Source organism: Sciurus vulgaris, assembly GCF_902686455.1.
Source record: "Sciurus vulgaris genome assembly, chromosome: 15".
Classification (NCBI taxonomy): Eukaryota; Metazoa; Chordata; class Mammalia; order Rodentia; family Sciuridae; genus Sciurus; species Sciurus vulgaris.
In genome coordinates this window covers 68556403-68700581 of record NC_136476.1, presented here as the reverse complement: position 1 = coordinate 68700581, position 144179 = coordinate 68556403, and the positions used below count along the sequence as shown (strand labels likewise).

Below are 144179 nucleotides of genomic sequence, written 5' to 3'. Positions count from 1 at the left end.
CTGAATTTTCAGGTTTGAGCTGGAGTTTTTTTAAGGCTTGTCCAAAATAAAACATTATAATCTATGATCAGAAAGTTCTGGGAAGAAAATTGAGTTGTTGGTCACAAACAAGCCTGGTAAAGCCAGTAAAAATTTACCTGGCATGCTATGAAACTATAGAATCGGTTTAGTTCATACTGAACCATCGTTTCCCATTGGAAACCTCCTTTAATGTGAGGTCTGGTGGAAAGAAGAGAATCATACATGTAAGGTAATATTGCAAACATCTGCTCTTAAATAGGAAGGTCTGTTATCAAAATAAAAAACTTGGCTGTCCAACTAAGATCTTGAACTTGATATAGATTCTAATTTTTTGAATGTGACATATTTGAAATGTACCAAATAATAACCTTAGGCGTGAACCTCAGAGAATCGGGCCCAAATATTTAGATGAACTCTGTTGAAGTAATGGTTGGTATCAATCCAATCAATTCTTTCTTCCTCCAACTTTTTTTTGGAATGGAATTATAAATGGAATGTACTTGCAGATTCTCCCCTCTCCTCCATGGAGCCCACAAGAACCTTCTAAACAGGATGTATAGCTAATCTTAACCTGGATCTCAGATGTGACCTCCCTGATCCTTGAGAACTAGGTAAAACTGATTCATCTCTCCCCATTCCAAAGGCCAGTAAAGAATCCAGAACCCTTTGGAAGGTTTTTGAACAGCTCCCGGGGATTATTCCTCATAGCTTCTTCTGCATCCTGGGCTTCTGCCTCCTGTCCCATTTTTCATTCTGAGCTGACCAAGCTATATATGCAGTTCAGTCCCTCCATTGTCTTCCACACCAACCCCCCACTCACTTATAGAATTTATTTAAGCCTGGGATTTATGGGAGAGATACTACACCACTAGAACATATTAAGCAACACTTAAGATCCATGTTGGACGTTCCTGTTTTTAAAAGTCTTTTGGGTGTCCCTCCCCCTTCACTCATTCAGGGGATCCCTGCCTCACCATTCTCCCCACACAGAACCTGGTCTCATGTCTTCTCCAGGTTCTCTCTTTTTCCTTTTCCATCACAATCAGCTGTTTTATTCTGTTTTACTGTCTCCTCCAGACAAGCAAATTCCTCTCATTGCTAGGGAAGAGGTTGATTCTGCAAGCCCAGATACCAACTGGTACAAATACCCTTAGCTGCTACCATCTCCATGGAACCATTTGGAGGTATTTTCCCTCCCCAAGTTTCCTCCCTTAAGAATCCAGGTGCCAGTTGTTAATTTAATAGTTCCTTCACCTTATTATGAGGTTAGAGGGGGGCCCGGAACAGAGTGACTTTGCTTTGCTTATCCTGATCAAGCTTGGCTACCAAACTGCTTCTCTCTCTCTCTTGCACATTCTTCATTGAAAACTGGAGAAGTGAGAGGAAAGGGAAGGAAGAGACTGAGAGGACGTTAACAGAGGTTCTCAGGGGAAATTGGTGCTCATAGCTTGGGAAAGAAAAATGATCTCTAGAAACAGGAAACAGGAAGTAAGCTGTTCCTTCTTGCTGCATGTGGCCCCACTTCCTTCTTACCTCTTCTCACACAGTATTTGTGGTTCTTCGATCTGGAATCTAGTGTCTTTGGGTTTGGGTAACTTCTGACCTGATCCTTACCTTCATTAAAATTAAAATTTTGATATTTTGTTCATCATTTTTATATTTTTTAGAACAGCTTTATTTTGAAATATAATTCACTTACCATAAAACTTGTACTTTTAAATTGTATAATTTAGTGGTTTTTAGTTTATTCATAAAGTTGTGCACCCATTGCCACTAATTTTAGAACATATTCATCCCCCCAAATATTAACTTTTATTTAAAAATACATTAAATGTAACATCTTGATTACTAACAGTTTGGATATCTCCTTAAATTCTGTGCCTAAGAAAAGTACCCCATTCATTTCACCCTAGTTTTGGTCCTTCTGGGCTCTCCTGGCAGATGAAGTTTGGGGTACTTTCTGCCTTCAGTGACTGCTGGTATTTAGCATAGCAGGTAAAGGCTAAAAAAAAAATATCTGTTGGAAAAGGAAATAGGACTCATACCCTCTGGGCATATACATATCATTCAATTTTTATAATTTTACATAGTAGTCAGTAGTATAACATTTTACAGATGGAGAAGCTGAAACTCAGAGAGGTTAAGCAAATTTCCCAGGGTCACAAAGTAAGAAATGGAGCCAAAATTTAAAGAAAGATCTACTTACTTCTAAATTATGGTTTTCCCCCATTATTTTACTTTTTGATCAGGAAGAGGAATAACCTTGGGATCAAAGAAAACAGAAAGGAAATGACAGATAAATTTAAAAGGTTCAGAGAATTATTATCTCTAAATTCTCTAGCTAGATCTGAAGGCCATTGTAAGGAGTGAGGGCAAACTGGAGAGGCAAAAAGAACGGGAGAAATCCTATTTCTTATTTTTCTATTTCCTCTTAGGCATATTGATTCATAGTTTGGGAAGATCAGAGTCTCTTCCTAGAACACACACTGATGTGTTAAAAATTTTTTTTTTCTATACTATCTGAGATTTTTATCCATTATGAACGTGTATTCCAGAGTGCCCTATAAAGGTCATGATGCTCATCTTTCAGTTTTTATTGAAATTCAGGTAGTATATTTATGATCTCCCCCATGTCCCACATCATAATGTAGTAGATCATTGTCTTTGTCTAATTAACCTCACAAAGAACGCTTCTTTAATTCAGGTGCTATCTTCAGGGTTGCACAAAGATAACAAAAGTTAACAAGCAACAAAAGGTTACTGTCTTCAATGGGTGGCTCAGAGAATCTCAAGTTGGCTGTTTTATCTTGCCAGGATTCCTCTCTTCTAGGAGAGGGCTGGCCCAAAGCAGTGGTTTTCAATTAGAGGAGGAAGGAATGACATCCAAATGATGAAAGGAGACTTTTTTTAAAACTCCCTGGAACCCGAACCACCCTGGCATTCCCACTCTCAATCAGTCTCAGATTCTGTTACAGACACATCCCTTCCCCTGTTGTCCTAAATGGGAACCACTAGCCAGAGCAGCTCTGAGGATCTTTTCAGATCCAACACACTACAGGACATACGCTTTCAAAACAGAGGTGAATGAAATCTTACGTACTGTACAATGGAACTGAGATTCAGGGATGCTGAGAGGATGTGGCACAAAGCACTCTGGGTGGAAACATCTTGGGGGCATCCTCTCCGCCCACCCAGGGCAGAACTGAGGAAGCACTGTGTTGAAATCTCACTGCCCACTTGTCTGTTAGGCATGACTAACCATAGGGAGGGTGTTGAAGCTCCTCTTTTATTAATGATCAGTACAATTGAAATAGAGTAAGCAGGTCAGAGAGAAAAAAAAAATGCACAATTGTGACTTGGTGTTCCTTCTAGGGTCTCATTGTCTCCAGGGGTCTGCAGCACACACTCATTTACCAAACAAACACAGTTGTCGTAAACACATGTATACTGATCTACCACTCACCGACACCTTGGGACTCTATCTGCCACACATATACTCTGTCCTAACATACTTGTGCATTAGTGCATATGAACATGCACACGCATGCTTGCGCGCACACACACACACACACACACACATTCTCTCACACCTTGTCCAAAGCATATGACTTGTCACACACAAGTAACTTTTCAAAGATATATCCTATCTATAATTAGACACAAATGTCTAACACTACTATCCCCCACATGTACACTCTGTTCAATTCAATACACTACATCTAATCCTCACTCCCTTAAATACCCTGTCACACACACTTGCAGACTTTGTCCCCACCACTTTATCCACACTTCACACTTAGCTTCCACCAATAGTTTTTCTCTCACACACAAAACACAAACATCCTCGCTTTGAGAAAATTCACACAGACGTTTCTCTTTTATATTATATTCTTGGATTCCCACACCATGCCTCCCTCAACCTTTGTATAAATCCTGACCACATATCCATACACTTGTCCCCAACTCCGTCAACACCACATACCTGGTTTCTGCCACCGTCCTTCTTCTTGCACGTGTATACACTCGTTTGCTCATGTGTGTTCACCCCCCCACACAGTGCCCTATGCAGCCTTCACAGCTGACACAGGATGTGTTGAGCCACCACCAATTCTTCACCCTAGACCCATGGATACCACACCTCTTACCCCATCCTATATACTTTTATATCCCCCCTGTGCACCACACGTACTGCTCAAATATGCACAGTAACTTCACCCTGTATCTCTTCACCCCTTTCCCTCATGTATTACGACATTAAAAGAATGGTGAGATACAGCTGTGATCCAGTGGCTCAGAAGACTGAGGGAGGAGAATTGCAAGTTCAAGGCCAGCCTGGGCAACTTAATGAAACCTTGTCTCAAAATAAAAAATACAAAAGTGCTGGGGGGTGTGGCTCAGTGGTAGAGTACCCCGGGTTCCGTCCCCAGTACTGCAAAAAAAAAGAAAAAGAAAGGGCAAGATATATAAAAATTCCTTAGTTACTATTTTTGAGTAACATTCCAAAATATAGCATTTCCCCCATAAGCCCGTAGTCGATTACCACACATTTTTGATTGTTACACCATGTTCGTTTTGTCCAAGGCCAAGGAAAATCTGGCCACACTCAGAGAAACACATAAATCACAGATAAACTGAAAAGTTAAGGGCTCTTTACTTTCCATTAATAGGAACCACTTCCCTGACCTTGTGCTCTGTAAGGTCTGAAACCAAAGAAAATTGGCAAATCATGAACATGTGCATGAGTCTGTTCTATGTCCCAGGTCTCAGAAGAGCAGGACTCGGAAACACACACCTCTCTAAAGTGGAAAAAAAAATAGCACATGTGAAGAGGTGCATTAGCTTCCTTGACTCGGTTTTAAAATAGTCTAACAATTCCCACTGTCCCAACCAGGAGTTCAATCTGTAGTGGCAGCTCCACACCACTCCTCAAGGAGACTGAATTTGCTGGAAGCAGGAAGCTCTTGACATTTCAACACCTCCACTGACTTCTGATGCTTGGTGTTGAAGTCAAAATGGTTTTCCTGAGTACTAATGGTTTTGGCCCAAGTCCTTTGCTCTGGAATAAAATAGAACTCTCTGTTCCATCCATCCCAACAAACAGTCTGTAGGGAAATTATTCTTTAATTAACTCATTCAATCAATTGACAAATATTTACTGAACTCCACTGGGTGCCATGCACGTTAGTGGTTACTGTGGATATAATGGCGAAAAAACCAGTTACCATCCAGTTGCAAAATCTAGTAATAGTGGCCTTTCTGTTTGCACTTGGAAGTGGAATTATGAAAGTCAAATTGAGTAAATGGGAAGAATTGGTAAAGTGAATTGGGGAAGATACATGATTATTCAATAAGCTCACCGTTTTTGTAATGGAAACTAGAGGGGAGGCAGAAACTGCAGGAGTGCAGGATTTGCCATTAGGTAAGGCCAAAAGATAGTTTTCTGGTCTTAAAACTGAGGAGGTAGCAGTGGATGTTGAGAAGGCCACGTAGTAGGCATCTCCCAGATGTTTGAGGTCTTTGAAATGCTAGGTTTCCAAGATAAAAATACAGAACATTCAATTCAAACTGTGTTTGAATTTCAAGATAGATAAATAACTTCTTAGCATAAATATGTCATAGAGTATTTGAAACATATGCTAAAAAATGTATCTAGCATTCTTCTGTGTCCTGTTTTTAATTAGCCAAACATGATAAACTCACATGATACCAACAAGATGTAAGGAAGACGGCATTCTTAACTTGTGTAACCCGCCTTTTCAATTGCCTAGAAAAAAAAAAAAAAGTAAATGGAGTTACACTGAAGAAGTCAGAGCTCAGAGATCTCTAGCAGGTAGAAAGAAGTAGAAGGATCAGGTTAGAAACAGGGAATTGGCAAGAGGTGATAGAGGTAACCTATGACTTACTGCTGGTTCCTGGATCGCAGCCGTGCACCAGATCCTAATTTAGTGTTGCTGCTAAACCAAAATTCATTTCAGATTATGTCTTATCTGAATTTAACATTTTGGGCAGCTAAAAATGAGATGGAAAGTAACCAGAAAATATGAACCCTCTGAAGTGTGCCAACTAATTGCATTTGGGGCCAGGTTCCACTTTACTTTGGGATTAATGTAATCTGAAATTTTATTCTTGCTAGTTATCACTGTAGCCAAGATTGTTTGTTTGCCACTTGATTTTAATAATAAACCCATTTTGGAAAATTAAACTAAGAAGAAAAAGATATTTTTAACACCCAGTGCTGGCTATATAATATGTGCAGCTCAAGCACAAAATGAAAATGTCAGGTCCCTTGTTCAAAACTTGTCAAGAATTTCAAGAAGGTTAAAAGCTCTACTATACAACATGGTAACTATAGTTAATAACAATGAATTGTAAAACTTGCAGATGGTCAAGTTGATTTAAGCAAAAAAAAAAAAAAAAAGATATGTGTGGAAATGGATGTTAATTAACGATGTAGCCATTTCATAATGTAAACATATATCAAAACATCATACTATATGCCATAAATACATACAATTTTAATTTTTCCATTAAATAAAATAGATTTTTAAAGAAAGAATTCCTAGTAGACATTAAACTGAGCATGAGTTTCTTCTAAGCACAAGTTTCTGTGCAATAGCATAGACTAGCACCTTTGAAGCTGATCTTGTCCATACCTTAGTCAAAACAGAGATATAAGTATGTATAGTTAGAAACAGAGATGATGATGGGAGAAATTTAGACTCATTTGAGAACTCACAGGAACAGAGCTAGACAGAGGGAGGGAACATAGGTAGGAGAGAGATGGGGGTTACCAGAAGCTATTGCTATGTTCTTCTTGTCTGTTCTCTGGCTCACTCTGATCTTGGGATAGGGAAGACATGCAGCAGGTCTCCTTCCACTTGTTTCTTTCCTTTCATCTGAAAGGAAGACCCTCTTCTAGTTTCATTATTTCTCACGGGCTTTCCCTTTCCATCTACCTACCTTACCTGTTCTGCCTCACCAGGGATAGTCATGTTTCAGATATGGTACTGGAATGCACAGTACAGTGTGGCCATTCCTTCCTTTGATCTGGATTCTACTTTTAATTCACAGTCTAATAATATGTTAATCTGTTCAGCTACTATTTGCTTTGGGCTTACATTAAGCTAATATTCCAGTAAAACCCATCAATATAGTCTATATAGGCTTTGAATTTTTAAAGATTCTCTCTAAATTCAGCACACTAGAATATATATTTGCCTCATTTCAATTTCATATTGTTGATTTCATACCAGAATTCTATCCAGTTGAAATTATTTTGAAAATGGATTCTGTCATCTTAACTATCCAACCTGGCTTTCATCACCTATAGATTTGGCAATTCTGCTTCTATGTCTTCATACACATCCCTGTTTAAAATGCCAAACAGGGCAGGGCCAGGGAGAGACTGGATCTTCCACAAGAGATTTGCACCTGAATGACACAGAAGAAATAATCCCATTGTTCCAGGTGTGGCTCTGTCAACCACAGGAATATGTGAGAAATCATAAAAGGAAACTATGACCTTCCTCATAAAGTGAATAATCCGGAGAATTATTTGAAATTGTTTTTATGAAATGTGTTAGAAACCCAAGTATCAACAAATCTTTAAATGCCCAAGGAGATGCTGACAGTTATAAGACATCAATTAAGAAAGAAAAAAAAAAATAGAGGGATAAAACAAAAAAGAGAATGGGCAAAGAGGAAGGAAGATCAAAAGGAAGGATAGAGAGAGATCAAAAGAAATAGATGGAGAGAGACTCTCAGTGTCCTCAGTTTAAAAAGTTATGTGACCTTGTTAGGATTTATCACTTCCTGCCCCTGAATGCTAAATATGACTAACAGTGAGTTCTTAAAGAGCCTTTCTTGTGAATATAATAATTGGACTTATGGGCCATATCAGATAAAAATCAGGATTCCTTGAGGCTGATCCAAGATGGTGTGGAACTCTTTGAGGTTTGGAGTCCACTTGACTCAACTGGTCATGCTCTCCTATCTTATGAAAAATGGAATTAATTTCCTTCTGATTTGCATGAAATTGTGCCAGGAAAATCAGTTGAGAATAATTGAGAAATTATTCCCTTGACTATTCCTATTAATAACCATTGCCCTCAGCAAATAGCAAGAGAAACTACCAAAAGAATGTTAAACAGACAAAAAATTTCCTTTGAGTTTTCTCTCCCTGAATTTGGCACTTATGTGCTACTGATTAAATGTCAAAGAATCAGATTTTATTCTTTTCAGCTTTTTAAGAACTCTGCTACAGAAGATGATTAAAAGTAAGGGCTAATTTCATTTTACTGAAATATCATCATCAGAATAAGTGACCGTGACTCTCCTATATCTACATCCACAATGTGCTCCTGACATACCACCAATTTACACAACTTCGTGTGTACTATCAGTCTCCCATGGCGTTGTTTAGGGCGTCTCTTCTGTTGCCTGTATGGCTAAATCCACTCCCACTTTGGCTAACTCTACCCATCCTTTAAAGGATGAGTTCAAGCACATCTCCATAGACTATTTCCTCACCACTCAGTTAAGGAATATAGACATCTCTCCTATCTGGGTTCTCAGATGCAGAAACATTTCCTCTTTCCTGTACTAGACAGACTTAAAGGCAGAAATTGATTCCAGTTCATCACTATATCCTTGATATGTAACATGGGACCTGGAATACTGTGGGTATAAAGTAAAAGTTTGTTCAAAGAGGAGCAAAAGTAAGAATAGAGGAGAGGAAAAAAGAAAGGCAAGGTGATAGAAACAGATTCTAAAATAGCATCCTCTTCCAGTCTTATAATTTTAGTCTATCTTTTAAAAATTATTTATTCATTTTTTTATTTTTTGAAGACTGCATTTTTATTCATTGTACACAAATGAGGTACATCATTTCATTTCTATGGTTGTTCACAATGTAGATTCCTACCATTCGTGTAATCATACGTGTACATAGGGTAATGATGTCTGTCTCATTCCACCATCTTTCATACCCCACCTCCCTCTCATTTCCTTCTGTATAATCTAAAGTTCCTCCATTCTTTTCTTACTCCCCACCCCCCTACCCCCATTATATATTATCATTCACTTATCAGGGAAAACATTCGGCCTTTGGTTTTTTGGGATTGGCTTATTTCACTTAGCATAATATTCTCCAATTCTATCCATTTATTTGCAAATAATATTAATAATATTAATAATATTATTATTCTTTATGGCTGAATAATATTCCATTGTGTATATATACCACAGTTTCTTTATCCATTCATCTGTCGAAGGGCATGTAGGGTTGGTTCCACAATCTAGCTCTTGTGAATTGAGCTGCTATAAACATTGATGTGACTGTGTTACTGTAGTATGCTAATTTTAAGTCCTTTGGATATAAACTGAGGAGTGAGATCTATCTTTTTATTTATTGGTTATCATCTATCTTAGCTTTTCATGACCCATGATTCAAAGAGAAGACAGATGACCATCTGGCAGAACTGCACTGCAGATATTCATACACTCCAGCATGTCATCCTGTTAGTTCAAGGAAATCTTAAGTTTCCGATGAATGTTAAAGTGCACTTTGTGATAGTATTTATAACCAAAGTGTGTTATGAAAAAAGAGTGTATTGATTATGGTAGTTTAAAATAACATAATTTAAAAATATGTAATGAAGCCATTGAGACTGACCAAACAATTATCCATCAGAGAAATCAAGTTCAACTTTATCAGAGAGAATTTGTAATATCATAAACTTTCCTGAAATAGTTTCAACCAAAGGCCAAAGACACGCTACCCAAGAATTCATTGACCCTTCTTACCCTCCGCCTTTCCCTATTGTAGAAGTAGCATGTACTCTGTTCGGAGGTCACTTTGACTCTAGGAAATAGTAAAGTCATTCTGTAAAGAGTTAGGGGAGCCTTTATTTTAGTAAATATGTCTTTGTATTGTCCCTACATGGTTCATCAAATGATGTAAAAATATAAAAATTCTTAATAGGGGCCCAGAGTAACACTGTCTGTCCTTTCCTCTACAGTCTGGAGAATTTTTTCTGGATTCCAAACTTGGAGATGAGGATAAAATTCAGAGTTGTAACATCTGTGTCTTCAGAATCACAGAAATCCTATTAAAATAAATGTATTTATGTACCCTAAATGTAAAGATCCTTTGGAGGAAAAACTCAAGGAAAAGAAACACCCAGGTATACCCCATCTTAGTTACATATCTTTGATGTGTCAGATAAGACAGTTGTAACTCTGAAGAAAGTTGAATGGCCAGGATTTATCTTTAGAAACACCTGTGGATCTCAGATCCTCCTATTTACCATTCCACAGGAATGGCCATCAAACCTTGCATTTAAAATATAAAGCCCCAGTTTCTAATTCTCACTCCTAAGAATCATTTCCCTTTTCTTCTTTCTTCTGTCAGTGGTTCATCTGAAGAAATGCTTCAAGAGGATATTTCCCAGACAAGGCAATGTTCCAGTGACCAGCAATTTACCTGGGCCAGACACTTCTGAGATACAAGTGGAGAGGGAGAGATTAATGACACCAGAGCGTTAGTAATGCATTCAGGCCTGTGAGAAGAGAGACAGGGATAAAATCCAGGGTACAAGTGAATTTAGCTGTAGATCAGAGGAAGGAGGAGAGGACTTGAATGGATCAAGATAATTTTGTACACTGGAGTTGAGGAATAGAGACAAGATAATTACTTTTTTTTTTTTTTTTTTGGCAGTGCTAGGAATTGAACTCAGGGCCTTGTGCTTGATGAGGCAAGCACTCTACCAACTAATCTATCTCCCCAGCCCCAAGCCCCAATAATTACTTCATTTTCTCTGTAAGGTATTAAAGGAGTCCCTCTTATAAGAAGAGGTAGGGTGGGACACAAAGTGAGGAGCCTGAACGTTTGAAATAACTGTGATAGGGCAAGAGGAAGAACAACCAGGCTGTACCTTGTGGAAGGCCCAGGTGTTTTTCCAAGTGGGTTAGATGAAAGGTTCAGGGGAAAAAAGAACAGATCGTTTTTCCAATACAGTAATTGATCTGAAGAACCAGGAATTCAGATTGGATAGGGAAGAGACAAACAGACTGGAAGACAATGGAAAAATCAAAGGTTGGACATTTCACAATTGTTAGATTATGGAATCAATCTAGGTGCCCATCAATAGATGTATCTCACACACACACACACACACACGCACACACAATAGAGTTCTACTCAGCCATAAAAAAAGGAATGAAATTATAGCATTTGTTGGTAAATGGATGGAAATTGAGAATATCGTACTAAGTGAAATAAGCCAAACTCAGAAACTCAAAGAATGTTTTCTCTCATATGTGGAAGCTAGAGTAAAATAAAAGAAGAGAGGGGGAAGGATAGGATACCATAAAGATTAAGGGTATATCAGTAATGTAGAAGAAGGAGATTGAGAGGCAGAGTAAAGGGATGGGTAAGGAGAGGCAATACAGAATGAATTCTTTAAAAAATCATGTCGTGTGCATATATAAATATACCACACAGAATCTCACTTTTAAGCATAAGTAAAAAGAACCAAGCAAATACAAATAACTAGAAGATAGAAAGGGAGTCAAGTAGAGGAAGGAAAATGGGAGAGGGAGGGGAAGGGGTGACCAGAAAAGAAGACAAAAGGGGGAAGGAATAGGGAAATCATGAACTGAAATTGAATGACATGCATGTATGAGTTTGTCAGAATGAACCCAACTACTATGTATAACAATAAAGCTCTAATTTAAAAAGTATAAAAAATTAAAATCAAAGGCTGAAAGATTTTGTTAAGATTGAAGATCAGGTCTAGAAGAAGCAAGGAGAAAGAAATGGAAGGTTGAAGTCAGAGGCCATGATACCACAGTTTAAGTTTCTGGAGTTGGAATAGTTTGAGGTGATGACAAGATCCAAGATTTGTCCGCAGACAGCAGTGACTGAAGTTGCATGGAGGTCACACCATTGAGAAGGTCAAGGAGCTGTTGGACAGGTCATCTGCCTGGTGGTTGCGGGACTGGAGTTGAATCAGGGGCTGCAGGTAAGTGTGAGGGAGGGACTGGTAAGAGGATAGTCAGAACCAAGGAGCGGCGCTAAGGTATAACCTAGTGACCTGAAATTGAACAGAGGAAAATGCTTTTACTTGAGGGCACAAGAGTAGTAGTTGGTAAGAAGGTGTTGGGATGTAAAAAGGGTGCTCGCCTTTCTTCTGGGCCTTTTGAGAGATGAAATGTGGAAATGCAGTAGGGGAAATAGTGTCCTCTGATGAGAACCCTTTCAGTTCTGTCAGGAAGAAGTTGAAGATGCAGAGGGCATTATTTATCATGGCATGGAAGGTTCAGGAATGGGACTGAGGGGAAAGTAGGGAGCTGGCCTTAAAAGTAGAAGTAGAAGACTGGAGATGTGGCTCATTGCTGGCTTATTGTGCTTGCCAGGCAAGCACCGGCCCTGGTTAAATCCCCAGTACTGCAAAAAAGAAGAAAGAAAAGAAAAAGCTGTAGAAGTAGAGTAGGTGGACCACTTCCTCCAGGGAAGTTTTCCCAATCCTTCCAGTCTTTGTTTATCCTTCATTCTCTGCATTTCTGAAAATTAATATCTTCAAGTTCAGAAACTAAAGGGCATCCCTCAGTACTGAGATTGCCTGAGTCACTGTAGAATGCTGCCTTCCTGGCAACTCCCTGACTGCAGACTGTGAAAACCCAGCTTTCCCCACTGGTCCAGCAAGTTGAGAAGGGTCAGGAGTAGGCAGTGATTACACACTCTGGCTGCCAAGAAACTCCAGTAATTCTAACTCTTCCTGATTCCTGCTTTCCCCCACTGCCTTCCTTCCTTTCTTTTCTTTTTTTCTTCCTTCTTCCCTCCCCCTCCCCCCACCCTTGGCAAGGCAGCGCAAACCAAAAGCTAAAGAAATTGTTGTCAACAGGTTCTCTGCTATGTCCTTTTAGGGGCCTTTGGTGCTCTGAGGACTGGTTAAAAACATCTGGGCCTTTCATAAAGCATGTCACTGGTCATTTATCTCTCCTATTCCTCCATAGCAGTTATTTCAAACTTTTCTCTTAACATTTTCTATATCTTCTATGTTATACCCTTCCTCTTCTTACAAAAATGGCTTCATTTAGTAAAATACAGACAAAACAAAAAGGCGTAATTATGTTTAGCCTCTGTCCCTTGTCTACAGTATACAAAATAACCTTGATCTGTTCAAATCCTTTTCTCTTTCCTCAGGTCTAAAGTTACTCTAAAGCTAAAGCCATTTGTACTCTGAATTTTATGCTCAGAATTTATGTGTGAGATTACAGCCAGAGTCTGACCTTTGCCTTTTCCTCCAAGAAATCCTCTCAATCATGTACCCCAAGTCCCAGCAGAGATAATTGACTACTGAAACGTTCCACATACTGTTCACAGCATTTGACTTGAGGTAAAGGCTGTGAACTAGAAGTTGTAGGGGATGACTGGGTCATGGCCATCAAACTAACAATACAAAGATGACTGATGATTAGGAATTCTCAGACTTTCTGTGCTTGGGTGTCCTATCTGACAGGAAGAGGAACCTGGGCTCTCTTACATGCCTTAGCAAGAGATTAATAGACAAGAAGTGATCCTTCACATTGAATAGTCATATCTTCCACCTGCTACTTATGATTTCCTTCCAGTGACTATGGAAGCTCAGGTTTCCAGGACCAGTAGCTGGATGTATCTCTGAAATGGGTTGTTAAAGTTCTAGCTACTGGCTCCTCTCCACCCAACCTGTTCTACTGTAGTTAACTGGGCCATTCTCAGCTTTGTTCTAGAACATGACAATTTATCATGTGGAGAAGAGATCATTATCATTATTAATTATAATAGACACTTATGAGAAATTACTATGTACCAGACACTTTATATATTGACTCATTTGGCCTTCACAACATACTTACCAGGTTGGTGCCATTTTCCAGATGAGAAAACTGAGAAGTTAACTGGTTTACTGAATGTTACAAAGCTAGTAAGTAGCACAGCCGGTCTGAATTTGAAGGCCTTTGCTCTTAACCAGTACATTATACTAGCTTCGTTACAAAATAGGGACAGTATGATTACTGCAGATGGTGTATTTCACTAAAAGAGAACTCTCTACAGATGCTGGGAGACAATTTATCAGAGAGCTCTGAGGTTGAAGCTTACGGGTACTTTTCAATGTCATTTGAGTGGATCTATTTATTGTATGCTAGTCTTTTCCACGTACAGACATGTAGGATTATCATATCCAACAGAACTGAAGGTACCCACTACTTCAGAGAAAAAAAATACAAATTTTTGTCATACGAATGAAACATCTCTTCAAATGAAACTCGTAATGTCACGGGTGAGATTTTTTCAAGCCACAGACAGCCAGGAGCATACTTGTTTCAGGTCTTGACTTGCCATTAGTCAGTCAATCCACTCTGCTAGGGTACAAAATTGTAATAGTTTTTAATGACATGTGCATGCACTGGCACACTGGGGGGAGGAGGGTGACAGGATAGAGAAGGGAGGGAGCAAGAGGAGAGAAAAGGAAATTAATGTGTATCTGTTGGGTCCTGCACTATGTGTTTTTTACACATTTAATCCTTAGAGCAACTCCATGACGTAAGCATTATTATCTCCACTTTACAGATTAGGAAACTGAGAATCAATCATGAAACTAATAAAGGGTGGAACTAGGACTTCAAAGCTTCTGGTTTTTACTGTAGCATCCTGCATACTCATGCACAGGTGGGAGGGATGATAACTTCCACAAGGGCTTAATGAACAAAAGGAGAAGCTGTAGGTGAAGTAAGTGCAGTAATGTTTGGTATGCCAATTATATCCTAGATAAACTTGCCATGAACTAAATAGGGAGGGGACGTAGGGCTTTTTGCCCTGGTGGCTCAGTCATGATCTCCTCCAACAGGCAGACTACACCAGGCTACAAAACAGGGCTTTTTTATGCTTCCAACCTCTGGAAGCCAAATGGGTATAATCACGGCATTACAAACAAGCCCAATCCTCTTATCACACAGATCAAGAAAACAAAGGCCAGAGACACAAAAGGATTTATTCAAAAACAGGCTTTACTCAAACCATGACTGAACCTAGATCTTTTTTTCTAGGAAGATTTTTCAGGAGATAGGTTTGGCCCTGGAAAATCAGCGTTCTGTGCCTCACCTCCTTAAATTCTTAGTGTAATCTAGTAGCAACTTTTTGGAATTCTTTTTTCTCTTTCTTTCCCTCCCTCCCTCCCTCCCTCCCTCCCTTCCTTCCTTCCTTCCTTCCTTACTAGAGAGTAAACCCAGAGGCACTTAACCACTGAGCCACATCCCAGCCCTTCTTATTTTTTATTTTGAGACAGGGTCTCATTAAGTTGCTCAAGGCCTTACTAAGTTGCAGAGGCTGGCTTTGAACTTAAAATTCTCCTGCCTCAATCTCCCAAACCTTTGGGATTATAGGCATTATTATCACACCCAGCAATTTTCTGGAATTCTTAAAAAAAAAAAAAAAAAAAAAAAACAACTTTTTTTTTTCCAGACATACACAATATGTATTTTTATTTATGTATTTTTTATGATACCTTTGTTTTAGTTTATTTTTATGTGGTGTTGAGGATAGAACTCAGTGCCTCACATGTGCTAGGCAAGAGCTCTGCCTAGCCCTCTGGAGTTTTTTAGAACTTTCCCAAGTGAAAATTTAGTGATGATGAAGAGTATATATTTACATTTAGGTGATATATTTTATTTGGGAGATAAAAATCAATAGGACTAGGCTGGGGTTGTAGCTCAGTGCTGAGTGCTTGCCTAGCATGTGTGAGGCACTGGGTTCTTTCCTCAGAACCACATAAAAATAAATATTTTTTTTAAAAAAAGTCAATAGGACTAATTAATGAAGAGTGATTGAGAAGAAAACAGAGACCCATTATGAAGTCAAAATCACGAGGTAGAAATGTTTCAATATCTTATAAGATATATTCATAAAAACCCTGGCACCATCTGTTTCAAATCAGGGGACTGGATGTGGATGGCGATGTGCACGCTCCACCTTGTCTTGTGAACCTGCTCCTCTCTGCTGTGCATCCACACTGTGGTTTGTAAACCCCCTGAACTTCCCACCAGAGAATTACTATCAGAGAACATGAATCTGCTTCTTAGCACATGGACAGTACCTTTGGGGAAATGAGAAAAAGCTGCCCTGTCCTCTGGGGCCCTAACCTCATGATTCTGTGAACACAGTATGTGCTAGATTTCTTCCTTGACTCTCCTTTGCATGGCCCAACTTGTACAGCCATATTGGTCAGTAGTCCTTACTATTCCTCCTTCAAAGAGCATGGATGAAACCAGGCGAGGTGGTATACACCTGTAATCCCAGCGGCTCAGGAGGCTGAGGCAGGAGGATTGTGAGTTCAAAGCCAGCCTCAGCAAAATTGAGGCACTAAGCAACTCAATGAGATCCTGACTCTAAATAAAATACAAAACAGGGTTGAGGATGTGGCTCAGTGGTCAAGTGCCCCTGAGTTCAATCCCCAGTACCAAAAAACAAAACAAAACAAAAAACACTGATCACACAGGGGAACGTTTCCATCTCCAAACTTATGATTGCCCACAAAATCCTATCACCCAAATCAAGTATAGGAGAGGGAGTTATGCAATCAGATGCAGCTCTGATGGGTATTACTCAGTTTTAGTTGACATTTGTTCTTTCGTTCCTGTGGTAGAGTCTGACAAAAACTCACCTAACCTCATGGTGTTGGGGTCTTTCATATGTTCCTAAATTTAAAGTTGGCAGAAGAGTCTTGACATCTTGCGGGATTAGTGTCTGGCACACACAGCTTAAAGGATGTCCAGTGAGTAAAAGGAGGCTAAAGGGAAGAAGGGAGGAAGATCGGGGGTGGAGAATTCTCTGTGACAAATACCAGGTATTTGTGATAAAATATAATGGAATTCCACAATCAGCCTTAGGCCAGGCTATTAGACAGCTGATGCATGATTAATTGGGCAAATGGCATGTCTAAGTGGCAATGATTTCCATATGTCTCTCCCTACAACCCTTGAGTGCAGGTCTGCAATTATCAGACAAGGTTTCAGTGGATGTATTTGTCATTGAAGAGATAAGAACACATGATTTAATAATATGCTTTCTGCACCTGATGTTTTGCTTGACTAGTGAGCATTTATAGCTCCCTGAAATGTAGATTCCTCCCAAATACGTGGGTCACTCTCAACCACAGCATCCACTACTGAGTGGAGAGAATTTAAGTCAAGTCTCTCAAATCTGATGAGATAACTGGAAAACTCATTTTGGGAGCCTGAATGATATGATAAGACTGCAGAAAGAGACTCTAAAGCTAGTGTCAAACATAGTGCCCAGCCTTAAGGGAAGTTAGCAATGGCATTGTTGACATGCCATTCTAGAGAAATCAGGGTGTTGACTCTTCACAAAGCTCCAGTGCATTGGCTTCTGGGGTGACAAAACAGGCTCTGGCTCATATGATCATTGACACTATCATAACCATTATCATCATCAACAACACCAACGTTCACAAATATTTATGGGACTTCTTCAACCATAAAATTGTCATCGAGGTCTTTGGACCTAGACTCTGAAAGGCCTGCTCAGCCTAAAAATCTTTACAGAGAGAGCCTGAAAAATGAGTAACATATAAATGTAAGATTTAAAGAATAAAACAGTAGTTTTCCATGGACTTTTTAAAAAAGTATTTTTTAGTTGCAGATGGACACAATACCTTTATTTTGTTTATTTTTACGTGGTGCTAAGGATTGAACCCAGTGCCTCACACATGCTATACCACTACTCTACCACTGAACCACAACCCCAGCCCCCTCCATGGACTTTTTGATAGAAAATAAAACCCATGTCCCAAATTTTAAAGGTATTAAAGTATATGCTAAGATAAGGGAGTAATTCTCCCTTTTACTTTGTCAACTAGCCTTTCAATTTCCTTCCAAGAGGCAATTACTCTTTATGAGTTCTATCTGAAGAGAAGAGAAGGGTTTTGGCTGAACAATGTAAATCCTTGTCAAAATCTTTGCCAGGGGCTGGGGTTGTAGGTCAGTGAAGAGAGCGTGCCTAGCACATGTGAGGCACTGGGTTCAATCCTCAGCACCACATAAAAAAATTAAATAAAAGTATTGTGTCTATCTACAACTAAATAACTAAGTAAGTAAGTAAATAAATAAATAAATAGTAGCGAGAGAAAAAAAAAAAAAAAATCTTTGCCAGGTCACCCACGTTTTCTGGCCAGTCTTCTTGCTAGTCTTTATTATGGTCAAGAATAAATCCTAGTGATTGTTGACTGCTGCCCCCTAGCAGGGAAGCAAAAATTCAGATGTGTCACTGAAGACAGGAAGGGTTCCCAATGCCATTGGTTTCTGTGTTGTTTGATCTGAGAATTTGTGATTGTTATTGATAATGGTAGAGCCAAAATGCCAGTGTTAAAGCTAATACCAAAAAATAAAATAAAATAAAATAAAATAAAATAAAAGGCACAGAAATCCCATAGAGATGTAAATGCTCTCAAGTCACACATACCCCCCTATGGCTCCAGTTTGTCCCCAATAATTTGTTTAGGCTGCATGGGTTCTTCCAGATAGGAAAATGAAAGGCAGCCCAGGCCCAAAGAGAAAGGATTGTTTTGTGGTACTGCTGTTATGCATTTAAATTTCTTTTAATTTTTACTTTATTGAAATAACTTACGGGTATGCCCATCAAAATAGTTCTGCTTATGAAGAAATCACTACTTCTCTACTTCTGCTCCACTTCTGTTCTCCAGAGGCAGCCTATTCTAAGAGTTTAGCACTTTTGCTGGTTATTTCCATTATGTTATGTGTGCATTTTACACTTCCTTTTCTTGATTTAGCAATTTTAGGCATTATCTATTGACTCCCATTTACATTTATATTAGTTCCTATATTAATTCCTGTATTCTTTCTTCCCCCTTTCTCCAACTGTCTTCACACTTTTATTTTTACTTTCTCAACATATGCATTCTGCCTGCAACAAGACTTCCTTTGTTTTCTCCCTGCGCCCCGCCCCAACCAGGTGTTGCTAAAAGTTGCAAACCAATTGACAGCGTTCTTATTAATAAGATCATATAAATATTGTCCAGTGCTGGGCCAGGTAACATATGAGGATTGTATTTCTCCTCCAGTGTTGTGGAAAACAAACTGGTGGAGAAGCAGCAAGGAGCACTCAGAGAGGAGAACTTTATTTTATGCCTGCCAGCCCAGAGGAAAACAAAACTCCAAATTCTGAGCCCTGATCCACAATTTCTCACAATATTTATAGGTTATTTGATGTCATTTTAGACCCATCCTATTATTGGGACTTTTTCCTCTTCTTTAAAAAAATTCCTAATCTATGGTGGCTGAAGGCCTGTGCAGGGTCTCAAACATAAAGCTGCTCACAGAACAGATAAGAAGAAAATGTTCTTTTCACAGACATCTATTATATTTCAGGAGGGAGTAGTCAGACTCTCAGGGCAGTAACTGACAATGCAAAAGGTAGGAACCTATGGTTAATTAGTCTTCCTGGAGAAAGACTGAGAGAGGGAAGGGGAACTGACCCCCCAGGCATTGGCCTCTTACCATAATGTTTTTGTCATTTCATTTCACAGCCAGGTCTGGTTTTGCCTTCACAATACAAGGAATTGTCATTGTCAAGTGATATCTATTTTCCTGCAGTACTTTCAGTTAAAATTATGTCACATTTTGGTTTGTTTGACCTAAATCTTATTTGTCTTATGATACTATTGGTACCCTAGTTTTCACAGGGTTAGTATTTAAATGACCTATTTCCATCCATTTATTTCCAACATTTCTGGGTAGTTTTGTTTTAGATGTGTTTCCCCAATTAATCAAGCTAGATTTTTTAAAGACATGCTTTCATACCTTTTGTCTTTATAAAGGTGAGTTTAATTCATTTATACATTTTGATTGACAGATTTTAACTTAATTATACCATCTTAATTTGTGTCTGCTATTTACTATTATTTTTCTTGTTTTTTCCTATTGATATTTGATAGAATTTCTGACAATTGCTTCCCCTCTATTAATTAATTAAATAATTATTATGGATGCTTCCATTCTTAAATCAAACTTTCATATACATCATGAATTATAATTTTTCTAAGGAAATCTATAATAATTCAGAATTTCTATTATACTTCTGACCCAAACACAGTCCTTAGGTTGTTTTATTAACCCATTGAATACCAGCCTCATCTTCTTATTATTGTTCAGAGTTGTAGTTTTAACTGTATTTAAAAACACACAGAAATTGGGGTTTTTAAAGCAGGAAATAGTTAAACTTATTGATATATTTTATTTGATTTTAGCAGATATTTTTATTTTAAATAATATGTAATAATTGTACATATTAGTGGAGTACAGAGTGATATTTTAGATCCATTTTTTCTTATACCCAAGTCTTCTGTGTTTTTTCCTTGTTTAAAGTGTTTTCAATAGTTCTTTTAATAAAGTTCCATGGATGATATGTGCTTTTGTTTTTTACATATCCAAACATATTTTTCCCCATCGTTAATGAATCATAATCTATCTGGGTAAAAAGTTCTTTGCAGGTGATCATTTATCATCAGCATCGTCATTACTGATTTCTGACTTCCACTGGCATTGCTACTCAGTCTGCTGATGATCTGTCATTTCTGTTACAGGTAATCATCCTTTTGTCTTTGGGAGATTTTAAGATTATTTCTTTATCCCTAATATTCTGTAGTTTTATTATGGTACAGCTTGGTATTTTTATTTATTCTTCTTGGCACTAAAAATGCACATCTATCTGAGTGAAGGTACTTTGTTCACTGTTAAATTCTTAGTGCTTTGCATAAAACAGGCACATGATGAATATTTCTTAAACGAGCTTCTTCAGGTTTTTAAAATTCTTGGCAATCCTCACTTCAAATATTGCTTTTCTAACCAACATCCACTCTCTTCTTCTGAGACTTTTATTAAACAATTGTTAGAGCCCCAAAACTCTATCCTGCATGTCTTTAAATGCTTTTTTGTTTTTAACCAATCACAACTTTGCCTCTCTGCATAGAATACTGTGAATTCCTCCTGTAAAGTCTTCAGTTCCTTTTTTTCAATTGTGTCCAGTTTAGAGACTATCCCTAAATATAATACTTTTTTATTCCAATTGTGATATAATCTTTAACAATTTGATTGTGGCTTAATTTCCATAACATTTATATATCAATAAATTCACCCACTTTAAGTGTAAATTTGAATATTTTTAGCAATTGTATAGAATTGTGGTTCCCTCTCCACAATTCAGTTTTAGAACATTTCCATTATTCCCAACAGATCCTCTTAGGCTCATTGTAGTCAATTCTTATTCTATCCCCAAGCCCCAGGCAATCACTAGTTTAATTTGTATCTCTAGATTTGCATTTTGGGGACATTTCATATAAATGGAACCAAACAATGTATGGTCTTTTGCATCTGGTTCTTTTCATTTAGCCTAATGTTTCTGAGGTTCATCCATGTTATATATTTACCAATTTATTCCTTTTTTCAATGATTATTGTACTTTTTAATTTCTAGATTTTTAAAATTATTTCTTTTCTTTTTCTTTTTTTTTTTTTTTTTGAGGTACTGGGGATCAAACTCAGGGCCTGGTGCTTGCAAGGCAAGCACTCTACCAGCTGAGCTATCTCCCAGCCCCAAAATTATTTCTTTTAGATAACCACCTGTTTCATTTCTACATATTTTGTTCTATAATCTTGTGATCTTTTAATAGGAAGGCATATTCTAACATTTTTAAAAATCTTAAATACTCCTATGATTAAGGCTTTGTCAGACCTTTCCATGAAGAATTTATCTGGATTGAATTCTTCTTCTAATTGTTTATTTTATTGGCAATCTTCATCAGCAGTAAGTTTGTGTTATGGAATTTTGTTTTATAGATTTAAGTGAGAATTTATTATTGGTCTCTCTACCACTCTACTGTCTCCTCACTCTTCCTTGACTTTCAGTTTTGAATTAACTTCACTTAGCACTCTGGGTCTATAATTCAGAGCTATGTCTCACAGTGGATCCCAGGTGATATTAATTAAGGGCAGGGTGGATCTGGTTACAACCATTAGTGTCTTAGCTTATCTTCTGGTTACAACACCATGACTTTGACCTAGCCTCCTTAAGCCTGCAGCTCACTCAAAGTTTTGTTTCCCAGGCAGCAGTTAGTAGGAGAACCTCATTTCATTCTTACTTCACAGTTGTCAAGGGTCCCCATTGCTATCCAGGCCTTTGAGCTGTGTACCTGGTTCCAGACCTAAATAATAATCAATCTCTGCACCCTTCAAAACCAAACTTCCAGCTGCCTCATCTTTCGTCCTTTTTGCTGTTTTGAGTTTCTATTCCTTTTTTAGATTTTAGATATTTTTACCTAATATTTGAGCCTGGTTATATCTTTTGATTTTCTTTCTTTATATTTTATTTTTATGAGCACTAGGTACAGGGACTGCAGAGCATTTGGGGGGTATAAATGCCTTGAAACATTTTCATCTGAAGTTCTGTTTGCTTTGTATTTGGGTTGTGCATTTCTTCTGTATTTCTTAGAATTTTTCCTGGATTTTTTAAGAGCATTTCTTTCTCTTTGATTCATTTGTATTATTTGCTTTTTCTGCAAAATTTTCCAACTTTCTAGATTTTCCGTGGAGAGATACATTGTGGAGATATCCCAGGATTATTCAGGATCAGAAAGAGATGAAAAGTTCCTTCAGGCTTTGGGGGTCTATCATGACTTCTGCTTTAAATGTCATTAATGTGTGTACAGTAGGTGACATGCAAGGCTAACAGGTGTCTTCCTAAGGGAGTTGCCAGTGTTTTGGATGGTCTTAAGAGGTTGACAGGGTTTGTTTTAGGACAAAGACAAAACAAGTGGTTAGGGTTTCTTTGGCCTGGATATACTGGCTGTTCCTGGTTAGAATAGTTTATCTCTGAATTCTGCATATACCTGGGCCAGGGTGGGATGACTGAGAGGTCGTAAATAAGCTCAGGTGTACAGCATCTGCATATTTTCTGAACCAGAGAGTACCAGTTTGCTCTACCTGGGGACTGGATTGCTGAGGTATCTTTAGGGCAAAACAAATGAAGAATAGAGAAGTCTTTGTATTTTTATTTCCCTTGTTTATGAAATTAGGCATCATCTTCCTGTCAGCCTAGTGCCTATAGGAGAGACAAAAAAGCTGGCCATTTTGTACAAAGTCAGGCATGTTTCTAGGTCTACCTTATTGATTTTAGATCATCCCCTGAGGTTTAGTCTTCTATCCTCTAAAGCAATCTTTAGAACTATTAACTCTCACTCCACATGTAGTAATTGTAGAAGTCACAGTTATTAAGTTCCTGGAAGAACAGGATAACTTCATAGATTTGTTGTGAAGACTATACAAGATCCTCCTCTGAGGTGCTCAACACAGTGCCAGCAAAGAGTAAGCAATTACTAATAGCTACTAGTTCTGAAGACCCTTCTAAATCCTTATGATCAAGTATTGGAAGAGAATAGTGGGAAGGTTTACCAGGAGTTAAAATAGTATAAAGATGTTCTCAAAGGCAACACAGGACCTGGAAAATCATATATGTTCTTTGTTTCAATTGTAGTAGGTACCCCAAAGATCCAGCTTAACAAACATCCATCTTCTGGGGTTGGTTCAGAAGTTGACTGTCAATGAGACTCTGAGGCCATCTCAGATGGTGAACTCACCATGGCCTTGTGCTTTCAAGGCAAGTACTCTACCGACTGAGCTATCTCCCCAATCTGAATTTTTTTCTTAAACAGTCAATTTTTTTTTAGTTGTAGATGGACACAATACCTTTATTTATTTATTTATTTATTTTTATGTAGTGCTGAGTGCCTCACACATGCTAGGTAAGCACTCTACCACTGAGCCACAATCCCAGCACTCAGACCATGAATTTTTATCCAATGAAGCAGTAACAATCAAGTAGAAAGGTTATTGGACAAAAAAGGTATGATCAAAAGCTAATAAATTAAGAGAAGAAACCCAGCAAGTCCTGTCTGTTCAGATTCCTCTTTGCCTCTCTGTGTGGCATTCCTTCCATTCAGGCACGAGATAGGCCTCCTTCTGAAATGTGGGTCTTATAATCTACTATTAGACGAGGTAGGTCAGAGAATTCTTTAAGGTCAGATCCAAGACAGAAAGATAGTGAAAGTTATTGTAATATTTTTATCCTTATGGTTTGTTTCAGGGAAGTCTCTATGATTTGTCTTGGCGTAGAGAAATTCTAGTCTATATATGTCTTGCCTTGAAGGAGGTGAAAGAGGACCAGGAAACAGGTCAGAGAGAAACCTTGCTTCTGAGACCTTCACTTAGGGATATGGTTTTCTGAGTCCCAATAATACCTAGAAGTGAAATCAATGAATCATATAATAATTTCAATTTTATTTTTAAAGAAATAATCATACGGTAGCATGGGAACTTTTGAAGGTAATCCCACATCATGGAAGGGTGTGCCAGACCCTGAGAAACTGCCCTTTGACCCTGCTAGATACAAGGCCTCAGCACAAAGTGTGACATCCCATCAGGCAATACTCTGAGGAGTTTGATTTGGTTCTCCTGCTCAGATATACCCCTAAATCTCAGATGATGTGTTTCCTTTCATGTCCTTCTTAGGACTTAGCTTGAAGTATACAAAGGATAAAAATTATACCCATAACGCCATTCCTTCATTTCCTTTTCTGCCCAGTGGTGGAAATTTTACTTTCTTTTGACTAGGTAGATTGCTTCTACACCATTCTATATTCCTGCAGAGTTTGATAATTATGGTCTAAACTTTATATTTGTATTTTGGCTCTTGGTTTTCAAAGCCAACCTTATGAACTTAAAAATATTTCCTCTTTCTTTTTTGGGGGGTGGGAAGGGTATGGGTGGGTATTAGTGTTTTAATGCAGGGGTTCTTAGCCACTGAGCAAGCCCTCTTTTATTTTTTATTTTGAGACAATGTCTTTGTAAGTTGATTGGGGCCTTGCTAGGTTGCTGAGACTGGCTTTGAACTTGCCATCTTCCTGCCTCAGACTCCCAAACTGCTGGGATTACAGGCATGCTACACTATGTGCAGCAATATTTCTTATTTCAAACAGCTCAACTATTGCAATTTAAAAGTCTGATTTCAAGCCTATTGTCTTTGCTATGAATTTCAAGAGCCTACTTTAGAATTCAAAGCCAAGAATTTTTCTTTTATTTTCAGCTACCTAGGCAGTAACTTTGGAAGCTACTGCTGTCACCCCATTTATCTAAAGAGGGTTGACTTGTTGAAGAAAACACAACAGTCAAAAGGAAAATAGTCTTTGTATCTCAAAACATTATATATGAATATACAAATGATATGCTGTTACTCCATGTACAAACAGAAACAACATGTATCCCATTTGTTTACAATAAAAATAAATTAAAAAAAATCAAAACAGAAAAAAAAACGTTATATAGCAGTAACTTAGCTATAACAGAGATTGTGGGTAGAAAGTTTGTTACTTAATATTATTGAGAGTTTGAGAGAAGTCAGCCAGAGGAGGGACTGAGATAGTTTCTCAAGACCACAGTATAAATCCGAGGATATCAGAGAGTTCAGACAGTCTGAAAACTCAAAAATAGCAGGATTCTTATACTAGTGAGAGAGGGGATTGTGAGCAAATGCTAAGAACCCTGGTACTGGTGGCTGGTTTTGATGTGATCTCTGTGGACTGGCTAAATGGAAAGAGTGAGAATAGAATCACATGCAAAGTATGGATGTAAACCACTTTACATCTTAAACTATTCCTATGGATAGCAGCTTATCCTGCATGTTCCTCTGAACGATGTACTGTGATGCACTCATCCTTTGATTATTTAATAGTCCTTATTAGTCATGTCAATCGATCCAAACTCAGAAAACAAGTAAAACAGATTTATTCAGGGTCTTAGGAATTGTGATTCAGGAGAGATGGGTTCAGTTATCTCTGAAACAATATTCCGAGAAAGGCAAGAAAAGTAGGAGATTATGTGGGCTACTGAGTATTGAGAAGGAGTACAGGCTATGTGACTGATAAAAGAATGTATAAACAGGTTAGAAATGTCCATAAACCAAGAGTCTGATAATGATGGAGGTGACCTAAAATTTCAGGTAGATGGGGAAAATGCAAAAGATCCATTGTACAAGGTGGTGATGACTGGTGAGAAGGATGCAATTTATTCTTGTAAATCACCAGAGAGTAGACTTTTAATGTTCTCACCACAGAAATAAGGATGTGAAGTAATGCATGGTTAATAAGATTGATTTAGCAATATAATTTGATGGTATTACATTTCATAACATTGTACATTGAAAATACACATTTTGACCTTCAATAAAGGGTATTTGTTAAATGGAAGAGAAAACTTACCTATGTATAGTATGCCTAAACAATCACCCAGATAACAGGCAATAACCTCTCTTAAAGAAAACTATAAGCCTTTATCTCTTACTAACATAGACACATATCTTCAAAAATACAGACAAGTTGAATATAACAAGATATAACAATTACTGGAAACCAAGCAAGATTATCTCGTGAACACAAATGTGATTTAGAGAACAAAACAATATAACACACTACCATAATGCCATAAAGTATAAAAATTATTTTGACAAGAACTAACTTTAAACAATCCAATGTTCATCATGATAAACTCTTTAGCACCCCTGAACTACAGAAGAGCTTCTTAGACATGCTATAGGGCATCTACAGAAAACATAGAGATGACAACATGATTGAAGATAAAACCTGGGTGCTTTATATCTCAGGAAATAATAAGCAAGAGGGTCTGAGTTTGCTATTTGTATTCAGTATTTAACTTGAGGTTTGAGTATTGAACAACAAAGAGAAACTAAGGAGAAATTATATTGGAAGCACATGTAAAAATTCCTAAGGAATTCATACATAAGCACGCACAACACTAGACTCAACTTGGCAAGTCAATTTGGCTTGTAGATTACAAGCCAAATACAGACAGAAATAGAAGATTTTTACACTGGTAATGAGCAAACTCAAAATGAAAATAAGACGCTATTCAAAAGTGTACAAAAAAATTTACAGAAATAAATTTTACAACAGAATGTTGAGACCTGTCCACTGGGAAGGCAAGACAGAAAGCTGAAAGTAATCATAGAAGATCTAAATAAATGGAAAGGCAGCTAACATTTGAGCACAACAAAACTCAATATTGGTTACGATCACATTTTCCTTATTCACTGCATCCAATAGAATACAACAAATGTGACAGTGTATCATCGTGCATTTTGGATCAAAAGGTCTTGAGTGAGTGCTTTTAGTGTTCTTACCAGAACCCTCCATTTCCATGACAGCAAAGACTGTGTTTGCTGATGGAGAAGGAGATACCATGGGGAGGAGACCCAAGGTGCCCCATTCAACAGCTAATTCTCCCCAAGAAGCAGAGCTGCCTGGTCAACACAACGAACACATGCCTGAGTGGACCCCACTGTGCCCAGATTGCTGACCAGCCTAATCATGAGCTGGTAAGTTGTGGAGTGATCTGTTCTGCAGTCAGAGCTACCTGACACATAGACCCAGTGCGGACTGGAGGCCAGGATTCAACAAGTTCACTAGGAGTTACCTGGCCAACAACAGGAAACCCATAGGCACTGATTTCATCTTCCCCTGTTTAAGTTTGGATTTCCTATTAGACGGTATTGAGTTACACAGATATGCATGTGAAGAGCTATACATGTGATTGATAGTGACACAGTATTCCACACGTGAAGAGCACACAGACAACCATGGCCTTAAGATTAGAGCCAAGGTCAAACTACAGAGCCGAGGTCAAACTACAAAGTAAGTGTAAGCACAAAAGGCACATGAATGACAGAGGCGGGAAGCCAGAGGCAGTCCTCGGATCAGCAAGCTCTTTATTCAGCAGCAGAGTCAATCAGTCAAACACCTGATGTGGCTCATTTTCTGGGTGGAGGTAGTGGGGTAGTAATAGCGGTGGGCTAAAGCAAGGGTCTGGGTTTTACAGGCTGATCCATTAGGGTGGAACAGGAGTATGGATAGGGAATTTCCTGGGACTTATTGTATTGGGGTCAGGCGACCCATTAGGGTGCAGGGTCTGGTGCCAGTCAGGTACAAGTTCCTTTTATGTTCCTTCCCTCTGACTGAGGCCTGAGCTTTTAAATGACAAAAGCTTCAATTTTACCCTAGACAAGGTGGGTGGGGAAACAACTGCCAATATGGGAAATGTCCTTGATTTATTCTCCACATCCTTCAGTAAGTATTCCCTTAATCTACTCCCTGCACATCTAAACTGTGAAGGTCAGCTGGGGACACAGCTTTCCTTTCTCCTTTTTTTTTTTTTTTTTTCCTGTGTGATCTCTGGGAGGGGTTGGGCCACCACCAAGGAGCAGGTGGGACACTGTGGTCAACCTTTGGAGATTATTTTTGCCTACAGCTCCAGTTTTCCCCTGGGCTCTGATTCTGTGTTCCTTGGAGAGCAGGAGAGAGCTACTGGCCGGGAAGGGATGTTTCCTCATTGTAGCATAAAAGAGGGGTGGATGTTGCAGGTCCTTTTCTGCTGACAGATATCAAGGAGTCACAAACCTCAGAGAAGTACCTGTCATGTGGCAGCCACAAAGAGTAGGTTGGGCTCCTGAGCACATGGAATGTGGCTGATCTGCACTGAACTACTGAGAGATTAGAATATAGTAAAATTTTGAAGAAGTCGTACCATAAAGACAAGTAGTTAATGGTAAAGCCTCCTTGTATTGATTACATAGTAAAACTGAAAGCACCCAGAAACCACTCCGGATACCGGAACTTACGCAAGAGATTTTATTAAGTGGACAGGCAGAGTGTCTGCCCGCAGGGTGAGAGGGAGAGAGAGAGAATGAGAGAGAAAAGAGAGAGAGCGAGAAGGAGGAAGAGAGAGAAAAAGTGAGAGAGAGCAAGAGAGCGTGTGCAAGAGCGAGAGCGAGGAAGAGAGAGAATGGTGGTGTAGCTTTTCTTAAGTACTTGAATTTCGCAGGCTAATAACAATGGACCAGTGGCTGGTAGGATGTTCGCAGAATGACAATATGGGTTGTAAAATGGTGTGGAGAGGGTGGGCAGAATACTGGCAGCAGCTGATGCCAATAAAAACAATGATATTTTACATATATTGCATTACAGAAATCACAACTAAAAAAAAAAAAAGAGATGGAGGTAACCAAGGTTCACATTCCTAGGCAGCAGCGCGAATTGTGCATAAGTCCTCCATCCATAAAGGTTTCCTGATTCCTATGTGTTTTTTTTGTTGTTGTTGTTTGTTTTGTTTTGTTTTTGAGTTGGGGGTCTCACCATGTTTTCTAGGCTGCCTTGAACTCACAGACTTCCGTCCTCCTCCTGGATAACCGTGATGACAGGCATGCACAGCCATGCCTGTTAGACTCCTGACTCCACTTTTAAGATGCTCTTTCGATGCTATTTTCATCAAGTTCTCTTTCTCTCCCTCAATTATTTATTATTAACATTTTTGAGGTACTAGGGATTGCATTCGGGGTCTCTGCCTAGTAGGCAGCTTTCTATCACTTAACTACCTCCTCAACCCTTTTTGAATTTTGTCTGGAGATAGAGTCCCACTAGGTTGCCAATGCTGGCCTCAAACTTGTGCTCCTCCTGTTTCAGCCTCCCAAGTAGCTGGGATGATAGGCGTTTGCTTAGTTTTCATTTTATTTTCACATTTCCCCCTTTTTAGCACAATCTTTTCGATGACACGCATTGATGATCAATCTCCGGGTTGTGTGTTGAGTTTTATAGGTCTGCCTCTTTGGATCTGGGAAGGCTGTCTCCAGGAAGCAGTGTCTCGAAGAGGAGAAAAAGGTGACAACAGATAGAGAGCTTAAAGCCCACAAGTGAACAAGAAAGAGATGGTCAGGGAACAACAGAGCTTAGGCAATATCTTGATTTTTTTTTCCCCATTGGAGGGTGCCCTGTAAGAATGATCAATTGCCTCTAGTCATTGTGTAATCACTACTTAACCAGAAATGGTTAAACAGCAAGTTACACAATGTGGCAGCATCTTGTAGAAACTATAGAAAATAAAAAGAACAGCAAGTATTAATAATAGCATCATCAGTAAGAGTTCTAACTATCCAAACCACCTTTCGAATTAGTCTCCTAAACTAGGGGTGGGATCACTTAAAGAATGAATGTATTTCTTCATATAATTTGCTAGGTTGATGATATTTGATGATTCATTAGATACACAGACACAATATTCCATGCCCCCTTGGGAGGTGTGATAATAAGTGCCACGTAGTTTTGTAAGACTGCTTTTTCCACTAAGGGCATTTCAATATTCACCAAATTTAATGCTTGCCGGCTGTCAGTTAGGGCTTGTTGGATAAATTTAGGTAATGATTCTGTTATGAGAATCAGGCAAGACACAGCAAACGCGCTCAAAGAGTGGGAGAAACCAAACTTTATTTTATGCCAGCGGGCCCAGAGGAGATCAGCACTCCAAATTCTGAGCGCCCCTTACCAGTTTTTGACAACATTTATAAGCTATCTAGTGTCATAAATATTCTAGTCTAAAAGGATACATAGTTGTGCACGAGGTTTCAAAAAACACCATATATGAGTGTGTGTAGGGGTTTTCAAGCGGAAAGTGTGTTTACAGAGCGTGATAAGGAAGACTGGCTCCTCTTACAAGGCCCTGGAGCCTTCACAGCGGTGTTTACACTTCAAAGGGACGTGGTTAGATGCTCAGGAAAGTCCTTTACAATCCAAAAGCTGGGAGTGAATGGTGCTAATTGGGTTCCCTGAAAACCAGCTGGCGGGAACAGGGAGGGGAACTCTCCATTTCCTGGGCACTAATTCTTACACACAGCGACCTTAGTTACTTTATATCCAGGCCTGGGTCACTTACCCACTACACTTCTACATTGGTTACCACATTTTTGACCCTAAACAAGGGATGGACACAAAAATAAATGATCACACCATCGAATCACTGATCCAACCCATCTATCATTTAAAAGTGGAAAACTAGAGGTGGGGCCATATCCAGAGTGGATCAAACATGCCCCGATTCCCAGAGAAAACCCAAATGAAACATCTTACCCAAAGTTGGGGAGCCCAGGCTCAGAGTCATTAAGTTTTATTAGATGCTACCCAGTAAATGCAAGGTTATTTTATTCCCAATTAATTTAGAATAATCGGAGGTTTTAACAGTTATTATAGAGGCACAGGACTCAGGTGGGCAACACCTAAGGTGGCAAGTGCTACTTGGTTAATTTATTTTAGTATAATTACATTGCTACCAACAGAAGGGAGCCTTAGAACTTATGTGTCCATAACCAGATATAAGCCCCACAAATGCACCTTATAATTGGGGGATAGGTCCTCCTAATGAAGCCAGAATTGGGAACAGGTAGTTAGTGTAGAAATAGGGGATCGGGTCAAATCGAGGAAATGGAGGCCATAAAATCATCTGCCTCTGGAAGTTGGAGACTGCCCCTGGAAGAATGGATGTCAAGGATCTCCGGAGCCCATTGATTACCAAATTTACCTGCCTTTATCAAGGACTGCAAACAAGGAGCTGCTAATTAATGTCCCCTGGGCCCTTACCTGCCTGAATCACCTTGGCCCTCCCCCTGCCCATGGCTTTTCACTTAATGCAAAACCAGGCCTAGTCACGTAGGCAGGAAAGAGAGATAAGGGGGGGAGAGAACTGGAGAACAAAAGAGAATTTAACCTATAAAAGATGTAGGGAGCGCTCACTTCTTGGGACTTTAGAACATCAGCCATGGCCCCTTCTCCTTGCCGGGAGAAGTCTGTATTATTAGCTTTAAATAAAACCTGCTTAATCTGCTTGCCTTGGCGCGCTTCTCTAGTGTTCAATCTTCAACATTAGAAGGAGCAGAACTCGTCACCGGTAAACGGTGGTATCACTAAGAGGTGGGTAAAATCATTCTTAGGTTTTCTTTTAGTCCTTTTTGTTCTGGTAGGTTAAGGACAGATAAGGCTGTTCTTCTATCAGTTGGTGCTCTAAAAACCCATTCCCAATTATTAAACCTCTCTTCCCTAGAGTTTGTTGTCAGTGTTGGGAAAATCCCCTGTCATTTCTTGGAGAAACCCAACTGAAATTCAAAATAGAAAAATATAAGGCGAGGCTGTTTATTAAAGTCTTTCTGTTGGCATTGGATATACTCTGTAACTTTTTACAGTGCCTCTTTAAATGCCCAGGTTTTTGTTGTTGTTGTTGTTGTTATGATAACAAACACCATTTGGAGAATTTGGTTTAAGAGATGATTGTTTTCATCTGAAGTCTCAAGAGTTGAGTAAACTGGATTTGAGAGTCCATAATGTTAGTTCATTTTGTTCCCTATGACTTTTTTTTCTTTAAATTTTTGAGCAGAAGTTTGGGACAACTGTTCAACTAGAGTAGCTAGCTCATGGAGCCTTTTAAAGTTCAGATTAGGAAACGTTGTTTAACTAAAGTGCTTAAATCATCCTGAAGACCAGTTGAGAAACTTAAATTGAACAAGCTCTTAGTTTTATCTGCCTAGTGTTTCATTCCAGAATTGTGAAAAGTTGTCTCAAACCAAGCATATTAATTATAAATGGATTCATCTGGCCACTGAATGCACTATTGGACAATGTATCTGTCAAAGCATTTGGGAAACAGAATAGGAATTTATGAAAATCTTGGGCTAGTTTTTGAGCCTCTGCCTGACCTCTTGTACTCACTTCAGAAAAACCTCCAGTAAGGTCATTTCAAATAGGCATTGTACATTCCCTGACCAAGATATCTTCTAACAGTAGGTGGATTAACTGATATAAATCTAGAAAGCTAGGACAAAGGATTTAGGTAAAAGATCAACTTGTCAGGTAAATTTAATAAAGTCTTTCTTAACATTTGGAAAAATCTTTAGTGACAGCATGCAACTTAGTCTTTGACCAAAGGATACAAGTAATAGTTTTAGAATTATCCTCGTTTGTTGGGGGCTGTGCCATGTGGGCTGCGCTGGGATGGCACCTGGCAGCCAGCCAGAGGTTGTTTTGATCACATCAGCAGTGAGGAGGTTGATTAATATAAGCACACCCAGGTGATTTATATTGGCCGTATTCAAATAAGTCCACGCACACAACGCGTGCACATGTGTTCCAGAGTGCTCCTGCTCGTGCCTGCTTGTTTTTAACCTTTGCCTGATAGGGCAGCTGGCTCCTTGCCTGATCTCAACTGGCGTGGCCCCAGCCTCCGCCTCCTGGAGGGAATATAAGCGGGCAGTAGGCAGAAGGCAAGGAGAAGCAGCTAGCAGAGAGAAGCAGCAGCTAGCAGAGAGAAGAAGCAGCTAGCAGAGAGAGTAAGCAGCAAGCAGTAAGAAGCAGCAGCAGAAAGCAGATCGTAGAGCAGAGAACAGAGAACATACCTCTAGGTTGCAGATCACAGATCGCAGTACGTGGGACGCATCACTAAGAAGTACCTCAGATAGCACCTTTAGCACACACCTCTAGTATGCACCTTTAGTTCACAGGATGCAGGATGCACCTCTAAGAAGAAATAGAACTCTAATAAGCGTAGAAGCCTGTATTTCTCTAAAACTTTCTCTATAAGCAAAGCCTATCTTTCTCTTAAAGTCTCTCTTCCTCTATAAATTAGTGAATATAGGAAAAGTAGTTTATTCCCAGTCTGCCACTGATAAATACCCGCGCAATTATTGCTGCAGGCGGTAACAAATATCTGCGAGATTGTTGCCGCAGGCGTCGACACTTGTTAGAGTATTAAAGGGGCCATTAAAATATGCAAGAGGTCATAATTGGTTTTTTTCATAATTGGGTTTTTGAGGGGACTCATTCTAGTACTATAAAAAAAGGAAACTCAGAAGGATAGCAAAGAGGAGAACAGGTCGGGGGTAGTAATTAAGGGAACAAGATAAAATAGAAGGTAATGGAGAAAAACTCTCAGAAATCTCAAAGGATTTTTACAATTTAGAAATTCTTTAAGACAACTGTGAATTTGTTTCCCAAAGCAATAGTAGAATTATTATTACAGTTAGTGGCCTCAAAATACCAATTAAGATATAATTTTCATTTAAGTCATTCAGTTTTATAACCTTTCTTCTAATCAAGCATGCAAATAAACCAATTCTGAAATAACATATCAAAAGAAATATCAAAATGAACCAACATAATTTAAAATATCATGAATAATTTTAGTCCATCATGCCATAAATTTGCAAAAGAAGGAGCCCATAGGTTTTAACCACAAAAGAAGCTGAAGTCCCAGTAATAGTTGCCCACCATTTGCATTCATAGAGAAAGAACTCCCCATCATTGCATGTATTCACAAGGAAAGTTTATTTTCCTCAAAATTCAGTACTCATCTAAAGGAGGATGTCCCTTCTAGGCAGTCAAGGATAAAAGGAAGCTCACATAAAGGTTCAGAACTTTGACCAAAGGAAAATGAAGTTTTGAAATCAAGAGGGCTTATCCTGACAGCCAAAACTGTGGGGAAGACTATGGAGTACAAAAGAGCTTCTTTTACTTGTAAGCACCTGTACTTGTGACCTTAGTAGTTGAGGTAGAGATCACTTTGAATCCCACAAAGGACGCAATATAATATTGACCAATCCAAACTCAGAAACTGAACAAATGATTTTAGGTGGGTTGTTAGTAGTTGCAGTTCAGGAGTCACAGGTTCGTAGGAGATATCCTTATCAATCAGCTTTCTGAGGAAGACTAGGAGAGGGAGCTTAGATAGACTGTTGAAAATGAGAGAAAACAGGACTGCACAACTGATAGGAGAAAATGGAAAGAATGCATAGCCAGGCTTGGTGGTAAGAGTATAGCAAAGCAACAACCACACAGAGGAGATGTATGGCTTTTAACACCTAACCAGATATATGGGTAAGTACCACAGGATGAAGCACTGGACCTGAGACACCCTAGTTAAAGTCATGAGAACTGAATTCAGAACTTTCTCATTACTCTGGGATTATAGATGCCATGCAGCCGTGTGAGGGTAAGGGGTGGAGAGTGCAGGCACAGGCACTAAAATGCTAAGCGATCTGCACTTATCATCTCTATTTGTTCCTACTAAAGTCAGGTTCTCCTAAGGTCTTGAGAGAGAAACTTTTTTAAACTCTCAGATCTTATCCAGGAAAAGGCCAGTTTCTCCTCCCCTTCTTGAATCTTGACCTGCTACATTTTCTCTTATTAGTTTCTTAGTTTTTACCTTTCTACTTCTATTCCTCCTCATACTTCCTTTGACTCTTGCCCTCGTATTCATGCCTTTTTTCCCCCTTTTCTATGTTTATTTAACACAAATATTGGGTTGTTTCTGACTGGAGTAGCAAAGTGAAAGAATGCACAAAGAGCCTCAAGAAAATTATCCATAGTAACTGAGGATATGCATCCAGGGAGAGTATTGAAAAGTGTAATGAAAAGAAAATCCATTGATTTTCCAATAGCTGTCATGAGTCTAAATATGAGAGGAAGTTGGGAAAAGTTGTACAAAATATCCCTGAGAAATGTCCCCCCCCCCCACCCCCCGCAATGCAGTACACAACCTTTGAATGATTTCTAAGTAACTAGTCAAAAACCTTGGTTAGGAAAAACAAGAAAGCAATGCTTCTACCAGCTTCAGGTAGCCTGCCTCTGACTTCTTATGAGTATAGAGACTTCTACTAAATTCAGAATTGAGGAAATTGAAGGAACTTTGTAATATAATTACTCTGATTTTTTAAAATATGGGCCAAGGTTTCTTTTAGTTGAAAGTGATTTGAGCTTGCTATTTATCAAATGGTTAAAGTGTGAATGCTGAAAGACTAGGGTCTAACAATAAGAGGCAAATGCCAGATCTCATGCAACAAAGATTGTTGAAGCAGTCTGCTTGCCACTACCCACTTTTTTTTGTTGATGAGCTATGCTGCAACTTCATTCCCGCAGATGTGTCTATTTTCCAGAATTGGACTATTCATAACTTTAAAAAAAATCTTTTAGTGTAGATGGACACAATATCTTTTTATTTGTTTATGTATTTATTTATTTGTTGGGGGCAAGACAAGGTGTTAAGTGGAATATGGCCAGCAGGCTATAAGGAAAGGACTCCTTTTCAAGGATGGGTAAAAATCAACATAAGCTGCTCCATTGGTTTGCTAGGCTGCCATGCCACAGTAGCCTAGACTGCATGACTTCAACAACAGAAATGTATTCTCTTTGGTTCTAGAGGTTAGAAATCCAAGACCAACACATCACCATGTTGTATTTACTTTTATGTGGTACTGAGGATCAAACCCAGCATCTCATGCATACTAGGCAAGCACTCTACCACTGAGCTATAGCCACAGCCTCATTCAGTTTTTATATTATCCTACTTCAACCAATCGAGTGAGAAGGCAGAAGGCAGGGCTGAAGAAGAAAAGAAGAAATAACTCCCCACACAATCTGATTTTGAATTTGATATCATAACCTAAGAAAACTGGTGTTTTACATGCTAGAGAGGTACATGATCTCAAAAATTCCACCCTATAATTTTTCTAGTTAATTTTGGAATGCTTGTCAGAACCTACTTAGTGTCAACAATATTTCTCTAGTCATCTAGGTATGAGGAAGTTTCAATGTAAATGAAAATTTTAACCTGATAAAATAAAATACTATATTGATGATTCCCAGTACCGCAAAAAAAAAAAAAAAGAAATATGTATATATATATATATATATATACACACATATATATGTATATATATATATACTGAGCTGGTCATGTATCCCAGCAGCCCAGGAGGCTGAGGCTAGAAGATCAAGAGTTCAAAGTGAGCTTCAGCAACAGCGAGGCATTAAGTAACTCAGCGAGACCCTGTCTCTAAATAAAATACCAAAAATAAAAAAAGTGGTTGAGTGCCCTGGAGTTCAATCCCTGTTACCCCCCACCTCCCCCAAAAAAACCAACTACAGTGATGTGAAACCAGAATTTTGGAGATTAGAGTATTAATAAGTTGATTATGTAATTGATGCTTTTGAGAATAAAAGAAGCAAATTAATAATCACACTAGAGCAATAGGAACAAACTAAGGCTGACCCAGACCAATCAGGGAGGACAGTTACCCTAGTTACAAATCATAAATTTTGTGTGAACATAGTCAGAATTTGACCAAGTGGTAATAAAATGGATGTTGGACAGTTTCTTTATCTGCACTAGTTTCTCACTTTTCGTCCTCATTTCCCTAGAGTTTACTAATGTCTCCTCCAACATCTTTAGTAACTTTCTTCCTCATTCTTATCCATTAGAATGTGGGGTGAATTCAACATTAAAAAAAAAAAAAAAACCTAAAGTTAGTTTCACACATATTTGAACTTCAGCTGCTATCTATACTTGGAAAACAAGTGTATTTTAGTGGAACTCCAGAGTCTTAATAGTATGGCTGCTGGAAGTACAGCATTTATGTAAAAGATATTGTTTATATTCCCTATTTTCCTTTAGAGAAGGAATTTATACACCCTTTCTAGGGTTTCAAGTCAAAAGTGTTAGATTAATTATAAATTGAGTGAGGTTTTATGCAGGGTAGCTTGTGAATCAATAAACCTCTTTATCTTATGTGGCTCTCACATGGCTTCTCCTGTCTCCCCAAAGCAAATGGGGAACAATTCTGCTTATTCATAAATTTGCGGATCCCATGCTGAATTCTTGAGATGGACACAGCATGCACATCATAAGACAAAATCATGTTTTCACAGGCGAAAGAAAGAAATAGACCTTTAACTGGTCCAGTGCCCTCTGGGGGGCTTCAAGAAAATACTCTCAGCAGAAAGGTCAGAGGGAAGACAAATGGTGGGAGAAAGATATATTTTCAAATAACATTTGAAAACTGGCTTTTAAAGTGGAAAAGAGCAGGTCTTTACCCACATCTTAGAAAAAAAACCTGTTCTCAAGTTCCTCTGTAAAAGGGATCTAGGAACGAAGTCATCTTCAAGTAGTGTCTCCATATTTGTTCTAGTCCCATGGGAATCACTGTCAGAAGAAAGAGAGCACACTCTCGAGAGAGAGACACTGTGATATGATAATAATAATCTAAAGCCAACACATGGTATTTACTAAGGATCAAGGACTGTCATGAGTAATTTTCATATATTATTTCAAGAAAATTTGGGCTTGGAGTCATATAGACCTGAGTCCTGGTTCTTCCACTTTGCAGCTATGTAGTCATGATGAAGAAGGTTCTTAAACTTCTCTAATAGTATTTCTTCGAATGTAAAATACTCTTAGGGTTGTCATGGAAATAGATTAGGTCACAAGCACCAGTAGGGTACAGGCACATAACGATCCTCTTCCTCTTATATTGGACACTCGGTAAGCTTTAGAAGACACAAGTTGCTGTGTGGTGAAGATTGTTTGAAGGTAATTAAGCAAGTTAGTCATTTTGATGTTACATAATATGGGACTTTGCCACCAGTGTCCATTAACTTTAAGAATACATGCACCTCTTTTTGTTTGGGAAAAAATAATCCCCATTTCTATGACCTACTTTCTATAAACATTTGAGGTGTGGGAACAAGGAACTTGATAGGATTCATTAAAGCCAAAGGTGATAAAACAAGAATGGCAAAGACTATTTATTATGCAGTATCCATTAGGAGTTAATTTGCCTTTCCTTTCAGGGTCCCGAGATTTAAGATTTTGTTTTCCCAGAAGGGCATTCATGGAGAGGTATCTGGATGTCTGAACTAAGTCACATGTTTATTTCTTGTGAACTGGTGCTCATTAAAGTAGAGTGCTCCTCACATGGTTTTCTTTTATCAAAAACTTCAAATTTGCAACATTTGCAGCTCTGCTTATTACCAATGGAGTATGGATGGTTTATCTTGATAAGTCTTTGTTCTAAAAGACTTACTAATTAAAATAGTTGAAACCAGGAAATTGCTTTCAGATTGAGGCTGATCCTTGTAGTTAACCTAATTTTGTAAGCAAAGGAAGGAACATGAACACAGAAGACTATAGGACGTAGCCAAAGCCACAGCTAGTAAAGGGCAAGGATAAAGACTAGAATCAACGAAACTTGAATCTCAAATCACAGTACCTTGTCCAATAAACTTTTGTCAACCTTCAGTAATTTTAGGGGTCTGTTCTGTGGTTGTGCTTGTGGAATTCAGAAGTGGGTTTTATTATTGTTATTCCTTTGTATAATATAATTAACAAAAACAAGCAAATTGTATTTTAAAATTACACACATATACACACACACAAAACTATTGAGAAAAGTTCTTCACAAACAGTGACCTACTGTGAAAATAAAAGGAAAATCATAACAAAAGCAACATTGAAAGAACTTCTCAAAATGGAGTCAGGAGGCCATTGTGGACACAGGACTCCTGCATGATTCCCACTGCTGCCTAAGAATGTGGACATTGGTCACCTCTGCTCTTTGACCACAGGCATCAGGAACAACCAGAACACTGAACAATTCCATTGCACCCAGAGGTTCAAGAGGTTATCACTCGGTTCATGGGCATTTCTAGTCTGTTTATACATTCTTTTTTTTTTTCTTCCTTCCTTCCTTCCTCCCTTCCCTCCCTCCCTCCCTCCCTCCCTTCCTTCCTCCCTTCCTTCCTTCCTTCCTTCCTTCCTTCCTTCCTTCCTTCCTTCCTTCCTTCCTTCCTTCCTTCCTTCCTTTTTCTCTCTCCCTCATTCTTTTTTTTTGTGTGTGTGCCAGGATTAAACCCAGGGGTACTCTACCACAGAGTTACAGTCCCAGCTATTTTTTATTTTTTGAGACAGGGTCTCATTAAGTTGCCTAGCTGACCTTGAACTTGCAATCCTTCTGCCTCAACCTCCCAAGGTGCTGGGACTGCAGGCAGCAACCACCACTTTGTTTACCATACTCTTGTCTGGAAGTGAATTCATGAGGTATTTTACTCTAGATGAGTAATCATGTTCTTGTAACCTCACCTCCTTTAATATGAAAAAGGGGTTGGATCAGATAACCCTAAATGCCCTATATCTCCAGCATTCTAAAATTATGGAATAATTCAACAACATAGGACTTATATCAGAGAGATATCCCATTGGAATATCAAATTGTTCCACAAGGAACAAAAAGAATGTCATTTTCCTTGGATATTAACCCAAGGAAACAACCCTGGAAATTAACCCTGTGATTGAAAAAAACACAGAAACTTCAAGTAGATTATTATGTTATTGACCAAAGAGAATTGTTTCAATAGTTCCTATCTGTCTCTGATCTGTTTCTGGGGGATGAAAATCAATACTATCTAGATAGGCCTCTGCTATAATCTTTTATTTTCTTCTGTGTTCTACTTGGAGAACTAAATCAAAAGTCAGCAGACTTTTTCTGTAAAGAGCCTATAGTAATTTTAGGTTTTGCAAGACAAGAGACAGGATGAAGAATATTATGTGGGTGCTCATGTAACTATTTAAAATGTAATTATTAAAAAAACGTAGAACCATTCTTAAATACCAAAAAATAGCGAGCTAGGTTAGCCCACAGGCTATATATAGTTTGCTAATCCCTGGATCAGATTAATATTAAAGGGAAGAAGTCAATCTAGAGATATTTGCATTAGTCACTGAGGAATCTCCTACACTGAGCAAAACTGACCATCTGGAAAAAATCTGAAGGTGCTTTCACTCACATGTCTGACACTTGAGCTGGGGTAACTTGAAGATGAGGGTTAAAAGCAGAACACCTGTCTCTGACATGACTCAGCTTCTCATAGCTTGGTTGGCTTCAAGCTAAATAGACTTCTTTTGTGACTCAGGGCTCCAAGTGTGAGTGAATGAGACAGAAAATACATTGACCCAAGCTTGCTGTCCCACAGTTTCATTTATTCCCTACTACATTGGTCAAAGCAATAATAAGCTCATATAGACGCAAAAGGAAGGGACATAGACCTCACTTATCAATGTCAAAGAATTTTAAGGACATTCTTCTAAATCACCATACTTTGAGGATCTCTGAATCCACATATCCAGCTTTTGGAACTTTCTTTAGCCTTTCTTTTGGATTTGGTGAACTTCTAAACTTCTTCTCAAACTTAACATCAGTTCATCTCTTTCCCTTTTTATGCTTGATTTCAGCATCACTTATAGTCTTTCATAAGAGGCTCTTTCCATTGGTATGGACATACAGAATGTTCACTAGATACATTATGCCCTCAGTCCTCTTCAGGGACAGGAATTTTACACAATATAACTAGGACTAGTGATTATTGGGGCACTCAGCTCATGGTGGGACTGTCTGTATAGCTAAAGGTACTATAACCAGGGCTGGGGATACAGCTCAGTTGGCAGAGTGCTTGCCTTGTAAGCACAAGGCCCTGGGTTCAATCCTCAGCACACACACACGAAAAAGGTACTATTACCAGAGATAAGTAATGCTACACTCTCAAGTGAGTCAGTTGCTGGCAACTCACATCGCTGCTGGAATAACAAGGAAGTGTATCATTGGTTCATAAGTTCCATTTTTCACTTGGCTTTTCTATTTCTTTTTTTAATTTCTACTCTAATCCATTGGTTATTCAGGAGCATGATGTTTAATTTGCACATATTTGTGAAGTTTGCAAATTTCCTCCTGTTATTTTGTTTCTGGTTTCACACCATTGTGATATAACTTCAATCTTCTTAACATTTGTTAAGACTTGTTTTGTGATCTGTTCTGAAGAATGTTCCTTGGATTTGAGAAGAATGTGTGTTCTGCTGCTATCGGATGGAATGTTCTGTATGTATTTGTTCGGCACATGTTGATCTCTTGTGTTATTTAAACCCACAGTTTACATATTGATTTTCTGTTTCAATGAGCTATCCGTTATTAAAAGGGGGTACTGAATCCGCTATTGCCATTGTATTGTTATCTACTTCTTCCTTTAGTTCTGTTAATATTTGCTCATATTTTTATAATTGTTATATCTTTTTGATGAACTGACTTCCTTTATCATTACATTTTGACTTTGTCTCTTATGACAGATTTTGACTGAAAATCTATTTTGTCTGATATAAGTGTCAATTCCTGCTCTTTTGGTTTTCGTTTGCATAGAATATCTTTTTCCATCTCTTTAGTTTTAGCCCATGTATGTCACTAAAGATACAATGAGTCTCTTGTAGGCAGACTATTATTGGATCTTGCTTTCTAAATCCATTAAGTTTCTCTGTCTTTTGATAATTTAATTCATTTACATTTCAAGTAATTATTGATCAGTAAGGACATTTTGTTAATTTTTTGGTTCATTCTTCCTCTTTTGCTGTCTTTCTTGGTGATTTGTTAACTTTTTGGTAGTGGTGTGCTTTTATTCCTTCCTCTATATTTCATTTATCTCCTAGAGGTTTCTTTGTGATTACCATAGGCTTACATGTAATATTTTATAGTTATAATAGGTTATGTTAAGCTGATACCATCTTAACTTCAATCACATACAAAAACTCTACACTTACTCTTCCATCCTCACATTTTAAGATACCCATTTCATACTTTACATCTTTTTGTACTGTGTATCCATTAACAAATGATTGTTATACTTTTGCTTCTAATTGTTTTCAGTACTTTCATATTTTAACTTTCATTCCAGAGGTAAAAGTGATTTACATACCACCATTACAGTAGCAGAGTCTTCTAAATTTGACCATATATTTACTTTTACCAGTGAGTTTTATACTTTCATATGTTTTCATGTTACTTGGTGTCCCTTTTGTTCCAACTTTAAGAATTCCCTTTAGCATTTCTTGTATGGCAGGCCTAATGGGGGCAAAAATCCCTCAGCTTTTGTTTGTCTGGCAATGTCTTTTAATGTCTTCATAAATGTCTTTATCTCATTCATGAAGTTCAGTTATGTAGGATATATTCTTGGTGGGCAATTTTTTTTTCAGTACCTTGAATATGTCATCCCACTTCCTTCTGAATTGCAAGGTTTCTGCTGATGACCTATGGGCATCCATCCTCTTGTATGGGAGGAGGTATTTTCCCCTGCCATTTCAAAATTCTCTTTGTCTCTGTCTTTGGATAATTTGATTATAATATATCTTGGGATAATCTTCTTTAGATTGATATTGGTTGGGTTTTTTTGAGCTTCATGAATCTGGTTGTCTACATATCCCTTGAGATTTGGAGAGGTTTTAGTCTTCCTTCCTTCCTTCCTTCCTTCCTTCCTTCCTTCCTTCCTTCCTTCCTTCCTTCCTTCCTTCCTTCCTTCCTTCCTTTCTCCCTCCCTCCCTCCCTCCCTCCCTCCCTTCCTTCCTTCCTTCCTTCCTCCCTCCCTCCCTTCCTTCCTTCCTTCCTTCCTTCCTTCCTTCCTTCCTTCCTTCCTTCCTCTCTCCCTCCCTCCCTCCCTCCCTTTTTGTATCAGGGATTGAACCCAGGGCTGCTTAACTACCGAGCCAGGCCTTTTTTATATTTTATTTAGAGAAAAGGTCTTGCTGAGTTGTTTAGGGTCTTGCTAAATTGCTCAAGCTGGCTTTGAACTCGCAATCCTCCTGCCTCAGCCTCCCTAGCTCCTGAGATTACTGGTGTGAACCACTGCACCCAGCTCCATTATTTCTTTAAATAAGCTTTCTTTCCTTCTTTTTCTTGTCCTTCTGAGACTCAAATAATATGTGTATTAGTCCACTTGATAGTCCCCATGGGGATCATATGCTTTCTTTAGTCTCTTTCATTCTTTTTTCTTGTTATTCCTCTAACTGGTTTAAATGATCTGTCTTTGAGTTTGAGGTTCTTTCTTCACAAAATTGAATTTGCCATTGAAATTCTTTATTGAATTTCAGCTCTGTCACTGTATTCTTCAGTTCTAGATTTCTGTTTTTTTTTTTTTAATGGTTTCTATTTTCTTATTAAACTCATCTTATTCATGCATGAGAATACATGTAGACAACTAAACAAAATCAGGAAAAATGCATGAATAAGATGAGTTTAATAAGAAAAATTTAAACTTATGTTTTAGGCAGTCTGTAGACTTCCATAAAGTTATTAAAACTTTATCAGCCCCCATCAGGTCCCTCCTCCCTTTTTTATCAGTCATGTTTGCCTGATTCTTTTTAAAAATTTGTTCTAATTAGTTATACATGATAGTAGAATGCATTTTTATCAGAGGAAAGTAGGAAGCTGAAACTCCAAACCTTGTTCTTGTGTTCTGATGAAAGAAAATTTAAAGTCAGACACCAAAAGTTGTGCAAGAGAACTTTATCATAGGTGAAAATAAGGTAAAAGCAAAGCGAGGCTTAAGCAGAAAGCATTCTCGAGAGAGAGTGGACTGTCTCCAAGCAAAGAACAAGAAAGGAGACAACACTGTCTTCAAGTGTATTACTGTTTGATGTTTACCAGGAGAAATGGGAACCACTTTCTGTACTCTTTGTCAACCAGGTATTCAACCCCTCCTTCACATCAGGCAGTGGAGTTTTTGACCTTAGTTTGTCCTCTTCAGAACTGTCATGGTGCCATTCTATTTAGGGTGGGATTCATCTACAAGTCAATCCCATGTTAATGTGGGCACTGGGGTCAACAGCTGGTCAGAAGTTACCTTAGTGTGCCTGAGCGCCTAAAGGAATCTTCCTTCCCAGACAATTGGAGACATGTACAGCTATAATTTCTAACTTCACATCAACCTTGATGGACTCTTGTCAAGAGTTAGTCCCATTAATCCTTTTCTCTTGACATGATTTCCAACTAGCTCCCTTGCTTCTGTTTTGTTTTCTACAGATTAACTGCCATCATTTGACTTTTTAAGATAAAGGACCCTAAAGTAATTTAAAGAACACTTTAACCTTACCATGCATTTCACTGTACATTGCTAGCTACTACCTGACATTTTGACACATCATACATAAATGGAGTATAACTTCTCAATCTTCTAGTTGTACATGATGTTGAATTACACCAGTCGTTTAATCACATATGCACATAGAGTAATAATGTCCAATTCATTCTACTATCCTTCCTCCCCCATTCTCCCTCCCCTCCTTTTACTACCCTCTGTATAAACCAAAGTAGCTCTATTCTTCCCTAGCCCTCCCTGCTTATTGTGAATTATCATCTGAATATATTGGACCTTTTGTTCCAATATTTTGAGAAAATATTGGACCTTTTGTTCTTTGGGATTGGCTTATTCTGCTTAGCATAGTATTCTCTAGCTCCATCCATTTACCAGTAAATGCCATAATTTCATTCTTCTTTGTGGTTGAGTAATATTCTATCGTGTCTATATACCTTATTTTCTTTTTCCATTCATCTGTTGTAGGACACCTAGGTTGATTCCATAGTTTAGCCATTGTGAATTGAGCTCCTATAAACATTGATGGGGCTACATCACTGTAGTATGCTACTTTTAAGTTCTTTGGGTATAAGCCAAGGAGTGGGATAACTGGGTCCAATGGTGTTTTCATTCCAAGTTTTCTGAGGAATCTCCATACTGTTTTCCAGAGTGGTTACACCAATTTGCAGTCCTACCAGCAGTGTTTGAATGTACCTTTTCCCCCACATCCTCGCCAACATTTATTGTTGCTTGTATTCTTGATAATCGCCATCTTGACTGGAGTGAGATGAAATCTCAGTGTAGGTTTGATTTTCATTTCTCTAATTGCTAGAGATGTTGAACACTTTTTCATATGTTTGTTGATTTATTGTATTTCTTCTGTGAATTGTCTGTTCAGATCCTTAGCCCATTTACTGACTGGGTTTTTTTTTTTTTTTTTTTTTTTGCGGTACTGGGGATTGAACTCAGGGCCTTGTGCTTACAAGGCAAGCACTCTACCAGCTGAGCTATCTCCCCAGCCTGGTTTTTTTTTTTTTTTTTTTTTTTAATTCATTTTTATTGTAAATAAATGGGATACATCTTGTTATTTTTTGTTTGTTTGTTTGTTTGGTGTTAAGTATTTTGAGTTCTTTATATATCCTGGAGATTAATTCTCTGAGGTGCAGGTGGTAAAGACTTTCTCCCACTCTGTAGGCTCTCTCTTCACATTTTTTATTGTTTATTTTGCTGTGAAGAAGCTTTTTAATTTGATTCCATCCCATTTATTGATTCTTGATTTTACTTCTTGTTCTTTAGGGGTCTTGTTAAGGAAGTCAGATCCTAAGCCAACATAGTGAATATTTGGCCTACTTTTTCTTCTATTATGCACAGGGTCTCTGTTCTAGTGCCTAGGTCTTTGATCCACTTTGAGTTTTGTGCAGGGTGAGAGATAAGGGTTTAATTTCATTTTACTACATATGGATTTCCAGTTTTACCAGCACCATTTTGTTGAAGAGGCTATCTTTTCTCCAAAAACATTGTGTGTTTTTGGCACCTTTGTCTAATGTGAGATAACTGTATTTATGTGGGTTTGTCTCTGTGTCTTCTATTCTGTACCATTGGTATACATGTCTGTTTTGGTGCCAGTACTATACTATTGTTATTATAGCTCTGTAGTATAATTTAAGGTCTGGTATTTTGATGCCTCCTATTTCTCTTTTCTTGCTGAAGATTGTTTTGGCTATTCTGAGTCTCTTATTTTTTCAAATGAATTTCACAATTGCTTTTTATATTTCTATGCAGAATGTCATTGGGATTTTAATAGGAATTGCATTAAGTCTGTATAATGCTCTTGGCAATATGGCCATTTTGATAATGTTAATTCTGCCTATCCAAGAGCACGGGAGACCTTTCCATCTTCTAAGATCTTCCTCTATTTCTTTCTTTAGTGTTCTGTAGTTTTCATTTTCATTGTCTTTCACCTTTTTTGTTATTTTGATTCCCAAATATTTTTTGAGGTTATTATGAACGGGGTAGTTTTTCTAATTTCTCTTTCAGTGAATTTATCACTTATGTATAGGAATGCATTTAATTTATGGGTATTAATTTTATATCCTGCTACTTTCCTGAATTCATTTATGAATTCTAGAAGTTTTCTGGTGGAATTTTTTGGATCTTCTAAATATAGAATCATGTTGTCAGCAAATAGTGATAGTGTGAGTTCTTCTTTTCCTATTTGTATCCCTTTAATTTCTTTCATGTGTCTAATAGCTCTGGCTAGAGTTTCAAGGATGATCTTGAATAAAAGTGGTGAAACAGGGCATCCTTGTCTTATTCCAGTTCTTAGAGAGAATGCTTTCAATTTTTCTCCATTTAGAATGATGTTGGTTTTGAGTTTAGCATATATAGGTTTTATAATGTTGAGGTATATTCCTATTATCCCTACTAGTTTTTCTAGTGTTTTGAGCATGAAGGGGTGCTGTATTTTGTCAAATGCTTTTTCTGCATCCATTGAGATTATCATATGATTCTTGTATTTAAGTCTACTGATGTGATCAATTATGTTTATTGATTTCTCTAGGTTGAACAAACCTTGCATCCCTGGGAGAACCCAACTTGATCATGGTGCACTATCTTTTTAATATGTTTTTGTATGAGAAGTGCCAGAAGCTTTTTTTTTTTTTTTTTTTTTTTTTGGTACTGAGGATTGAACCTAAGGGCACTTAACCACTAAGTCACATTCCCTGCCCTTTTTATATTTTATTTAGAGATAGGGTCTCACTAAGTTGCTTAGGGCTTCATTAAATTGCTAAGACTGGCTTTGAACTCAGAATCCTCTTGCCTCAGCCTCCCAAGCTGCTGGAATTATAGGCGTCCACCACTGTGCCCAGCATTTTTGCCAGAATTTTATTGAGAACTTTTGCATCTATGTTCATCAAGGATATTTGTCTGAAGTTTTCTTTCCTTAAAGTTCTTTGTCTAGTTTTGGTATCAGGGTGATACTAGCTTCATAGAATGAGTTTGGAAAGGTTACCTCTTCTTCTATTTCATGAAATTATTTGAGGGTATTGGTGTTAATTCTTCTTTGGAGGTCTTGTAGAACTCAGCTAAGAATCCATCTGTCCTGGGCTTTTCTTAATTGGTAGGCTTTTTATGATGTCTTCTATTTCAATGCTTGAAATTGATTTATTTAAATTATTTATATCCTCCTGATTCAGTTTAGGTTGGTCATATGTCTCTAGAAATGTGTTGATGCCTTCAAGATTCTCTATTTTATTGAAGTATAAATTTTCAAAATAGTTTCTATTATCTTCTGTATCTGGCATGATATTTCCTTTTTCATCACAAAGTTTAGTAATTTGAGTTTTCTCTCTCTCTTCATTAGCATGACTAAAGGTTTATCAATTTCATTAATTTTTTCAAAAAACCAACTTTTTTTCGTCAATTTTTTGAATTGTTCCTTTGTTTTAATTACATTGATTTCAACTCTTGATTTTAATTATTTCCTGTCTTCTACTGCTTTTGGTATTGATTTGTTCTTCTTTTTCTAGGACTTTGAGAAGTAATGTTAGATCACTTATTCATTGACTTTCTAATATTTTAATGAAAGAGTTCAATGCACTGAACTTTCTTCTTACATTGCCTTCATAATGCTCCAGAGATTTTATTATGTTGTATTGCTATTCTCATTTACCTCTAAGTATTTTTTTTATTTCATCCCTGATTTCTTCTGCTATCCATTCATCATTAAATAGTATATTAGTCTCCAAGTGTTAAAGTAGCTTATTTTTTAAATTTTATGGTTGATTTCTAATTTCATTCCATTATGATTTGATAGAACTCAGGGTATTATCTCTATTTTTTGTATTTGCTAAGAGTTGCTTTGTAGCATAAGAGACGGTCTCTTTTTTTTTTTTTTTTTTTTTTGAATGCAAGTATTTTATTAGGGAGGTGATTCCAGCAGGGTAAGTAAAGCAAAGAAGAGAAGAGAGACCAGAGGAGAGCATAAAACAGATTATTATTGTGGGCATATAGAATTTAATCACTCTGGAAACCCTGAACGCTATTACAGCACATGCCTTAGAGTTATCCTACCCACAAGGAAGCCAATACATTGAGCCTCCAGTTCTCTTTGGTTACTGGTAGATGTTCTAAAAAGCATTAACTTTCCAGTGCCCATGACAGCTCACTATTCAATGTATATTGGCATGAAATTCAACTGCCACTATGTGCATCTTTTTAGGCGAAGTCTTTCTTTGTCCATGTGGCTTGCAGCAAGTCTCTTAAGACTTTACTCCTTCCAGAGAGAGCCCAACTCCCTTGCCCTTCATTAGAGTATTTCTGTTGCCAAGGGTTCCACAACAGAATTAAGTTCAAGTTGCTCTAATTGGGACTTTACTTGACAACATGCCTTCACATGTTCCCTCTATCCTTTGTCTCCTACTCGTCTACCTGTGCATGATAGGATCACCTTCTACATGAACTATCTGCCCTAATAACCTTGCTTCAGGATCTGCTTCTGTGTAGCCACAAGTTAAGGTAGAAAAGTAATGAACATTACTTTTCATTTTTTAATCTAAATGAAATAATAACTTTTGAACCTGGTTGTAGCAGGTAACTTTTCTTTTCATATTTACAGATAATTGTTAAGAAAAGAACCAACAATCATTTGCTGTGGACTGTTTTAGATACAGTCTGACCAGAAGAAGTGGAAATATACTGATAACTTCACATGTATTGCTAAACATACCCTTTACTATTTCATTTTAATGATGGCCAGATCCCAACTGGGGTGAGTGGAAGAAGAAAACACATACATTCCAATGTAACAATAATATCACAGTTTATAAGTTTATGGTCTCTTTTTGAGAAGGATTCATGTGCTGCTGAGAAGAAAGTGTATTCACTCACTGATGGATGATATATTCTATATATGTCTGTTAAGTCTAAATTATTGATTGTATTATTTAGTTCTATAGTTACTTTGTTTAGTTTTTGTTTGGAGGATCTATCCAATAGTGAGAGAGGTGTGTTAAAGTCACCCAATATTATTGTGTTGTGGTCTATTTGATTCTTGAAATTGAGAAGGGTTGGTCTGATGTACATCAATGCTCCATTGTTCGGGGTACAAATATTTATGATTGTATGTCTTATTGATGTGTAATTTCCTTAAGAAGTGTGAAATTTCCTTCTTTGTCCCTTCAGATTAACTTTGACTTGAAGTCCACTTTATTTGATATGAGGATATAAACCTCTACTTCTTTACATGATCCATATGAGTAATATGTTTTTTTTTTTTTTTCCCCATCCTTTTACCTTCAGTCTGTGGATGTCTTTGCCTATGAGGTGAGTCTCTTGGAGATGGCATATTGCTGGGCCTTGTTTTTAAACCCAAATTGCCAGTTTATGTCTTTGATTGATGAGTTAAGGCCATGAATGATCAAGATTATTATTGAGATATGATTTGTATTCCTGGTCATTTTGGTTTATTTCTGGCTTAATTTGAATTAGTTTCTCCTTTGATTAACTATTCCTTTAGTGTAGTTCTTCCCTTTGCTGGTTTTCAACTTTATTTTTCATTTCATCTTCATGGAATATTTTATTGAGAATGTTCTATAGTTCAGGCTTTCTAGTTGTGAATTCTTTTAACTTTTGTCATGAAAGGTGTTTATTTCATCTTCAAATTGATGGCTTAATTTTGCTGGCTGGCATCCATTTTCTTTCAGAGATTGGTATATATTATTCTAAGACCTCCTAGCTTTGAGGGTCTGGGTTGAGCGATCAGCTGACATCTGGATGGGTTTCCCTCTAAATGTTACCTGTTGTTTTTCCTCTGACAGTCTTTAAAATTCTATCCTTATTCTAAATGTTAGGTAGTTTTGTTTGATTCTTAATGATCTGTGTAGCCATATGTTGGCACCTATGCATTCAAAGGAGTAGCATCTCTTCTGATCTTTACAAACTGACTTAGATGGGTAAAGACATGTGGGTCTTTGGGCAGATGGAATTGCTCCGGGATCACAGTCAAGTGGGGTAGAAGCTAGGTCATGTGGTTTCTGTTGGATCTACAGTGGTGCCTATGGCTGGAAGGCCTATTACTATGGACTCAAACAAGTATGGACAGGACTTGGGTGGACAGGACTGACTCCATGACCTTGGTCAGAAGACCTTCCACTGGGAACAAGAGTATGCTTCTGGGTCTACAAGTAGGATTGCAGAAGATGAGACTCCTGCTGAATCTCTTGAAGGGTTCATCTCAGGTCACTAGGTGGATCCCTGGTGGGCAAGACTGGTCCCAGCTGAGTAGAGATAGAACCAAAACAGAGTGTGCCTTTAAGGGTCCCCAAAGTCTGCAGGTCTGTAACCAAGAGCACATATGGGCATGTCTCTCAGTGGGTCTCTGGCAGACAAAACTACTCCCAAAGCATATAGGAAACAGGTCATAGGCCACTATAGGATTTATGCCCAGGACCAAGGTCAGTAGGCCTGTTATCTAAAGCATAGATGGGTGTGACCATTTTGGGTCTCTTAGAATGGTGTTGGTTGCAGTGTGAAGTCCAAATAGTACTGTAACTAAGTCCAACATGGGGACAGGGCTATTTACAGGTAGGTGGTTGGCAAGCCTAATACCCTAGGTGTGAACTGCCTTTTGAAACAGTCTTCTTTGGTTAAGGAGGTTTTGCAAGCTCCCCCTGGATCCTAAAGCTCCCACAAAGGCACTTTTATCCATGGATAGATGCCAGATTATTGTATAGTGGGATGTAGTCAGGAACTGCCTATATCACCATGTGGCTGATGTCACTCCCCACCAAAGAACCAACTTTGTGTTTCGTTTGTTTTCTTTATTGTTTCTCTTTTCTGTTTCATTAATTTGTTTTATTTGTTCTGCTCCCTAATTTGGGTTTAGTCACTCTTTATTTCCCAGCGTCTTAAAGTGGAAAGTTATTGGCTTGAGATTTTTTAAAAATAGGTGTTTACAACTATAAAATTCCCTCTAAGTGCTGGGTTAACTGTATCTCACTTTTTTAAAAAAATGTTTCTGTGTGACCCTTTCATAGGCAGTTTCTGTTGTCTTTGCCCTGTGTATGAATCTTGTTTCTTTTCTTGCTTCATTTTTTGTTGTCATTGTTGAAACTTGACATTATAGTAACTCTCCACATCAATTACCCTCCATTTCACAGGACTTTTTTTTATTGTTTGTGTTGTTTATTAGTTTAGTGACTAGGCTAGACTATTTTAGTGAAGTCTATTTTCCCTACAATGTGAAGTCTTCATTGTTGCTCCTCAGAGAGAACAAACTTGGGTATGCAACCCTAGGTTGATAATAGGTTTAGCAGGACTATCTCCAAGAAATTTTTTTCCTGATTTCTGCCTCTGCTGTTATCATATTTAGCTGTTAGATTCCTCTAATTGCCAACTCATTGTGCTATTGTTTTTTGGGACACAAACTGGTCCATAGTGTAATTTGGCTTATTCATAGGGGTAGTTTAATAGGCAAGTTTTTAAAATTTGTCATAATCCCAGGAGGATGCTTCAAACTAACTCCTGCCTGTATGCATGCTGGTGCTCCTCTTTTTTCTTTCTCTTTCTTTCTTCCTTCCTTTCTTTCTTTTTTTTCTTTTTTTTTTTTCCTTCTTTTGGTACCAGGTTTGAACTCAGGGACCCTTACCACTGATCCACATCCCCAGCCCCTTCTTGTTTTTTTACTTTGAGATAATGTCTCACTAAGTTGCTCAGGGCCTCACTGAGGCTATCATTGAAATTGCAGTCCTCCTGCCTCAGTCATTAACTCTCTCTTTTCTTGGTTTGCATAGGTTAATAAAGTGGCATATGGTTTGGCTTTTAGCTCTAATGGAGTTACCAGTCTTCTCCTAATTGCTTACTACAAAAATCTCCATGATTTTGGGGAGCATTCTTAGGCTTGAACTTCTCACATTCAGTTTCAAACAAGACAGTTCATTTGAAGAAAGTTTAGTAGCTCTGTGTTCTTTGTTCTCCTAGGCAAAGTCTCTGAGCTCCTGAGATAGATATAGTTTAGGTATCAAGGCCTGGAGTGACATCCCTGCTTTTATGGATTAGGGTCCTGGGTGGAGGTGGCAGCTTTGCATCTACCCAAATGGAACTTCTATCCCATGAGCAAGGTGGGGAAAGAGTAATCAGGATCCCAGTTGGGATCCTGGCCTACCATGCTTGTGGTAGAGTCTCTATCTAAAAGTGGGAGCTCGGTGGAGGAAAGGAGCCAACAATATTTTGGCACATTTGCCAGGAATTTGGCCTGTACAACTCAAAATCTGGCATGTGGGGAGAGGAGGCTGAAAAATGTTGGTTGGCTTCTCCTCATGATGATAGTGTAGCCCTTGACTGGGGGCTGAGGAAGAGGCAGCCCTATTTTCTAAGGTAGTCATAGACAATATATAAATAAATGGACATGGTTGTGTTTTAGGAAAAATTTCATTATAAAAACAGATATGTCCTAGATTTGGCCCATGGGCCATAGATTGCCAACTTCTGCTTTAGATTAATAGAAAATAATATAGGGGCAGTGTTGATTTTAACAGTCTAATTATCAATTTTGCTCAAAGAAAACAAGATGTGTAAATATTACATAATAATTTCCTATTACACAGATCTTTATTGTTCAGCCAAATATCACTGGTCAACAATAGAACATAGATGTATGCATTAATAATTAACTTCAGTCATCTTTAATGTTATTGTCAGTTAAATAAAGTTCATAATTTCACCTATGTTTTCATTGTCATGATGAAGCTGTACTTTGACCTGATCCATTGAGTATTTCATTAGTGTCATATAATCTTTCTCTTTAATCTTCTCAGCCTCTATAAAACTATTCACATTTAATCTATGAAAGATGAATTATTTGTTTAAAAGCTACTTTAAAAAATTAAAGATAGTTTAGAATAAAGGCACAGTTACTTTTAAGAACAAAGGTTATTTATAAGAGTTGGTCACCCAACCATTTATTAAGGAACACTATTATGTGCAAGACATCAAGAAAACAAATAAATTGAATCTTATCTCAAAGAGCTCAAAGTTTGGTGGGAGAGCCAAAGGAGTTAACTAGCAGTTACAAAACAGTATGATAAGTGTTGCAATAGAGGTAAGCAAAAGGTACTATGGATACTGAGAAGAGTAGCAACTTCTCAGGCTCAACTGGAGAGGGGTCAGAGGAGACCCAGAACTGACACCTGATTACTCAGAGGTGACACTTTGAGTCATTTAAGGAGTGTTTTGTATGCAAGAGGAAAGTAAAAAGGTGTTCTAAGCAGAGATGATTAAAGAAGTAATGTAGGCTAATATTAGGAGAAAAAATGATATAAAATGTTTAAACATTATTTAGCTACAAATCACAAGCAACTTACATCTTAAAACACTGGATTATGTTTGCATTTCTGGAATAAAATCTATTTGTTTATGATATATTCAATTTTTTAAATGTCATTGTATTCAGTTTGCTAATGTTTTAGAATCTCTGCATTTATTTTCATTGGAAGTTGAGGTAGGAGGATCTCAAGTTCAAAGCCAGTCTCAGCAACAGCAAGGCACTAAGCAACTCAGTGAGACCTTGTCTCTAAATAAAATACAAAATAGAGCTGGGGATGTGGCTCAGTGGTTGAGTTGAGTTTAATCCCCAGTACCCAACCCCCAAAGAAATTGGTCTAAAGTTGCTTTCTTCTTTTATTCTTCATTAATTTGTTTCCATGCATATGTCTGCCTTCTAGAATGTGTTATAAAATTTTCCACCTTTTTCAATGTTCTGTGAATAAAATTACCCTTAAACATTTTCATAAAAATCAGTGTTTCAAAGCATCTAGACCTTGTACTTTTTCAGAGGGGGTTGAACTTTAATAGCATTTCCCATTTCTTCTTCAAGTTTTTTTGCAGGTCCTATCAATATTCATAATTTATATTTTAGATATCATATTTCATCAAAATTTTGTTAGTATTTTAAACTTTGCATATTCTTATAAACTTAAAAACTTCTCCTTAGATGTTTACATTCTTCTGCTAATTTCAATTTCTTTTTTTGCAGTTTTCACCTGTTTTTCATGTTTTGGAAGAGGATTGTTTATTCTTTTAGTATTTTCAATGGACCAGCTATTGATTTTACTTTTATGTTAGACCTTTCAACAGTATCAGATACTCATTTTCTGTTTCATCATTTGACTCTAAATGATAAAGTTCTTTTTTTTTTTTTTTTTTTTTAAGAAAAAAAAAAAGTTTTATTGCTTTGATAGCAAAGGAGAAATACAGGGGACTCCTATCCCAGAGGCTATAATTCTACACATCAGAAGAAACAGGGGCTCTTAAAGAAGAGATTTAAAGGCAACATTCCACATGTTCTATGTTGGAGTTATAATTCGCTTGTTAATTTGGGAGATAGTTTCTAAATGATAAAAATTCTTAAAAAAAAAAAAAAAACGAGTGGAAATGGCAGTATTTCACAGGAAAGAGGAGCCCTCTGGCGGCTGAAATAACAGTTTAGTTTTACTGAGCTCATACTCCATAACAAAACTTAATATAATAAAAACCAATAATAGAAAAAAAACTTACTTATTAAAATAGAAAATAAGTCATTTAGAAATAATAAATTCCTATGAAATATGGAACATGTGTAGGACATACACCCATATAATAACAGGTATTATGACACTTAATATGTGCCAGATACTGTTCATAAACTTTACATAAATTATCTCATTCAATCTTCACAATAACTCTAGAAGGCATTATTACTTTCATCCCTCATAAACAGGAGGGGAAAATCAAAGCACACAAAGGTGAAAGAACAAGATTGCAGAGCAAGTAAATGGCAAAGCTGGGTCTGGAACCCAGGCAGTTTGATTCTAGCCTATGTGTTCAACAGTACTCTGCTAAAGTATACATACTTACACATACCAACACAAATATACATACACAGAAAACCACAAAACTCCTGGGAGAAATAAGAAGAGAACTGAATAAATACACATCACATGGGTCCTCTGATTTTTGAAAGTTTTATATTAAAATATGTCAATTTTCCAAATAAATCTGTAACTTTTATTCCATCTCAGTCAGAATTCCAGCAAAACAAATGGGGGATCTTGGCAAAATATTTCTTATGTATATTTTTAAGAATAAATCTTAGTGAGTAGGTCAAGAAATTTTTTTTAAAGAAGTGAATGAGATCACTATACCAGAAATTAAAATTTTAATAACAAACAGTGTTAATAGCTAACAGAGCAAATAAAAAAATCTGGAAATATACATGTACATATATATGTGGATTTAGCTTATGGGAGTATATGACAAAGATATAATTTAAAGTCAGAAGGAGAAACCAATAGTATTGGGATAATTCACTAAACTAATATAGAAAAAAAAATTAAATATATTTCAAGCCTCAAACAGAGAAACAACATGTATCCCATTTGTTTACAATAAAAAAAAAATAAAAAAAAATAAAATAAAAAAAAATATATTTCAAGCCTTACACAGACACACAAACACACACACACACACACACATACACACACACACACTATCCTAGTGGTTCTAGATGTAAAGGATAACATGATCAAAAAAGAAGAAAATAATTGAATATTTATATAATCTTTGGGGTGGACATGGTTTTTCTGAACATAGCCCTAAAAGCAGAAACAGTAATGAAGACAATGGTTAATTTTACTACATAAAAATGAGAAACAAAAAATAAAAAAGTATTCCTTCAACTTTCTTACTACCTACTCATTTTAGATAACATTAAAAAAATGTTTGTTAAAGGTGTATTCTTAAGTGGATAATACAGACCTCAATATAGTCTAAGATATTTTATCATAATGGGAGGATTTGTTTTCCTTCTGCCTAAATGAACAATAACTATTATGTGTAAGGATGAGTCATATCCTAGAGTACTCTTATTTTTGGTGACCAATAAATCTATCATGACTCTCAACCTGAATGAATATGTTCTTAACATACATTTAGTCATTGGTTCAATACTTATTCAATAACTACCAAGATCAAGATAAAAAGCTAGGATATGTTGGGGGAGAGGGGACAAAACTATGAAACCATAGGTAATGTAGTAGAAAGAATCTCAACTGAAGACAGAACTTTCAGGTTGGAACTTGGGTTATCCTGGAACATTTGTGCCCCTGGGCAGGTCACTTAACTTCTTTGAGCCTCAGTTTCCTTATCTGTTAGTAAAGTATAATAATATCTTAGAGAGTTGTTAGGAAGATTAGAAGCAAGCAAGCAAGCAAACATTCTTTGCCAGGTTCTTAATATATATGGAAGAATGTAAAGTGCTACATTAAAAAGTTACTATTGCATAGCAATTTTACTATTTTAAAGGAGCTAAGAGTTGTGGAAGAGCAAAAAAGCATACATACATTTGAAAGTGAGAAAAGTTCTGCCAGGAAAAAAAAAAAATGTGAAAGAATCAGAAAAAATCAGGGAATTCAGTTAAGAAACTTGAGTTGGGTTTTGGAAGACAGGTTTTTGAACCTATAGATGTAGAAACGTGTGAAAAGGATCATGTAGACAGTAATAATTTGAGGGGGAGCAAATAGAAGAAAAGAAAGCAAATAATGTATATAAAGAACAACAGTAATCTGACAAGAGTGTGAGTTGGATGATAGTCAGAAGTAGCTGAAAAGTTTGGAGCCAGATCACAATGCATTGTGAAGGCCAAGCTAAGGAGCCTAAGTTGGTTCCTTAAGGAATGAAGAGTTCTGTAACATGTGTGGACTTTGGCATATGACTGTTTTGTGTTTGAATTCTGGATCCTCACTGCCTAGCTATCCACTTCTCAGTAAGTCACTTAAGCCTGTTTTCTATAAACTCGACACACTAGTACTAACTTAAGTGCCAAGTTTAGTACTTTGTAAATTGAAGATGCTTAATGTATCATAGCTATTATGCATACACATTGGTTAACTGCTAAAAAACTCTGAGAATAGTAGTGGACGTTATCTAAATTCTACAACACTACAAAGACTAGATTAGAGGTTAGAAGAAGAGCTCAGAGGAATTACAGTAGTCTAGGCAAGAAGCAGAAGGATAAAAATGGGAGTTTTAGGGACTACTTTGGGATAGAATACAATGAAACACTTTTTAGGCACAGAGAAAAACTGTTACTACATATGGGAGAGAATCTGAAGATGTACATAAGAGGACAAACCTATGACTAAATTGTGGAACAGGTAAGTGGGGATGAAACATTGAACTCAAAGGGGATGTACTCTGCCTGCTTTCTTACCTATTTTTATTTAGGTATACAGTGGTGCTATATTATGGGTTTTATGGTTCAAACAGCTAGATGTCCCACAAGTGTCATTAATCTGGTGAAGTATGAATTATCTAATCCATTATTCTTTGGTATCTCTACAACTTATCTGTTAAAGTAATAAAGCATTATTTCCCATTTTATACTCCCATAACATTAATTATCTCAGGAAGCAATACATATAAATCTCTTGTTTTCCCTAACACATTGACAGAGTGGAATCCATTTGCTCTTCCCTACTGGTTTGTTCCTTGCACATAACATGCTTTTAAAAACTGATGAAGCCGGGTGCCATGGCACATGCCTGTAATCCCAGCAGCTTGGGAGGCTGAGGCAGGAGCATCTCGAGTTCAAAGTCAGCCTCAGCAAAAGCAAGAAGCTAAGCAACTCATTGAGACTCTGTCTCTAAATAAAATACAAAATACGGCTGGGGATGTGGTTCAGTGGTTGAGTGCCCCTAAGTTCAATCCCTGGTACCAAACAAACAAACTGATGAATAGGCTGGACACAGTGGAACATGCCTATAACCCCAGTGACTCAGGAAACTGAGGCAGGAGGATCACCAACTTGAGGCCAGCCTGGGCAACTTATGGAGACCCTGTCTCAAAATTAAAAATGAAGGGCTGAGAATATAGCTCAGGGGTAGAGCATCCGTTGGTTCAATCCCCAGTACCAAGTCTAAATCAGTTAATGAGTGACTGTACTGAGTATTAGTCAGAAAACCTGAGTCCTAGATCTGCCTAGGTAATTTTGAGTAAATCACTTAATCAGACTATAAAATATGAGAGGTTTTAGGGTAAGAGTTATCCAGGGAAATTTAAAATGTAGAGTTAGCCTTTCCATTTTCCAAAGAAAATGGTGATCCAATTATCACTACTTATTACAACCAATGGGCTCTTCTGAGTTACACAGTTAAGTGCCAACAAGGGCAAAGTCTTTATCCTGGTCAGAATCTTAGCTTGTATGCATTTTTCAATGTGTGTAAAAGATCCAACAACCGTGTGAGATAGCTTCTAATCAGAAAAATGTTGAGGGTTTAACATGTAAGAGAAAGTGATAGTGTTCAAGAGACAAATGCTACAAAAATAGGAAATAATGACATCTGGTTTGTTGTATTTTAAAAAAAATGGTAAATTACATGGATATGAAATGTTAGGGTTCTCTTCTACACTTGCAAAATTTCTTTACATGCTGATGCTACCACAGCTCTTTGCCAGCAGTAATTATCTAGTTTAATTAGATTGAATATGTTGTGCGGAAGTGTTTGTTCTCAGTGCATTGATGCAAAACAATCCTATCATGATGATCAGAAGATAGTACATGAAGCTACACCTATAAATTAGCACCCACAAGACAATAAATTACTTATGCAACACATTTGTGCAATGTGTTTTCATTCCATATATCCAGATTTTCTGCATGATCTGGTTTGAGCTAATCTGCAATTCTCAAGTTGATTATCTACTATACTCATGCCATAATCACTTTGGCAGGCACATGTGCATGTTTGTGTGGTATTTTATAAGCCCTAGTATTCCTGCAAAAACAATGAAAATGTACAATTAATAGAAAATGCAAAAAAGTCATATTCAAAATGACCTAGTGCCAGATTTTAAGAAGTGAATTAAATAACATATTCCTTTCAGGGCTTGCTCTGAAGCACAATGATAAGGCATTGTGCTAGTTACTAAAGTACATAAAGATAATTAAGACATGGTCCAAGGCCCATGACCTCAAGAAGATTACAGTTTGGTGGGTGAAGCAGATGAGAACAAAACAATTATTGTGCAAAGTAAGAAAACTGCCCCAGCGGGATATTGAGAAAAACTGCAGGAATGACAACAAATAACAATTAATTCTTACCAAGTATCAGCAGGAGGAAACATTTGAATTGAATTTTATAGAATAAGTAAGGTTTCAACATGTGATCAGAGTACAAAATAAAATAGCAAGAACAAGGACTTGGGAGTGGGAGAATCAGAAATACTCAAAGAATGGTCAATGGTACAGGGTTCCATGCTCTAGGCATACCTCCATGCTAAGGATTTCTGATTTTATGCTCTAGGTGGTAAAGAGCTGAAAGAGTTTGAGTCAAGAAATTATATTCTCAATTAGTTGTTTTAAAAATATCATTGTGGAACAATGTTTGGAATTATCTGAAGAGATGAAAAAGGAAAGCAACTTCAGACAAGAATGTATGTGCTTCTTAAAGGTGAAGACTTGTTTTCTTTAATTTTTGCATCCTCAGTGCCTAGTATTGTGTCTGGCACAAAGTATGTTCTCAGTAACATTAAACATTATTTCTGTGGCCTCAATAGCACAGCATGTGAACGTTACATGAAGCCTAGTATCATTACAACAGATTTCCACAAATGCAAGGAATAGGTCTGGACAGTAAAGGGGCTCCCTCCCTTCCATTATGATCCCTCAGCTTAGTTTATACTCAAGTAAACTAAATTTGTTTAATTTCCATTTAGATTCAAAGTAAGAATGGTGCAAATAAGGGTGAATTAAAACTAAAAAAAAAACTTACAGGGAAAACAAACTATTCTAAGATTCTCTTCATATGTAAAATTTTATAAATAATGATACAGAAACACAGATGATTTGGATATGGTAAAATTCCCCAAAGATATACAAAGAAAACTGACTTTAAAAACATACAAAAACAAATAGGGAGAAATTTTTTTTAATAATAAAAACATTTTTTATATTTTTATTTGTTATACATAACAGTAGAATGCATTTTGACACATCATACATAAATGGAGTATAACTTCTCATTCTTCTGGTTGTACAAGATGTAGAGTTATACACATCATATAATCATATATGCACTTAGGGTAATAATGTCTGATTATTCTACTAGCTTTCCTGCCCCCATGCCCCCTTCCCTCCCTTCACTCCCCTCTGTCTAGTCCAAAATACTTCTGTTCTCCCCCTACCCACTTATTGTGAATTAGCATCTGCATATCAGAGAAAACATTCAGCCTATGATTCTTTGGGATTGACTTATTTCACTTAACATGATATTCTCAGTTTCATCTATTTACCAGAAAATGCCATAATTTCATTCTTCTTTGTGGTTGAGTAATATTCCATTATGTATATATACCACAGTTTCTTTATCCATTCATCTGTTGAAAGGCACCTAAGTTGGTTCCATAGTTTAACTATTGTGAATTGAGCTGCTATAAACACTGATGTGGCTGTGTCACTGTAGTATGCTGATTTTAGGTCTTATGGGTATATGCCAAGGAGTGGGATAAGTGGGTCAAATGGTGGTTCCATTCCAAGTTTTCTTAGGATTCTCCACACTGCTTTCCAGAGAGGTTGCACCAATTTGCAGTCCTACCAGTAATGTACAAGTGTACTTTTCCCCCCACATCCTCACCAACATTTATTATTGCTTGTATTTTTGATGATTGCCATTCTGACTGGAGATGGAATCTCAGTGTAGATTTGATTTGCAGAGAAAAAAATTTTTAATATTTTCACATTTGGATGTATTTCCTTAATTAGACTAGCGTTGGGTAAAATGTTCACCCAGGTCCTCATCTTCAGCTTCAGAGACATTTCAGCAGGCAGAGTTCCAGGCCAGCCTTCCTCAACTTGGGAGAAAATATTTGCAAAGCATATGGCAGATCAAAAGCAATACTTCTTTCAAAAAGTATATGGCCTAGTTAAGAGCTTGGCTCTGAAGTCAGATTGCCTGTGTTTGCAATTCTGCCTCATACTTTCTAGCTAATCTTGGGCACGATGCTTAAGCTCTCAATGTCCCAGTTTTTTCATCATAAACTGGGGCTTGTGATATCTGTAAACTGATCTAGTTTATAAGTTGTTACAAAAGTGTTTAGAATAGTGTTTGGTACATAGTAAATGTTAAATAAAATTTAGTTTTTAAAAAAGCTAAGTTTTTAGTTTTAAGTTGGAGATGTTGCTTAGTGGAAGAGTGCTTGCCAAGAATGATCAAGGTCCTGAGTTCAATCCCTAGCACCATGACATATTAAAAAAAGAATTCATTTTTAAAACTATTATCTCTAATGTGAGAGACTGCAATATATATCCAACATCTCTTCTCTTTTTTATATATTAATAGAATCTCCAAGTTGTAACCATGCACATAACTGTCCAGAATAAACACTGCATCTTCTAGCCTTTATTGCAGTCATGCATGACTATATCATTAGGGACTCTCCAATGAGATGTAAGCAGAAGTGTTGTATGGGAGTTAATTAGAACTTTCCCTAAAAGACAAATGACACTAGATTCTCAAAATTTAAAAGTAGTAAATTGCTAAGGGTTGGTGAGCAGAGATAGCAATAACTCTTAAACATTAGTGGTGGGAATATAAATTGGTATAATTACTTTGGAAAGCAGCCTGGCATTTACTAAATAAATGCAAAGATATGCATATTCAATAATCCAGAAATTTTTCCTAAACTTATATTCTAAAGAAATTTACATGTGTGCAATAGCTCCAAATTGTTAACAATCTCAAGATCCCTAGTTTCAGTCAGCTTTCTTATGACTTGAGCCAACAAACCAAAAACAAATCTATGCCATAAAGATTATTTGAAGACAAATATGCAAGAAAATGAACTTAAAAAGGTTTATTTTGGCTCACAGTTTTAGGTTTCAATCCATGGTTGGTTAGCCCAGTTCCTTTGGGGCATACAGTGAGGCTGCACATCATTGTAAGGAGCAAGTGGTAGGGCAAAGCTCTTCGTCTTACAGCTGGGAACAAAAGGAAAAGGAAGACCCAATATTCCCAAGGGCATAACCACAATGACCTAACTATCTCACATTAAGCCCCACCTGTTAAAGGTTCTACCACTTCCCAAGAATGCCATGGGCTGGGGGAACCAATCCTTTAACATGTGGGCCTTTGGGGATACTTCAGAGTCAAACTATAGTATCCATTAACAGTAGAATGGATAAATAAATTAAGGTATATTTATACTGTAGAATACTTTCAGCAATGAAATGGAAATATATACATATGTGTGTGTTGTGTGTGTGTATATACATATATATGTGTGTGTATATATATATTCTTGTTTCTTCTATTCAGTGGATGTTGCTATATATATGTATATATATACGTACATACATATTCACATATGTTTGAGATATATACATACATACATATATAAACATCCACTGAATAGCAGCAAGAACACAAACAACACAAACACAAAGATTCAAAAATTGGCAGACTGTGTTATTTAGAAATGCATACTTGGGTGGAATGCTTTACATAAAAACAAGGCAATGATTACTATAAACTGAGGATTATAGTAATCTCTAGGTCTAGAGGGAGATTTCCTCTAGGGAGAGTTGTGATTAGAAAAGGAATCACAGGGCTTCTGCAATTCTTGAAATGTTTTTTCACCGTAATGGAGGTTCCATAGGTGTTTCTTTAAAATAATTTTCAGAGCTACACATTGACTTTATTTTACTTTTCTATATAAGCATTATATTTCATAATTTAAATTACAGATATACAAAGAGACATGGTACCTTTAGCCTGTCCTCTTTTTCATTTTTTTCCTCCATCTTGATGCCTGAAACACCCACCTAAGACCATAATAAGAGAGACTACAAAAGAAATGTTAGACTAATGAGTTGGAAGTAAGGTAAGTCCCTGAGAATTCTGTGGGGCCAAGCTACCATATCAGTCCTGAACTTCTTAACTCTGGACTTCATTTACATGAAAAACAAACAAATTTTATATTATTTTGGAATGCTATGTTATTTATACAGTCAAATCTAATTTTAATGAATATACCTATGTACAAAATTTTCAAAAAGACAACACATCCAATAGAAAAATTGCCTGATCTTATAGACATAAATATATATAAATACATATATATTTTCACCACATTACGTGCTCATATATAATTAGGCAATTCATGGAAGAAGAAATCCAAAGGATTCATAAAAATCTAAAACATTTAATTTCAGTGACAATCAGAGGAATATATATTAAAATGAAAGTTTAATCAATGTATCGGATCAGCAAACATTTCTGAAGAGCAATATACTTAGTACTGTTATGTATTCAGGAAAATGATTCTGCTCAGCATTATTCATGTAAACTGCTATGCATTTTTGAAAAGTAAATTGGCAATATTTATTAAATTTGAAATGCTCTTACAACTTGAGCCAGCAAACCAAAACCAAATCTATCCCATGAAGATTATTTGAAAATGAGTAACCAAGAATTATATTATGACATCTATAAAGGTAAAAATCTGGAAATAACCTGTTAATTATTCATAGTGGAATATTTACATAAATTATGGCACATACTGTGAAATATTAATTATGCAGCTGTTAAAAAATTGGGTTAAATCTATATAACGTGATCTGGATAGTTGCTTAGTGAGGAAAGTAAGTTACCCATTTTATTACCACTGCTGAACTCTGTGTATGCCTATCTATACATGTGAGAAGGTGTGCAAAGGTATGAACATATAAGTAGGCATGAAAAGATGCAAGTTACATTATTAATATTGGTCACCTGGGAGTCAGGGTGGAAACAAAGATTACTTTTTCTGCATAAATCTTTGGATGTTTTCATTGGTTACAGTGAGTGTATGTTACTTTTATAACTTTTACAAAATTATTTAAAATTAATTCAAGATATATATGTACATACATATATTTAAGAATACAAAATAATTAATGTGTGTGAATGGCAGGTAAGCATCTCTAAAACTGGTTACTGCCAAACAACAATCTATATTACTGAAAAAAACTTCACAAACCTGTATGTACAAAATAGAAGGAAGGAGACTTAATACTGTGGTTTCTTTGAATAATGTGATAACTGTGGATACTAATGTTTTACAGTATTTCAATAATCACTAGACAACTGTGTGCTAGTAAAATAAGTGCATGCATGCTACTTCCTGCAAGCTTCTGGGACAGAATTCAATGCCAAGTCATGTGATGGAAAAGAAGTTAGGAATTAAAAAAAAAAACAAAACAAAAACAAAAACAGGAGAAAAGAACAGTTCTTCCTCCTCAGCTAGGTCTAGTGACTTTAAATGAGAATGTGTCAGAGGGTGGCCGGCTGTCAATCCAGGTATAAAATTCATCTGTCCCAATCCAAACTTGCTATCTTTCTGCCCCTCACACACTGTTCTTCCGCCAATAAGGCACAATCACCTGGCTAGATACCTTAAGCAAGCTTGCCTCCTTCTTTTTGCTCTCCTTTTCCCTGAATCCATTTTATCGCTAAGTCCTTTCAATGTTGCCACTGGAAAGCTCCTGCCCTTGCCCTCTCTCTGGCCCTATTTTGGCAAGGACTAGTTAATAACAAGCCCAGCCTCAGGATACTAACCTCCCCAGCCTTTTCCATCGTTACACTCCGCCCCGTGCCGCCAGGGATTTGCTCACTGACCGGGGGACGACCAGACTCTGCCGTGGGGTTCCAGTACACCGGGCGCCCTAGACTGTGGGCATCCGCCGGAAGTTGAGGGGTGAGCTGCACCAGGGGCGGGGCCTGGCCTGGCCAATGGAAGAGCCGGATTCAGCACCGGAAGTCACGTGTTTAGTGGGCCGGAATTTTCCCCAGGGGAGAAAACCATAGGAAACGATTTTACTTCAGGTAAAGTCCCTGAGAGTCTGGTGAAAGGAACTAGGCTGGGGGGAAAACATTCCCTAGCAGAGGGTAAGAAGAGAACAGGACGGGGCTAAAAGAAGGCAGCTCAGAAATTTCAGATTTGTGAGGCCTGGCCGATGTGATGTGACCGTGTGGGGGCAAGAGCCCAGAACCAGCGTCCTCCTCACCTCATTAGGCGAACAAAGGGGGTGTGAAGGGAACAGCCAGAAAAGGCCTGTGGAATTTCAACCCACCAGCTAGAAGTTGCATGGGTTAACTAACATGAGGAAATACATGAACCTCGCCTCGTCTGTGATTTTACATTGTTAAAATGCGGTTTCTATGCGAGGGAATGAGGAAAGGGAGAAAGTTCCAGATGCCCTAGAACGGTGTGAGTAAGAGAAAAACCAGCTTAAAGATTCACTCACCTCTGTGTGATTGTAAATAATATTGAGAAAACTTACTTCCCTGGCCTTGAGCCTAAGAACCCAATCTAATTGTTGTATGCGTTTCCATTTGGGTCCAGTAGAAACCCATCAGGACGTGGCACAAGAGAAAGCAAATCTTTGGGAGTAGGTAAGCAAAAAAAAAAAAAAAAAAAAAAAAAAAATTTAAAAAAGGGGGGTGGGGAATTGCTGCAGTTCAGAAGTTGATCATTTTTAAGTACCTTCTAACCATGATTTTGCTTGTTTTCTTCATGCCTTTGGTTTTAGAAAATAAGAACAATTTATATTTCTTCCCATCCACTCACTACTATAAGATAGGCTCAGGTATCTATAATTCAATGAAACACACTTAACAAATGAAATTCTAAGAATGTATGTAAGGTATGATACGTTAAGAACTACATATTTAGCATGAATGTGAATGATTGACTTCAATACAAAAGGAACTTTTTAAAGGTAATTGATGAGAGTGTTGAGTCTGAAGTTGATAGAGATCGTAGGCTTCACAAGAGAGATTTAAGATAAATGCTCACATAAACTAAAAGGATAAACTAATAGAGTTGTACTTGCTTTTACTTTTTGAAATGCTTTCTAGAATGAAACACAATCAGATACATTTTTGAGGAAGTGTAATATCAAGAACTGGAAATTCTAGAATATTTGTTTCAATGATTAGAAAAAGGCATAGAAATGCAATGATTAGAAATATTCTCAGAGAAGTAATCAGTAATAAAATGCCATGTTGGCATTGTTTAAGTAGAATAAAAGAGAGTGGTAACACTGTATTGGCCCACACTAGCTCATACTACAGAATCTAATAATATTAAAGCTAATATTATAATATGGTGAACAATAAGTAGCCTAGATAACTTATTGGACTCAATTTAATTGGAAAGCTTGGACTAATTCTGCATTCTAAATTATACTTATTGCTTCATTAGATGTATTTGCTGATTTACCAGTAATAACCTTTTGGCCTAGTTGCCTTGCCATACCCTATTTGCTTTATTCCAAATAAGCTATCTACTAGGGAATACTAGCTTTAGGATTTTGATTTTCTAAGTAGGAACATGGAAATAATTTCCCAAATACCACTTTAGTGCTTCAGCACAGAATTCTGCCTTGGGTATGCAATTTCACGACCACTTGAGAAACCTGGTTACCCTAAGAAAACCACTCTGCCAGTCTTTGAAATTCCAGTCTCTTCTGCAACAAAATGATCACATTAAATATATTTCAACCCAGCAACAGCTATATGGTTAAACAATATGGGAAAATTATAAATAATTTTATAGAAATATACATTGTTTTAATATTAGATTTAAAATCAGTAATAAATGTTACTTTATAATTAACTTTTGTCATTCAGAAACCGTTTTTTTTAATGAATGAAACAAAGTCTTGTGATTGAGAGATTTTGTCCTCTTAGCTTTGCTATTGACCAACATTTAATTTTGTATTTCCAGATGTTTAAATTTGTATTGCTTGTAAAGAAACAAGATATGTTTCCAGCTTTGAAATATTGTGCAATAGACTATTTATATGAGGTAAAGTTACTGGCTTACTATCTATTTACTGGGAATTATGTTCTAAAAAAATGTTATGTGCATTCAGTATATGATGGTTACAGTAATCCTTAAATTAATCCTCACTAATTATTTTTACTTTCATTTAAAATTACTTCCCACTTTTAATATGCATTTAAAATTCCACTTTGGAAGGAAATTGTTACATTAAAATAATTAAACAATTAAAATGAATCTGAAATTATCAGAAGAAAAAATGGAACTTGGCCAGTTGGAAGTGTCCATTAACACTCTACAGTAGAAATGAGTGTGGAAAAAGTAATCCTAGTCATCTTTATTATAACAGTTATAGCATATATTAATCACTTATGATGGGTCAGATACTTTGCTTTTCTGTGAATTGTATTCTTTGATCATTATAATTACTCAGTTTTTATAGTTTTACAGGTTAGGAAATACTTTCCAGATAAAATAAATAACTTGTACAAATGTTGGAGGTGAGATTCAAGCCTAGCTAGGCACATTGTTTTTTAATTTTGTTTTTGTTTTTTGGTACCAGGGATTGAATTCAGGAGTGCTTAACCACATCCCCAGCCCTATTTATATTTTATTTAGAGACAGTGTGGCCAAGTTGCTTAGGGCTTTGCCAAATTGCTGAGGCTGGCTTTGAACTCAAGGTCCTCCTGCCTCAGCCTCCCTAGCCCCTGGGATTACAGGCATGGCCACTGTGCCCAGCCCCAGGCACATTATTAAAAAATGCATTGGAGGAGTAGTCATACAGCAGTTCATTGTTCTTATGATCTTAATTGGCAATTTAAGTTTTCTTTTTCATTATAAAATTGAGCCCATCTACCAGGACAAAAATAAAATCGCTCTAGTTAAACTAAAACTGTGTTATATCTTACAGGAAATAAGACATACGGCCATCTTCAGGTTTTATTATTCCCTCATAACTGGGGGAAGCAAATGTGTAGTGTTAAAAGATATGTATGGTAGGGAGTCAGATGTCTTTATAACACTTTCTGAATATATTGATCACTTTCAAAAGTAGTGTGTCATCCTCAAACTCAGTCATCCTCAAACCTTTATCCTTATCCATAGATTCTTAGTTTATTGCTGGTGTACTACACTCCTATGATATAATACTAATCAACAGCAAGTGTAAAAGATGCAGGACCTTGAAAAGTTTATTAAGATAATATTGAAGAACCAGTAAATAATAAGTAAGGCTATTATCAAATGAAGATCTTGCAACTTAGATCAATATACAGACAAGAGGAAGAGAATGATTTGAACTATCAAAGGAGTCAGAGATGTTTTGCTTCCTCAAATACTACTTTCTTTCTTTTTTTTTTTTTTTTTTTTTTTACTTTTTACTGATACTGGGGATTTAACCCAGGGAGCTTACCACTGAGCCACATCCCCAGCCTATTTTTTATTTTATTTTATTTATTTTATTTTAGCAAACAGGGTCTTGTTAAGTTGCTTAGGGCCTCGATAAATTGCTAAAGCTGGCTTTGAACTTGTGATACTCCTGACTCAGTGTCCCAAGTCACTGGGATTACAGATGTGTGCCACTGTGCCCAGCTCCTCAAATATTTTCTAAAAATATCTTCTTTATGATCAAAGGTAAAGCAATGGTTAACATTGTGCATATCATAATATTGTGAGAATATTATGATAAAAAGCAATTATGGGCTAATTCTAAACAAAATTTTGTAAAAGTCACCTTTTCTAACTTTATTTTTTAAAAATTTCCTTTAGTTATAGATGTACACAGTACCTTTACTTTATTTTTATGTGGTGCAGAGGATCAAACCCAGTGCCTCACACATGCCAGGCAGATGCTCTACCACTGAGCCACACAGCCCCAGCCCCTCTTCATTTCTTTTTTAGATAAAGTGTTAAGCATTTTTCCTACTTACTATGAATCTTTGGTCCTCATTTTATAGAAATACAGTTATCTTTTCTCTACCATTTATTCTTACATAATGATAACCTCCTATTTAACATGTTATAACTTCTTTGGCAAACATAAAAAATCTTTTGGAAATAATATAAGAAAGTATCATTTGTCCAAATATGTAGAAAAAAATGTAGAAGTTAGAGTTACTGAGCTAGTCTTCATAAAGGATATATTGTTTAAGATGGACCTTGAAAGATGAGTAGCATTTTGATAGCTAAAGAATAGCTGGGCACTCTTGGAAGCACACTATAGACTGTGGTGTTGATGAGGGAGTGACTACTGAATGGCATGGGTAGGTAGAGAAGGAACTGGTCTGTGGGGAAGAATAAGTAGAGTAATGGGAATTGCTATTGAAAAATAAAGAAAGATCTAAATTAGAGAGAAATGTGATTAATTTACCAGTTTTTTCAATTGATTAAACATCCCTTTCAAGGAATAGTTTTAGTTTTCTTCATTAGATATATTTTTTCAAATTAGAAACATATTTGCTGGTTATAACAAGTGAAATATTGCAAAGGCCTAGAAAGCAAAAGTTAGGACAGCCGTATTGCATTGGTTAGCGATATATAAATGATAAGACCCCATTTTTTTGTCACACGCACATATTTTAGCCTAACCTAGAGAAAAAAAATGATGACAATACGCAAACTATAAATCACATTACTAGGGACCTTAACTTTCTCAGATATGTGGGTCTGTGTTATTTCATATTTTATAAGCAAGTATTACTTTTAAAAAAAAATTATGTTTAAAACAATAGATTTTAATATTCTGAATATTAATAGTTATATGTTAAAAGATTTTATAATTACCTTCTTATACAGAGTGCAGTTAGAAAGAAGTTTTCCAGAGATGCTTTATTGCTTCGAATCCCTTCATGTTTATATCAAGATGAAAATTATGTGGGAGTGACTGATGATAAATATAGGCGGCCATGGACAAGAGGTATGTTTTAAAAATTATTTCAGAGTTTAGTGCAGTGACTTATTTAGCAAATGCTGTGACCAGGCATGGTGTACACACCTAAAATCACAAATTATTCAGGAGGCTGAAGCAGGAGGATCACAATTCTAGGCCAGCCTGGATAATCTAGGGAGATTCTGTCTCAAAATAAAATAAAAAGGGTCATGGAATGTAGCTCAGTGGTAGAGCACTGGCCTAGCATGGAGCATGTGAAAAACCCTAGATTCAATCCCTAGCATACCCTAACACACACACACACACACACACACACACACACACAACAAAAAAAAAAACAAGAACATGCTGTGTTTTACTCATTAAAAACTCATTGTGGGAGGTGCTGGGGAATGAAATTGGCCAAATTTTTACATGCATGGACAGTGAATCCCTTTATTATGTGTTAATTATAATGCACCCCAAAACTCATTTCATTTACTCACATCAAAATTCCCAGAAGTTTACAAGTTGATTTTTTTATTACAGAATTTAGATGACTAAGTATGGAATTAGAAAGTTTATACTAGCCATGATAAAACAAAAAGATGAATAGGTTATGAAGACTTCAAATATGCTAATATAAATATTTGTTTTATAATAAGATTTTTCTCTCCTGAGAATGACTATAAATTGTAATTATTCACTGAATATGGAATCATTTTTAAATGTATTTGTATGAAATATTGTGTCTGTCAAGTCAGAAGCTAAGAAATAAGTGACCTCCTTGGAACCCAGTCTGTCCCCTTTCTTACTTGTAGTTCTTAAGAATAACTATAAAATGGCCAAGATCAGTGAGGTATGCCTGTAATCTCAGCACCTCAGGAGACTGAGGCACAAGGATCACAAGTTCAAGGCCAACCTCAGCAAATTAGTGAGACCCTAAGTAATGTAGTGAGACTGTGTCTCAAAATAAATAATAAAAGGGACTGGGGATGTAGCTCAGGGGTAAAGCAACCCTGGGTTCAATTCTGAGTACCAAAAAAAAAAAAAAAAAAAAAGAGGCCAGGCACAGTGGCACAGGCCTGTAATCCCAGTGACTTGGGAGGTTGATGCAGGAGGATCATGAGTTCAAAGCCAGGCTCAGCAAAAGTGGGCACTAAGCAATTCAGTGAGACCCTGTCTCTAAATAAAATACAAAATAGGGCTGGGGATTTTTATGGGGCACAACTTAAGAACAGACCAATCACCACTGAGAAGTCCAAATTTGAGAGTCTTTATTAAGCCGGCAGGTTGACTGTCTCACACAATGCCCCAAAAAATGGCTATTGGGAGAACAGCCCCGACCACAGGGTTGTAGGGGGTTCTTATACCAAAAATTACATTAATCATAAGTGTCTGTTGCTATGATTCAAAATTACACATTAACATCATGAGATCATTGACAGGGGGAAGTGGGTCAAAATGACCCTTACCTAGGTACAAACTAAAGAATGGTTACTAACATCCACACAATCACTGTTCACATGGTACATTGTTTAGGAGCAATAGGGATCAAAAGAGAGCATTTTTTACTACATAGGAGTTGCCATTGTATATTGTTAAACATGTCACAACAAGTAACTGATGATGGGCACAGAAGCAGGGTGTTCCCATGGGAGAAGCTCATTTCCTACATAACATGGAATCTCAGAGCAAAATGGAGTCTGTTTAGTCATTTCCCTTAGAGTCTGACCTATAACATTCTCATGGAGTCAGATCTGTCAACCCATCACAGGGATGTGGTTCAGTGGTCAAGTGCCCCTGAGTTCAATCCCTACTACCCTCCTCCCAAAAAGAAAGAATTATTATAAAATGTTCTGGGAAATATAACATCCTGAAATAGAGGGGGAATTGACTGGAACAACTCAGGCTCTGTTCAGAAAGAGGATGTCCTTTAATGCTTTAGCCCAGTGTAGGGTGTCTTCTGGGATCCCTCAGTTGCTGTTCAGTGGGGCCCATGAAAACAAGATTCCATCCACCCTCAGTAATTTTCCCAAGCCTTGGGGGATCAGCTCACAATGAACCCTAGGTTTCTGTTGTACCTTACTGCCTATCTGTAAATAATAAATTTATTTGTTACTTCTTGTATGTCTCACTGCAGTCAAACAAGTTGGTAGCCAGTGCATAGTAAACCTGCTTCATAAGCTGGAGTTTCAAATTAGAGTTATCGAAATGTAGATTGCACATAAACTAATGAAAATAGAAGGAGACACCAACAGCCATGAATATAGATAGAGAGCTTAGGACAGCTGAAACACCTGGAACACATCAGTAGTTAAAAACCTATGTAGAAGAAGAAACCAGCTAAGAATTGAGATAGAAAAATGATATGAGTGTGGTGTTGTAGAATTCTAAAGAAAAAAGTGCTTCAAGAAGGAAGTCATTGATAACCTTGGTATGAGTGGCTTCCCTGGAATAGGGATACATATTTGATTAGAATGTGGTTGGAGTGTGATTGAAGTATATTGAGAAGAGAAGAAGTGGGGAAGTAAGGTAGCAAGTTTGGACAACTCTTGAGAACTTTTTATGAAGGAAAGTTTTTAAATGAAGCACTGGCTGAAGGGAGAATGAGGTAAAGAGAATTAGTCTTTGTTTTTGTTTTACTTTATTTTTAATTTTTTATTTCTAATTTGTTGTACATGACAGTAGACTGCATTTATACATTTTGATAAATCATACATAAATGGAGTATAATCTCATTTTTCTGATTATACATATTTTGGATCACATCGATCATGCTTAAATGTGTGATTGCAAATGTTTGTCTTGGTAAAAAGAGAATATGATGATGCAGGAAAGAAAAAGGAAACTCGGGAGTAAAAGGGGATAGGATCAGGAGCATAATTATGGAAGTTGGTATTCAATAGGTACCAGAATGATTTCTTCTATCGTATAGACAGGAAGATAGAGTTTGTGGGTGTTTATGCCAGGAAGTTGGTAGACCTCGTGGTGGAAGATGAAGTAGTTCTCCTTTGTTTATGTCAATTTTGTATGTGAATACAGAGTCATAGATAGGTTTAGGGGATGAACGTTAAAAATTTGAGGGGAAAATATAAAATAACTATCTTAAAGAGCAAGAAAGCCATTTTATTAGGGAATATACTATTATCATCTGTCAATGTTGGATGGTCACTTAAAATTTATGATCATAACTTGAAATGAGATCATTCAACATACCTGAATTATTTTTCCCCATAATTTAGTTTTTCTATAATACCTACCCAGAAAGTTGAGTAGGTATTTTCCTCCATTAATAAAAGGGAAAGAGAAGCAAGGGAATCGAGTCTTTGTAAAGCAGTGACCATGGAACTTACAATGTAAGTTATAACAACACTATGTAACAGCTATTACTAGTCCTAATTTGTTCATAAGGAAACCGAGGTACGTAAGTAGTACAAGTAGGGTGGATGGGTGGGTTCTTGGTCTTGTGAATTCAAAGAATGAAATCCGTGGACACAAGGATGAGAGCACAGTAACAGGATTTGTTAGAATAACAGAAAGAAAGCAGAGCCCCCAAAGACGGAGGGGTGCTAAGAGAGGGCTGCCAACAGGTGTTTGTTGTCTAGGAGTTTTTAAAGGCGTATCTAATGGCCTAGTGTAGGTGGTTGGTGGAGTGAGGGATGGTAGCATAGACCAAGTAAGCTCTGAGTTTATCAGACCAATCAGTGTGCATAATTTCAATCCCTTATTTACATAATTAAGAGGACATGTCTGAACTTGTGGTTTGACACATCTGTTGGGGAGAAGGGGCCTACTTTGTGGTCTGCCATTGCTAAGGATAGGAATGGGGTAGCTAAGGAAGAGGCATTGTGGCTGAAGCTGTCAGCAGCAGTGACAGGATGTTCTGGTTAAGGAGGAGGTATTGTGGTTGAAGTTGTCAGGGGCAATGACAGGATATCCCCTAGTCATGATGTCTCTTAGGATGGCACTCTCATTCCCTTTTTCCCTTCTTCAAGGCCCTTATCCTGTCTGCCTATGAGAAGTCTACCTTCCTGCCTCATTCTCTTAGAAGTAGGATAAGGATTACAATCTAGGCAGAGTGAGTCCAGAACTTGTACATTTACTCACTGAACTTTCATATTTTTCAATAAGACATAGACTTAGATGTAAAGTGATTTGTTTGAGGTATCAAAACTAGTCAGAAGTAACACTGAGGGAGTCTGATTTTACTGGTGGTATTCAGTTGTGTATTTTGACCCTAGCATATGACATGGTCCCTCTCCTTTAGGAACCAAGGAGACAATTTGGAAACTAAGCTTAAATACATAAAAATTTGAATATGCAGCTGCATGATTAATTGTCAGAGTGCTTCTAACAATATTATGGACTTTCAAGGGGAGCACATAAGAGGGAGATGGAATGGTTAATGAAGGCCTTATTAGTTATAGCATGAGCTATTAAACAAGACTATCTGGGATGATAGTGCTAGCCTAAAAAGAAGCTGTGAAATAGGATGGTATGTTTAGATGATGTTCTGTGGTTGAATTTTGGGGGAGGCAGGTTGTAACAATGAGAATGATTACCTTAATGTTTGGAATTAGATACAACTTTGGGAAAAAATACATTTGTGAAAAATAAAGATAACACTTTATTTGTAAACAAATGAAAGATTCACCATGTAAAAGATTTGGCTTCCTTGTATTAAATGTAAAAGAAACTTTTAGAAGCTAATGTTTACCATTCTTTTTCCTAGTCTCAGCAGTTTCAGTTTGGGGAATGACAGATACATCAATCTTGAATCAATGGAAAGCAAGTTTCTTTGTGGAAGATTTCCTTGAGAAGTATGTGTTATTAACTTCAAATTTCCATTTACATCTAGGAAATGATAAGCAGTAAGTTCTCCAGACACTTGAAAAGGGAAAAATTCTTTTCATCTCCCCACATATTTTCTTTTTTTATTTGAGAGGGAGGGGGGGAGAGAGAGAGAGAGAGGGAAAGAGAGAAAGTGAAAGAAAGAGAAGCCCTAATTTGAACCAAAAAGAAGCTAACTGGAAATTATTTATTACCCCCATATATCATATTTTAATTGTTCTCTGTTTTTAGTTGTAAAAGACACTCAAAAATAGAGCAAATACGGCATTGTGATTTTAATAAGTAGACCTACTATAGAAAGTGTCTTTATATGAAGGTCAGTCTTATTTCCTGTAATAAATATGCAGTATTAAGGCTATTTTCTAGTGTGTTTGGTCAAAGTGTTATTTATTATTAGTTCAGTTATTCATCAAATATAGGATACAAAAACAAATAATACACAAGAAAACAGAGAATAGAGATTTATCAATAAATAATTACAATCTGATGTGCAGAGTAAATAACAGAAATAGACATGCAAAGCAAAAATATGAGGAAGAACATCTAACCCACTTTACATATGTTAATATAGAAATAGAGATTTCAGTGCAAATGTAAATAGTTTGCTCTGAGCACTAATGGGACCTAGGAAGGATTTATTATTATTCATATTTTCAAGTTTTAGTAATTTAATTTTTCCTTACAACTAAAAGAAGCAAAAACCCATGTGTCTACTCTATGGATACAGTTAAACCCAATATGCCATTTCTGTCATCTAGGAATTTAAAACTCAAGTTAGGAACATGATGTGGACGTAGAAAAAAATCTAACAATGTAAGGATTAAATGAGAATATAAATTGACCAACATAAGGTCTGTTATAAGATATAAGGCAGTAAGAAGTATCCTGTAAACACTCATCCTGAGCTGTGAGGAAGCAGAAAGGTATAGTGAAAAGAGCTCTTTGTACAATAAAGTGAAAGATGTGGATTTCAAATCCTGACCGAAAACGTCAAGTGCTAACACTTGACTAGTCATTTTACCTCTCCCACTTTCTTTGTTGGTTTGATGATAAATCAGTGCTACTCAAACTATGTGTATATGAATTACCTGAGGATCTTAATAAAATGCATATTTCGATTCATTCAGTCTGAATCAGTGTTGGAGTCTGAGAGCCTGCATTTCTAATATACTTCTAAGTGTTGCTAATGCTTCTGGTCTAAGAACCTTCTTTAAATAACAATATACAAGATGATCTCTAAGATCTCTATTCCTAAGTGTTAGATTGGTAGGGCTGTGCATTTATAAATAGGAAAAAATCAACTTCATAAAGAAGGAAGAATTGAGCTTAGGCTGGGCACTGAAGAAGAAATTAATGTTAGATAAAATATTGTGGACAGAGAAAACAATGTGAAGGCAAAGAGGCAGGAACATGCTATAAGAATACACTCATCATATTGATAAGCTAGTTTGGCTCGAATAAAAGATTCATATTTGAGAGAAGTGGAAGACCCTGAAGGAATGGCTACCTTATCATATCTGACTTCCATTTATTTTTCAGTACCAAGATAGAGTCCATGGCAAATAGGTGAAAGCTTTAGCACCATTCAGAATCAAATTTACATTTCTTAACCTCCTTGGAGCCAAACATAGCCATATGACTAGGTTCTTCCCAATGGGATATAAGCAAAAGAGGCTTATGCAATTTCTGATAAATCTTAAAAGGAAGGGACATGTTTTTCTTATTCATTTTTTGCCTGTCTTCATACTGGAATATGGATATAATGACTGGCTCCAGCAGTCATCTTGGACTATGTTGACAAGAACTAAATCTAGGAATGGCAGAGCGTAGCAAGGGAAAAATGCAAAAGATCAGAAAGAACCATGCAATAAATTTCCAAGACAGAGCACATGGCCAAATTAACAAGAGGAAGAAAATGTAACAGCACTTTCTATTTCTTTATGGCTTGCTGCATTCAGTTGATACAATTGAAATGTAGAATATTGTACATAAAATTATTTCCTATACTCCTTGGAATAGCTCTTTGAGGTCAAATATTGACCTGCTATATAGTTTGGATCTTGAATGTTTCCCAAAGACCTGTGTGCTAAAAGCTTAGACCCCAGGATGGTGCTATTTGGAGGTGATAAGAGCCTTTAAGAAGTTGGGACCAGTTAGAGGTTTTAGGTCATTGGACATGTGCCATCAAAGGGCCCCAGCTCCTTCCTTTTTCTTCTTCCTCCTCCTCTTCTTTCTTCCTTCTCCTCCTCCTCTTGCCAACCATAAGGTGAGTGGTTCTGCTTCACCATGTGATTCTGCTATGACATGCCACAACAGGCCCAAAGCAACAGGTCAACTGATTGTGGACTGCAACCTTCAAAAATGTAAATCAAAATAAAACTTTTCTCCTTATAAGTCAATTATTTCCAGTATTTGTTGTGGTTACAAATCTGAGTAATACACATCCCAACATTAGGTGCAAGAAACAGGTTCAAAGATATTAAGAAACATGCCAAAGGTTAAACATCTAGCACGAGTATATGTGACTTCAAACCTTGTACTATTTTGTTTTGTGTTTTTTTATATAATGCTTTGATATATAATTCATATTACTTATAATCCACCCTTTTTCAAATGTGGATTCAGTGGTTTTTAATACATTCACAGTTGTGCAACCATTACTATGATCAATTTTAGATCACTTCCATTGATGCAAAAAGAAATCTTACAGCTATTAGCATTCACTTGTCAAGTCCCCACAGAAAACCTCCAGTAGTGTCCCTCTCCAAAATAAAATCCAAAATGTTAATCAAGGCTTGGAAGATTCAGAAATGGTTTGATCCCTTCCTACCTGTCTAGCCTTGCTCTATCCTGGGCATCCCGACCTATCTGTTCTTAGAATATGCCAATCTTGTTTCCCTCTTTAGGTCGTTGGGTGGCTCACTCCCTACCATTATGTCAGCTCCTCAGTGGGCCCTTCACTAACTATATTCTCTAAATTATACCTCTTATGAACCCACTTGCTGTTATTTGATGTTCAGATCTCTTGTTTTATTCCTTTAATGACAGTTTTTTAACCATTATTTATTTATCCATCTTTCCTTTAGCAGATAATTTTTTTTTTTAGCAGATAATCTTCATGAGAGCAAGAACATTGCTTTGTTTACCAGTTCATTCCCAGCACCTAGAATGGTGTTAGTACACTGTAGGCACTCAATAAATATTTTCTTAAGGAATTAATGAATGACAGTGGATGGAATTACACAAAAAGAAAGAAAGAAAGAAAGAAAAGCTGATCTAGATTGGAAATCTCAAAAGCATCGGTATTTACAGGTTAGGAAAAGGAGAGGTACCAGTGAAAAAAGAATGAATAACTGAAACCTTTGAACTGGAAAGTAAGATGAAGGCCAGGAAACATGGAATGATCTTCATAGATCTTTTGTATCAGGGGGAAAAGAATTGGCCATGTGTTCTCAAAATCATAGTACCAAGTATTATTACAAAAGACTGACTCAGCAACATTTACTTTTTAAAAAACAGCAGCTATATAAGCACTGAAGTCAAAAGTCTGTTAAGATCCACATATGAATCAATATTCTTAATGAGTAATATGAATATGAGAGAACTGAAATATTTCTTATTGTACCTATACTTTCTTCAAGAGTAAAGGAGAAATTTTAGAGATTTTTTCTACCTATGATTTTAAGATATAGCATATTCATTATTTTCTTCAATTACTTTAGGGAGCCAAGCCAGTTTTGGTTCTTTCAGTCAGTATGAGGGAATTATTTGGGCTAAAATATTTTAGGATATCAGAAAAAAAGGTATATTAGGGTGTATGGAAAAACTGTCAATAGTGTGTTTATCTGTTGGAAGATCTCTTATAATGCTAATATCTTAGTGGTTTAGACAATGGCAGATATATCTGTATCAATTGGGAAACAGGTATTGGCAAGGTTAAGGGAACCAAAACTACTCCCCAGAACTGGGAACATCTGGAAGTTTTATTCTACCTAAGTATGAAATAGCATAGGGAATGAACAGTTACCAAGATAGTAAGAACTACATCTCCAGGAGATGGGCTATCTGGTATGAAATGTAACCTTTGGTGGAAGAGTATAGTCACTTCCAAATTATGGCCCAGCAGAGAAGGATTGGGGAGGAATAATATTTCAACCTGTCTCTCTCACCTTTGTTCTCCTGCCAGTGCTTTCTGAAGCCAATTAGAAGCTAGAGGGCACAAAAGATTGGTTTGTCTTTAGAGATCAGCTTCCCAGGTTGCAAAACAGAATATAAAAGTTTGGATAATGATATTGAGGAGCAGGCATTGCATGTACAGCACAAGGGCAATATAGCAGCACATGACAAAACTTCAAAAATCTGTATACCTTTAACCTCAACATTCCCCTCTTTAGGAAATGTAATATTGGAAAATAATTAGATAAGTTTACAAAGATGCACCTTGCACTCTTACTCATAATAGCAACCAATTAAAAGAAACCTCAATTTCCAATAATAGAGAACTGGTTGAATAAATTCTGATTTTTTGATTATGTAAGCTTTCTGATACTTTAACAAAATTTATAAAATAATCAACATAGAAAAGATTAATTTTGACTCACTGTTTTGGAGGTTCCAGTCTATGATCCCTGGAACATAGACTTTTGCTTGACCACAGGTCATTACTTTTGGACCTGTGGTGAAGCAGCACCTCATGGAAGGAGCACATGGCAGAAATAAACTGCTTACCTCATGAATCAGGAGTGAAAGAGAGGAAGAGGAAGGGGCTGAAGTCCCCTTTAAAGGCATGCCAGCAATGATGTATAGACCTCCCACTAGACTCTACTTCTTAAATCCACCACCACCTCCCAGTAGTGCACTCTGGGACCAAGCCTTTCCTTTGGGGAACATGTAAGATCTAAACTATAGCACTGATAACAATGGGATCCTTTTCATTCAAAAATGAATGAATGTAAATGTGTTCATGCTTTATTGTTAAGCATAAAAGAACAGGTTACAAAAATGTATGCACATGAATGCATTTTTGTCTTAAAATATTTTTTAAAATTGAGAAATAGTTTTAAAAATTGAGAAATTCTTACAATTTTCATATTCATCTTGAGTGGTAGGGCTACAATGATTTTTCTTTTTATCTGTTGGAAGTTTATATTTTTTTCCACAATGAAATACACTATTTATTAATCAAACTTTTAAAAAAAGACAGATAAAAACAATAATTTTATAATGTCATAGAAAGACAGTTACAGGAATGGTATACCAAGTTAATGATGAATTTGAAGACATCGTTCCAAGTTCAAATCCAAACTCCCAAATTGAAGTAGAGGAAGAAAACTACACCCACAAGGATTACAATGAAGTCTTTACACCTGTCAAGTTATCAGAAAAATGTCCAGCACTTCAGGCACAGAACCAAGGTACAGCATTTGTCATTTAATTGTTATAAAATATGGCTTACTAATATGGATATTTCACTTCAGTGGATTTCTGTTTAATTAGAGTTAAATTTTTTATTTTTATTAAAGATAACTACGTATTATCTATGCTTTGTCATGTTAGGAAAATATTTCCTCTTTCATATTAATCCCCTTTTTGTAAATGGGAATTTTTTTGGTTTTTTTTTTTTTTTTTTTTTATTCTGTTTTGTTTTTTTGGAGTGTAAGTTTGCGGAACCTCAAAATAACCTACAGAGATTTGATCATAGTGTGCTCATAGCATTTGCTGCAGTGACATTGGCATCTGTGTATGGATATGACATAGCAATCTAGTGTGACATTAGATTACAATTGTGAAGCTTTGTTTATGTTATTTTTCAAAACATGCTAAAGATTTTCTCCTAATTTAAGTGAAACCAAAGTTCAAAGTTTTTAATAGTAAAAAAGACAAAAGTTGAGTGTATAATATAAAGAGCCAGAATTTGAAGTCAGAAGATTCAAAATTCTAATCCAAATCTACTGTTAAGAAGTGGTACAATTTTTGACAAAATTCAGCACCCCTTCATGAGAAAAGCCTGATAAAGCCTGTCATAGAAGGATCTTACCTCTATATAATAAAGTCTATATTTGAAAACCCATAATCAACATCATACTGAAAATGAAAATATTTCCAAACATAGGAAAAAACAAAAACATTTCCTTTAAAATTAGCAATGAGGCAAAGACTCCACTCTATCACTGTAGAACTTGAAATTTTAATGGGAGCAAGTAGGTGAGACAAAGAAATAAAAAGAATGCACATGGGAAAAGAAAAGTCAAATTATCTCTGTGGATGATATGACCTTATACTTAAAAGACCCTAAAGACTCCACCAAAAGACTACAAAGTATCCGGACATAAAATCAACATGCAAAATCAACAGCCTTCCTATACATTAATAATGAACCCTCTGAGAAAGAAATCAAGAAAACAATTCCATTCACAATGACTTTTTTAAATGCCTAGAATAAACCTAACCAGGGAGGTGAACAATTTCTACAGTGAAAATTATAAAACATTGAAGAAAGAAATTGAAGAAGACACAAGATGGAAAGACCTCCCATGTTCATGGATCAGCATAATTAATATTGTTAAAATGGTCATGTTTATCAAATGCAATCTATAGATTCAGTTCAGTCTCCATCAAAATATCAGTGACATTCTTCAAAGTACAAGAAAAACAATCCTAAAATTCATATGGAGACACAAAAGAACCTGAATAGCCAAAACAATTCTGAGCAAAAAGAGCAATATTGGAAATATCACAATAACCAATTTCAAAATATACTACATAGCCATAGTAACAAAACATGGTACTGGCATAAAAACAGACACATAGAGAATGCAGTGACAAACCCATGTGGCAGCTCCAGGCATCCTATTCTTGACAAAGGAGCCAAAAACGTGTTGTAGAGAAGACAGCCTCTTTAACAAAAGGTGCTGGGAAAACTGAGTATCCATAAGTAAAAGACTGAAACTAGATCCCTATCTCTTGCCCTGTATAAAAGTCAACTCAAAATGAATCAAAGACCTAAATGTAAGACTTGAAACTGAATCTTCTGAAAGAAAACATAGGGGAAACACTTCAAGATAAAAGTACAGGCATCAACTCCTTAGCTCAGGAAATAACAAGAATTAACACTAGGACTGCATCAGATTAAAATGCTTGAGCACAGCAAAGGATACAATTAACAGAGTGAAGAGGCAACCTACAGAATAAGAGAAAATCTTTGCCAGCTACCTTCCAGCAGAGGATTTTTATCCAGAACTAAAAAACAACCAAAAACACAAATAACCAGATCAATTGATGTACAATGAATTGAATAGATGTTTCAAAATAAGTATGAGTAGCTAATAATTATAAGAAAGAGAATTCAGCTCTTTGACCTTAGAGAAATGCAACTCAAAACTTCATTGAGCCAAGTGCATTAGTGCTTGCCTATAATCCTAGGAAGACAGGAGGCTGATGCAGGAGGAATACAAGTTTAAATTCAGCCTTGGTAACTTACTGAGACTCTGTCTCCAAAAAAGCAAAGAAAAGAAAGAACTGCAGTGAGCTTCCAGCTCAATTATCATCAAGAATAAATAAATAAAAGCTATTGAGGATGCAGCTCAGAGATCCCAGTTTGGTAAATACTCTAATAAAAATCCACATAACAGTAAGAGAAATGCAAATCAAAACTACCCTAAGATTTCATCTCACCCCAATTAGAATGTCTATTATCAAGAATACAAACAACGATAGGTGTTGTCGAGGATGTGGGGAAAAAGGTACACTCATATATTGCTGGTGGGGTTGCAAATCGGTGCAGCCACTCTGGAAAGCAGTATGGAGATTGTTTAGAAAAAATTTTAAATTCCCATTGAAATTTTAATGGGAGCAAGTAGGTGAGACAAAGAAATACAAAGAATGTAAATGGGACAAGAAAAGTTGAATTATCCGTTTGTGGATGATATGATCTTATACTTAAAAACCCTAAAGACTCCACCAGAAGACTTCAAAGTATCCGGATATAAAATCAACATGGAACCCCATTTGACCCAGGTATCCCACTCCTTGGCCTAGACCCAGACTGACCCACATAAACCCAGCTGCAATCCGATGGACCTCGGCTTCAGCTTCCCCAGACCCTGTCTTGCTGCAGTTTCAAGATCTCTGTGACATTTCAATTTACAGAGAGACCATGCACTCACACAAAGGAGCAACCCTGCAAAGGGTTTTTACTTAAAAAAAAAAAAAAAAAAAAGCTGTACATATTTTTTTCTCTTGCCTATCTGTCTCCCTAAATTCTTTCTCACTTCTCTCTACTAACAGCCATCCTCTATTAATTCCTCCCTCACTCTTACTATAAAATTTTACCTCTATGTTCTCTCCCTCTCCCTCATAAACATCACATCTTACACTACTTCTGTTCCCTCATTGTCTATCATTTGAAATGGTAAACCCGTTTAACAAACTTACTGTTTATATTGTAAACAATAATTGAACACTTCATTCTGTCTATTGTGACAAAATTTTACACGCCTTAATAGGAATCATTTGGTTTAAGGTGGTATGTTGTTTGCATTAGGTGCTGTTAATATTGGTCTTCCCCTTAAAGGTGAGGTGACTGGAAGCCTTCAGGGATACTAAAAGACTACAGGGTAGAATCTGTACTGCCTCAGCTCCAAAACACTAGATGAGAAAACACACAAACAACATGAAAAAAACAAGGGAACAAAGTGCCTCAAACAAACCAAAATGTTCCAAGAATAGAATCCATAGACAATAGAGTAGAAGAAATGTCAGAGGTGGAGTTTAGAAAATATAGTTAGATTGATCTTCAAAATAAGGGATGGTATTAGAGAGAAAATACAGGAAGTGAAAGATCACTTCAGTAAAGAGAAAGAGATTATAAAAAGGAGTCAAGCAGAAATTCTCAAAATGAAGGAAACAATAAACCAAATTAAAAATTCAATGGAAAGTATCACCAACAGACTAGTCCACTTGGAAGACAGAACCTCAGACAACAAAGAAAAAATATGTGCTCTTGAAAATAAATTTGACTACACAGAGAAGATGGTAGGAAACCATGAGCAGAACTTCCAAGAAATATGGGACAACATGAAAAGACCAAATTTAAGATTTATCGGAATAGATGAAGGCATGGAGATAACAAACCAAAGGAATACACAGTCTTTTCAACGACATAATATCTGAAAGAATGACTTGGAAAATCAAGTAACAAGAGGCTTACAGGACCCCAAATGTACATAATTACAGCAAACCCACACCAAGACACATTATAATGAGAATGATTAACATACAGAATAAGGATAGAATTTTAAAGGCTACAAGAAAAAAAAAATTGCATACAGGGGAAAACCAGTTTGGCTCTCGGCTGATTTCTCAAACCAGACCCTCAATGCCAGGAGGTTCTGGAATAACATATATCAAGCTCTGAAAGAAAATGGATGCCAACCGAGATTTTTATACCCAGCAAAGATAAGCTTCAGATTTGAAGATGAAATAAAAACCTTCCATGATAAACATAAGTTAAAAGAATTCACAACTAGAAAGCCTGCACTACAGAACATTCTCAGCAAAATATTCTATGAGGAGGAAATTTTTAAAAACAATTAAAATCAGCAAAGGGAAGGACTACACTAAAGGAAAGTTAAATCAAAGGAGAAACTAAGTCAAGTTAAAAACCAAAAAAACCCAAAATGACTGGGAACACAAATTATATCTTAATAATAACTCTGAATGTTAACAGCCTACACTCATCAATCAAAAGACATAGACTAGCAGATTGGATTTGAAAAAAAAAAAAAAAAGACCCAACAATATGCTGTCTTCAAGAGACTCACCTCCTAGGAAAAGACATCCACAGACTGAAGGTGAAAGGTTGGGAAAAAACATCACTCACATGGACTGCATAAACAAGCAGGGGTTTCCATCCTCATATGGGACAAAATGAACTTCAAACCAAAGTTAGTCAGAAGGGATAAAGAATTCATACTTCTTAAGGGAATCATATACTAACAAGACATAAAAATTGTAAACATATATGCCCCAAGCAATGGAGCATCTATGTACATCAAACAAACCCTTCTCAATTTCAAGAATCAAATATACCACAACACAATAATACTGGGTGACTTTAACACACTTTTCTCACTACTAGATATATCTTCCAAACAAAAACTAAACAAAGAAACTATAGAATTAAGTGATACAATCAATGATTTAGACTTAACAGACATTGAATATTTCATCCATCATTGATCAAATACTTTCTTCTCAGTAGCACATGGATCCTTCTCTAAAATAGAACACATGTTATGCCACAAAGCAACTCTCAGCAAATATAAAAAAATAGAAATCCTACCCTGCATTCTATCAGATCATAAGGGAATGAAACTAGAAATCAATGATAAAATAAATTATAGAAGCTACTCCAACACCTGGAGACTAAATAGTGTGCTATTGAATGATGAATGGATAAAATCAAGAAATGAAGAAATCAAGGAGGAAATAAAAAAAATACTTAGAGGTAGATAAGAACACCGGTACAACACATCAAAATCTCTGGGACACTATGAAGGCAGTGCTAAGAGGAAAGTTCATTGCATTAAGCTCATACATTAAAAGAATAAAGAGTCAACAAATAAATGACCTAACATTACATCTCAAAGCCCTAGAAAAAGAAGAACACCACCAAAAGCAGGAGAAGACTGGAAATAATTAAAATCAGAGCTGAAGTCAATGAAATTGGAACAACAACAACAAAAAAAAAAAAAACAATTCAAAAAATTGATAACACAAAAAGTTGGTTCTTTGAAAAAATAAATAAAATTGATCAACCCTTAACCAAAGAGAGAGAGAAAACTCAAATTACTGAAATCCATGATAAAAGAGGAAATATCATGACAGATACTACTGAAATACAGAAGATAATTAGGAACTATTTTGAAAATTTATACTTCAATAAAATAGAAAATCTTGAAGACATTGACAAATTTCTAGAGACATACGACCTACCCAAACTGATGCAGGAGGATTTATACAATATAAGCAGATTGATTTCAAGCAAAGAAATAGAAGACGGTGGGTAGGGAAGAATGAAGGAACTTTGGATTGTACAGAGGGAAATGAGGAGAGGGGTGAGGTAGTTGGGGATGGGAAGGACAGTATATTGTGAGGCATACATTATTACCCTATATACATGTATGAAAAGAATTAAAAAATATTTCTCACTGTCAAAAAAAAAGTTAATGAAAATAAATAAATAAATAAGTAAAAATAAGCCAGACTCAGAAAGACAAGTATCACATGACTGGTGTGAAATCTAGGAAGAATGAAAGATTATATAAAAGTAGAAGGGAGACTATTAGAGAAGAGAAAGGGTAACAGAGGGAGGAGGAGGGCAAGTTATGGAAGGGTAAAGGGGGTAGATAATAATTAAAGTATGTTATATGTATGAATATGCCATAGTGAATTCTGTATAATTAAAATGCACTAATAAAAAACAAGGTGTCATTTGAGACTTGATGGAAAATGTTATGGTTTTTAATATTCATCTATAATTCATTTCTCTGAATTTATTCTAATTATAAAACTTTGTGGGGCTAATACATTAATAAAATAATGTATAATATATTATGTATATGTATAAAGGAAGGGTGTGTGAAAAATAATAGGCTGCATAAACATAGGATTATTATTAAGGTCACTATTGACTAGAATCAACTATTCACTGAAAGAAAAATGCTTGAATTTCCCAAATAATTATCAATTGTCCATATCCTATATTTCCTAAGAGGTCCTGTGTCATTTGACATTACTTTTGTAAATTTAGATTTGCAATTACATATATTTTCTTGGTACTCATTGATTGCTTCCAGATTTACAGATAAGTTGATCTTACTGTCTATATCAAAAAGAACATATTATACTTTGAAATTCAATTAATACTATATATTTGCTGCATCTTATAATAAAGATATAAAATTCCTTAATTATAAGATTATTTTAAAACTTTTTTAAACCTTTTAGTTGTAGATGGACACAATATCTTTATTTTATTAATTTTTTTCAGAGACTCAAACCCAGTGCCTCTCACATGCTAGGCAAGTGCTCTACCACTGAGCTACAACCCCAGTCCTATTTCAAAACATTTTTAAGACATAAAAGGAGTGGTTGGTTTTTACTTTTTACTGGTTTGTCGATATTTCTTAGTTTTTCAATACATGTAATCATTTTTCTGGGTATCCTTCAGGATATCCTGGAAATACATAAACAAATACAAATATATCTTTTATTTTTATACTTCCAGATAAAGTTACACATGCATACAATGTAGAGAGTCAATAGTTGATTAATGCTTATCATGAAAAGCAACAATCCCCTGGTTTTATCAACCACCCTCATTTTTTCACTTCCCTGAGGTAACTGCTTCAACTTTTTGATACGGTTTCAAAAGAAACTCTACTCCTTTGCCATTTACAATATTTGTGTCTATATGGCATACTTATACTGCTATTTCTTGATTTTTAAGGCTTTATATATTGAAATTTTACCACAAAAATGAAGATGGAGCTGTCTCTACTCTTCTATTCCCTTACCACCATATACACCCACACTACCTATTGTTTACTCCCCCACTGTAGTTATATTATAATTTTGGTTAGGCCAATAGTATTTATAGATTTGTGATTGTATAAAATACAATGTATATATGCTACCCTTGGCATTTACCTGAAGAATTAATATCATACTGTAGTGGTTCATACATACCCATGTTTATGTAGCACAATTCGTAACAGCCAAATTATGGAAACAGCCATCAGTGGATGAATGAATAAAGAAAATGTGATATTTATACACAGTGGAGTCTTATTCAGTCATAAATAAGAATGAAATTATGTCATAATCTTTACCTTTAATGATTTTTTCTTCCATTATTGTGAAATATCAAAAGGTGTGCTTGTTGTGGGTCTGTTTTTACTTATTAGAGCACATGATGTATCCATTCAGTTTAGATATTCATGCACTTCAATTTTATGAAATTTTCTTGAATTATCTTTTCAACAAATTCCCTTATCTCTTTCTGAATCTCTTATTGTTCATTTCTTGAGATCATCTTTAATATCTTTCAATAAAGTTTAACATTTTTCTTTATGAAGATGTTAAATGTTTTATTTTTATGTATTTTTATTTTCTTTTTAAGATGTTACACATCTTTTCTAAGATTTATTTCTAAGTATTTAAACTACCAGTATTAATTATATTTCTAAACCAAGTTTTCTTGTTTACTGCTTATATACAACAAGGCAGTTGATTTTTGTAGTACTCTTTTTTTTGTAGCGGGGTACCGGGGATTAAACTCAGGGGCATTCAACCACTGAGCCACATTCCCAGCCCTATCTTGTATTTTATTTAGAGACAGGGTCTCACTTAGTTGCTTAACACCTCGCTTTTTCTGAGACTGGCTTTGAATTTGAGATCCTCCTGCCTCAGCCTCCTAAGCTGCTGGGATTACAGGCATGTGCTGTGGTGCCTGGCTATAGTACTCTTTTTATTTACCCACCTTTTAAATTTTCATATTAGTTTCTTTTTTTTTTTTTAAGTTGTAGATAGACACGATACCTTTATTTTTTATTTTTATGTGATGCTGAGGATTGAACACAGTGCTAGGCAAGCACTCTACCACTGAGCTACAACCCCAGCCTCTCTAATAATTAATTTTAATGTGCATAATTATATTATCTGTGAATAATATATTCTCTGCTGTATAGGACTCCAGAGCATCATTCGATGGAAATACTGATAGTTACTATCTTGTCTTGTTCCTGACAGTAAAGAAAAAACTTTTAACATTTCTATTCCATCTGAAAATTGGTGAAATGTTAGAAGCATTTCTGGATTGAGGAAGCTTCCTTTTGTTTCTTGTTTGCTAACACTTTTGATCATGAATGAGGACTGAATTTTATCAGTTAAGATATGTACATCTTAAATATATAGAATGACTCTTTACTAAAAACTCGTAGTCCAATAATACAAAAATAAATTGCTGTAATATTATGATCAGATATACTCATTATATTATTTTTACTGTATATGCCTCATGTTATTGTTATTTGGGGGTGGAGGTACTGGGGATTAAACCCAGAAGCACTTAACCACTGAGCCACATCCCCAGCCCTTTATTTTATTTTATTTTATTTTATTATTTATTTTATTTTATTTTATTTTGAACCAAGATCTTGCTAAGTTGCTTAAGACCTTGCTAAATTGCTGAGGCTGACTTTGAAATTTCCATCTTCCTGCCTCACCCTCCTGAGCTACTTAGATTATAGGCATGCACCACCATGCCTGGCATAACATGTTACTTTTTAATGTTAATATTGTCTTTGGAACATTGCACATATGCTAACATTTTCTTCAAAACCAATAGCTTTTAATGCCTGCAACTTTTAATCTTAGTATGCTTCACACATTTCCCAATTCGAGAGCACTAATGCTGCTAATTTCAAATATGTATATAAATGTAGTTCTCATGTCCAATTATGGCATTAAAATGAATTCATGAATATGTAATTATTTAATGTCTTTTTTCGATGTATGTCCACTAGCATAACATAACAATACCCTGTTCATGACAACTTTTTCATTGGGCATATTACTGATTTAAACCAGAGTGATGAGTAAAAAAGCATATTTTTATTCATTCTTAAAATTATTGATGTTTATTTGCCATGTAAATAATTTTCTTTTGTAAAGTGGTTCTTACTTTTTTGTTTCTTTTCTTGTTGTGTATGTTATCTTTATATATAAAGGTACCAGTGACTCCAAATATATTTAATTTGAACCTAACCAATTCCGTTAATGTTTTCCATTATGGCTGCTTTTGTACTTAGAAAATTCTTCCGCAATTAGATAATTGTTTACTTGTATTTTTCTTTAAGATTTTGTAATAGTTTTATTCTGGATTTTTTTATATGTTTAAAAGTATGAAAAATTTTTTTCTAAATGTTTGGCAGTTGTCCCAATATAATTTCCCATTGATTAGAAATGCCACTTGCAGGCTGGGGCTGTAGCTCAGTGGCAAAGTGCTTGCCTAGCACATGTGAGGCATTGGGTTTGATTTTCAGCACCACATGTAAATAAAATAAAGGCATTGTGTTCAACCACAACTTAAAAAGAAAAAAAAAAAAAGAAATGCCTCTTGCATCATATACTGAATTCTTACCCTCATTAAGAGTTTGTTTCTGGGTTTTCTATTGTGTTCTATTGTTTTGCCTAGTATTGTGTCAGCATTACATGTTTTTAACTATTTAATATATAATTATAACTTGTAGTAATGGTCTCCTCTTTTGTTATTATTTTCCCTACTCTTATATCTTTAGTCTTCTAAATTTCCTTTTTAATCATTTCTACAAGTTCTAAAACAGACCTTGTGGGAAATTGAAATTGTGTTGAGATCCTTTAAAATATATCTTTTTTTTTTTAAATCCAGGAATATGGTTTATCTTGTCTTTTCTTCAAGTTGCTTTTTTTTTTTTTTTAGTTCTCAGTAAAGTTTTTTTTTTAATCTGTTAGAAAACCATTCATTTAATAATTTTTATCAGAGACCTTAGTTAACTCTTTTCTTTTTACTTAATTGGTTGGAGTGTTTTAGGTAAACAGAAGTATCTTCTACAGAGAACAAACTCTTCTTCTTTCCTGTTAATCGGCTCTTTTTTCTGCTTCTTTTCATAATCAACTAGCCCAAATTTTGTTTTCTGGTGACAATTTAACACTCCCCTATGATAGAAGGAAATAGTCTGTGTGTGTCTGTAAAGCACATAGTAGTTGTTATAAAGTAAGAACTCTAAGAAATGCTGTATAGAGAATTTAAAGCAGCATGCTTGGTAAAAAAAAGAAAAAAAAAAATCTTTGTATAATTATAGAGAAGGTTGGCTGTGGTGAGATGCTGCCATCAAGTGGTTGCATTAAAAAAAAAAAAAAAAAAAAAAAAAAGGATTGTTGGAAAACAAAGCCTTGTAACTGACATGAGATGTTCCCATGTATTCCTAGAAATATCAGAATGTGTCTCTGGGTTGGGAAGACATTTAGAGGGTCTGTGTTTGGAAGAGGAAAGTGGAGATGGTGATATAAATGCTGTTTTTACTATAAATATGACCCCATTCATATTTTCAAAATGGACTATATGGATAAACCATTTTAACTTTCTCAAATAAGACCTCCTAGGACATGGAATTGTCTCTTTTTTGTGTCATGGAAAATTTTTTGTTCATGAGATCATCAGGAACTTAGGTTCAGATACACAATCTCTTAGGAGGATAGTTTATATCACATATTCTCACCAGGTGTAGTGGTGCACACCTATAATCCCAGCAGCTCAGGAGGCTAAGGCAGGAAGATAGTGAGTTCAAAGCCAGCTTCAGCAATTTATTGAGGCCCTAAGTAACTCAGTAAGATCCTGTCTCTAAATAATACCAAAAAGGGCTGGGGATGTGGCTCAGTGTTTAAGCACCCTGAATTCCCTGGCTATCTGACTTACACCACATATTTATATATTTATCAGACATATACAAACCACTTATGTACTTGACCATGAGAGATATCACTGCCTGCAAACTCCATACTATTATTCCTCTCTCACATAACATTCTACCATCACTCAACTGAAAGGCCTCTGCCCAGAACTAGAGATCATTGCTCCTCCTTCACAATGTGTTTTTCACATTGGAGGATTTGACTTTCCGAGTGATTTCTTATCTGTCATATGTTTTCCTTTTTCTCTTTCCACGCAGGAGTTTATTGGTGGGTTTTATGTTCAGAAACTGGCTCCAAAACTCCCAAAGCTCAGGAGCTGTTAGAATTCTCAAACAGCCAAGATTCTAAAGTAACCCAAATTCAACAGGGTGAAGATAGAGAAGAAAAATTTATTACAGCAATTAACTATTAGCGATAGTGTTTGTTCATATGTAAGATACATCACATTCTCAAGTAGATACTTTGATGTCTAATTTTCATTGTAATTAACTTTATAGTAACCATGCATGAGTAATTTTAAAATGATATAATCAGAATTGGTTTCATTTGTAGGCTCTGTAGACTATCTCCCTTCCCCACATGTCAGAGTCTTTGGGGGATGAATTAAAAGATCTTACAAGTTAAAATCATGCAGAGAAGAGAAGTCCAGGGTCAGCCAAAGTCAATACTTTTATTTCTTTAAATTTTTGCTGGCTACTTTGAGGCACAAGATCTTTTCTTTTAGTTATTGGACTTATCTTTATTAATAAAGTGTAAACCATTATAGTATAGCTCTTTTGGAACATTTGGCTACTCCTTGGTTTACTAAATAATATTAAAATATATTGAATTTTACCTAATGTTCCATTACTATGCTACGTGCTTTGTGTGCATAATATAATGAAGAACTAAAGAATTTAAAATGTTTGAAAAGCCCAATTATATCTAATGGCTGATAACAGTAAGTATCTAGATCCCTTTGTATAATTTTGAGATTTTTTTTCTTATTCCTGTGTATGTCTTATTTCTTTTCAGATTTATTTATTGATAATGAAGAATTAATTTTTATAAATGATTTGGCAACCTATAAAAGTCAGCTACCAACTTTGAATACTCTCTTGAGTAGACTAAAACTCTTTTTGATAAAGGACCCCCTTTTAGACTTCAAAGAACAGATTTTCAAAGAAGCTAATTTTTTCAGGTATTTGTCAGTGGTATAAATATTTTTATAGGAGAATATATTCTTTGTACAAACACAAGTTGAGATGTTATCAATGCTATTTTACCCTTGCTTTACCTCAACTTTCATTTTAGTCATTTGTGTAGTTTGGTTACCTACATTTCTTATATAATTTGTTTTTAGTAAAACACTGATCAGTGTTTGATTGTTTTTATTTTAAGGGAACAAGAAGTTTTGGAAGTTTGTGTGAAAGAAGATTTTTATATGGATAAAGAAAACTTTTGTCAGGAGAAACTAGAAGATGAAGTAGGTATAAATGAGATTGTAACATTTGACTGTTGATAATATTTTTAGGAAAGTAAGAAAAAGCACTTATAAATTTTAGTAATATATATCAACTATTTGTGATTATCGTATTTAAAAGATTTGATAATGGATTGAATGTAAATTAAGGAGTCAAATTTACTTCTAAATATTGTTTCTCAGGCTTGGCTGTACATTGGAATCATTTGAGGAGTTGATTTTTTGAAATAGTTGAAGCCTGGGTACTATCCAGATATAATCTGATTTAATTGATTTAATGTATATCCCAGGCATATAGAATTTCAAATGTCTCACAATATATGTAATTCTAATAATATATATATAATTATATATATATAATTCATAATATATAATTCACAATAATATAATTCTAATATATCTGGTAGAGACAATTGAGAAGTCATGTTTAATTTAAAAAATTGGAGGCTGGGGCTAGAAATATTGATTTATGAATTATGCACAAAACAGATAGTACCTAAGCTATATGGGAGGTGATCTCATTAAGGGAGTAAGAATACAGATTGTCTACAACTAAATTTGAGGTATACCAGTATGTAATAAGGAAAATAGCATCTTTGCACATTAAAGGTCAAACTTCCCAAAGATAACCCTACTTTTTAAGCATATAATATTAAAATATATCGAATTTTACCTAATGTTCTTCCATTACTATGCTATGTGCTTTGTGTGCATAATATAATGAAGAACTAAAGAATTTAAAATGTTACAGAATTGTTATTATAATATAGTATGTAAGGAATCCTAGAAGTTGAAACTGGAAATAACTTTTTGTAATTTAACAAGCTCAAAATGTCAGGTCCATATAGATTAGATGCATTTACTAAGGTACTTTAAAAAACTTTTTATGACAACTGAAAATATTTTATATTTTGGGTTTTTCTTAAAGTATTCAAAGGACATACATATAATGTTTGTATGTATAATGACATTTAAATGGTTTTCTTACAGTTAAAAATTTAACATGATGATAAAAATAATCATTGCCTATTGACTCCTTCCCTCCAGTCCCCCATCTCCTCTCCTGTTAATTTTGAGAGTTGTGCATATAGTCAGTCTCATTTGTTGAGGAAACCAGGTCTGTAGGAATGAAAAAGAAACATTTTCCATGGAATGCAGTAAAGATTCATTCCATTCCATCACATCTTTTCACTTCTCCCCATTTACCACTTCCCACTTGCTGCAGTGCTTGTTTTTAATTTAGAATTTTGAAATTTTGCTAATTTTGCAGAAAGAATATGCTTCTGCATCTAGGAATATTGTCTATCACTAATTTAATGAATGATTTAAAAGACATTACTCAGAACATTGCTTGTAATATGAGTATACTTTTGGCTGCTACACTTCTATTTTTTTTGAAAGTATGTATAATATTGAGAAATTGAGTGTGGTTTTAGTTTAAAGTTCAGTGTGCCATTTAAGCAAACATTGATATTTACAAATTCAAAAATATTTACTTAGAATACCTTCCTAAAAGCTTCTTTTAACTATATATTATTTCAACCATCAACTTTTCCTTCTGAGTTTGAATCCTTAGTATCATCAAGCTTCAAAAAAGAAATTGATATTCAACCACCCTCAGAACTGAACGAGTCACTAAATGTAATACCAGAAATAAAAAATTGTGTGAATGAAAATGAAAAACTTTTTAAAAGAGGTAAGAATTAAATTTAAAATGTATTTCTTATAAAAACTAATTAATATTATCCTGGTTCTTTATTAAAATATGTCCTGAACCTCCAGATTTTGTAAAAAAAAAAATTTATACAAGTTACATGTTGAAATCTCAAAATTATTATTAATAGGAGTCTTTTCTCATTGTCAGTCTTTTTTTGGGGGGGGGGGGCAGTCAGTGATGGAGATTGAACCTAGGGTCTTGAGCATGCTAGGCAAGTGCTTGCCACTAAGCTACATCTCCAGCCCTGTCATTCTCTTTGTACTTTCTAGGCCTGAAATGTATCTGACATTAATTATTTCAATAATTATGCAAATAAAGCTAAAACACCTATTTCTCTACTGGGTTTATAAAGAATTGTCATATATACAATGAAAAACTATCAGCTTCTATACTGTCTTTAGGAGCTACAGGAGCAGTTCATAGTTAAGGCACACAGATTAAATATTCATGGAATCAGATGACTGGGAGAGGAATAATGTAGAATTAAGATGATTTTTCCTGAGTTTGTTTTAGTAAATATTAGTGAATTATTTTTAATGACAATTTGAGTCAAATATTTAACTACTCTCATAAATTCCATTTGAAATAGTCAAAGATATATAGCATTAGGGAGGAATAAAAGGGGAGATCTGTAACATCCACTGAGAAGAGGGATACTTGCCACCCACAGATCATAGACTTGAAGGAATTCTCACACATCAGACTAAATCAAGGGGATTACTGATCAGGCTACAAGTCAATCAAGGGAATGAAAAACTAACTGAGCAAGTGAATCAAATCTATACCAGAGAGACAGACATTATTACCCTATGTACATGTATGATTACATGAATGGTGTGAATCTACATGTGTACAGCCACAGAAATGAAAAGTTGTACCCCACATGTGTACAATGAATTAAAATGCAGTCTGTAAAAATAAATTTTCTTAAAAAATCCATGCCAGAACTTGAAAGTATATCAAAGTTCAAAGCTGCAGGGTGGACCATGAACTTTTTTAGCAGGACTCAAATCTTAATTCTATAAATGCTGATGGAAAGAGCAGTTATAGTTTACTGAGTGATTACATTGTTAAACTCCCACCCTTCACTTGACTAAAATACTGTGTTAAGTAGAACATATTGATTATTAATATGCTATGTTATTACTGCTTTAAAATTTTTGTATACTAGCTTTAAAATCTGAGTTATCTCCTGGTTAGTGTCCATTGACATATTTTTATTGAGTATGAGTTATATTTTCCTGTTTTTTTTTATTTTACTAAACATTTGGATTGTGTCCTGACATCATACCTGATGTATTACAGAAACTATATTTTACTGTGTTCCTTAAATCAATTTTTTTTTTTTTGTTTTAGTAGACTGTTAACTTGGATGAACTCAAACTATGAACTTCATCCCCCTTGTGATGGGAAGAAACTGAAGACTATTAAGTACACTTAGCCTATCTGCTGTGCTTGGGAGTCTGCACCATAAGTGTATAGCTCAGAGATTTAGGCAGAGTTTATACAGGGTTTGGGGCTGTGTTGGCTTTCTCCTTTCCTGAATTTTTCTCAGTCACTTTTCAGCTGCTGTGGTAAAATGAACTTTAGTTCAGGAAGACCTATCCTATAATTCTTTAAGACAATAAGACTACAGGTTATTATTCAAGTTCTAGTTGCCCCAGGCAACACCAACTATGTCTTCCCTTCAAGTGAAAAGTTGTAAAAATGGAAAATTCACTCGGTTGCAGTTCCCTTCCAGCATATGCCTGCTTTAGACTGTAGAACCTTCTGGTAGTCATTTTATACATTTTGTTCAGAATTATAGATGTTATCTACAAAAGAATATAAGCAATTGTCAGGAGCAAAACTTCATTCTCTTTTACATAATTCTTTTTATCTTCTAGAATTCTACTAACTCTGGACCACAAATGAGTTTTCCCTTCCTTTTTCCTCTACTTCACTTTTGTATATATTTAGCTGTCAGTCTAGTAGGATTCGGAGGGGAAAACTGCTGGTATGTTTTATGCTATACTGAAGCAGAAACCACAAATACAATTTTGAAAGAAATTAATTATAGCCTCTGAGATCTTGGAGAAAGGGAGAAATTTTTGATAGAAAAATATGCTGAGTTTCTAATGTTAATAGGGAAATTGAGATTCTGCTTCAAATAAACTAGAAAAAAGTCAAGATAAACTATATTTTTAAAATTAATGATAATGCATGGATTTAAAATAAGGTAATGTATAGTTTCTAAACACATAGAGAAAAAAGTCTCTATAATCAGTAGAATTAATTCTTTGGAAAATAAAATAAAGCAATCAAAAGGAATTAGAAGCATAAAATCAGATTACAGAAGTACTACTTTTGTCTGAATAGATAGAAATGGATTAAGCATCTCCATTAAATGAGAGATCACTTAGATTAAATTTTAAAAGTAAAGTTAATTGCCATGTTTCTGTAATTTTAAGATCCCACCAACCACAAGATGCAGTATCAACTTAAACACGTTTAGGGGAAAAACATTCTAAGTATAAGTGATTATAAAATGAATCACAATTTCACAAACCATGAAAAACTATGTCTTATTATCAGGGAATTACCACATGTGCTATTTACAAGAGTTGTGCCTTGAAAGAAAGCAAAAGGTGAAAAATAAAAAGATTGGCACAGTGTGTCAGACATCTGAAAAGAAAAAGAAAAAGTGGCAGTATTAATATAGATAGGGACTGGGGGTGCTACTGAATGGTAGAGCATCTGCCTAGCATTCATGAGCCCCTGGGTTGAATTCCCAGACCACATGTAGAATTCTAGCTAAATGGAGCATAGAAAGTCATTGTGTATTGATGAAGATTAAATCTTTCAAAGTGATCTCATTCTTCGAAATTTATAACTTATGGATTTGACACCCTGTCTTAGCTTCCAGTGATTATGTAGATTTCCCCATTTTTATTTTTCTTTGGTAATTTTGATTGACAGTAGAGGGATACATTGAGGTAATTTTGACTGACAGAAGTTATCCTGTCTAGATAAATGATGTTCACTATTAAGCCAGCATTTTCTTCAGAAGTATAAATCTCCACTTCTTTCTAAAAGGAAAACTGACCTAAAATAAAGCAGGATACTTTAAAAGGAAAAGGCCACTGAACAATGTTACAAAAAAACTAATTTAATGGTACTTTTGTTGCTAGTAGAGTTTCTTCCTTTTCCTTTCAGATCTTACTACCACGCATGAAATTGATATTGATGACAAACATAGCTCCACAGAGATTGTGGCTGTTCAAAGCCACAGTGAACCAGAGTGCAAAAAATCAGGTAGAAAATTTCAATAATTGATCTTATCAAGGACTACTATATATGATACAAAAGTACAGTGTATTCACATATGTGATCTATTCTGAGTCCATTTTCCATTTTAAAATTTGGTTATTATAATCCTACTTGTCATGTTTTTCCTCTTCTCTATCCCTTTATATTTGTTACTACCAGAATCTTATCAACATCAAAAGTAATATATAGAGGAGAGTTACAAAGATTGGAGAAGAGGAATGGAGAAAGTAGCATTAATATTAGAAATAGAAATCTTAAAATATTATAACAATATAATTTTATTTTATCTCAGTATTAGCAATCTTGCTGATCTCTGTTACACTTTTTAAAAGTTTAGCTTTTTAATCCCCTCACAATTTCATCATTCTCTGCTCTGTCATTATTGTATTATTATCTTACCTAATTTGGAACCTCAGGATCATCTTTTGTTCCAATATAATGCCAAACTATGTTATTTCTTAACTATATTGATGATACTGCTACTTAGTTACATTTATAATTGGATCACATTAATCATCTATTTGGAAGTTTACTGCTTTATTAACATGATAAAATTGTTTATTACTGACTGTCAATAAATGAAGATACATTTTTCAAACCCCACTCTATAAATGTATAATTCTTCTAGGCCATCTAGAATCCAGACTCATTATGGTAAAAAATTACTTTTCATAATATTATTTACTTAACATCAGCACTATTCAGTAAGGAAATAAAATAGTACAATCTCCTAAGTACTAACAAAATAAGCTGTCATAATTGAAACCATTATTATATATAAAACTTAGAACTTATAAAAATAAACTCAGGCCGGGTGTGGTGGCACACACCTGTAATCCCAGCAGCTTGTGAGGCTGAGGCAGGAGGATCTTGAGTTCAAAGCCAGCCTGAGCAAAAATGAGGTGCTAAGCAACTCAGTGAGACCCTCTCTCCAAATAAAATACAAAATAGGGCTGGGGATGTGGTTCAGTGATTGAGTGCCCTTGAGTTCAATCCCCGGTACCAAAATAAATAAATAAATAAATAAATAAACTCAGTAAACTTTAGCTGTTAATGTAGTTTTTAAAAAACCACTACTACTGTAGTTAAGATATCATGTGACATATATTTATATATGTACATTTATATATACATGTATATATATACATATATATATTTAAGTCTATTATTTTGTGTCTCAAGTAATCCAAATTTGTTTTATTGAAATATTTTGTTGTAACAATGATCAAATATAGTAATTGATTATGAAATGTTCTAAATTTATTTTATTCAGTGTTACATAACTTTTTAATTTTCATATATTCCAGGAGAATTGGAAATACCACTAACTTCTCTACACCTAACAAGTCAACTTTCTTCAGTAAATTTGTTATGTACAGTACTTCAGACATTTCCATTTTCTTCTGTTTTTAAAATGTAAGCAAAGATTGTATCTAGAACTCAAGTTGTGATTCAGAATAACCAATTTTTAACATGATCTCTCCATATAAAGGCAATTCTCAAGATAATTCCATGAAAACATGTAAGAGATAATATAGTGTCTATCGTAAGCAACTGAAGGGAATACATGAATATATATGTGCATATTTGGTTTTATGCATTGAATATCTTTAGAAGGAGACACAAGAAAAAAGAAAGATTGGTTGTATACAAAAAAGAACTGGCAATATGGGTGGGAGATTTTTCACAATATATTCTTTTATACATTTAAGTTTTATTTTTCTTTTTATTTGTTCTAATTAGTTATCCATGACAGTGGAATGCATTTTGACACATTGTACACAAATGGAGCACAACTTCACCTTTCTCTGGGTGTTCATGGTGCAGTCACACCAGTCGTGTAATCATACATGTGTATAGGGTAATAATGTCCATCTCATTCCACTGTCCTTCACATCCCAACATCCTCTGCCCTACCCTCACTCCCCTCTGCACAATCCGAAGTTTAGAGTTTCAATATGAATATATTACTACTAAAAATAAGTACTTTGAAATTTTGAAGATCCTGACATCAGAATATTATGCTTAGGACATTGCTTTGGATAGTGCTTCTATTGGCACTCACTGCCATAAAGGCAGTTGTGGTGTATCTGTTTGGTAGGGTTCCATAACAAATACCACAGACTAGGGGTACAAAACTACAGAAATTTATTTCCTCACAATTCTAGAGACTGTAAATTCATGACCAAAATGTTAGCAAGGTTAGTTTCTTTCTAAGGCCTCTACCCCCAGCTTACAGATGGCCAGCTTCTCCTTTTGTGTTCATCGGGTCTTTCCTCCATCTTTGTCTTTGTCTTATTTGCCTCTTCTTATAGTAACACCAGTCATATAGAATTAGGGTACACCCTAATGACTATTTAACTTAATTACCTCTTGAAAGGCCCTGTCTTCAAATATAGTCACATTCTGAGGTGGCACTGAGGATTAGGGTTTCAACAATGAATGGAACATGGTAGGGGCACATTTCAGCCAATAAATAGTTTAAAGCTCTGAACTAAAGACAGATTCCCTGGCTCTATCACTTAGTAACTCTGAGCTTAATTGATCTGTACCTCAGTTTCTTCATCTATAATACTGAGTAATAATAATATCTACTTCACAGTGTTATTATAAGGTCTAAAAGATTTGTCATATATCTCTGACTAGGAATTAGCTTAGGATCACAGAATAGTGATAGAATAGTATGGCTGTTGATCAGTAGATTTGACTATCAACTTACTGCCCCTATCAGTGTCAGGGGAGCATATCTCACTTATAGTAGAGGACATCCACTGACCTCCATCAGTGTGATCTCAGTATTGGAAAAACCAGACATGTAGAACCATAAATATGTTCAGTACCCCATTGTTACTGCCCAAAATGGTCTGTAGTCTTAGAACTAACATTTGAGGGCTAGATTGTTGTATTCTAATTTGAGCCAAAATTGCAAAGCACAGTAGTCCAGCATACTGTACCTTTGACAGAGTCTGAAATAGCTTTGGTTGCTACCTTATACCATTTGGCATATATGTCATTTAATGTTTTCTAAGATAGATTAGTTAGGTATTTTGAAATAAAGTTCCCCCATCCTCTGCTTCTTACTCCAGTTAACAAAACTAGGCAGGGTACAGTCCCCTTCTTCTGCACTGTAAACCTGGGAACTTAATGTATCCTAAAATAACACATTTTCAGGAAAATTACAAATAAGTCTACAAGTCTCTAATAAATACTCCAGGATTGGAAACAGGGAACTGTATTCTGAGTTTTAAGTTCCTGGTTACTGGAGTTTAGCCTCTAGAACTCATCACTACTTAGGCAGCTAGATTTCTATATAGTCTCAGGAAGATGTCTAGCCATAAAATGGAGGAGCCAGCACTGAGGTCCGCAAGTGTATCTTCCTCTTCTGTTTAAGATAAATTTGTGCTATACCTCTATAGAACTTGACCATGAATTAGGACTGTTCATATCGTATACAAACCCTAAAAAATAGTATAGGACAATTATGGAAATACTATAATTTGTTTAAATTCTTTTAGTCTCTTTGCTAAGTTGAAAGATATTTATTTGCAGATGTGGAATTCAGTGGGAAAGATGTCTTCAGAAAGTTCATTAAGAGCAACAATATTTGTCTATATTTGATGAGGCTGACTAAATATTTCTCCCTTCTAGCTAAAAATTATTTTCTGTGATCTGAAGGATAGTTGTTTAAAAAAAAAAACCCTAGTAAGATTCAAGAATTTTCTAGGTTCTCAAATTTTCTACCACATGACCAAAATTTTGGATTATGTGGGTAAACTGGATAGTGCAAATATGAAACCTAGCTTTGTACTAGACTAGATTATGAACTTAATTCACATGCTCACATATTGTCCATATAAACAAAACAACAGAATACAATTAATTTTCAATCACAGGGAGTGGGAGATTTAGGGCATAAATGATCTGTGAATTAATGGAGAAGTAAAACAGGACTTTTGCATAGTTCTGATCTTCAACCGGTAAGTGGTCTAGAATTTCCTTATAGAATGATCTTGGGCACAGCCATTTTGTAAAAATTTTTATAAAAGCTGCTATTTGCATGGTAAGCATAGAAATTTTACTTAGATTGTATTTTTATTTTTGGTGGCTTAGAGGATTGGTATTGTCAGTTTATAGAGGGGAGTGCTAAAACTCTTCTAAGTCAGTCCCTTCTGGCTCCAGATTACATTGAAAAAGGTAGAGTAATTTAGAGACAAGAAGGAATAATGAAGGAGTTTACAAATGATTTAGACCTGCCTAGGGAAGGAATAAATATTTGAAATGTTGTCTATGGAACTGTACTTCAGCTTACACATTTATGAGTTAACTTTTCACTTGCTTTTGAGTGTAAAAATTTTTTAGAAAAATACGTTCCTTAAAAAACAAAATTTTATTATCAAAAAATACTCAGTTATTAATGTATTAAACTTTAATTCTTCTTTTGCAGTAGTTTGCTTATTACTGAAGAATCAGTTAATAAATACTGTATGGTGTGGCAATTAGAAAGCTGTAAAGGCTCTTTGAACTCATCTTTTCATACAGGTAAAGAGTAATTGCTATCAAATGGCAAGTAGAAAGTTTAGGTAAAAATGTACAATGAATGGAAATCTAGATATAGTTTTCCTTTAAGCATTGCTTAACACAAAGTATATAACTCAGTACAAAGCTAAAATATCCATATTTGTATCAAAAAGTTTATTGTGCTGGCTGGGCTGGAAGTTGAGGCAGGAGGATCATAAGTTCGAGAACAGTCTCAGCAAAAATGAGGCACTTAGCAACTCAGTGAGACTTTCTCTAAATAAAATACAAAATAGAGCTGGGGATGTGGCTCAGTGGTTGAGTGCCCCTGAGTTCAATCCCTGATACGCACCCCCCAAAAAAGAAAGTTTATTATGCTAAATAGTAAGGTCTATAGTGGCAGAAAGCAGAACCTGAGACAGAGGTGGAGGAGTAGAGTGGACTACAAGGGTGGTATTATAAAAAGGTATGAGGAAACTTGGGAGGGTTAGAGATATGTTCATTATCTTGATTAAGGTAATGAATTCATGAGTGTATACATATGTCAAAAGTTACCAAAATTTTTACTAAATATATGTAGTTTGATAATTATCAATAATAACTCAGTAAAGTTCCTAATATTCATCTCAGGATTGTTTTAGAAATTATTTAAGAATTATGCATATAAAGCACAGTGTCAGATTTGTTTAGTAACTAGTAATTACTATTATTAATATTAGTACTCATATTATTATTAATACTATCATTATAAAAAATACCATTCCAAATTTAGGATTTCAGAATTCATAATCCTAATTTTGAATGGATGCACCTTTGATAGAGTCTGAGATAGCAGACAGTAATATTAGGTAGTTGTGCTACTTGGTGTCCTCCATATTATGATTTCGTCTATTTAAGCTAAAAAGTAATGAAGTAGTAATCTCTGTACAACATTATCTAAGATGAAATTTATCATAAAATCTGAATAAATGTGCCTTGTTTAGGCTCATTAAAATGAAATAGAATTTCTGACTTACAAAATCTTATGTTCTTCAAAATATTATCAAATGTATTAATTTAGTAATTGAAAATGGTCAAAATATGGTTCCTTCTTCTGCTCTATATCCAAAGGTTGAAATAAATCTTTTATGTGACTTCTATTGTTATATAGAAATGTATAATTTTACAAATATTAACATCTTGAAGACAAAATACCGGATAACTTCAAGTTTCACTTTGTTCTAATGAAAATATATTTCATAAAGAAATCCAGTGTGGGGGTTGGGGATGGGCTTAGTGGTAAGCACTTGCCTAGCATGTGTGAGGCACTGGGTTCAATTCTCAGGACCACATAAAAATGAATAAGTAAAATAAAGGTATTGTGTCCATCTACAACTAAAAAAATTTTTTTAAAAAGAAATCCAATGTGGTTCTATTTATTGTGTTTTTCTTTTTCTTTTTTTCCCTATAAACTGTTTCCTTGGTTTTTTTCCCAAGCACTAAGAATTCAAGAGCCCAACAGTCAATATTCAATTACAGATTTGAAAAAGATATTTTCTATTAAAGAAGAAAGCCTTGTGATTAATTCTGTAAAGGCAGAATGGTGGAAACCAACAAGACTAAATCTAATAATGGCAGAAACTTTGGAACATCTAAATACATGTTTATGTCATGATGATCCATCTAATGATACTAAAATGGGGATATTTTTGCCTAAAAAAGTGCTTCAATTGGAATGTAAGTACAAAATAATAAATATAACTTGGGTGAGCATTTTCACAATGAAAAAAGTTAGATAACTGGGTTTCTTCTCAGTGATTATGAGAATAAAACCAAATTCTAGCATTCATTATTGGCTCTAGCTGTGCCAGAATTTTTGGCTTCCCTGGTCTCTACTTTCTCAAAAAAAAAAAAAAGAAAGAAAGAAAGAAAGAAATTTGGCTAGCTGATCCTAAAATCCTATTCTGTCCTAAAATTCTAGAGACTGTTTTTAAATTTCTAGTCATTTTCAATTGATGTTATTTCCTTTTATAAATAATTATTAGTATAGTTTATATTTATATCAGTATTTTGCATTAACTATTTTTGACCTGAGAGCTAAACTTCTAATAATCTCTTTTCAACAACAACAACAAAAAAAACTGAGTCTGGGGCTCAGTCAGGAATTCAGTGATATGCAGTGCACCTGTTTAGAACATATGAAGTCCTGGATTCAATCCTCATACTGGTAAAAGAAATCTCCCTTAGTGTATACTAATTTAGTATTCTTTTACTTATACAATTTAAGAAATCTAATATATTTTGCATGTTGTTTTGCTAGTTTGGTTCTATGAATGCCATTATAGTAAACAGAACATATTTAACATGAATTATACTTTTTTGAAATATATGTATTATTTTAAAATGAGTTTGTGCAGTAACTATCTAAAGATTATGATTTAAGCACTTGCCATTTACTTCACTCATTCACATTATTTAGTTGACTCTAGAGGCATTTCGGTTTTTTTCAAATCAACCTTATAGGGTATAATTTATATATAATAAACTGCACCTATTTTAATTGTACAGTTTGATGCATTTTGACAAGTGTAAATACTTGCAGAGCTACACCACAATTAAGACATAACAGAAGGGCTGGGGATATACCTCAGTTGGTAGAGTGATTGCCTCGCATGCACAAGGCCCTGGGTTCAGTCCCCAGCACCACATACACACACACATACACACACAAAGATTCAGCAGAATATTTCCATTACCAAAAGTTCCCTTATGTCCTTTTTCAGTCATTCTCCCTCCATATCACTCTTCTCTACCACTGACCTTCACCCCTGAGTTTTGGAACACCCTCATCTACTTCTGTCACTGTTAGTTTCCCCTATTGTAGAATTTCTTTTATAGAATCATATAGTATGAACTATTTTGTGCCTGAATTCTTTCACTCAACGTAACACATTTTGAGATTCATCCATGCTATGTACATCTCTAGTTCATTTTTTTATTGAATTTTTTATTATTTAGATGTACAAAGATTATCTCCAGTCTTTCCCAGTTTTTTATTATTTTATTATTGAAAATAAAACTATGAGTATTCTTGTACAAGTTTTTGTGGGCATGCTATACATGTTATTATTTCTCATGAGTGAATGTCTAGAATTAGAATTATTGAATCTGGAGGTAGATGTGTTTAATTTTATAAGAAACTATTAAATTATTTTCTGAAGTGATTTTGCATTGTACCAGCAATATGTGAGAGTTCTAGTTACTCTGTATCCTCATCAACACTAATTGGTATGTTGTAGTAGTTCATTGTGATTTTAATCTGTATTTCCCTAATGACTAATGATGGGGAGAGTCTTTTTACATGTTCATTGGCCTTTATTTATATTCTTTAAGAAATCGGACTTTATTGTGATATAATTCCCATGCCATACAATTAATCCATTTAAAGTATACCATTCAGTGGCTTTTAGTATAATTACAGAGATGTACAATCATCACCAGAGACTATTTGAGAACACTTTATTACCCTAAAAAGAAAGCCCATCTGTTAGCAGTCACTCCCCATTTTGCCTAGTGGTGGAACTATCATTTCTTCTCTCACTATAGATTTGTCTCTTCTGGACATTTCACGTAAACAGTTTAATATGTGGCGTTTGTGATTAGCGTCTTTCACTTAGTATGTTTCTAAGATTCATTCATGTTGTTGAATATACATATCTTATATGAAGAATTGTTCAAATCTTTTGCCAATTTTCAAATTAAACCTCTTTATCAATATTGAATTATAAGTTATTTATACATTTTGGATATAGTCCTTTGTCAGTTATACATATGTTGCAAGTATTTTCTTACAGTCTGTGGCTTTCTTTGTACCTAAATTTTGGTAATTGTTAACTCCAAAGGTGCGACTCCTAATAAGCCTATTAGCAATAGGACTTTTCTGGAAATCTTTCTTTGCCTGGCAGCCCAGCTCCTATAGAAAGAAAAAGAGGTGTTAAATTTCTATCTTTTTATATTTTCATTTATTTAGACCAAAAATTGATTTTTAAAGTAAACAAATACTCCTAAGGATCAAATTATATTTAAAGAAACTACAACTAAACGGTATCCAATACCCTAACAGAATACTCATTTAAGCATGAAAGTTATTTGGGTTTTTTATTTTCTGTTTTCAGCACAGCTAGAACATAAAGACTGTCCCTCATCAACTGTACTTAGTAATGAGAAATCTATAAATGATCATATGTTGCTGCTACAAAAGAGCCCATCCCTGACAAAAGAAGTACCAGCTCTTTTGTGTTTGTCTGATGAATGTGTATCTGTTGAAAGACCAAAAAAGGAAGAAAAACTAAAGAATGATCAGGAACTACTTGATAAAACGAGCCAAAAGAAGGAAAATAAAGATCATGTTGAACATGACTGCATAGTGCCATCCACTGAATCATCTTCCTCTTCAAGAATTAAAATAGCTTCTTTTGAACATGGTAAAAAGCAGGAGAATGATTTGGACCTTTTGAGTGACTTTATTATGCTGCGAAATAAATACAAAACTTGCACCTCAAAGACTGAAGTCACAGACCATGATAAAAAAGATGGTAGGCAATTTAGCAATATTTTGGCATAGCTTTGATAGGTGTAAAGACAAAGTACATAATTTATTATAAAAGGCAAAGAAATAAAGTTGTTTTAGATAAAATTCTATTTTTCACAGTCAAACTACCATTGATGATACTTGTATGTGGAGATGGATATGGATATATAATAATAAATATAGATTTAGATATAGATGTACATATATATTTCCAAAAAAATTTAAAAGTTACATTTGAATTTGTAACAAAAGTCACTATCTGTAAAACTTGCTTTCTACAACTGGGCCATACAAGTTCATAGTATTTCTAACTTACATTGATCATTCTGCCATTCTTTATTCGCTGTTAGCTGACAGCCCTATCTCAATATTTTAACTTATATTTTAATGTGTATTTAAGGACTTTTTCCCCATTTAATTGCTTATTACACTTTCTACTGTTACCAACAAGTTTCTGTTTGAGTTGTCATTGTCTTGTTTCCTGCTTATAACCACATCAAAGGTAATGAAATGTGTCAAATCTTTTCACTTTGGGTTTAAATATATATATATATATATATATATATATATATTTAGTTCTTAATATCACAGTGATTACATATACTTTTCCAAAAGATGTGTTGGCTTTTTGTAGCTCTTCTTAGAATTATATTACTTTGTCAGTCAGTGCATTTTTATGGTGAAAAAAACTTGTAAAAATGCAGAATAGAATTTAAATATTTCAGAATTTTGTGACCCTTTATGTTTATATATATTCACCTTAAAGTTCCCTTTTATGAAATAGTTTGACCAACTTATAACTTACCTTGCTAGGTGATAATTCTACATGTAACTGAGATTATTCTAAGCAATGTTTGCACTATAATTAAAGCATAACTTCTACATAGAAGAATGAGCAAAATATAAAGAATTATGTTATAGATATGATTAAAATAAGAATCACTTAAAATATTTATTTTCATAATTCTTAATGTTTTCAGAGTCTACTTATATTAGTTAAAAAAGGAATCTACTCCAAAATTAACACTGACATCCTTGTCTGGTTGCCATACTTAATAGGTTGTAATAGGACATATTAGCAACATAAATGAGAAAAAGCAGCAAGAAAAAAGGATAAAAAATATTTTCTTATAAAAAATAGCCATTAATTTACTAAAAAATTAAAGGAACATTAGTTGGAAATGCTTCTGTACTCTGATGCTTTCTCAATTAGTGGTATGTTCCTGGCCACTTCACTTTTTTATACATTTTTCCAGAGTGTGTAGAAATAATAATCTAAATGGTAAATTTGAAAAAAGTGAATAAATTGGGCATAAGCTTGTGGGAATGAATGTCACAGGGAAATAATGTAGAATGGCATGAGCCTTTTATGTGTCAGGAACTGTACTTGGTGTTTAATCTTTATAACAGTATTTAAAATAGGTATATTTATCCATATAAACACATGAGGAAACAAAGCTCACATCAGAACTGATGATGAAATACTGATTTGATGACAACATTCTTCCCAATTTTATCATCTATCTTATCCAGCACAGCATTGTCATAGCCTTATTGATCTGATGAGTTTGTTCAATACTGATATATTGCAGTGAAGAAGTTTAGCAAGTACGAGCATATTTTAGAAAGTGTTAAAGCTTAATTAAAGCATTAAGTTTCTCCTGAACAATGCAATATTAATATTTTTGTTAGAATTTCAAGATAAAGAAGAATATTCTTTGACTCTTCAAGAACAGAGTCCAGTTATTTCCACTAAAAAAATGCCTGAGACAAGGGGAGTGGATGATGTCCTTGAGGTTCAAGCATCAGGTATGCTACTTTTAAAATACATTCAAGATTATTTAATTTGAAAGCCCTTTCCTGTATACCTAGGACAAACTTTATTTTCCATTTAATTTTCTTCACTCATTTCAGAAATTTCTTCATTCTACTTCTAAATTTCAATTATTTCCAGTCCTCGAATGCCCTCTTTACTGCCTCTGCCCCTCCACATTACCCTACTCCGGTCCACTAATTGTTAATTCTTCGTTCATTAAAACTGCTACTGCCTTCCTACATCCATCAAAGTAAAACAAATTCCACCTGTCAGACTCTGCTGCACATTCTGGAAAGTGAACTGCAAGTGGTTGCTCTCGGTTTTCTTACTCACTATCAAGGTAATGTAAATAAGTTACTGTTGATTCCTATGTTGATTAAATTTGCTGTAAAGTACAATTGTGAAGTACAATGTTCTTTGACTCCAAAAGCACAACATGCTTAGGAATATCATGCTCATTAAAATCAGCAAGGAAATATGACACTAGTTCCCAAATACCTTTTCTTTCTTTCGGTTCAATTTTATTTATGGCCCATATAAGATTATGCCCATCTTTAATGGTATTCTAGTGAAGATTAGAAACAACTTGTCATTGTTACAAATTTGGCTTGAGTTTGTAAGCTAATAATGGAAGAGGGGAAAAAAATGTGTGTCTCTTTATAAGACTCTTTACACTTGCTATGTTAAATTAGTTACTAACTAAATCCTTTCTAATAAATTATATAATTCTATGAGGATTTTTGTGTGCTTTCACTTTTCTATGGAATAAATATCATAAAATAAGTTTATATACTGTCTCATGATTTTTACCTCAAAATAATTTGGATGTAAGTTCAGGTTTCTATGAAGTAACATGTTTAGTTGGTTTATCAAAAAGAGCATACCATTCTTATAAAAACATTGCTTTTAATGCTTTTATTTTTGCAGATAGCCAGTGCCAGGCATACTGTTTCCTGGAAGCAGCAGCTGCTCCTATATTAAAAAAACTTGTATGCCTCTGTGCCCTCCCAGCTACTTGGAAGTTTGCCACTGTTATTTTTGACCAAACAAGGTTCTTTTTGAAGGAACAAGAAAAAGTACTAAGTGATGCCATTCACCAAGGTTAGTACACATCAAATTTGCATGATTTACGTGCTGAGGAAACTGGAAATCCATATGCAGTAGAATGAAGTTTGACCCCTATCTCTCACAAAACCCATGCACAAAACTCAACTCAAAGTGGATCTGAGACCTAGGAATTAGACCAGAAACCCTCTATCTGCTAGAAGAAGATGTAGGCCCAACACTGCAACATATCGACTCAGGAATCAACTCCTAAAGCACAAGAAATAAAATTTAAAAATCAATAAATGGGTTGGCAAAGGACACAATCAAGAGCGTGAAGAGAGAGCCTACAGAATGGGAAGAAAATCTTTGCCACCTGCACCTCAGATAGGGCATTAATCTCCAGGATATATAAAGAGCGTAAAAAATTTAACACCAAATAAGCCAAATAACTCAATCAATAAATGGACAAAGGAACTGAACAGACACTTCACAGAAGAAGAAATATGAAGTCAACAAATATTTGAAAACATGTTCAACATCTCTAGCAATTAGAGAAATATAAATTAAAACACTGAGATTTCATATCACTCCAGTCAGAATGGAAATTATCAAAAATACAAGTAACAGTAAACTAAGACTATCATTATATTTAGCATTTTCTGTTCTACTGCAATTTTGTTCTAAGTCATAGCTACACCTAACTCTTCTACTAAAATACAAAGTACCTAAAGGACCTATGCGAAAAAGCTTTCCTGATTTTTCCTATAAGAATAAAAGGGTGGGGGCTGGGGTTGTGACTCTGTGGTAGAGCACTTGCCTAGTGCATGTGAGGCAGTGGGTTCGATCCTCAGCACCACATAAAAAGAAACAAAGGTACTGTGTTCATCTACAACCAAAAAAAAAAATATATATATATATATATATTTTGTGTTCATCTATATATATTTTAAAAAAAGAGTAAAAGGATGGAATGAGATAGGGCTGCTCTCTCTCATCACTTCTGTTCAACATAGTTCTTGAAACTCTAGCCATAGCAATTAGAAAGACCAAAGAAATTAAAGGGATGTAAATAGGAAAAGAAGAATTCACATTATCACTATTTGCCAATAACGTGATTCTGTATTTAAAGTATCTTAAAAATTCCACCATAAAACTTCTAGAACTAATAAATAAATTCAGCAAAGTAGCAGGATATAATACCAACACCCATAAATCTAATGCATTCCTATACATCAGTGATGAATCCTCTGCAAGAAATTAGGAATTGGGAATCAATCTAACAAAAAAAAGTGAAAGTCCTCTACAGTGAAAACTACAGAACACTAAAAAAAGGAATTAAAGAAGACTTTAGAGAATGGAAAGATCTCCCATGCTTTTGGACAAGCAGAATTAATATTATCAAAATGGCTGTACTACCAAAAGCATTGTACAGATTGAGTGCAATTCCAATTAAAATCCCAAAGTTTTTTCTCATAGAAATAGAGAATGCAATTATGAAATTTATTTGGAAAAATAAGGAACCCAGAATAGCCAAAGCAATCTTTATCGAGAAAAGTGAAGCAGGAGTCATCATAAAAACAGATCTTAAACTATACAACAGAGCCATAGTAACAAAAAAGGAATGGTATTGTGCACCAAAATAGACAGGTAGACCAATGGTACAGAAGAGAAGACAGACACAAACCCACATATAGTTATCTCATACTAGACAAAGGCGCCAAAACATACATTGTAGAAAAGATAGCCTCTTCATCAAATGGTGCTGGAGAAATTGGAAATCCTTATGTAGCAAAATGAAATTAAACCCCTGTCTCTCACCCTGCACAAAACTCAACTCAAAGTGGATGAAGGACCTAGGGATTAGACCAGAGACCCTGTGCCTAATAGAAAAAAAAGTAGGCCCAAATCTTCATAATATCAGCTTAGGACCTAACTTCCTTAACAAGACTCCTGAAGTGCAAGATAAAAAATCAAGAATTAATAAACAAGATGGAGTCAAACTAAAAAGCTGCTTCTCAGCAAAGGAAACAATCAACAGCATGAAGAGAGAGTCTACAGAGTGGGAAAAAAATGTTTACCACACATATCAGAGCACTAATCTCCAGGATATATAAAGAATTCACAAAACTTTCACCAAAAAAATCAATAAATGGGCTAAGGAACTGAGCAGACACTTCACAGAAGAAGATATACAGTCAATCAACAAACATGGAAAAAATGTTCAATATCTAGTAATTAGAGAAATGCAAATCAGAAGTACTTTAAGATTTCATCTCACTCCAATTAGAATGGCAATTATCAAGAATACAAGCAACAATAAGTGTTGGTGAGGATGTGGGGAAAAAGGTCCAGTCATACATTGCTGCTGGAACTGAAAATTGGTAGTCACTCTGGAAAGTAATATGGTGATTACTTAGAAAACTTGGAATGGAACCACCATTTGTCCCAGCTATCCCACTGGGTCTATATCCAAAGGACTTAAAATCAGCATACTACAGCCATGCAGCCACATCAGTGTTTATAGGAGCTTAATTCATAATAGGTAAACTGTGGAACCAACCTAGATGCCCTTCAATAGATGAATGAATAAAGAAACTGTGGTATACATACACAATAGAACATTACTCGGCCTTAAAGGAGAATAAAATTATGGCATTTGCAGGTAAATGGATGAATTTGGAAAATATGCTAACTGAAATAAGCCAATCCCCAAAATCCTAAGGTCAAATGTTTTCTCTAATATGTAGAAGCTAACCCACAATAAGGGCAGGATTGGAACAATAGAAGTTCAGTGGAGTAGACAAAGGAGAATAAAGGGAAGGGAAGGAGGGGATGGGAAAAGAAAAGAGGAATGAATATAACATAAATGTCCTATGTACATATATGAATATATCACAGTGAATCTCAAAAAATGCGTTACTTAAAATGATATAAATTTATGTTTGGATTGTTATATCAAATTAGTAAAACTTTAGAGGATGCAGAAAGTAGACATAGATGTAGGCTTAACTGTAGTTCAGCTTATAGTATCCACCCTGAAACCAAGACTGGAGGTTCAGCTAAGTAAGGAGTACCATCTGGCTGCTTCTCAGATTAGATTAGATAGATTAGATTGATAGAGTAGTATAACTTAGTTTCCTATTGCCAAAACTAAGTTAAACTATTATTGTTACCATCTGAACCAATGAATCTGAAAAAAAGGAGATGAAAAAAATAGATTAAATTCAATCCTGAACTTTTCTTCTGGCCAAGATGGAGTAAGAGGGATTAGATTTTACCCTCCTCCTACAAGTAACAACAATAACAATGGAAAACAGATACAAAATACATGAAACCAGTTTTTAAGTCATTGAACATCAGTCTATGAAGGATAGTGATTCCTGAGAGAAGGGAAACAAATGAGGTGCGCCCTGCCACTACACTAGCTTACTCTCTCTCAAGTGTTACTGGGCAGTGACATGGGGAGGGGTACCTGAGATAGAACCTGGTGGACAGTCTGAGATGAAGAAACAGTTGAGAGTCCAGGAATACCAAGATAGATAGAGTTCAAGAATAGAATATTAAAGAGCACAGAACTTCACACAGAGGGCCCTATATACCTGCTAAGGAACTCCCTCAAGTATTCAGTAGAATATATGTGAGGAAACAACCTGAGGTTAAGGAAACAAACCATCTGGGAGGATTAGAGGGAATAGCATGCTACATTCACAAATAGCAAGAAATAATGTTTGTTCCCATACTATAGTTCAAAAAGTGTTTTGGACACCAGCCTGACAGCTATTAATTATACCATTGCCACTGGAAACCCTAACATTTTGGGGACCTGGAGCAGAAGAGAATGGAAAATATTTTTTAAAAAAAGAAAAGCAATAAGGACTTTCTTCTACTTTCACTTACCCTTGGGTGACCCCTCCTCCACTTCTCTGACCATGGGTTGAGAACTTCTCCTAGAGGTCTTTTTGTCCCTATGCACTTCAGAGTTTTGGGCTGCCTTTAGTCCAGGCCAGGAAATACTAAAAAGTGAAAAAATAGGAAGTTCACCACTTGTTTGGTGCCATTTTGAAATATGACCTCCTCCCCTCATCATTCTGCTATCATGTACTTTTTGAAGTCCTTAGATACTGTTAGATCTTGTGTATGGTTATATTTAATGGAAGAAACACAGTGCATCGTGCTTACCACATCTTACCTGAAACCTACTTGATTTGTTTTTTAAATAAATTTTCTAAATTCATTAATCTTGGATGTCCTATTTATTTTTTAAACATTGCATCTTTTTAAAATAGAATTAGACACAGCATTAAAGATTATAAGAAAATCATGTGAGTTTTGTTGTTTGTTTGTTTGTTTGTATATACAGAACCCAGTCTTTGGGGGACCAACATTTTAGTCACCAATATCTTGAGTTCACAGTGGTATAATTAAGATAGAACATATCATCTGAAAGTGTTAACCTATAATTTACTACTTGAAAAACCTGTGAGCCACAGGAAGAACATAGCGGTGAAAAATCAAAGAATTAGCATTCACATTTTGGAGAGCTGGCATTGTGGTCATGGTTATACTAGATAGTAAAGAATACAGTCATTGTCAGCAAGCTGATCTTTATGGAAGAAAAGATTTCCACAAAGTCTTTTAAAAATCATGACTTCTGAATATACTTTTGAGTTCTATAATTCTCAGGTTTTTAATTTATTGAATATAGATTGAGCTTCTAACGCCCTTGAACATCATCAAGCAGAATGGTGATTATTATAAAATATATATAGGCATAAGTATTCGTGAAGTGTAATGGAGGATAAACACGAGTTTGGGTTTCCTCTGGAACAATAGTGCCTTAATCTGAGGACGTGACATAGTTGCTGCACTTAATATTCTTTCATTGATCCCAGAATTGACGTAAAGCTAAACCTACAGGTAACTAGTAAACCTGGATTAGAAGACAGACCACTTCCTACTTCTGGTTTTCTAGTCTCTGTTTCGTTTTCCAAGCATTTTTACATTTCCAGTTTCCTATATATGGTTTTGTCAACCTCTTCTTACTCATTATAGGTCATGACTGACTTGTTCCCACGAGTCCTTCCATGGACTGGATATATGACCTATAATTAGTCCTCCTGTTGCCTCTTTTTTTTTTTTTTTTCCCTATTGCCTCTTGATTCCCAAAGACTACTACATATTTACTTCAATCTTTATTGATTAGAATAAACAACTTGTAAGGGGCTGGGGAGATAGCTCAGTTGGTAGAGTGCTTGCCTTGTAAGCACAAGGCCCTGGGTTCGATCTCCAGCACCCCAAAAAAAGGAATAAACAATTTGTAGAATTTTTAGAACTCTTTGTTCAAATAAATATTTCACAGAATCCCAATATATAAAACAGAGAAAACGAGAGCTGCTTTGGTTAAGTTGGAGTTAACCAATTGGCAAATTATGAATTTAATTCTCATTTCTTAACTGGAAATCATTTACTCTTTTTTCTAACAAAAGTAGAAATGATTGACTATTTTGGAAGTAACAAAAGCATGAGCTCTAAAGTTAGCTATGAGTTTAAATGCCAACTCCACCATTTGTTCACTAATTATCCTTGGACAGTTACTTAGCCTTACTATGATTTTTTCCTCAGCCATAAAATGAAAGCCATAATAAATTTTCCTATAGGATTTTTATGAAACAACCAGTTTCTATAGTAAGCACTCCATGATAAATTTTAGCTATTATTTTAGAATGTATTCTGTACATATTCTGAAATTTTACTATATTTTTTCATGTTTTAAAATGTGTTTTTGTTTATTTAGGTACAAATGAGGAAAGAGAAATGACATACAAGCATGCTGCTCTCTTACACCTTCTGGTAACAATTAGAGATGTACTTTTAACATGCAACTTGGACACAGCATTGGGTTGGTAGAGAAAATTTTATTTCCCATTTTTTTCCTATTAAAATATTTCACCTGATACAACTTACTTTTCTCAAAAAGATAGACCTCTTAAGAAATTATGCAGTATTCTTTCACCTCTATTACACTAAGCATATTTACATTGTGACATAATTATATATATATATAATTATGTATAATTATATATACATAATTATATATATATTATATATATATTATATATATATATATATATATATATATATATATATCAGGTGGACAGTGCTAGGGAATCAAACCCAGACCTCATGCATGCAAAGCAAGCACTCAACCACTGAGTCACACCCCATTATATATATATTTTTTTTTCCTAATTATGTTCATTAAAGAAATTGTTTTTAACAAGTATTGTCTATTAGAAAAATAGATTTAGGATTCTCTAATCCTGGTCTGAATTACAAAATTCTCATGGTCTTACACTGATTTGATGGTATAATCATCATCATGCACTACTTTTTAATGTGAGATTTGCTATTTTGTCATATACATTGCGTATTTTGCCATATACATTGCATGTTTGTGACTTCGAACTTTGCTAGATTAAATATAAGTAAACTATCAAGAGTAAGATATTTGGTAATTTCTTTTGTACTTGTATATGTAAAGTAGGATATGAATTACTTGACTAATAAAAATCAAACTTGAATATACTGAAAATTTTAGAAATTTTTTTCTAAAATCATTAAAATGTTTTATTGTAGTACTGCTTTAGGTCCCTTATTTGCAGAATTATTTAGGCTCATTTAGTAATGGTATACCTGTGGGATTATGTTTTATAACTTAAACCTTCTAGAACTCATTTTGAACATATGGTAAAATTAATTTTTCTATGATTTAAAATATAGACATTTTCTCTTATCTGTGACCTAGATATAAGTATTATTTATCTATTCCAAATTTTGAAAAGTATTGAGCTGAGGTAAATCACAACTGTACTCCTTTTGTAGCATCAGGAGCGCAGATATTCTAAGTTCTGGATATTTTGCTTTAATATTATGCATTAATAGTCTAACTGTAGAACTGACATTCTTTTATGGAAACTGAGAAATATAATGAAGAAAGATCACAAAACAGAAGGGTGTGTGACACCACACCCTTATACTTGTTCCAGGTACTTTAAAGTAGTACTGCAGTCCCCAGTCCTTACTTGTCTAGGGATGGACAAAAGACAACCTAATCCACTATCAACAACCAAGTGGTTTAGTTGAAGAAGAAAGAAAAACCACTGTGTTATCTGTCTAAAATAGCTGTAACTTTATCAGGCATATAATCTGGCCAAACACAGTATGCTCAGTACTTATCAAAACCTTGAATTAGAGAAATAATAATTATGGAAGATTTCTTGGAGGATATTCACCTTTAAGTACACTACCATTGGGCTGGGGAGATAGCTCAGCTGGTAGAGTGCTTGCCTTGCAAGCCCAAGGCCCTGAGTTTAATCCCCAGTACCACAAAAAAAAAAAAAAAAAAAAAAAAAAAAGTATACTACCATTTACACTGGGATTAAATGAGACCATTGAGAGCTATGTACTTGAGCTGGATTACTTTTGCCCCTCAAACAAATGCATTTACTAAATCATGCTTTGACGTTACTCTTTTGCTACCTTAAGGAATACTATAAAGCAAGATTTTTGTTGGAAAATTAATTTAAGTTTCGGGTACAAAGCCACAATGAATATTCTGGCTGCACTGGACATTTTTAGTGGAAGGCTTTTTCACTCCTCTGAAATAAAGATCAAGTTGGGCTGTCTCTTTTTTTTCTCTAGTGGCTATATTAATCAACTTCACGTCACTCCAATGAAATACCCAAGGCAAGTGATTTTGTAAAGAGAAAAAGTTTATTTAGTTTGGTTTTAGAGATTTGAGGCATGGTGCTTACATCAGCTTAGTTTTAGTGAGGGAAGCACATCACCTCAAGAGTGCATGTAGGAGTGAAATGGTCACATATGGAACTAGAAAGAGAACTGGGCATGGCCAAACTTGAGCTTTTATAACAACCTCCTTGGAACTACCCTCCAAAGACATGCCCCCAATGATACAAGGACCTCCCACTAGACCCACCTTCCAAATACTCCAAAGTACCACCCTCCAATCAGCACCACACTAGGGACCAAGCCTTTTCATATGGACCTTTGTAGGACACTCATCCAAGCCATAGCAGTGCATGGGAGGAAAAAATGCATGGGGATCTGTTTGCATGCCTTGTTCACTCCCAAAATTCTGTATTTTCAGAAACTTTCAGTTTTCTACCTCTCCCAAAATAGCAAGGTGATGTGATGAGTTTTACATGTATTGAAATATCACATTGGTACCCCATAAATATGTGCACTTTTTATGTTTTTATGCGTCAGTTTAAAAAATAAATTTAAAAACTTCTAGTCATCAATATCTTTGATCAAAATCAGAATAAGATTAAATGAAATTTTTAGTGGCATGATTATGATTCATTTCCTTTCAGTTTTTGTTGTTTTTTTTTTTAACTAGGGAGTTCCTCCAAAAGTCACAGAATTATGCAATTTTTGAAATTTTGCTTTAACAGGATACTTGTCAAATGCAAAAGATGTCTACAGAAGCATTTTAAGTTCCTGTTTGGATGACATTTGGAGACAGCTGAAGATTGTACAGATTATTAGGAGAAAAAAGCCTGAAACAAACTATAAGATACAAGAACTACAATGCCAGATACAAAGTTGGATGCAAAGTCAGCAGCAAATTAAGGTTAAGTACTGGAACAAAGTAGATAAAAGTAATCAGTTAAAGTAAGAACTGGATGTAACAAATTTTTGCATTAAATTTGAAATTATGAAATAGAGTATATTATTTGGCCCTTTGACAGTTTTCTTCTTATAGTAACAGAACAAAATCAGACCCAGAGAAAGAATGATTTGAATCATTATTTATATGTCTTGCATTTTAGAATATTTTAATATTACTTATAAGCAGTTTTCCATGGATTCGTTCTCCAGTTGCCAAGAGATTTGTTTCTTACATAAGTCCATGAATATATTTATATATATGTACATATATATATACACATACATATATAATAGAACTAAATACTTTACTTTTAGACATTGAGCCATAATCTCATTTATATGGATTGTACACAAATAAAACACTTAGTTTATGCATTGGCTTATATTGAAAATTATCTACTAACCCTACATCAAGCATGTGAAATGTGAAGTCTACATTAACAAAGACTTAAGACAAAATGCTCTTTTAAATTTTACCAAGCAGAAAGGCATTTCAAATTCTTTACACTAAATCTGGATACAAATTTACATGGGCTTTATCTTCTTCCTCTTCTTCATATGTATGTATATATATTCTTATGCACTGAGGATTGAACCCAGGACCTCATGCATTCTAGATAGGAACTTACCACTAAGCTACATCCCCAGCCTTCCCCCTTTATCTTTATCCTCAACTTTATTGTTTCTTGAATAACTTTTAGTTTAAGTCAGTAAACTAAACTAAATCAATAGGTTAGAAATTTAAAATTGAACCAGTTTACTGCTCTCCCTCCAACAAAGAAACTGTAATGGTAAGTAGGAAAATAAACCAACCAATTGTTGATTTTCTCCCATAAAGTCTAACTTGTCTGGATTGAATTTTAACACCAACAAAATAGACAAAAACAACCTAGGTATAGATAGTCATATGTTGGAATACTTGAGGAATACTAATAATACCCTACCCTAAAATATTTTCCTCATTGATGTTTGATGATTATAGAATTTTTTTCCTTTGTGTTTAAGCACTGACATCTTCTACAACACAGATATTTACTTTGTAGCTTCCATGTTGTTAGTTTCATGAAACCAGTTGTGTTTGTTGTTTTGTCACTATTGTAAAATCATTTAGAGATATACATGAACTTCTTATTTTCGAACAGGTGCTAATTATACTAAGAATGGACTCAGATGGTGAAAAAAATTCTCTCATTAAAATCCTTAACAAAATAGAAGGTAAGAACTTCTAAATTATGCTTTGTTTAATAGCAAATGTTTGAACATACAAAGATGTATTGATCTAACCAGGTTTTTAAATTAAAATGTAACTAATATATTATAAAATTCATCCCTTAAAAGTATACAACTCAGTGGGGTTCTATTAATCTAGACTATAGGTCTACAACACAAAAATACTAGAGTGTACTTACATTGTTTGTTATTATTAATAATTGATACCTTTTACTGATTACGTACTAGTTGCTAAACTACTGAGTGCTTACAAGAATGCTCTGAATTTTTTTTTTTGTCGTTGTTAGAGCATCATAATTATACTTAGTAATTGGGGTCATTTTGACAAAATCATACATGCAAGGAATTTTATTTCCAGCCATATTTCCCTCCCTTTTCCTCCCCTCCTCCCTCCTCTACTCTATTAAACTTCCTTTCTTCTACACATACATAAAAGTGGTATATAAGTAGGTTTTATTAACTCAGTTTTATAAATTTAAAAAACAAGTTCATAAAGGTGATATAGCATACCAAATCTCACAAGTAATAGTGAGAGATTCAGGATTTTAACCTAGTTTTCTCTTGTTTCAGTGTCATTCTTCAACTGCACCCACCACTACCCATTGTGTCAACACTTCCTGCTTTGCACTGTGAAACCCATTGCTTATATGCAAACTCTTCTTTGTCTCCCTTAACTGAAACCCAACTTGCCCCACATGATACTGTTTCCCTTATACCCCTCTCATAGAAGGTGGTATTTTCTATTTATACCTCATGGGAATGAGAAGGTTGTTTCTTGCTTTTTTTCCAAAACATTATTCCTCCATTGTTTGACTCTGAACCATATTGCTGTATCATTCTCCACCACTGCAAATTATCATCATCTACTAACCACCTGATCATCCCCCATCATCCATGGACAGTCATACACCTGGCTCAGGGAATTCTCTACACTCCCAATACTACCATTATCCTAGGTGTTTTAAATATCTTTAATGTGAATGATTCATTCAATATCCAGGCCTTACAAATTCATTGACCTCAACAAAAATTATATTCATCTTCAGTTCCCTCCTTGGCTATGCCATGGACCTTGTGATAATGCAACACTCTCCTACTTCTAAACTTTAAACTCTGACACATTGTTCTTTATCTACATCTACCCTTCAGTCTTTCATAATCTTCAGTATTTTAGAGATAATAATTTGTCAAATCAATTTTGTTTCATTTTCTTTTCTTTCCACACTCTGTATTTTGACCCATGTTTTCAGTCAGTCTTATCTTTTTTTTTTTTTTTGTGCTTTCCATTTAAACCTTAATCCTGGCTCAATCAGTATGTTTAAACTCTCTATTCCTACACATGAGCTGCTGAGCACTGTTGGAGAAAATCACACAGCCATGTACATTGATACCAGTACGAACTCATCTCTGAACTTACATGGGTTTTAAATACCGCTTAACCATCTGTTTTAGTCAACTTTTTTGTCACTGACCAAAAGACCTGACAAGAACAATTTTAGATTATTTGGGGCTCACAGTTTCAGAGGTCTCTGTCCATAGATGACCAAATCCATTGCTCTGATCCAAGGGGAGGCAGAACATCATGCAAGAACAGTGTGGTGGAGGAAAGCAGATCAGGACATGGGGACCAAGAAGCCGAGAAAGACTAAAGCTGACTCTCCTGGCACAAAATAGATATTCCAAAGGCACACTTCCAATGACCCATCTCCTCCAGCCACACCCTATCCCCCTATAGCAGCATCCAGTTAATTCCTAAACTGATTAGATTAAAGCTCTCATAACCCAACCATTCCACCTCTAAACTTTCTTGCATTGTCTCATATGTGAGCTTATGGGAGACACCTCATATCTAAACCATAACACCATCTTTTTATACATTCTTAGTTTCCATTCCTATTTTTCCAAATGGCTACATGACTAACCCCCCTCTCATCCCATCATTTTTTAGAAGAGACTTGTTATGCCTTTTAACTTCTATTAATTGGGTAAGAATCTTGCCCAGTTTCCTTCCCTGCCATATACAAATTTACCTTCATTTCTCTCTATTCACTTATCCTTTCCTTTTCTCATTTCATTTACAAGTGAATCTCCTCCCTTTAAAGACCAATCTTTCACTCCTGCTTTGGATGCTGTCTCTTTCCACACTTTGTTTCATTAGTTATTTTCTAGCCCAGCCTTCCTCTCTAATGGCTCTTTCCTCTAACATTTAAGCCCTCCAGTATTAAAAATAAAATAAGATGCCACTTTCAACCTATGCCACCCTTTTGTTACTCTTTCAGTTTCCTCCGTAAATTTTCGCCATCTTTATTTTCTAAAATGTTCCTTTACTTCAGCCCTACCAAAATATTTATCATGATGTTTTATAACTCCATGGCTTTACACCTCCTGTTCCTGTTAAAGTATGCTGTTCCCCTTTTTATATGAAGCTAACTCCTCACATTGTTTAAAAATAAGGTAATGGGGCTAGGAGTGCAACTCAGTGACAGAATGCTTTTTTGGGAAATTTTGATGGTTTTCAATGCTTTCCTCTGCTCTCGGGGCATTACATGCATACTTCTAAGGTACCCTTTACCACCTTGGACTTTAATAACTGATTTTCTTTGCTACTTACTTCACTAAAATGTCAGCTTCTGGGGGATAAGGATCAGACCTATATTTGTGCTCTCAATACTCAGGAAAATGCATACAACATAGAAGGCACTCCTTAAAAGTTTACTGAGTAAGTCAATGTGCCAGTGAATACCTGTCTATATACTGAGTACATATTGAGACTATTGAAAATAATTGAACTGAAATATATATAAATACAGCAACAAATATCTGCTCATAGATTTAGACCATGATGTTAACCAATATTTTAAATGGAAAGTTCTTTTAGCACAGCCTTATAAGATACTGTCTCTTAATGAAGCTATCAGGTGTCCACAGTCCAGATTTGGAAGTTTATTCATTAATGATCTTATTCATTATTTCATTTAGTTTTTCAATGCTGGCAATATGAGTTCATAGTCATCAAATTCATGTGATTCTTCTTAATAACAAAACGTTAGAGCAAGAGTTAACCATTGTCTAGAATTAGGGTAATTGGAAACACTTTTTAAAATTCAGGAAAAGTTTTGTGCAATGTTAGCCTTATAAAACCAAGGAATTTGAGTAAATAAAGGAATGTTTTTTGTGAAAAAGCAGAGGACAACTTCCTGCTCCTCTGAGAAGCATACTTAAAACTACTTAATGGAGCAGGTTCTCCTTTGGAGTCACTTAAGATTTTGACAGATTATTATTCTGTATCTTTTTTTATCTAGGCTTCATGCTAAACACCCTCATTTCTATTGGTATCTGGGAATTCTACCATGACCATTTTTGCTATCTTCATTTCAACAATGTCTATTGACACAAAAATCTTAAATCTGTAAACTGAAAAATGTTTTGACTCTCTTTCAAACTAACACCTATCCAGGTTTCTAGGACCTAGGATTTTTTTTTTTTTCTATCTAGTATTAGGAAAAAAAATGTGATTTCAATTTCCATGTGTTTGAAAATCTAATAATAAAGTCACTGAGTAATCTAAGGATCATAGCTAATGCAAATAATTTAAGCAGATTAGGTTTTAAATAATATGAATCACCTTATGAATTACAAAAGAGAATACAAATTCCTTACTGCTACCAAAACAATTGTCATGTCAAGTAAAGTTACATATAATTATTAGCCATTACTCTGTCATTACATGACACCTTTGTGAACCTTAAGGTTAACAAGAGTACACTAAAAGAGAGTAGAATTAATTTGAACTAGATTTAACTGTTCTTAAATCAGTTGTCTACCAAAAATAAATTGAATATGAGGTTATAGAATATTTTTATGTTCATATATTTTTAACACTAGTAAAATAAAGAAGTTGAATTATAATTAAGAAGCAAGGGAACTGGGGATATAGCTCAGAGTAGAATGCTTGCCTCACATGCACAAGGCCCTTGGGTTCAATCCTGAGCACCAAAAAAAAAAAAAAAAAAAGCAGCTTTGTACAATCAGAGAAATGAAAAATTGTACCCCACTTGTGTAAAATGAATAAAAAAAAATTAAAAAAAAAAAGGAGGGATGAATCTAACAAACAGGTAGTGCCCAATAAGTCTTCTGTTTCTTATGCAGCCAGTAGAAAGTGAACATTCATATCACATTGAAATAACAGTTGTACTTAAATTCTTGGCTAAAGAAAAAAAAAATCTATGATTTTTAGCAAATCAAATTAACTGTATAGTTAATGAGTTTTAATTTGGTTACTTTTAAATTGTGATCAATTTTATTATTTCATATAAGAAAGTTAGACTTTCCATGCACACACACACACACACACACACACAATTACTTATGGTTTAAACTTTCTGATGTTAAACTTCAAAACTAATGCAGCAAAGTATATTTTAAGCAATTTCCTTGTTTATATATCTTTATTTTTATGATGGTGAAATATATGACACCCTAAAAATTGTTTATGAACAAAACTCTGGGGAAAAAACAACTCTTGTTGAACAAACTCTTTTTTTTCCCAACAGGTTTAATATTGACTATCTCTCATTCAAATAAAAGAAAAGATTTTCTGGAATCTAAAGGTGTTTTAAATGGGTAAAAATGTATTTCTTTACCTATGGGGAGCAAGCAGAAATAATTTATTTCTATGGGAAAAGCAAAATTACTCCTAGAATTTGGGCTGGGGATGTACCTCAGTGGTAGCTCACTTGCCTAGCCTGCATAAGGCCTTAGGTTCAACCTCCAGAACTAATTGAAAAAAAATCACCTAGAATTTAACTTAAAAAGTTTTAATGAAATCTGAAATCAGTTGATGGCCTCTGCCCTTTTCCTGAAAAATTCCTTACAAAGGAATTCAACTTTAAGATCTTTAACTCAGATCATAGCTTTATGTGTTATATGTAATAGTGTCCAAAATATTTTAGCATGCTCAAATTACCAGTATTATTACTCTTAGTACAGAGAGTTACCTATTTATTTTTTCTACATTTTTATTGGTGCATTATAGTTGTACATATTGATGGGATTTATTGTTACATATTAGTACATGCACACAATATAACAATACAATTTGGCCAATATCACTCCTAGCATTTCCCCTCTCCTTCGTTGCCTCCCACCCTTTGGTCCCTTTCCTCCACTGATCTCTCTTTGATTTTTATGAGCTCCACTCCCACCTTTGCTTTCCCTTTTCCTCTCATAACTTCCACATATGAGAGAAAACCTACAACCCTTAACCTTCTGAGTTTGACTTATTTTACTTAACATGATGGTCTCTAGCTCTATCCATTTTCCATTTTCCTGAAAATGCCACAATTTTATTTTTATTTATGACTGAATAAAACTCCATTGTGTATATAGACCACATTTTCTTTATCCAGTCATCCTTTGATGGACACCTATGCTGGTACCATAGTTTGGCTATTGTGAATTGTGTGTTATCAACATGGGTATGCATGTATCACTGTAGTACTCTGATTTTAATTCTTTAGAATAAATGCCAAGAAGTGGTATAGTTGGGTCATATGATGGTTCCACGCCTAGTCTTTTGAGGAGACGAGGCAGAGGTTACCTATTTAAACTTACCCTTCTTTTTACCAGTTTCTTTGCTCAGCATTGGGTTTTGTTTGTTTGTTTGTTAGTTTTGACATCTCCTTTCTTTCTTCTGGGTTCTTCTTTCTGAAATTCTTTAAGATAGGGCCTGCTAATAAAAAATCTGGCTTTTAAACTGTCTTTATTTTGCCTTACTTCACATAGAATTCTTTATTTCTAATATTTGGAGCCAAATAATTAAAAGAGATACAAATCAATAAAAACTGGACATAAATACTTTTTAACTTCTAGGTTGCTCTGGACAGAAAGCAGTAGTGGACAATTTTAATTATAATAGGTAATAGGTAATATATGAACTTTGAAGATGCAAAAGCTAAACTTATGATATTTAAGTGTCTATCTTTTTCGTTGTTGTTAAATAATTTATGAAGCCAATTGAGAAAGAAAATGCCCCATTTTAGAATTGTCAAAAATATTATATAGATTTTCAAAGATTAAAATCTTACTTTTGTATGAAAACGAGATCAATTTCTCATTTTGATTTCTGAGATTGATTTTCATGTTGATAGTACTCAAGGAATAAAATCAGGATCATATTTTAGGTGGGAAATAGTCTAAAGTTGTATATATTCTGGCGTAAAAAGTATGATCATCAAAAATAAAAATAAAATAGATTACTATAACTAAAGAAGAAATGAACAGAAAATGCACTAGTGCCTTTCCATCTTGAGTAGGCATAGATTAGAAAATAGCCAGATAATAGTCATTTTTAGCCTTCCTCTTAAATAATGATACAGTATAATTTCATTTTTTTTTTAACTTTCTTTTGTCTTCAGTGCAAGTTCCTGTGTGATTGTACATAATCAAAATATTGGAGCAGATTTTCCCTGGAGCAATTTCTCAATTGTGGTGGAATATAATTATGTAGAACACTCTTGTTGGTCTAAACACTGTGAAATTTTGAATATTCCTTATATGGCCTTTAAAGTGATTCTTCCAGACACAGTTTTAAAGAGTAAGCTTATACCAATATCCTTTTTTGTTCCATTAGAATAAAAACTTTTTTTTCTATTTATAACCTATGGAAAGAAAATAAGTAGTGGCAGAAAACATTGTATAGTTATGTAAATTTCCATGTTTTTGTGATCATTCCTCTTTTCCTATGTGAATTGATCTTGTCTAGACATTCTAAGTTCCCTTTTTAAGTCCTTTGCCTGTTTATCTTTGAGTTACATTTATTCTTATTGGTTTTCATTTATGGTCGTTGTACATAGTTTAAAAATTTTGATATAAACCACCATATATTTATACAGCAAATGTCCAATATATACTTAAGTGAATAATACAGGTTTTGGCATTTCAGATAGACAATAATCCTATTTTTCCTTGTTTTTTTTTTGAGTGAGTGTACATGTACGAGTATAGGCAAATAAATACATAGAAATGGAAAAAGTCTAGAAATATATATTAACTATTTTTGGTATATAATAGTTTTAGTAAGTTCTATTACTCTTATTTCTGTGTAGAGGATAATATTTTTTAAATTCTATTCTTCAGATCTTTATTCAGATTTCTTATATTTTATGATGAATATTATTTTTATACTACTTCTTGAACATAAAATTCATTATTTTCATACTCAGTAAAAATAGAAAGAACTGGAGTACGAGGGGGGAAAAAGAAATACATATGCATTTTCTTTTATTTAGGAAGCACCTTGCCAGATAGATTTGGTGGTTTTCTTCTGGAAATCCAGATTCCATATGTGTTTTTTGCCTCCGAAGGAATTCTTAATACTCCAGAAATACTTCAGCTGCTAGAATCTAAGTAAGTTATTGATTTTATAACTTAGGCAAACGTGTATGTATTTATATTGATAGACTAAATATTATGTTCTGTGTAGCTCTATATCTGACCTAAACCTGGAATTATATAAGAAGAGTTTTCCAGAAAGTTTTTTTATACATATATTTCAAGACTATACCCTCATAATTATTGAATATTGTCTTTTTTTGGTAATATTTACCAATTTTGTTGACAAAAGTAAAATTTAATTGTTTGTTAAATTTATATTTTTCTTGTATTTCTTTTGATACCAACAAATATAAACATGTTATTCTCTGAATGGAATGTTCAGATCTTTGGGTCATTGACAGCATTAAGAAAATATTCTTGTCTAGGTAAATTTAAATACTAGTCCTGGGAAAATACATAAATTTAAATACATAGTCCTGGGAAACAGGACTATGAAGTTCTAAATAAATTCTTTTTAGATCTTTAGTTCTATCACAGCACAGAAGTTGTCATAGGAATATTGGACCTTGGGCTGCATATCAAGGAAAGATAATTGAGTTATTTAAAGTACAGATCCAATGTTCCATGCTTTTGTTTTGATATCTTAAGGCTGTGGGACATTCATAGAAAACCATAAACTTATAAAAGGTGGTTAAAGTGTAGGTAATAGCTGGGGGTATAACTCAGCAGTAGAGCCATGCTTAACAAGTATGAGGCCCTGGGTTCAATACCCAGCAGCCACCCACCCTAAAAATGTAGGCCAATTTTAAGGAAAAATAAAAGAAAATTCTGATAAATGGAGAATGTTTTAGTGTCATAACATGATGTTTTCATTTCATGAATTATTTCAGTTCATTTCATGAATACCTAAAGAGCTAGAATAACTTGTTCAAGACATTTGTAATGGTAGCATGTGCCATAAATACCTAAGGCAGCATGTATCTCAATGAGTTTGTTTTATATGCTGAATAAACCATAATTTACTTCCTAAAATTTGTAAAGTGGAATAAATGGAAGTGTGGAATAAAAAGTACAGTGATTTGAATAACTTAATAAGCAGGAGGACAATAAAACTTTCCTTGAAGAATTTTTCTTAGCCATTTCATTTCTTCACCAAAGAATATTATATTTTATAGCTACAATATCACACTAGTGGAAAGACACTGCAGTGAGTCACTGAAACTCTTTGGAACTACAGAATGTTATGTAATTATGACAATTGATGAACAGACTGCTATAATTTTACAGGTAAAATTATGCATTTAAAAAATATAAACTATGTATAAGAAAATACTTTAAAATACATATAATTATGTAATCATTATTGTATTTTTATAGGAAACTTTAATCTATTACTGATTTTTTCCATTTTGCAAATGGGCCACAAGTGCTAAATTATTACTGTGGAAATTTACTATTACCAAATCGATTTGATACCTTATAATTTTTAATATAAATTTAAGAAAAGGAAGTATAGTATCTTTAATATCAAATTTTGACCTGTTTTAAAATACATTTATAAGATAATTATAGTATAGAAAGCTTTAAGAGGCAAATCCCAGCCACTATTTTTCTTACAAGAGGATAATATATTAATTGATTATTGGTAACATGGCATTTCCTCTAAGGCAAATAGGGATTGCTTTTAAATAGGGATTGGTTTTTAAAGAGAGATTTTCTTCAAACATACATATAGTTTGGAATTTAAGATATATAAATCTCCCTTTATGTGTGCTTGATTGGAGTACCAGTTGGAAAGAAATTATAGGAGGAGTGGAGAACAGAAGTCAGGTTTGATGAACAGTATAGATTTTTGGCAAATATGTTAAGGTACAGTCTTGACAAGCAAAGTTTATAAGAATTGCATGATGGAAAAACACAATTCTGTTAGATTTTTAAAAAGATATTGTGTCTTACATATTTAAATTCTTAAAAATAATTTCTTTTCTATCTGACAAAACTGAATCTACAGTTGCATATTGTCTGAAGGACAATTGCTGAATTACTCACCCTATCAAAAATTACTCATGTTAGAAGAAAAGGGAATTCCAGACCTTTAGGTAGGAATTCCTAGGAAGTTCAATAACTGCTGCCTTCTCATCTCCCTTGAGTAAGCATGCAGCGCAGTTTATCTCATAGGTTTTTTTTTTTTTTTTTTGGGGGGGGGGGTTGTTGGGGATCAAACCCAGGGCCTTGTGCTTGCAAGGCAAGCCTCTACCAACTGAGCTATCTCCCCAGCCCCCTCATGGGTTTTTAAACATATTATCCATTTCCTTTAGAGTACCCAGATCCCAGTCCACAAAAGACATTTCTAGTACAAGGGCCCTCTGTACGCTTTTTTCTTCATATCTATGACCTTGATGGATTCATGAACCTTTCCTGCTGAAGCTCTCAATTAGTCTTTTTATGATTTTATGTCAACTGTAGCTTTTCTCCTGCTACTTTCAGTGTGATTTTAATTTTTCCATGAAATGGGAGCCCATATCTATTCCTCTTCTTGAGTTACGTTTATATATCGTATGTTCTTAAAATATGACAATACTTTTGTGACAACTAGTCAACCTAATAAATCTTTATTTTTCTGATAGAACCTAGAAGAATTGAATTACAAGAAGTCATCAGACAATATCATTATGAGATTGATGGCATTGTCATTCCAGTACAGCTACTGTTGGATGATATTATATACCAAAGAAATATTAAATTCAGAGTAGGTAAAGATTTCTTCATCCAAAGTCATGTTCATATTTCTTATTATTCAGTCTTTATTTTTTAACCGAGGATGGATTAAATTCAGGGGCACTTTATCACTGAACCACATCCCCAGCCCTTTTTTGTATTTTATTTAGAGACAGGGTCACACTGAGTTGCTTAGGGCCTCGCTGAATTGCTGAGGCTGGCTTTGAACTTGTGATCCTCCTGCCTCAGCCTCCCAAGCCGTTGGAATTACAGGCATGCACCACCTCACCCTGAAGTCATTTTCTTTTAATAGAGATAATTATGCAAATCTTGCTCATCTAGTTTGCTTTAGGTCAGGAACTCTAAAGATGGAGAATCAGAGGAAAACAAACTTAAATTTTGGAGACAAGATATGCTGGGCAATCTGTGTAAATTATCCTTTCCTTTCTACATCTCACTAATCATTCCTGCTTTAAGTGTTTTATTATTTTGTAATTCTTAGCTATTTTTGGCATTGCCTTCTTTTTAGTCACCAAGACTGGAAAACAAATCTTTTAGATTCAGCCACTGGATTTTCACTTCCATCTATCCACTCCCTCCATTTGTATTACCAGTGTTTTAGTTCAGATTCCCATTACTTAATGTGAACTGTTATAAAAGATAATCACTGTCTTTTTTCTTCCCATCTCCAGATGCCTCTCAGTGTTCCTCTATATCTTGTGTTATGCATGCACTCAATTGGTATTCCTAAAACCAGACTCTGATTATTTCACTCTTATTAGAAGCTTTTACTGATTTCCTTGTAAATCTGTACCGCCAACTCACCCTAATATTCAAGGTCTTCAGAATATAATTCTAATCTGTTTTCAGACTTAATTTTCACTGCTTTCCATTTTAACCAAAGATCTGATGGATAACTTGATAACATATTTTTGCTTTCCTACTTCTCCTTTCCTCATAATTTCTTTCTTCCTATGATATTTTCTATTTCCTTTAGTTCATTTGATGAATTTGTGCTTATTTTTCAGGACCTATCACCAGATACCATTTCTTTCTATTCAACCTTTCCTCAACTCATACACACAGATATTCAGATGTGGCCTTTCCATCCTTTGAACTGCTTAGCTCTCTATTTTTCTTCATCTTTATTTTCATTTTTGGAGTACTCGTTTTACAGCACAGAGCATGTTGATTTCATATGATAAATACTTGGTAAATACGTCTTGATTAAATAAATGAATTTTTTCCTACAAAACTGCAAACTAATCTTACTCATTTTTTTTTCCTGCAGTACCACATAGCACATGCCACATAACTCATGGTAGAGGAATTTTTAAAATATATTCTTTAATTAGTTACTAGAAAAGGTATGGGTATCTTCTTTGACATTACCTGTGTGATTTTTCTTTACTTCTTGTTTGACTTCATTTTTGTTTACTGCTATATCCAACTCTTCACATGAAACTATAAGTTAGAATGTAAGAGTCTAAACACCTTGGTTCTTTTCCCTTTTTTCTATTAACAAATACCCTCTAGCAAGTCATTTAAAATACGTTTTTCCTTTCTGCCCCTAAAAAATAAAAATAATAATTCAGGTTTAAATCCTTCATTTTGAAGATTAATAAAGGTTGTAAAATATTTTAAGCTTGATACTTAAAAGTGTTGTAGATAAAATAACTGATTTGGAAATTTTCTAAAGTTGTTTATCAGATTACAATCTCCGTAGAGTTCAAATGGTGCAGTTAGTTGACATACAGGAGACTAAAAAATGATTCAAATTTATTTTTACCCAGATTTTCATAAAAAGAATTATGAAAGATAGTTTTATGTTCATAATATAAAGTTATAATTTATTCACAATGATGTATTATTATAAAATGTAATTATTTCCCAAGCTTCTAGATATCTCAGCTCTATATTTTTAGATGATTGGAACATTTAGGAAATGTCTTCATCAACTGATCAGATGAGGGAAAATGAAAATACAAAAGAAATGGTTTGAATTATCTTAGTAGTTCATGCCATAAGTCCTGTTTGAGGAAGAGTCAGAGGTTCATGAGACCACCCTAAGGTTTGATGTTTTGCTAGGATGGTTTGCTATGAGTATGATTATACGATGTTGTAATTTATTGTAGTACAGGTTTACAAAGCCTTAAAAAGCAAAATAAGCAAGAGAAGTTCAGAGGGCACAATCTAGAGGAAACTTCTCCTAGTTCACTCAGATGTGCTTAATTTCCTCAACAACAAATTATGATAACACACAGCCTTTTGTCTAGTAGGGAAGCTTTATAGAGACACAGGTCCCAGGGTTTTATAAGGGCTGGTTAGAGTGGTAGCCTTTGCCTAGTACATGTCAAAGTTCCAGATTCTAAAAAGGAAAGCAAGTGTTGAACAGAAACCACACTGTTTGTACAACAATTTAGGTACAGTGAGCCAGTCTCACTGTGACATTTCTATACATGCATATATTGTGCATAGATCACTGCCACGCTCCATTTTATCTTCTCTCCCCTTCTTTTCTACCTCTCTCCCCCAACTCCCTTCTCAGTTCCTAGTTCCTCTTCTACTTTCAGTTTTTTCTTTTTCTTTTAGTTTAGTTAGTTTAGTTAGATATGCAATACTTATCTTTCTGTGTCTGACTTATTTTGCTCAACATGATGTCCTCCAGTTCCATCCATTTTCCTGCAAATGAAAGAATTTCAGTTCTTTATGACTGAATAATGCTTCATTCTTTATGCCTGAATAATATCATATTTTCTTTATTCATTCATCTCTTAATGGGCTCCTGATTCCATACCTTGGCTATTGTGAATAAAGTTGCAATAAACATAGGATACAGACGTCGCTTTTGTATGCGAATTTCACTTCCTTCAGAAATACACCCAGGAGTGGTATAGCTGGATCATACGGTAGTTCTATTTTTAGTTTTTTGAAGAACCTTCATAGTGTTTTCCATAGTGACTGTACTAATTTACATTCCCACCAATCATGAATAAGAGTTCCTTTTTTTCCACACCCTTGCCTTGCTATTTTTTAAAATATAATAGCCATTCTAACTGGGGTCAGATGGAATCTCAATGTAGTTTTGACTTGCATTTCCCTAAGGGCTAAAGATGTTGGGCATTTTTTCATATATTTGTTGACCATTCATAGTTCTTCGTTTGAGAAGTGTCCATTTAGGTCATTTGCCCATTTTTTAAACTTGAATTAGTTACTTTTGTTAAGTTTTTTGAGGTTTTTACATATTCTGGAAATTAATCCTGTCAGATGAATACCTGATTCTCCCATTCTGTAGGTTGTATCTTAACCCTGTTGATTGTATCCTTAGAAGAGATCCATTAGGCTGTTGCAAATGTTGGAGTCTTTGGATCCAACAGTGCTTTCTCTTGAACTTCTCAGTAATATGAACCAGTAATTTCTTCACTGTTGCTTAGGGTACCTCAAGTAGAAATGTCCATCCACAGCTCAACCTTCACATCTGACTTGCTTAATAATTACAGAAGGAAAAATGAGTACTTCTTCTAACATAGCAGTTCTGGAAAAAGACCCAGGAAAGATGCTAGATATCAAGGCTCTGGTACCTGTTCATATCTGAACCTATTACTTTGACTAGGGTTACAGAGTATTCTAGTTGGCTAGGCTGTGGTCATATAATCATCCTTGGGGACAGTAAGTGGATGAGTTAAATTTTTTCCTTCACCCCATACCTCTCCTCCCAACACACATCCTCAGTATCCCCAGGAGTCTGCCACACTAGTAATGTCCTAACCAGGTTATTCTACTAAAACTATGTAATGTGGAAAACAGAATTTTTTAGAAAATACAATCAAAGGTCAAATGAGTAGAACTATAGTAACATAATTCTTTTTAGGTATCATCTTACAGAAAAGACACTTCATCACCTAGCACTGATTTATGCAGCTTTGGTTTCCTCTGGGCTTAAATCTGAAGAACTGGATGTAAAGGTATTATATTCTTATATGCTTGTTCATAAGCATTTTTCATAAACAAAACTTGAACTCAACTTGAACTCAAGTGCCTACAAATAAAACTGCTTAAAAGTCAAATAAAAAACAGCTTCCAATTAATAGTTTTATCACTTAAACTTCTGTTTTAAAAGCTGTTTAGTGAACTTAAAATCAAATCCTATTTCATCTCTTAATTGCTTTTTAGATTTCTGTTAAAACATGGCAGGATATGGAGAAAAATATTGCTTGGTTAAAAATATCCTTATAAAAGATGTACTAAGGCTTAGTTGTAATGGATATTTTATATGAATAGGGTAATACACTGATAATCTCTATTAAATATCCTGTCTCCGCTCTTTTTTCCAGTGCCCTACTCTGAAATTGAGACATTTGTCCAAGTTCAGAGCTCAGCATTCTACATTATCACTTTACATTATTTCCTTTAAGACCTCAAACATACCCACAGATTTAATTTTCATTTCTGAATACAATTCTTAATTTCCTCCCTGAGATTTCTTAACATCTACACCTATATTTTAGCAGTTTCCTGGAAATATCTTACATGAATATCCACAAATACCACAAATTCTACCATGTCCAAAACACAACTTCTCATCTACCCCCAACCTTAGTTTGTGGTGTCATTGTATGGTCTAATCAGTAGCATTAGATTTTTAACTGTGCAGTAAAACTAGAATTTGTCTCTAATTCTATTGCCAACTGCTATTTTCCTAAATTTTAGACCTTCCTCACCTCTTGCTTGGATTTTAAAAGTTCCTTACTAAATAATTTTCCTTTTTCTGTTCTTTCCCCACTCCGTTATATATACCAGTTACATTTCTAAAATATACCTGTGAAAATTTCACTCCCTAGACTGTAAGTTTCTGGAGGTCAGACAACATGTATATCCATATTTGTATTTCTGGTACCTAGCACAATGCCAAGTATACATTAAGTTCTGGATAAGCATTTGCTGTTGAGTTGAATTATCATACTTAAAGAACTTCTGTGGCTTCCTGCTTATTTAAAAATGGAGTTCAAGCTCAACTGGATTCAAACTCCTCCACAGTTTGACCCGAGCAATCTTTCCTTTAACATCATTTTACTCAACATTTCCCTCACAAGCCCCCTACACTGTCACTCCTCAGCCATTTCACAAGCATGTTATTCTGGTCCACCTTCCCTGGGAATACTGTTATTCTTACAGTTCGCTGAGTTCTCTTTCCCTACCCAGCTCAAACACTACCTCCTTAAAAAAGTTGGCCCCAATCATACCTCTCAGGAGAAATCTCTTCTTCATTATTTCAGTAACACTTCTTGTCTTTATTATAGTACAAGATATATATTCCTAAACCTTCACTGTGAAAGGCAAGAACTAGGTCTTTTTTATTTGTAAAACTTGTAGCAGCTAGCTTTAAAGCAGTGCTTTATATGAAGCAAAAATATTTGACAAACACCTATTGAATAGATGAATAAAATTAAATTGTAACACAACCTGTTAAGAATATCAGCATACAATCTGTTTGAAACATAATTCCAGATAATTTTGATCCTATGATACATATTAAACATAGAAATATAATTCTTAGAAAAATTATCTAAATAATTGAATGGAAACTGTAAATTTGCCTCACTCAAGTGAGGTTTTACCACTTAATTAGCCTCTTCCCCACACATGCTAAAAAGTTATATGTAATATACTTTTGAAATTATTCTTTTATACACATGATACCAGTAGTGGTACTGTATTTCTGTACAGTGCTTGAGCCCGGAGAGAACATGCCTCAAGGAAGGCACTGGGGGATGAACTATGGATACTGCCCAGGCACAATCCCTTCCAAACCTAGGTCTGCTTCCACCTAAACCAAACTATTCCAAAAACTTTTCAGATTTTACATAATAATCTAAAAAGTAGGTCAGTTTTTCCATGGACTTTGAAAGCGACTATAGACAATTTGTTTTGTTGTTATTGTTGTTTTTGGTACTGGTGATTAAACTCAGGGGCACTCAACCACTGAGCCACATCCCCAGCCCTATTTTGTATTTTATTTATAGACAAGGTCTCACTGGGTTGCTTAGTGCCTTGCCTTTGCTGAGGCTGGCTTTGAACTCTCAATCCTTTTGCCTCAGCCTCCCAAGCTGCTGGGATTACAGGTGTGCACCACCATGCCTGGCCAGTACCTTGTTATTTACAGGCATCCGAAGGACTTAACCATAAAAGAAGTGCCAAAATACTTAAATATATTTTTTAAAATCAAAATAAAATACTGGTTAGTAGCATTGTGTTAATGTTATTCTAATTTTTTAAATTATGTAAATTATTATGAACCATCTTTGTAGAAAAATACATTAATACACACATGCAAAACATTGAAAACAAATTGAGAACATCTCCCAAGTCCAAACATAAACCCCAAAATCCCTGCCCTAATTAATTTAAGGTAATACTCATTACTGCCATCATAAAATTTTGCTTTTCATTTAAATTTAAATTCAAAATTTCATTTAAGCTTATATTTAAATGAAAATGTAATATCTTCTCAAAACATTCAAACTAGCAATAAAATAAATTTGGAATTAAACAAAGTATTTCTATATTTTATATAATTAGAAAAAAATCCCTTTTTAAATACATTCCCTAACTGTGTACTAACCATTTTGTATTTTTTATTTTGTAAAAGAAAATATGGTCATAATTATTTTGTGAGATTTGTACTTTTTCCCCCCAGGGTATGAACCCAAGACCTCGTACACACTTAGGCAAGTGATCTACCACTGAGCTATATCCCCAGTGTAAATTTCCACTACAGTACAGGATTCTTATGTTTCTAAAATATGATTATTGAGGTCATAAATACTGTCCACATTAAACTGCTAATCCACAGTCTTTCCTTCAATTGAATCTAAAAGGTGAAGAAGAGGAAGATAAATGAAAGCAAGAAAAAAAAGGGTTGCTACTTCTGAAAAAAGAAGGGCATGGAGGAAACAGAAAATAGAGGATATTACATTCTTTTTTAGATTTAAGTTTAATAAAGATACATACACACACACACACACACACAGCATTTTGGCAGAGGCATCAGAAAGTATGATTCCCAGAATAATACAGGGAAATGACTACTATAAATCAAAACCTTATTTTTTTCCTTTCTGAATACATCAAATTCATTTATAAGTATGTTTTTTAAAAAATACTTTTAATTGTAGATGGACACAATACCTTTATTTCATTTATTTATTTTTATGTGGTGCTGGGGATCAAACCTAGAGCCTCATATGTGTGAGGAAAGCACCCCACCACTGAGATATAACCCCAACCCCCATTTATAAGTATCTTTATTTTTAACTTTGGTTTTTCAAAAAACTGCACTATATTTTAAAAAGTCTTTTTGATGTGTATTTCTTTTCCATATTTTTATTGGTACATTATAATCATACATAATGGTGGAATTGATTGTTACATATTCATATATGCACACAGAAAAAAACAATGTAATTTGGTCAGTATCACTCCCTGATATTTTCCCTTTCCCTTTTCTCCCTTATTTTTAAAATTCTTATTTTTAGTCGAGAACTATTAGGGTTAACTTTCAAAAACAAAATATCAAGTATTTCTAGTGATATTCAAATTGCTTTTTCTAATAAAGATGAAACAACACTAAATGTTTAATGTTTTTAAAGACTTTATTAATAAATGCCAAACGGAGGTGAAGAAAAGCAATTTTTATTCCAAAAATTAGAAAATAGCAGGAAATTAAAGAAGGAAAGAAAATTGACCATCCTCACAAATTAAATATCCTGGACTTCACAGATACATTAATAAAATATATCTAAAATAATCTACTGTTTTTAAAAATTCTTGTTTAATTACAAATTATTTGTGAATGCTACATTTTGCTTCCTAATATTTCCTATAATCTAACACATAAAAATATTTTTTTAGCTTATAATTTGCCCAGGAGTAGAAGAGACTGCATTAATAATTCGACAAATTGCTGACCACAATTTGATGACCTCAAAGAAAGATCCTTATGAATGGCTGGATAAATCCTGGCTTGAAGTTTCACCGTCTAAGGTTTATTTTCCTAAATGTATGGATTAGATGTTTGCAAAGCAAAACAGAAATACATGTTACCTGAATTTCCTTTCTGATAGCATTTTTTTCCCAGGTGTCCCAAATTGAGTGGTAAGTTTAATGACAAAATTTTAATCTGCTGGAGTGAGTAGAATAAATATGGGCCACTTTCAAAAGATTGCTGGCTAATTATGCCTTAAACTCTTTCTTAGGAAGAAATGTACTTACTTGATTTTCCATGTATTAACCCATTGGTGGCTCAGCTTATGTTAAATAAAGGACCTTCACTGCATTGGTTATTATTAGCAACTCTATGTCAACTTCAGGACCTCCTACCCGAAGTTCCAGAAAAAGTGTTAAAGGTTAGTTATTTGAGATCCATATTCTTACATGAGTTTATTTCCTTTCCATATAAGTATCTGTTTTTACCACAGGAGATTTAAAATTAAGGTATCTGTCTTTGTTTGGGGCTTCACATAGCAAAGAAATAATTTACTTAAACTAAATTTCATATAGAATTCTCATTAGCTATCAATCACATTATAAAACTTTTATAATTCAATAGTTTATCACATGCTATTTCATTTTGAAATATCATTGTGTCCATAAATATTCAATTACACATGTATTTATATTACCTCTTGCAAAAATCATAACATCCTTCATTATAGCAGTAAAAAGGACTTCAACCTTATTGGTAATATTTTAAAATTCTCATCAAGGAAATAGTATTCATGTATAACTTGTATAACTAAAAATTCTATTGTTGCTGTGAATCTAAACTTCTCAGAAAAATAAAGTCTATTAAAAAATTGGGGGCTTGGGAGATAGCTCAGTTGATAGAGTGCTTGCTCGTCAAGCACAAGACCCTGGGTTCAATACCCAGCACTACAAAAAAAAAAAATGTATTATAAGTGATTAGAAAATGAATGCAAATTGTTTTCTTTTAATGAAGCTGAATTAATTTTTGTTCCTGATAACATGGATCAATGAAGTATCTATGAATAGAATAATTATATTTTTCCTTCTTTCCATATAGATTAGAATTGTTATTTACTAGACTGATGTTCATATTGTGTTGTACTGATTAATTTTTTAATTTTTTAGCATTTTTGTAGCATTACTTCCTTATTCAAGATTAGTTCTTCCTCCACAACAAAATCACCTCAAATTTTATCACCTCCGAAAGAGAGTAATCAGACTAGTACCTTTATTTCTCAGAATTCATCTTTGGTCTCTTCAAACTCTGTCATTCAAGAATATAATGAATATTACCCATATACAGGCTTAGGGGAGAGAGTGCAGGAATATGCAAATACCACTTCAAATTATAACTCTCCTCTTATGGAACTAAGAGAAATGCCAATTATTTTACCATCTAACAATCAGACTAACTATTGGAAAGACTCCCATTGTAGCCCCAAGATAGTGCAGAATAATCCTTGTCCAGCTAATACAGAATCAAAGGAAACAGCTCTTTACTCCTATCCAAACCAGAAAGATTCCAAGTCAGATGTCTTTTCTTTGGGCCTAACACAAATAAATTGTGAAACTATAATATCACCAGTTGACACTCAGAGGGGAGTTGCCTCTAATTTTATAAAGTATCAGAAAAAGGGAACACATGAAGCCAAAGGAACCACATATAAAGAAGTATCTGCTCCAGTCCTTTCAGGGGAGGACTCTCAACCTTCTCTTCACTGGAACTTAAAAAAAAACATATATGAAAAACAGAATCACTCATTCAGCTTAAAATATGGAGCAGAGCAGACTGCCTATGACAAATGGTACTCTCAGAAAGATAATTTATTCACTAATCAGCAACAATGTCTACCTGATGAATTAGAAGACTTCAAACATGAAAGTTCAAATGCTGGGACTAAAAAGACTTCACGGAGAGAATCGCCACCTGTTTCCAGTTTGGATTTATTCTGTGCTTCTGATGCTAATGTAAATAAAGAATTCAGTAGCCTTCATTTCTACCAAAGAGCTGGAAAATCTTTAGGACAGAAAAGGCAACTTGAATCTTCATCTGATGTGGGAGTCAAGGAATCATTAGCAGGTACCACTATCCAACACTTAATAAGACTACTCTTATTTAATTAAAAAGATAAAACCATATCCAAATTTTAATAATTTTCTTATTTTAATTTCTACACTTAAATACTCCAATAACTTTTGTATCAAAGAGAAAATCAAAACTTTTGGATCATAGAAAATAAATACAAAGAAGACATGTCAAATTTTTGTTTTAAAGGAACTATATTAATCATGAAACAGATTCTCTCAAGGTACACAGAGACCAGTGTACCTCTTTGTTTAAGGTTCAGAGTCCATCAGGGTGAACTTAGAACTCATATTCTAATTAATGGGAACATACTGTAAGCCTTTAGGAATTAAGAGAACCCTTCCTGAGTTGCTTCCAAAACCATTTCAGATTAGATTTTACTTAAAAATATTAGAACCAGGGCTGGGGATGTGGCTTAGTGGTAGAGCCCTTGCTTAGCATTGTACAAGGCCCTGAGTTCAATCCTCAGCACTGAAAAAAAAAATTAGGAACCAACAGAATCCTTAGAGATCATATATAGTATAATTTCACAGAAGAGGACATTGAAATACAGGGAGATTTAACTATCTGCACAAGGAATATGCACACTAATATTTGATACTGAGCCCTTAGGAAGGTGTATGTATATTAAAATGTAATTTTTAATAGTTATTATTTTACCCCTATTTGAAATTGTTAACAATCTAGATAAGTGACAGGATCCACTTGAGCTGCTGGGAAAAAAATAGCTACACTTTACTATTATATGCAATAAAATGGTTTTCCTTTTTCTCCTTTTAATAGGTTTAATGTACTCACAGCTACCACAACTCAAAAAACGACGTCTAATATATGAAAAAGTCCCTGGAAGAATAGATGGACAAACCCGGCTGAAGTTTTTCTGAAATAGGGAAAGAACAGGATTATATGCCATATTCCATGACAGTTATGACAATTCTATAACAAAATTTGTTAGGTTTGCTTATACATTAAAGAAAATTTACTTATTTTGATGTTCTCAGTGTTTCTGTATTAAATTTTCATAACATTCTGTCTTATAGTTTACATCTTATAGTTTGCATCAGTAAAATATTATGATTTATCAATTAGTATAATAATTATCATAATTCAAAATATCTTCCAGATTCACCTAAACATCATGAACCTTTTAATGAGTCCCTATCACAGTCTTACCCTTTGGATCAAGAATAGAAGGTCGCATGTTTTAGTCAGTTTTTTCCCTGGTGTGACTAGAACACCTGGCAAGAACAATTTAAGGGAGGGAAAGTTTATCTGAGGGCCCACAGTTTCAGAGGTCTTAGTTCATAGACAGCGAACTCCATTCCTCGGGGTTGGAGGTAAGGCAGAACATCATGCAGAATATTGCACAACTCCATATTTTTGTTTTTTAAAAAAGAAACCTTTAGAAATTCAAATTTGTTCCAAAATGATAGATACATTAGGGAACAATTTGGGTATACACAAATTTCAAATTTTCTGATGCATGATTTTGTTCACAAGAAACACTAGGGAACTCAAATATTGTACCCAGTTGAAATGAGCTAGGTAGGAATACAAACACACACCACACACTCCACACCCTCTGTAAGGTCATTGAGCCACACCCAAAGTTGCTCGATGCCACATCTGGTGTTTCAGCCTTGACTAGATAACCCTCCTTCCACCACCTCACAATAACACGAATTAAAAACTTGGCTGCTCAGCCCTTCAACCTCCCTTTCTTCAACTCCCTCTCCTTTCCTCCCAGTTCTTTACTATTTTTTTCTCTTTATATGTATTCTCCCTATTTCTCCCCACCCTTTTGTTCTTTTCCTTGAGCAGAAAGAGTTTAGGCATGGGAGCTAGGCATGCTGACCAGGAGTGGGCCCACAGGTCCACAAGCCAACTTCAATTTTTTTTTTTTTTTTTTTTTTTTTTTTTTGGTTCTGGGGATCGAACCCAGGGCCTTGTGCTTACAAGGCAAGCACTCTACCGACTGAGCTATCTCCGCAGCTCCCAACTTCAGTTTTATCCCGAGGCAAAGAGCCATATTTATTATAGTTATGTTTTCCTTAACAATTCGACATATAAAACTGTGCTATCATTTCCATTGGATTCCTATCTTTTTTATTTATCACTGGTGAAATTTTTGAGTGTTAAGTCCCTACCTCATTTTTCCATAAGTCCTGTGGTTTTTGTTGTGTGACTTTACATAACTTGCTGAATTTTTGGAATGTATATGTCATGTTCTGGCAGCTCTGACTATATGCTTATCCTCCTTAGCAACTGCTTAATATATCATGCCATAATATACTTAAGCATTCTCTCACAAGTGGTCTTTTATGTTGACAACAGTTCTGGCACACACACACAAAAATATATGGAAAAATACATCACAAACTTTTAACAGTGGGAGTTAGGATGAGAATAAACACAAAGTTTGTCATTCTTTATACATGTGGGTGTATTCTGAAGGTACAGCTGGCAGATTAGATGTGACTTAAGAGAGAGGACTCAGAGATAACACTAAGGTTTTTGGCCTGAGGAGCTAAAGAAAGATACTGTCAATTACAGATATGGGGATGGAGAGGCTATGAGAGTATAGAGAGATCAGGAGCTGATTTGGCACTTACTAGACTTCCAAGTGCATATATTGAGTAGGCATTTGAATTATAAAAGTCTCAAGTTTGATAGAATATATAAATCTGGGAATTACAAATTTGAGAGATATCAGGCATAGGTGGTATTGAAAGTCACAAAATGGATTATCAAGGGAGCAAATGTAGATTTTTTTACATAAAAATCAAATTTTTATGGAAATAAGCATCATAAACAAACTTTTCAAGAAAACAACTAAGGGAGATATTACAGCTCATATCACAAAGAGTTATCCTTCCTAACATGTAAATTGACAAAATCATAACCCTTCCAAAATATAGAAAAAGGAAACAAATTTGCTATTAATAAATAACAAGATAGTTAACTTCACTCATTAAAAAAGAGAAATGAAAATTGAAACTGCAGATGAAAGACCATTTTTTCTCTCTCCATTGGCAACAATCCAAAGTTAGCTAACATACCCTATTGATAGGACTCTGGAGGAGAAAGCATTTTCTCATGCATTCTGACAGCAGTGTGTTAAAGTCTCCCAGAATTATTGTGTTGTGGTCTATTTCATTCCTGGAATTGAGAAGGATTTGTTTGATGTACAGGGAGGTACCATTGTTTGGGGCATAGATATTTACAATCGTTATGTCTTCCTGATTTATGTTTCCCTTAAGCAGTATGAAATGTCCTTTATCCCTTTTGACTAACTTTGGTTTGAAGTCCACTTTATCTGATATAAGGATGGAAACCCCCACTTTTTTTCTGAGTCCTTGTGTGTGGTATGTCTTTTCCCATCCTTTCACCTATAGACTGTGGATGTCTTTTTCTAATAGATAAGTCTCTTGAAGGTGGCATATTGTTGAGTCTTTCTTTTTAATCCAATCTGCCAGTCTATGTCTTTTGATTGATGAGTTTAGGCCATTAACATTCAGGGTTATTATTGAGATATGATTTATATTCCCAGTCATTTTGGCTTATTTTTAGTTTTTAACTTGACTTGGTTTCCCCTTTGATGGTTTTTCCTGTAGGGTAGTTCCTCCCTTTGCCAAACTACTTTGTTGTTTTTCATTTCCTCCTCATGGAATATTTTGCTGAGAATGTTCTGTAGTGCAGTGTAGTGTAGTGTAGTGTTTTCTATTTGTAAATTCTTTTAACTTTTATCATGGAAGGATTTTATTTCATCTTCAAATCTAAAGATTAGTTTTGCTGGGTATAAGATTCTTGGTTGGCAACC

The 144179-nt window shown here is 35.1% G+C and overlaps 1 protein-coding gene across 8 annotated transcripts; it reads left to right on the top strand.

The window, feature by feature from the left end:
- Nucleotides 1-66192: 66192 nt before the first annotated feature.
- Nucleotides 66193-141499, top strand: SHOC1 (shortage in chiasmata 1). 8 transcript variants are annotated; one of them, XM_079112555.1, is made up of 28 exons: nt 66193-66210; nt 67547-67627; nt 70397-70517; nt 75205-75292; nt 80556-80737; nt 92853-93018; nt 93219-93303; nt 94864-94996; nt 98213-98311; nt 99634-99742; nt 102771-102865; nt 104318-104557; nt 106996-107415; nt 109104-109220; nt 110155-110328; nt 116069-116173; nt 118749-118927; nt 120108-120180; nt 124749-124818; nt 126612-126790; nt 127485-127602; nt 128706-128817; nt 130158-130279; nt 134120-134213; nt 138160-138291; nt 138504-138653; nt 139399-140353; nt 141143-141499. In XM_079112555.1, the coding sequence occupies exons 2-28, from the start codon at nt 67547-67549 to the stop codon at nt 141241-141243; spliced, it is 4500 nt and encodes a 1499-aa protein (XP_078968681.1). In that variant the 5' UTR covers nt 66193-66210; the 3' UTR covers nt 141244-141499. The 8 variants fall into 8 exon arrangements, with proteins under 8 accessions (XP_078968681.1, XP_078968680.1, XP_078968682.1 ...); XM_079112554.1 differs by having other exon boundaries at nt 75205-75343; XM_079112556.1 differs by lacking the exon at nt 98213-98311 and having other exon boundaries at nt 75205-75343.
- The last annotated feature ends 2680 nt before the right edge of the window (nt 141500-144179 follow it).

Excerpts from the sequence above, each read along its gene's own strand:
- SHOC1 (XM_079112554.1), top strand. The coding sequence starts at position 67,547 with ATGTTTAAATTTGTATTGCTTGTAAAGAAACAAGATATGTTTCCAGCT. Across the intron at positions 80,738-92,852 it reads ACTTCAGGCACAGAACCAAG|ATTTATTTATTGATAATGAA; the intron begins GTACAGCATTTG and ends ATTTCTTTTCAG. Across the intron at positions 138,292-138,503 it reads TTGAAGTTTCACCGTCTAAG|GAAGAAATGTACTTACTTGA; the intron begins GTTTATTTTCCT and ends ACTCTTTCTTAG.